Source organism: Garra rufa, chromosome 15 (genome assembly GCF_049309525.1).
Source record: "Garra rufa chromosome 15, GarRuf1.0, whole genome shotgun sequence".
Taxonomy (NCBI): domain Eukaryota; kingdom Metazoa; phylum Chordata; class Actinopteri; order Cypriniformes; family Cyprinidae; genus Garra; species Garra rufa.
This window is the reverse complement of record NC_133375.1, coordinates 29432653-29571360: the sequence shown is the minus strand read 5'-3', so window position 1 is coordinate 29571360 and position 138708 is coordinate 29432653. Positions and strand designations below refer to the sequence as shown.

The 138708-nt window shown below is 36.0% G+C and overlaps 7 protein-coding genes across 8 annotated transcripts in view; 1 reads left to right on the top strand and 6 right to left on the bottom strand.

Moving 5' to 3' along the window:
- Nucleotides 1–19042: 19042 nt before the first annotated feature.
- LOC141287714 (zinc finger protein GLIS1-like) lies at nucleotides 19043–86632 on the top strand. Its single transcript, XM_073819851.1, has 10 exons — nucleotides 19043–19058; nucleotides 19167–19356; nucleotides 21549–22761; nucleotides 48869–49030; nucleotides 53345–53455; nucleotides 54764–54932; nucleotides 63819–63975; nucleotides 79579–79739; nucleotides 82486–82644; nucleotides 85817–86632. Exons 1-10 carry the CDS (start codon nucleotides 19043–19045, stop codon nucleotides 85948–85950), a joined length of 2472 nt encoding a protein of 823 aa, XP_073675952.1. The 3' UTR covers nucleotides 85951–86632.
- A 408-nt stretch (nucleotides 86633–87040) lies between these two features.
- Nucleotides 87041–93615, bottom strand: LOC141287143 (small ribosomal subunit protein eS8-like). The gene is made up of 6 exons (XM_073819275.1): nucleotides 93567–93615; nucleotides 93029–93135; nucleotides 92751–92850; nucleotides 88566–88741; nucleotides 87914–88043; nucleotides 87041–87643 (listed from the first exon to the last, which is right to left on the bottom strand). Exons 1-6 carry the CDS (start codon nucleotides 93568–93570, stop codon nucleotides 87534–87536), a joined length of 627 nt encoding a protein of 208 aa, XP_073675376.1. The 5' UTR covers nucleotides 93571–93615; the 3' UTR covers nucleotides 87041–87533.
- A 379-nt stretch (nucleotides 93616–93994) lies between these two features.
- On the bottom strand, nucleotides 93995–97056 carry LOC141287141 (very long chain fatty acid elongase 4-like). Its single transcript, XM_073819274.1, has 8 exons — nucleotides 96913–97056; nucleotides 96571–96682; nucleotides 96222–96409; nucleotides 96036–96116; nucleotides 95814–95870; nucleotides 94729–94843; nucleotides 94433–94560; nucleotides 93995–94162 (listed from the first exon to the last, which is right to left on the bottom strand). The coding sequence occupies exons 2-8, from the start codon at nucleotides 96626–96628 to the stop codon at nucleotides 93995–93997; spliced, it is 795 nt and encodes a 264-aa protein (XP_073675375.1). The 5' UTR covers nucleotides 96629–96682; nucleotides 96913–97056.
- Nucleotides 97057–97429: 373 nt separating this feature from the next.
- Nucleotides 97430–103722, bottom strand: LOC141287139 (adenine DNA glycosylase-like). The gene is made up of 15 exons (XM_073819272.1): nucleotides 103514–103722; nucleotides 103286–103413; nucleotides 102797–102836; nucleotides 102619–102692; nucleotides 102493–102534; nucleotides 102333–102404; nucleotides 100700–100813; nucleotides 100173–100270; nucleotides 99916–100060; nucleotides 99747–99837; nucleotides 99115–99297; nucleotides 98873–99018; nucleotides 98588–98737; nucleotides 98374–98415; nucleotides 97430–97782 (listed from the first exon to the last, which is right to left on the bottom strand). Exons 1-15 carry the CDS (start codon nucleotides 103617–103619, stop codon nucleotides 97636–97638), a joined length of 1578 nt encoding a protein of 525 aa, XP_073675373.1. The 5' UTR covers nucleotides 103620–103722; the 3' UTR covers nucleotides 97430–97635.
- Nucleotides 103723–104390: 668 nt separating this feature from the next.
- LOC141287140 (armadillo-like helical domain containing protein 1) lies at nucleotides 104391–109634 on the bottom strand. Its single transcript, XM_073819273.1, has 10 exons — nucleotides 109429–109634; nucleotides 109233–109301; nucleotides 108939–109105; nucleotides 108493–108689; nucleotides 106944–107028; nucleotides 106738–106854; nucleotides 106330–106402; nucleotides 106099–106228; nucleotides 105927–106004; nucleotides 104391–104414 (listed from the first exon to the last, which is right to left on the bottom strand). The coding sequence occupies exons 1-10, from the start codon at nucleotides 109632–109634 to the stop codon at nucleotides 104391–104393; spliced, it is 1146 nt and encodes a 381-aa protein (XP_073675374.1).
- A 1230-nt stretch (nucleotides 109635–110864) lies between these two features.
- Nucleotides 110865–117931, bottom strand: guk1b (guanylate kinase 1b). 2 transcript variants are annotated; one of them, XM_073819315.1, is made up of 9 exons: nucleotides 117866–117931; nucleotides 115524–115639; nucleotides 115370–115411; nucleotides 114992–115069; nucleotides 113386–113482; nucleotides 112035–112173; nucleotides 111863–111947; nucleotides 111702–111787; nucleotides 110865–111604 (listed from the first exon to the last, which is right to left on the bottom strand). In XM_073819315.1, exons 2-9 carry the CDS (start codon nucleotides 115633–115635, stop codon nucleotides 111572–111574), a joined length of 672 nt encoding a protein of 223 aa, XP_073675416.1. In that variant the 5' UTR covers nucleotides 115636–115639; nucleotides 117866–117931; the 3' UTR covers nucleotides 110865–111571. The 2 variants fall into 2 exon arrangements, with proteins under 2 accessions (XP_073675416.1, XP_073675417.1); XM_073819316.1 differs by lacking the exon at nucleotides 114992–115069.
- A 3128-nt stretch (nucleotides 117932–121059) lies between these two features.
- Nucleotides 121060–138708, bottom strand: part of rnf220b (ring finger protein 220b) — a 38178-nt gene continuing 20529 nt past the window's right edge. Inside the window, exons 2-15 of the mRNA XM_073819615.1 lie at nucleotides 132454–132580; nucleotides 130323–130368; nucleotides 130142–130234; nucleotides 128572–128614; nucleotides 128134–128238; nucleotides 127231–127274; nucleotides 126770–126881; nucleotides 126247–126337; nucleotides 126040–126126; nucleotides 125901–125953; nucleotides 124755–124839; nucleotides 122992–123100; nucleotides 121302–121376; nucleotides 121060–121191 (exon numbers count right to left, since the gene is read on the bottom strand). Coding sequence (XP_073675716.1) covers nucleotides 121120–121191; nucleotides 121302–121376; nucleotides 122992–123100; nucleotides 124755–124839; nucleotides 125901–125953; nucleotides 126040–126126; nucleotides 126247–126337; nucleotides 126770–126881; nucleotides 127231–127274; nucleotides 128134–128238; nucleotides 128572–128614; nucleotides 130142–130234; nucleotides 130323–130368; nucleotides 132454–132580 — 1142 coding nt within the window. The 3' untranslated portion in view covers nucleotides 121060–121119. The remainder of the gene's footprint in view (nucleotides 121192–121301; nucleotides 121377–122991; nucleotides 123101–124754; nucleotides 124840–125900; nucleotides 125954–126039; nucleotides 126127–126246; nucleotides 126338–126769; nucleotides 126882–127230; nucleotides 127275–128133; nucleotides 128239–128571; nucleotides 128615–130141; nucleotides 130235–130322; nucleotides 130369–132453; nucleotides 132581–138708) is intronic.

Below are 138708 nucleotides of genomic sequence, written 5' to 3'. Positions count from 1 at the left end.
AGTAGAGCAGTGTAAAGGAAGTGTCTCTGGAAGACTAAAGGTCCTTGTACACTGAGTCCGAAATTTTCGTATGCGTTTTTTGTCGTATTTGTCAAAATTCATCATGCATTCATCATGCTCTCAAAATGTTTGCTACGGATGTGAAAACGCAGAAAATTTGACTCGATCCAAATGTTTTTTTTACATGGTTGACACAGCATGAGGTCGTATTTATTTTTTAACATTTGAAAATTTTGGACAAGAATTTCAGACTCAGCGTGCAAGGACCTTTATTGGCAATTTCTTACAACGCGGGACAGTAGAGATGGGAATAAATGGGGAAAACAAATATGGCGTTACTTATTTGAAAAAGTAACTCAGATATTTTCTTGTAAATTAAAAGTAATGCATTACTTTTGTAGTTACTTGAAAAAAGTAATCTGATTAGGTAACTCACATTACTTGCAATGCGCTACCACCAGTAATGGTTATTCATTGGTAATCTGTGACAGGATTATTGAATCAGTGAGTTGAACTCCTCAACCAGATCTTTCTGATTCATAAACAGATCATTCTGACCTGTTTTTTGAACCGAATCACTGATTTAAAAAATGATTCATTCACGTATCAGTCATCGCTGCTTCTCCCATAAATGCACCAATGCTACTGTATGGCTTCAGAAGAGTCATCTGGACTACTTTTATGGTACATTAATGGAGTTTTTTTCTGTTTTGAAGCTTGAAAGCTTTGTTGTAATTGCATAGAGAAAAGCATGGAGAATGGCTTTAAATTTTCTCCTTGTGTGATCTGTGTGAGAAATTCATGTGGTTTTACAATGCCGTAAGGGTGAGAAAATAATGACAGACTTTTCATTTCTTAGTAAAATATCCCTTTGACCAAAATGTGGACCTTAATTGGAAAATTATGTTCTTGTAAACATGGTTATTGATTTTGAGCTTTCTAATGCAATATTCATATTAGAAAGAATCAACAGTCAGCATGGACTCAATTTTGACAGTTATATTTATTTGTGAAGTCGCCTTGGGTTGAATTACCCTATTGTGTTCTTCAAAGCCTGAAACAGTCTTAGCCATGGCCATGATGCTTGACTGAGCGAGAGCTTTGATAGTGACTAAGTTAGTTTACCACTGTGGAGTACAGCCAGCTCTGTCATCTGCTGTGAATTTGCAGATAACATTTGTTTGGGGATATCAGCAGGGATTATGTTCTTGTTTCGGCTTGGACTGGTCATCGCAGCACACTGTAATAGGAAAGCATGGGGCTTGAAGCGGGAAACATGAAACAAGATGAATAATCAAATAAAAATAAAAGCTTTTGCTTTACTGCCCCTGTTGTCAAAGCATATCATGACTCCTAAAAAAAAAATTGTGGAGCCAAGTCATTTCTTAATCAACAAGACTACTCAATGTGTGAGTCTGGTAGTAAGATTTTATCCTGATCTCTGCCAGAAACTTCAAAGCCAGACCAATTATACCGATTGCTTTGAACGTCTTATTCGGAAAGAAAGCTTCCATTATTTTTACCTCCACTAAAACAACCATAACAAAAAAATAGGAAAGGAAATATGATTCGCTGTTGTGTTCCTCACGTAACCATCTGGTTTTACCATCAAAAAACAAAGGATCCCTTAAAGAATCAGAGGCAGAGCTATGCTGTGTAGAAAACAATATAATCATTGTCAAACATTGTTCTGTTTATTTATGACTCAATTACAAGAACTTCTGTCATTAAACTGCAGCCGTCAAGGGGTTTCCCAAACATTTCTTGCCACTCATATATACATATATACATTTTTAAATTGTAAATTTAAACAAAAAACAAATTGTAAATTTAAACAAATTGTAAATTTAAATTAAAAAAAGTCATCACTGCTTCTCCCATAAATGCACCAATGTTACTGTATTGCTTCTGAAGAGCCATCTGGACCACTTTTATGGTGCATTAATGGAGCTTTTTTCATTTTTGAAGCATTTTTTCATTTTTTTTTTATTTTATTGTAATTGCATAGGAAGAAAAAATAAATTTGCTTTTAAATTTTCTCCTTGTGTGATCTGTGAGAGAAACTCATGTGGTTTTACAATGCAATAGAAGTGAGAAAATTATGATAGACTTTTCATTTCTTAGTAAAGTATCTCTTTGACCAACCTGGTCTCATGACAAAAACATACCTCTATAAACTTTTTCCCAAGCTAAAAGAGTGTTAGTTTCCCCCCCCCCCCCCCGAACAGATGAACGTACATATGGTATGTGTGTTGTAGGGACATGACAACAGAGTTGGAGGATCAAAATGCAGGCTTTATTGGACAAGACGTAGTCAAAGCAGACGTGGTACAACAACAGCAAACAACAAGATCTGAGGCAAGGCAAAAGAGTAATCCACAAAACAGGCAAAGGTCAGGACAGACAGCAAACAGTCATGAAACTATGAAACAGTCCAGGGTCAAAAACACAAAAGCAAAGAAACTAGGAACATGGGAAAACATAGAAAGGCTAAACAAACATTCATACTGGGTAATGCAGTCTGGGGTGGAGTAGCAAAGCAATGAGCCAATCACAGCCTATCATAACCAGTTATATCCAATCCAATATGGCGATGGAGGCATTGCCTCCTCTCATGTGACTTTCCCCCATTCATTCTCTTAAAACTCAATGGGCTCAGGGGAGGCGAGAGAGATGCAGACTCCTGCTGTAACTTTACCTGCTGGTGTCGCTGTTTCTTCAGAAAAACGAGATTTATACACTGTTATGTTTTGTTTAGTGTTATATATATATATATATATATATATATATATATATATATATATATGCAATTCTATTTCCTCGCAATTCTAAGGTGGAAAAAAAAGAATAGCAAGATATAAACTTAAAATCCTGTGGACTTTAGACCACTGGACAACAGTCCATTTCTTTTTCTCCTTAGCCTAGGTAAGACGCCTCTGACGTTGTCTGTGGTTCAGGAGTGGCTTAACAAGAGGAATACGACAACTGTAGCCAAATTAATTTGGCTCTTGATCCCTTGAGACCAGCCTCAGTCCATTCCTTATGAAGTTCACCCAAATTCTTGAATCGATTTTGCTTGACAAGCCTCTCAAGGCTGGGGTTCTCTCGGTTGGTTGTGCATCTTTTTTTTCTACTCAACTTTCTGTTAACATGCTTGGATACAGCACTCTGTGAGCAGCCAGCTTCTTTGGCAATGAATGTTTGTGGCTTACCCTCCTTGTGAAGGGTGTTAATGAATGTCTTTTGGACAACTGTCACATCAGCAGTCTTCCCCATGATTGTGTAGCCTAGTGAACCAAACTGAGAGACCATTTTGAAGGCTCAGAAAAACTTTGCAGGTGTTTTGAGTTGATTAGCTGATTGGCATGTCACCGTATTCTAATTTGTTTAGATAGTAAATTGGTGTGTTTTTGTTAAATGTGAGCCAAATCATCACAATTAAAAGAACCAAAGACTTAAACTAATTCAGTCTGTGTGCATTGAATTTATTTAATACAATAGTTTCACAATTTGAGTTAAATTACTGAAATAAATGAACTTTTCCACAGCATTCTAATTTATTGAGATGCACTTGTATATAGATTATTATTATTTTTTTCTATTTGAATATATTTAAAATGTAATTTATTCCTGTAATGCAAATCTGAATTTCCAGCATCATTACTCCAGTCATCAGTGATCCTCTACATCCTTTGGAAATCATTCTAAAATGCTGATTTGCTGCTCAAGGAACATTTATTATCATTATACATGTTGAAAACATTGCTGCTTAATATCTTTGTGAAACCACAATAAAGTTCAAAAGAACAATGTATTTGACATAGCAGGCTTGTGTAACATTGTAAGAGTCTTTTTTGAAATGATGTATGAATAATGATGTACATCTTTTGAAATAATGATGTATGAATAGAGTCTTCTTTAGCTTCAGACAAGTGTACTAGCATTTGGAAAGAGGATATGCGATGTGTGCTTGTGAGGTTTCTCTCATGTTTTGCGGTTGAATTTGGCCACTGTCATTTGAGTGGAACTTCCTGCCATCTGCATTCAATCGAATTCTCTCACAGTTTCAGGCTTGCTTGTAAATATTGAAAGCAGCCTAAAGTGAACGCCATACTCGGTAATGTGGGTCAATACAGTTGTGTTCAGAGCATGTCACTGGTCACAGACAGTGACAGGACAGCCGTCGACCCTGTACTGGTTGTTGATTTTGACAATGGGCCAATTCTTTCTAATAAGCTAAAACGAACTATAGGCTAATAGGATGGCTGAAGTGTATAGTAAAACTCCCTTCGTCATGTATTTATTGGAAATGGCGTGCTGACCATTAGCTGTCATACCTTAGGAATGCTCCAAATGAAAATATTAGCCTTGACTCATACAATGCAGGAATTTGTGCTTAGAACGCTGGATAGCGTACAAGACTGCATTTCACTTTTAATTACAATGGCCAGTTTTCATAATAAGGATTATGTGAGAACTTTATTATTAAGCCACAACCTTGACAGCCTGATTTAGTGTGAAAAGATATTTTGCAAATGGAATTAATTTCACATAATCTTTGCAGGGAATACAAAACTATTTAAATACGGCTACACAGAGGGTAAAGAGAAACCAAAGGACTTTGCTTGGGACGAAAAGCTCTGTTTCTGTTCAAACATGGCCCGTTTCTCTTGTCTCAAAGCTTATAACTACAAATATATTTTTTCTGTATAAGTTGCACACATGCAGACACGCAAAACAGAAACGACTTAATGCAACCCATACAGTTTCAGAGGTCCCAAAGTTCTTGTGTTTTTACAGAGCCCCAAAGAGCCGTCAAGATCCTATAAAAGCCAGAACAGCAGCCTGTGATGAGGAACCTTGAGTCTTAATGTTAAAGCTGTACATTTTTACAGCACAAGACACAGGAATGTACCGCAGCACCGGGCTACTGACACATTTACATTGTAATCAGCCCCAGTATTTCACACTCTATAGATTCCATTGGGCCTGATGTCAAATCGTTTCCAGTAACCTCATCCTGAACGTAGACCGTAAAACCAGAACTCTATTTGTGAACCCGTTTCTTACTACTGTTGGTTGTAAAACAAGTTTGTTCTTGTTCTGTTTTCACACTACATTATTTTTAAGGGGACATGGCATGACGTAGTTCTTCTAAGACAATAGACAGAACAAGAATTGAACAGAACAATAGAAAATCATTTTAGCTGACTGAGAGCTCTTTGAATTATGGAAACTTGTTTTCTCGACAGAATGAAATGATCAAAAAGGGAATATATGTTTTATATCACATAAAAGCTTTTTATATCACAAATCTGACTTCTTCCTTGCAATTCTGAGGAAAAAAGCAAAAACTGAATTGCAAAATATAAACTTTTTTTTTCTTGCAGTTAATTTTTTTTTATTGCCACAGAATAAAAAATGAAAAAGGTAGCTGCTAGTTTTTATCTCACAATTCTGACTTTATACTGTATCTCTTGATTCTGACTTTTTCCTTGCAATAGGCGAAAAAAAAACTGAATTGTAAAATATAAACTGAGAATTCTTATGTTTTTCTTGCAATACCCAGTTTACATCTTGAAATTTTGAGTTTATTTTGGAATTATGACTTTACACAAAAATTTTACATTGTGTTGTATTAAAATTTATCTTACAATTCTGACTTTTTTCTTGCAATTGCGAGTTTATGTCTCACAATTCTGACTTTATATCTCGCGATTCTGACTTTTTCCTTGCATTCTGAGGAAAAAAATGAATTTGAAGATTTAAGATTATGGCTTTTTTCCCACAAAAAATCTACATTTCACAATTACAACTTTTTTCTTTGAATTCTGAGATTACATATCGCAATTCAGTTTTTTTTTGTTTTGCCACAGAATAAAAAATAAAAAAGGTATTTAGCAATTTTTATCTTACAGTTCTGACACTTTCCTTGCAATTGTGAATTTATATCTAACAATTCTGACTTTATTTGTGATTCTGAACTTTTCCTCCTAATTCTGATTAAATCAGAATCACAATTCTGTATTTATATTTTGGAATTATGACTTTTTTCACAAAAATTCTACATTTCCAAATTACAACTTTTTTCTTTGAATTCCGAGAATACATCTCACAATTCACCTTTTTTGTTCCTGCCACAAAATAAAAATTTAAAAGGTAACTGGCAAATTTTATCTTACAATTCTGACTTTTTCCTCACAATTCTGAGGAGGAAAAAACTGAATTGCAACATATAAACCCAGAATTCTGACTTTTTCAGACAATTCAGTTTTTTGTTTTTTTTGCCACAGAATAAAAAATAATAAAGGGTAACTGTCGCTTTTTATCTTACAATTTGGATATTTCTCTTGCAATTGCGAGTTTATATCTCATAATTCTGACTTTATATCTTGTGATTCTGACTTTTTTTTCTCGTAATTCTGAGGGGAAAAAAGTTGCATCTCGCAATTCTGCGTTTATATTTCGCAATTATGACTTTTTTCCACAAAAATTCTACATTTTGCAACTTTTTCTTTGAATTCTGAGATTACATCTTACAATTCAGTTTTTTTTTTTTTGTTCCTGCCACAGAATAAAAAATAATAAAGGGTAACTGTCACTTTTTATCTTACAATTTAAATATTACTCTCGCAATTGCGAGTTTATATCTTACAATTCTGACTTTATATCTCACGATTCTGACTTTTTTTTTTTGTAATTCTAAGGGGTATTAAAAATTAATTGCAAGATATGAATTCAGACTTTTTTTTCTTGCAATTGAGTATATATTTTGGAATTATGGCTTTTTTCAGAAAAATTACAAATCTTTTTCTGAGATTACATCTCGCAATTTTTTTGTTACTGCCACAGAATTAAAAAAAAAAGGTAGCTGTCATTTTTTACCTCACAATTCTGATGTTTTCCTTGCAAGTCTGAGGAAAAAGAAACAGAATTGCGAGATATAAACTCAGAATTCTGACTTTTTTCTTGCAATTCCGAGTTTTCTTCTCGCAATTCTGAGTTTATATTTTGAAATTATGCATATTTTGTCACAAAAATTCTATATTTGGCAAAAAAGTTTTTTTTCCTGCCACAGAATACAAATAAAAAGGATGACTTGCACTCATCTTACAATTTTGACCTTTCTCCTGCAATTGTGAGTTTATATCTCACAATTCTGACATTATATCTGCTTCTGGCTTTTCCCTCACAATTCTAAGGAAAAAGAAAATGGAATCTCACAGTGTTTCACAATTCAGTTTATATCTTGTGATTCAGACTTTTTTTCCCACAACTCAGAATTGTGAGATATAAAGTCAGTATTGTGAGCAATTACCTTTTTTTATTTTTTATTTTTATTTTGGTGCCATGGTGGAATATTAAAACCATGTCTCATCAAACCTGGCCTCCACAAGGCTTTAGCTCTGAAATCAAGTCCACATTTCAACGTTGATCATCCTTACTTCGGCAAAACGACACATTAATATGGGTGTCAGATGATGCTGACCAGGTCTGACATTTTTTGATGATCATAATCAAGATGAAGATAGTCATCATAATGGCAGCATTGAAGATGACTGTTGATTTTGAAAAAGAAGACCCGAATGCTGATGGCTTTGGAAAGTTTTAAAGTCATTTAGGTGGCAGGCGCTGCATTGTATCTCATTTGATCTGATGAGAGCGTATCCATTACAAACCGAAAAGCTAAAGCCATGAACCCCATCTCTGGCACAATGGGCACCACCAAAACTCTGCCAGGTTCTCCAGCACCACCCTGACCCAGCCTCACCCGCGGCTTACTGGAAACCGAAGCGATGGTGGTCCAGATCCACCCACGTCAGTCCACAGAGGACAGACTCACAGGCTCCTCCAGTGACAGCCAGTCACCAGCAGGTGGTGACATGCCCAAGTGGAACCCAGTAATTACAATAAATGTATGGAAGAACATCAACAACTGATCATGACGTCTGGAAGCACATCAAGACGTTTGTCACTGGCCTGATCACAATCTTTTGCATTGTTTTGCTAGGTGCGGTTGTCCGTATGTGCACGGCCGATACAGTTTTGAAATGGCCGTGTAATGCTTTAATCACTGCGAGGCTTGATTTATAAGCTTCTCTTGTCCAAGCGTGCGGTTTAGTCATTGAACCGTAGGAGTAGTGCAGGCAGTGTTTTGTGTTTGTTTGTGTTCAGTAGTCTGCGGTCAGTTCGGACTGTTTTAGGAGCCGAGGCTATTATGAAATCACTGGCCAGCTGCATCTGTCCCTCTCACGAGCAAACCATTCTTCTTCTTTTGTTTGATGAAGCGTTCTGTAGATATAATGTTACAGCAGATCTTTAAACTTATTACTTATAACCTAATTTTGTCTGTGCAACTGAAAGTAAAACACTTTCATGTGGCTGCAAAAAAGAAAATTGTTGCTGGGCTGTAAATAGCTCACCCACAAATAAAAATTCTGGTATTATTTACTCAACGTCCGTGATGTTCCAAACCCATAAGCTATTTTTTGTCAATGGAGCTCTTTTACACACAGCAAGTAATGACAAAAAGGACAAATGAACTACTTTTAAATTTTATTAAACTTTCATGGTGCTTTTATTGTATTGTTTTTTAATTGGAACTTGATAGACATTGTCAATATAAACTGTGTCCCACATAAAAAAAGCTGTGAGACTAAGTAAATTATTATTTTTTGTATTTCTACTAAATTTACTTTTAGTACCTTTTTTCAAACGTTTTCACCTAACAATTAATAATTATGTCATTCTAAATAATGTTATTCATTTAGTTGTTAATTGATATGCTATTAAAGTGTTTTATTAATATTTTAAATTAGTTTTCATTTTCTCTTTTCGTAAATTTGTCTATTTTATTAGTTTTGTTAATTATTATTATTACTTATTTCAGTTTTAGTCTTAGTTATTTTGGTACTTCAACTTAAACTAAACAACCTAATTTTGTCTGTGCAACTGAAAGTAAAACCTTTCATGTGGTTGCAAAAAAAAAAAAAAAAATATCTTTGCCGACAAATACAAATTCTGGTATTGTTTACTCAGCGTCCTTGTTCTTTTTTTGCAAAATAACTGCGTGAACCAAAAAAGGGAATAATACACTACAAAAAGCTACTTTTATTATACTTTCATGGACATAAATTGTCATTTATGAACTATTCGACAGAAAAAAATACATGAAACTGAGTAAAGTATGACAGAATATTATTATTATCTACTTTTTGAACTTTTCTGGTAAGTTTTTCACCTAAAAATGAATTTATAAAAATGTATTCAACATAATATTATTTTAGTATCATTGATATGTATAATTTATATACTATAATATATACTATAATAGTTTTTTATTAATATTTTAAATCAGTTTTTTTTGTTTTGTTATTTTTATTAGTTTTCTTTTTTAAAACATATCTACATGAGTTTCATTAATTTTTATTTCAGTTGCAGTCTTAGTTATTTTAGTACTTCAACTTAAACTAAACAGCAACGAGCTGAAATATGGGACCCTGGACCACATAACCATTAGATTTTGATTTAATGAATAAATAAGCTTTCCATTGATGTATGGTTTGTTAGGATAGGACAGTAATTGGTCGAGATACAAGTGTTTAAAAAAATGGAATCTGAGGACACACACAAAAAAAATCTAAATACTGAGAAAATTGCCTTTGAAGTTGTCCAAATTAAGTACTAATACAAGTTTTGATATATTTGCAGTAGAAAATTTACAAAATATCTTCATGGAACATGATCTTTACTTAATATCCTAATGATTTTTGGCATAAAAGAAATTAGATCATTTGGACCCATACAATGTATTGTTGGCTGTTGCTACAAATATAACTGTACTGATGACTGGTTTTGTGGTCCAGGGTCACATATACTACGTTGAATTTTTTTAAAATTTATTTTCAGTTAACATTTATTTAATTTCAACTAAGTAAATGTTTTTTTTTAATGGTTTTAGTTTTAGTTAACAATAATAACCCTGAGACAAAAGCAAAATCATATTATGACCATTAAATTCTTTCCTTTTGTGTATCTTGTTTCCTTTGACATGAAAAACTGGCTAAAGAATATATTTTTTTCTAAAAGTTACATTTTTGTCTTTAAAAGTGAAACACAAACCAACATTTATCTTCATACAGAAACTGCCATAACAAACCAATTTCATCCTCATAAAAAACCTGATCTGGTAGTACCAATAATCCAGCAAGGAAAGAAAGTAATTTCAGTCCCTCATAATTTAATCAAGTTTTTTCCCTCACTGCCCTTGCAGGGCCAGGCACCTGTTTAAGGGAACCTTTCCCAAGACTTTGTTATTTTTCATTTTGTTGTACCCTCAGGTTTTCAATCAAACCTTCATTACTAAGCAAACAAATAAGTTCCGGGTCTGTGTGGAGACACAAGTATAGACATGAGTTATGAGATTTAAACATGGAAAAGGCTCTCATCCATAATATACAACATCTGCACAGGACACTGCAGTCGTGTTGAGAAGCGCAAGAGAATCCAGTATAAGCTGACTGCTTAGGAGTCTGCTGACCTGGTTTATGGAAGAAAAAGAGGGCAGTGCTTTAAATTTGTTCTTTATCACATTTATCGAAGGTTGCAAAGTGGTTTGCTTCCCCAAGCCTTGAAGGGTCAGTCCACCCCAAAATGAACATTTTGTCACTAATTACTTACCCCCATGTCGTTCCAAACACGTAAAAGCTTTGTTCGTCTTCGGAACACAAATTAAGATATTTTTGATGTATTCTGACAGCTCTCTGACCCTCCCACAGACAGCAATGTAATTAATACAACCAATGTCCAGAAACGTAGCAAGGAGATCAGTAAAATAATCCATGTGACATCAGGAGTTCAACCGTAATTTTACGAAGCTGTAAGAATACTTTTTGCATGCAAAGAAAACAAAAATAATGACCACAATCCGTCTCTTCTGCGTCTCTCTAGCGGAGCGTATCCATTGAACACAAACAACGTACAGTGTTCTCTGTCAGCTGCATCACACCCCTGCTGAAAAAAACAACTGCTAAAACCAGCCTAGGCTGGTTGGCTGGTCTTAGCTGGTTAAGGCTGGAAGTAGCTGGTTTTAGCTGGTGGTTTCCCAGCCTGACCAGCTAAGACCAGCCTGGCCAAAACCCCTCTAAAACCAGCCTGTTGACCAGCTAAACCCAGCCAACCAGCCTGGGCTGGTTTTCACTGTTTTTTTTTTTTTTTTTTACCAGGGGCGGAAACGCTGTTTTCAGTCAAAGCCTAAACGACGTAAATGACATATCCGCGTGACACAGCTGACACAGAACATTCTTTGCGTTTAATGGATACACTCCAAAATGGTGCTAGAGTAGACAAATTGTGTCGTTATTCTTGTTTTCTTTGCGTGCAAAAAGTATTCTTGTAGCTTCGTAAACTTACGGTTGAGCCCCTGATGTCACATGGATTATTTTATCTCCTTGATACGTTTCTGGATGTTGATCGTGTTAATTGCATTGCTGCCCTGCTGAAAAAAAAACAGCTAAAACCAGCCTAGACGTGTTGGTTGGTTTTAGCTGGTCAACCAGGCTGGTTTTGGCTGGTCATAGCTGGTAAGCAGGCTGGTTTTAGAGGGGTTTGGGCCAGCCTGGCCATGCTGGGAGACCAGCTACTTCCGGCTTAAACCAGCTAAGACCAGCCAACCAGCCTAGGCTGGTATTAGCTGTTTTTTTTTCAGCAGGATGTCTATGGGAGGGTTAGAGTGCTGTCAGAATGCATCAAAAATTTCTTAATTTGTGTTCCGAAGACGATCAAAGCTTTTACGAGTTTGGATCGGCATGGGGGTAAGTGATTAACATCTAAATTTTCATTTTGGGGTGAAGTAACCCTTTAAAGGTGCAATGTGTAATAATTAAGAGGATCTCTAGACAGAAATGCAATATAGTATACATAACTATGTTTTCAGGGATGTATAAAGACCTTACTTAATGAACCATAATGTTATTATTACCTTAGAAATATCAGTTTATATCTACATACACCGCGGGTCCCCTCACATGGAAGTCGCCGTATTGTTTCTACAGTAGCCCTAAACGGACAAACTGCTCTACAGATCGCGTTTCATCACTGTTGTTCTAGCCGGAAAACACTGACACAATGATGAACAAGTAACTGTAATATTCACAATAGCATTGTTTTATTTAATTATTAAGTAAATATAATTACTTAATTTACGTTTTAAAAGAAACCTCATTACTCTTTGCTGTCTAAAACGACGACATCTTAATCCCGTGTGGGCCACCGTAGCTGCTGTAAAGGGAGGGGTGAGCGGTGGACGGGAGCCGTTGGTTGCAATTCACAACCTTACCACTAGATGCCGCAAAAATCTACACACTGCACCTTTAATAATGTCATAATGATATACAGTCAAACCAAAAATTATTCAGACACTGAAAAAAAACAGCTAAAACCAGCATAGGCTGGTTGGCTGGTCATAGCTGGTTTAAGCTGGAAGTAGCTGGTTTTAGCTCGTCTCCCAGCCTGGCTAGGCTGGTTGTTGCTGGCATTTCCAGCTGGTTTACTAGTCTGACCAGTTAAGAAAGTGGCCAAAACCCCTCTAAGGCCTGCTGACCAGCTATGACCAGCTAAAACCAGCCAAACAGCTTAGGCTGGTTTTAGCTGTTTTTTCAGCAGGAGATATATTTTTTTAAATATTTTTTTACTTTTGGGAGCAGGACACTATAGTTCATTTATTGTGAGGATTGCAAAAAAGTAAACTGTGACATAGTATACCCAAAAAGTCTTCATACAGTGGGCTACCAGTAAAATTGATAAAAATTTGATTTGACACTTTATTTTGTTACATTCCTTTCTATCACAGATATCTGACATCAAGATAAATTTGTTCTGATATTGTTTAACTCTCGAGTTCTTGTCATATTTTATTACCATTTTTAAACTATAGTGAATAAACTGTGATGATGTGAGAAATGTTGAAGGTGTCTGAATAAATTTTGGTTTGACTGTAAGTCTATAGGATTTTTCTTTTTTTATGGTCCACCAGGTGGAACTGCATGCCAGATCCCTTAGAAAACGATTAAAGCTTCATTTTCTCAACCAGCCACATGATTTGAGGTATAACAGGTGTAAACGTTTAATCCCTAACCCCAAGTATCAGCACTAGTAATAGTTATGCCCACCTTAGCTAGCCACACTAACGAGTTAATAAGCCAAAGAGCAGCGAATGTAAGAGGAAGACAGCATCAGAGACTTCTGATGGTTATTAACTGTTTAAGTGTGGATGCTATGATTTATGGTGCCAAAGTGGCCTGAGCAGAAATGTCACAGTGCATTTCCAGACGCATCTATCTTGTGGTTTTGGCAGCTTGTTGTTCTGTAAGCTTACATGTTTGACGTGCATTAGAGCTGATACACACATACGTGTACTGGCACACATGCGCATATGCGCAGCCCTCTCCCATCCTCTCTCTGAAGCCCTGTCTTGTTCTGCCGTATTCCTGCGTCTTCAGACATCTGCTTTCCATTGCCAGCATCTCTGAAGACTTGAAAACATTAAATGCTGGCACAAGCTCGGTCTCACTCCAGCACTTAATACTGCACTTAGGTGACTTGAAAGGCAGGAGGCGAGAATTGTAGAAAATGAAGTGTCACCGAAATAAAAAATCGCCTAAGATTACCACCAATTACATTTAATAATGGCTGACCCATCTGCTGATCAGATGCAGGGAGTCCCCGTGGTCCAGTTGTGGGGTTATGGGGTATAGGGAGCTTGCAACTACTGTATGTTACTGTAACAGAGTGATTCAAAGTAGTTTTTCATTATAGTAATTTTGATTTTAGACATCAGTATGGACATTTGGCCTAGAGCTTGTAATAATAAAATTGTTTATCAAACAAAATGCCCACAAAAAAATTTATGAAATCAAAGGCTGGGTGTGTTTACATGTGCAACAATACCCTGATAACTATGATATGTTTACATGACATTTTAAATCAGTTTTTTTCTCCAGTTTTGACATCAGACATTTATGGAAGAATGGGATCATTAATAGTTATGCCCCCAACATTTGCATATACCAGAAACAAGTGAGGACAATAGCGAAAATGGCAGATCATGGAAAAAAAATTTATGTTCCAGGCTGTTTAGGGGATGTAATGTTCAAGGATGGGTTGGTGTCTGTACTCAGAAAGGCACTGAAAACAAATAATGTGTTCTAATAAAATAACGCGAGCCACTAAAGGGACATTGTTAGCTTCTTGCTCTCAGTAGCCTGATACATTACAGTGCATAAGATTTCACTTACCACATAAACAGAGATGTTTCCTTCCTGCTGTGTGAGCTACTGAAATGAGCCACACTGTGAAACAGCCAATCAGAGCAGAGCTCATCATTATTATTCATGAGCCTTCCAAAGAAGGTAATAACAGACCATTTAATTCTAGGGACAAATCCTAGGGTTGTAAATGGACATGTAAAACCGTTTCTGAAGAATTTTTGCCCTTACCTAAGCCATATAACTTCTATGTAGATATCAGAGAACAACTGGCACCTTTAAGTTAGAATTGTGAAATAAAAACTTGCAATTCCGATAATATATCAATCTTTTTTCCCCCTCAGAATTGGACTTTATAACTCGCAATTGCGAGTTTATGTAACAAAGTTCTGAGAAGAATAGTATTGCGATATACTAACTTTTTTCTTGCGAGAAAAAAGTCAGAGTAGCGAAATATAAACTTGAAATTGCAAGAAAAAAAGTCAGAATTGTGAGATGAATGAGAGAAATGAACTTGGAATTACGAGAAAAAAGTCAGAATTGCTAGGGGAAAATGTAAATATTGTGAGTTTATATCTCAGAATTCCGAGATGTAAATTCGCAATTGTGAGAAAAAAAGACAGAATTGTCTTTTGACAGAAAAGACAATATAAATTTGGAATTGCGAGAAAAAAATCGAAATTGTAAGACAAAAATCGAAATTGTAAGCTACAAACTCACATTTGCGAGAAAAAAGTCAGAATTGTGAGGAAAAAAAACTGTGAGTTTATATCTTAGAATTCTGAGAAGAAAAGTCAAAATTGGAAGATGTAAACCTGCAATTGTGAGAAAAAAGACAGAATTGCGCGATATAAACTTGGAATTGTGGGGGAAAAAAAGAATTGCAATATACAAACTCACACTTTGGAGAGAAAGTAATTATTGCAAGTTTATATCTCAGAATTCTAAGAAAAAAGTCAGAATTGTGAGATAAAAAGTTTTGAAAAGACATGCAAGAAAAAAAGAAATCTCAAAGGTTATTTTCTACTGTTCTGGTGTTTTCTGCTTAACTTTTGTATGGAAACCATGGTAATTTTTAGTATCCTTTGATGAATAGAAAGTTCAAAAGAATAAAATTGATTTGAAATATTTAACTTTTGTGTCATTTTTATTAAATGTCTTTACTTTCATATTTGCTGAATAAAATGACTACTTTCTTTGAAAAAAAAGACCCTAAACTTAAATTGTGTAAAACAGTAAAATTATAGTCAGGCAAAAAGACAAAAAAAAAGATTTATTATAATTTATTTATTCATTCATTCATTTATTCCTCACTTGATAAAATACTTTTTCAGGTTACTTACACTTTGTTAGGATAAAATTGGTAAAAGAAATTGGTGAAATTTATCACTATTATTGCATGACAAATTGACAGTTTTGTACATTCATATAAAAAATGGGATTAATTTCCAATTTCTTGTTATTAGTTCCCCCGAATATTTTATTAGTATGAAAGCAACTGACAGATGAATTTTCACCAAATAAAGTGGCACTTGATTAGAAGCAGAGACTTCGACTTAACAGCAAAATATATGGGAAGTGTTTTTCTTCTTTTTAAAAGTTGACAAGTCTGACTAAGATAGATATGTTGCATGGAAGCATTTGCTATGAAAAACAGCTTTGTTATTTGCTCAAAGTCTAAAAGCCTTTTTCTTTGGTACATGTGAAACGAGGATGACAATGGAAGTGTTTTTCTTCCCTCAGCTCTCTTCTCCTCTGTGATTGTGTTCTTGTTTTTGTGAATGAGGCCAGCACATCAGTCTGGTCTTCATCACGGAGCATTGCTTTGCCCTCAGGCGTTATTGGCACGGCACGGCAGTGATCTCACACCCAAGATTGTCATTCCTTAATGGCTTCTGAATGCTTGCAAACCTGCTCCCTCCTTTACCCTCGCTTACATTTGGTCAAGGATCAGAGATCTTTTGGAGAAACATCCTCCCTGCGTTCTGACTGTCCTCCAGGTATAGATGAGAGCCAATGTGCTCTTCATCCTTTTAGGAAATTTAGCATTGTGGCAGATGCAGTTTTGAGTCTGGCCTTCACAGTGAAACCCTCAAACAATACTTTATAATACAAGAAAACATCAGTTCAGTCATGCATCTGATGATACCAATGTTCGGTTGTGGGTTCCACTGCTGTCTCTTTCATTTTTTTTCACATTTTCTCTTTGTCCCAGCTTTCACAACTGGAGCTTTCACAGACTCCCACCTTCTGACCAAAACCAAGTGCAATACCCAAAAGTGAATTACCATTGCAAATTCAATATAAATCCAATCTAGCATACTGTCCAAGTTTCCAAATGTGGAGGAGCTTCTCTTATGCAGCCTTGCCGTGACTAATTCTGTTAATGTAACAAAGCATTGTATCTTTAAACCTCTCCCATAATTCTCTGTATAGAGCAAGGCTTTTAATGCAAACTTGGATCAGAATTGATGTAACTTGGCAGCACGTTTTTGGAGCTGGACAATAATACATTAAAAGAAGCATATGGAGTGTGAAGTATTCTGATTCTGAGCCATCTGCCTCATCTTCTGCAGGTTCGATATGCAGATTTCTGTTGCAAAAGAGGGACAGTCATCTAAACTCCAGCAAATGCATTTCATCTGCTATTCATGACTTGTTCTCAAAAGTCGCTCAAAGATTCTACTGTTGTTGTTTTTTTGGGTGGGGGTGGGGGGGCATATTTGTGTCTTCTGTTCTTCATGGTTGCTTAAAAAGCTGTTTTGGGGGTTAAAGGGTCTTAGCTAAAGCACTAACAGCAAAATGTTTTCACAAGCTGCCTCTTGTGGCAAGAATTGCATCCCAGATATGATATTGAGCAATTTTGAAAATCTGTAAAACAGATTTGTGTTGAAAATTCCTGTGGCTTCTGGCTATATTCTCTCTGCACCTCACATCAGCAGTATAGTTTACCTCTTGACTTTGTGGCATTCGAAGACGTCTTGTGAAACCGATTATCAGTGTCACATACAGGAATCGAGCCTAAAATAAGTTAAAAGTATATCATTTCTATTTGAGCTCACAGCAAAGTAGCACGCTAAGGGACGCAAGAACAGGAGGACGTAATTAAAAGAATGTTAGTTTTAGTGTGAAACAAACTATTCCAACGTCATTGACAAACCTCTCAATCCTCTCCAGATGAAGCAAGAAAGCCCTGGCTTTAGCTCAGCGAGCAGTGATGTTATACACAAACACAGTTTGACATTCCAACTGTGGGATTTCTAAGCCAAGAAAAAATGATCCAAGATTTAATAAACAACCATTATTGTTCTTTGAAAACTAGAATGGATGTGAAAAAGTGTGTTTCTTCTGTTTATAGAGCTGAGTGGATCCAGCATGTGCTTTACAGGACCTGCGTGTCTTGTGACCTTCCTCTCCATCGTTTCTTTTTCTCTTTCTCTCGTTTCTTCTCACCTCTCAACACTCCATTCTTTGTTTTCCTCACATTTTTTTGCTTTAAACCAATTACTTGTCACCTTTTTATTTTGTGTACATGGAATCAATATCTTAGCGAACCTCCTTTGTTTTTGGTTTGGCTTTATCCACATGTTTAGATGCTGGTTTTGATCATTGACTCCATTGGGTGTTGCATTATTAATATCATCATTGTGAGCAAATTAAATTTCTTAAATTGAGTTAGTAAAAACATGAAAGATGCGGTCACCCACACTGGACTCAAAAAGAGTGTCAGCTTTCCTTCTGGACATATTTTCAAACACTATGAATCATATTTATCTTTATTTTGATTACGTTTGCAAAACTCAGTTCAAGAGTTCACCTTGTTTAATGAAACTGAGTGTATCTCACTAACCAAGCAAACATGGTATATTGATTTGAGTTGAAAATATTGGCCAATTGAACGTTCGCAAACAGCTTGACTGACAGGTGATCTGACCAATCATAACGCCAAATCCGCCATTCTGTCCGACAAACAAATCAGACAGGACAGTAGATTAACTTTGGTTGACTTAAATTCATTCATGTTGATTTCGTGCTTTAAAGGGATAGTTCACCCAAAAATGAAAATTTGATGTTTATCTGCTTACCCCCCAGGGCATCCAAGATGTAGGTGACTTTGTTTCTTCAGTAGAACACAAACGAAGATTTTTAACTCAAACCGTTGCAGTCTGTCAGTCATATAATGGCAGTAAATGGGATCCACGGGTTTGAGAGTCAAAAAAACATACATAGACAAAACCAAATTGAACCTTGCGGCTTGTGACTCTTAACACATGTTAACACCACTCTAATGTCCAACTGTCTTGAGCGTGTTCACAACAGCCGGCGCGTGGCGAAGAGCAAGCAACCATAACTCAATCAGGCTCAAAAGTTGGGAGTCAGTAAAAAGTCAAACACTCCCGGATGAGTTCACGCAAGCAAATGTAATCTTTTAGTTTTTAATCGGTGACAACAATCAGGATAAGCACAAATAATTACCATTTTGAGTAGCCGTCATACCCACAATCTCTCTGTGTAAACAATGAGTGACGTATATGGCTACTATGCCAGATCGCAATGACGCATCATGCGCCGGCCAGTTGGACATTGTAAAAAAGGAGGTAAAAAATGATATAAATACTGTTCAGTTTCTTGGACAGACCGATTGTTTTGTGTGTTAAGTTCTCAATGTATCGTCACGAGCCGCAGGGTTTAATTGACTGCAGTTTCCTCTTTGTTTCGCGATGTATTTTTCACTGTGTGAGAGCATGAGAGAGCAGCATTGTTTGTCGGACATAGCAATGGTAACTAAGGAGGGTGGGTTTTTTGCGAAGGGTCAATTAGAATGGAGTGTTCCAGAAAGCAGTGCGATGGGTTTAAAAGATTGTTAATATACCTATTGTTTTTTCCACCTGTTTCCACCAGTGAATGGAGGATGTATCTCATTCTGTTCAGAGAAGGAGAACGCTTCTGAGCTGACAGGAGAAGAAGGCACCTTGCTGCGCTGTGGACAGAACCTGCCAGTTCAGCCTGGAGCCCAGTACCACCACAGCAGCCATTGTGAACAGCCCACACAGAACCTTCACCTGCAGGAAAGCCCCCACCGAAACACCAGGTGAGACTACCAGCACAACACTTGAACTGATAAACAAGAACAGGTGCTCCCTGAGAACTTACTTTTATGTCTGAAAACATAACTGAATGTGCAGAAGATTCTAAAGACATGGATTTCTACTTCAAATAAATGCTATTCTTTTGAACTTTCTATTCATCAAAGAATCCTGAAATATCATAGTTTCAGCATATTAAAATGATTTCTGTTGGATATTGTGATACAGAAGACTGTGATAATGGCTGCTGAAAATATAGCTTAGCCGTCATAGAAATTACATTTAAATTAAATAAAATGTTAAAATAGAAAATAGTAATTTTAAATAGTAATGGTATTTCAGAATATTATTGTTTTTACTGTTTTTAATTTTTGATCAAATAAATCAGGAGCGACTCATGAGCAAAAAAAAACCGTAGTACCATTATTGAGAAAAACAAACAAACAAACAAACAAACAAACAAACAAACAAACAAACAAACAAGTATTTTCTTTTTGTTCTCCAAGACGTCCAAGATTAGTAGTTCATGTGAGTGATAGTATGACAGAAAAGGACACCATTAAACACATTGTCCAAAATATGAAGTTGTATCCACCTTATTTTTCCCATAAAAGCGAGCATGGCCATTTGTAAATTTAATGTGTCTGTCTTCTGGTTTCATCCGTGACCAGCTATTTTTAGCTGTTAAAAACAACTCGTTTTGCTGCTTGACATTGCAAACTGGTGTGGCTCACCGTATAATTTTACCGCATTATCTTAATTATGAACAAAGTGGTTTGTAGTGCAAACAGTTTTGCCGTTTATTGCACTTTGTTATTCTTCACGTTATTTCCCTATGGCGGCTTATGTACCAGAAGTCTCACACATTACCAGAAAACACCTTACTTCCACATTTAAATATTAAGATGGACATTAGGATTTAATAAAGTGTATGTGATGCATTTAAGTTTGCAATTTATAGTCCTGCTAATTACATTTTAAATGTAAACACATATCTGCATCTTAATGTAGGTTGTTTTGTAAAGCCTAACGTAGTGCAGAACAAGTCAAACAAGTTAGTCAAACACTGCAGTACTGATGGCGCTTCTTGGCTGCGTTTGTTTTTTTAAACGGCTAGGAAAAGAGACTGTCGTCGGTTTCTGTTGGCTTCTGTTAAGCCGCAGTACAGTTGAAACCCATCGTTTCAGCAAGGGATGCAATCCAAAGTGCTTTCACTCAAACATGCCGTCCAACTCTCCCAATATTGTCGCTGAATGTCACTGCTTCAGCCAAACAGGAAGTGGCGAGCCTGAATGGAGCGACTCATGACAAACTTGAGGCTTCGGCTCAGCCAGTGCGCTAGCATTAGCGGTTTCCCGCACCAAGTGAAAAGGGGACTTAGACAAAATCTTTCATAGGCTGCTGGGACAGAGAGCCCTTCTCACATCATCCCAGAGCTTTGCGCACAAATCCATAATAAGCAAACTGACAGGAATTATTATGTGGAAGATCACAGCGACGCACTGGGAAATATGACCCACGTTCAAGAGGGGGGGCAAAGATTCCCACTATAATGGGGAGTATTGTAAACACAGAGCGTTTAGAGGCCCACCATTATACCACCAAAACCAGGTGACTTCGATTTAGCTCACATGTAGGCTTCAGTTAACTCCTATTGTGTCATCAAAGCCTGTCATAGGCCGAGTATGACAGCCTGCCGGTATTCATCTCTCTCTTTTCTTATTTTTAAATACCCATTCATAACTATAGTTCAGGCTAAATTTCCTGCATCATTTATTCATGGAATTGCTCAGGAGCATTTGTGGTGGATCTAACCGGTGTTTAAAGTACACCGCAGTGGAAACCCATCCAATGGCTGTTTCCTGAGAGAGAGGGGAACTTAAAAAGTCGCTTCTGATCAGCACAAACCAAACATTATAACCTAATAAGATTCCATAAGGGTTTGCAAAATGAATCTCCAATCGTGCAGCTTTCGGTCAAACAGTGTCAGCGTTAACAGAGATGTTTGAGAGTGCAGATTTGCCAGGACCAGAGCACAGAGCTTGTCTGTTCCTGTGGTGTCTGACAGTGCAGAGTTGGCAGCGCTTTGAGAAGCCCTGGCCTTTATCTTTCAACAGGCCGGGCTGCTAATAGCGTGCATATTCTTTCTGCCTAAACGCTCCTCATATTCCTCTGGGTGTGTTTCATTCTCCCGCAGGTCTGCTGGCTTTCAGACGGATCTCAGCTCGTCATCTCTGTCTGGTGGCGTCAATGGGTGTCATGCGTTGCCGGCGTACCCCATCAAACAGGAGGGCTACAAGCTGGGATCGGCCCTGGCCGACTTTTCCGGTGGGATGGGAGCAGGACGAAGGGAATTGGACCATCCGAGCAGTGTTGGTGGCGGCGGCGGCGAAGGTAACTTAGCAACCGTTCTGTCCTTGTCAGCAATGGCGGTGACTGTGTATCCATTTAATAATGAAGATGGCTCCTCCCCGCTGGCTTTGTCCCCGAACTCGCGTCACTCAGCAAGGCCGAATGCGAGCGGACTGAAGAGACGCTGCCTCTCGGTGGCCTCCCAGTCAGCTTCGGAGGGAATCGATATTGCCGCGAACATCTGCTCCTCCCAGATGTCCTGCGTTAACGGCCTGCGCACCAATTCGTCGTCGCCTACTGCCACCACATTCTCCCACAAGCCTCTCCCCACACCCAGCCCTCAGCTGCCGTCACCGTCCACCTCGTCCTGCCTCCTACCCCTGTCCTCTTCGTCCTCGACCTCCTCGGTGTCATCGGTGGAGCATTGCGAGGACGTAGCCTCCATGCAGCCGGGGCCCGGCGTGGGTAGCAGCGACGGGCTTGGACTTCTCATACAGCCCGGTGCTGTGCTGGACGGCTGTGCGGCGACTCTGAAACAGGAACCGGTGGATGAGTTCTCTCCAAGTGAGGAGGAGCTCTTTCAGCATCACTATCACCATCTGACGAGCCGCGGAAGCCACTGTGGTGGGCATTCCCACCATCACCACCACCACCAAACAGGCCCCCCACGGCCACCCATGCCCCCTCCCTATCACCTGCACCACTACATGGGCTCCGGCCCAGGAGCTTTACTGCATCTTCAGAGCCAGCAGCAGTCTCCACCCTCAGGCCTTCTGGCACAACCCAAACCCACAGGCCTGGGCGAACAGCAGGTGGGCGACAGGGAGGATGTATTTAGCGATAAGCAGGTATGCCGTTGGATTGACTGCAGCGCGGCGTATGAGCAGCAGGAGGAGCTGGTTAGGCATATCGAGAAGGTCCACATCGATCAGCGCAAGGGCGAGGACTTCACCTGCTTTTGGGCCGGATGCGTACGACGCTACAAACCCTTCAACGCCCGCTACAAGTTGCTCATCCACATGAGGGTTCACTCTGGAGAGAAACCTAACAAATGCATGGTGAGTGTCCACAGATTTTAGCTGGCTGTCAAAGGCGCAGCAGTTCCTCGTACTGAAATTCATAGAGGTGATTATAGCTGGCAGCTGAAATGGCCTTGAAAATGCATAAGCAGTATTTTGGGGTGAATTATTATTGTTGGAATCCTCACTGACTTAAATTTGAGTGGAAAGTTGGGGAAACCAAACGCCAGTATAATCAGTTTTAATTAAGCAGGTCAGCTTTAAAATCAATTTTAGGTATGTATTATCAACAGAGGACAAATAACTCTTTCGTTAAGCTTTATTAAACCAAATTTCTTTCTAAAAGGCCTGCAAACGTTTTTTACAGATCCATTACTTTTAGATTTTACGTCTGTCTTATTCAAGGAATGGATTTAGAAGTACTCTCCAAGCTTCATTTTTTCTAACAGGTTTCAAGAGACCACCTATGCCTATTTTCCTCAGCACTTTTTTTTTCACAACCATATCGCATGGCATGAGAAATTATGATTTCAACTGAAAGTGCAGCTAACTTTTCCACTGACGGGTTTGGGTATTTAATTGAACCTGTAGTCTAGCTATATAAATAGTGTTGTGGTGAAACCCAAGACATCCAGGTAAAACTCTCCGATTCCACAAGTCAACACACTAATCAATGTCAAAGTGCCTTTTCTAACATTCTCAGCTCAAGTGGAAAAATGGCTGAGGCCCCACCAATGCGTAAGTCCAAATACACAATTAGTCCACAATTTGTGTAGGGTGAAACTCTGTTTATTTTCTTAAGATCTCTTTCTCTCTCTCTCTCTCTCTGTCTTTCTGTCTTTTTCTTTTTAAAAAATCGAAATGATTGAGATCTAAAAAAAAAAAAACCTTACACATCTGTTTAACATAACCAAACAATGCGTGCACTTGATCCCTTTAAATAGGAGGTTTAAACGTTTAGTCGTCCCACAAGTATTAAGCGAATTGGCTCTTTATCCAAACTAAACACTTGGAAAAATGTAGTAGTCTGTACGAAAGGAGCCGCAGAGGAGATGACTAGCAAAATTCCCCTCTATTGCTCAATCGGAGAATGTTGGATTTCTTGTCAGATATATTCAATTTCATATACAAGATTCGGTCCAAAAATCCTTTTATTTTACAGATACTTTAACAGCTTGTTTTGAAGTCGGTCTGTTCCTCTAAATCCCGGGATACCTTTTTGTATCCAAATTATCTGTTTAGCCGTGTCACTAGAAGACAGCTGTACACTAGTATGTGAAGTATGTTACAAGAGTAGCATTTAGTAGTTCCGTTGAGGTTATTAATGACAAGTTTTGTTTATTCTTGAGAGGATGTTGGTTTACTCTGAGCTCACAGCAGCTGGACTGACAGATGTAATTAGATCATGTAAATTCCTACAAAACCGTGCAACTACATTTACAGCATTGCTGCGCACTCTGCGGCATAAACTTGGTAGTTCTTGAAATCTTTTTTGTGACTTGTTGCTCTTGTTGTTGTAAATATATGTGTTTCAGCATTATTGTTTTTTTGTAGCATAATCAAAAAGCTATAACAGTGCTATAGGGGATCTGTTCTTACTCTCAAAACTTTGCCCGGAGTATGTGGCAAGAGCCCTTGTGTCACAACCTGTCAGAACAAACAAACACTCATTTTTATTCATGGCGATGCTAAGCAGATGCTAAGATAGGAACAAACCCATGTATTGTTGTAAAATGGCTGGACATTGTCTTTGGATGTTGTGAGGGCCTCTCACTGAGTCAACCCTGTCCAAGTTCGCTCTCTGTTTTCAGGCAGCTCGGTGGCCTGGGCAATTAACAGAAAAGGTAAATTTAAGTCAAACATCAAAGCATTTAGTGGATCATTAAACAATTCCCAACTGGCATTATGTGTCCCCTAAGATAAAAATCTCAATTTTATTTTTGTTTTGTGTTTCAGAAATTGCGAAATTGCAACATAGGACTTTCAAATATTAATGAAATAAGAGGTGGTCTATGTTAACTGCATACATATCTGATTATAATTGAAGAACTTTTAGAATTATTAATAACACACAATTAATAAGGGGAACTGACTGTCTTCAGAAAAGTTTAGATGGTATTTTCTTTTTTTATCTAACCTCCTCCATATAATGCACATTAATGTAGTTATCTATAATCTAGTGTGTTTCAAAACAATGACAAAATTCCCATTTACAAGATATAAGCATTCAAAACTTACAGTCTCTAACTTCTGCCAATATGGCTGAATATTTTGATGACATAACCCTTCACTTCAGCTTCTCATCAAACTTTTTGTCCAATCAAATGTTCTCTAGAATCCGAAGCACCCCCTGCACTATAAATAGATGCTGAAGCTGCTCATATGTATGCAAGTATGTTCATAGAATTCGTATTTTCTGTATGATGAATGGCACTAAGTGCACTATATTATAGGCAGTAGCGAATGATTCAGACAGTGTAAATATGCTTACCATTAAGGCAAAAGAAGTCTGGTTTCACGCTGTCACATGAACCACCACAGCACGCACAGTCTGCTTTGGTCCAAAGACACGATAGCATGGAGCGGATCATATGCACGAATCAGCGCAGACCCAGCTGTGATATAAACAAAACACTATCGGCTATTTTAAAAAGGGGGCGGGACTGCTTGATAAGTCCCACCCTGTCTTCCAATTTCAGTTTAAATTACATCAAAACATCAGGGTTCCCATGTATCATAGATTTTCTGGAATATCATGGAATTTTAAAAGGTCTATTCCAGACATTGAAAGTCAGGGAATTTTATATTTATTTTGTCGAAGTCATGGAATATCAGGGATTTTTGTTTGTTGCTTTAATTTTTTTGTTTCTGTTTATCAAAATGTAGAGTGGGAACCCTGAAACATAATATAACGCTGCATGTTTCAAAGCACTTTAGTGGACCTTTAAAAGCACAGCATGCTTTGATTACAGCTGCAACCAAAGAAAACGCTGTATTGCTGTTGTTCCATAAGTGCCACCTGCTGTCAGAGAGTAAATTTGCGTTCTCATTCAGCATTCTGCTGTTTTTGTTTCGTGCAGATGTTTTATGTAGCTTAATTTCTCAAAGCTAAGGTCAGACCATTCTGTTTTTACTTCAAATTTTGAAATTGAAATTTACATCAAAAACTGGTCATTCTACATATAGCCTGTTTGTTTGGATTGTGATTCAAATGCAGCGGTTCAGTAACTGTTTAATGCATTCTAAATCATATAAAGCCACAGTCAGGAAAAAAACATTATAAACCTGAAACAACATGAATTCTAAAATCCTAAAAAACTATTTTTTGGTCAAACTGTCCAGCACTAATACTATTGCAATTATGCATGTATTCAGTACCTTGTAATCATCGGCGAAAAAATATTTAATTTATTCATTTGTTCAAAATATTATTCATATTTATTAAAACAGCATTTATTTATTTCACAAACTGGATGAGTGCACATACTTGACTAGCTGACCCTGCTCAGGTTCTGATCTGTTTTCATTTTTCCTCCGAATCGATGCCTTCCTGTGACCTCCGCAGGAAGCAGTTTTTTTCTGAAACATGTTGCATTTGTGGCCCTCGCGCAATATACAAAGACATTTTGGTATTCCAGCTATTTGTGCAGAGGAAACCGATGAGACGTTTTGATTTAGAAGCAAATGCTTTAGAAAACCCAGCTAATCCCTTTATTATCTTTCCAACTGCAGATTCCTCAGAGAGCGCACGAGGCACGATTCCCCTGCATCCAAACATAACACTCGCTCATTCCTCTCTCTCTCTTTCTCTTTCTCTTTCTCTCCCTTGCTTTGTCTTTTCTCCCAGCTGTGCTGCATTTCATTTGTATCATGCAGCGCCTTGGCAGGAAAAAGTCATTATCACAAACATAGGACGGGGTTCTGACTCTCTGCTTTGTCACCGTCCATACCTGGACGTGGTTTTATGCCCCGGCACGTAAAAACACAGCTACATCTGCAATCACTGAGCTCGGCAGACCTCTTAAAACCGCTTCGCAGAGTTTGAGAGGCTCTTTTCGGTTCACCCTGTCCAATTAAAAAGGGCCGCGGGCTGTTTTGTGGTTTTCGGACAGCAGAGGGAGAAGGCATCTAAAAGGAAACAACATAATCTCACTGCAATATCCTGTTGTGTTTCATGGCTAATTCAAGTGTTGTTTTAGTATATTGGTTTTTTGCCCTTCTCGTCTGCATTAATATTAAAAATTTATCCCGCGACTGCTGCCCCGACACTGTCCCAGGGCTCTTATACGTCAGTGCTGTACTGGACTCAACTCTGGATTTGTCTTTCAGATCACCTATCCCAGCAACTCATAAAATGCATGTAAATATTCATCAAATATCTTTTCATAATGCTTCTGTTACTTATCCTGTTGATCATGTTTGATGAGCAAATCCATGTTATAACGTTGGATGTTAACGATTGTTTCTTTATTGCATTTCCCCTGGAATGTATCGGTTTATTTCATTAATATCTTGGCTTTGGTTTAGCGTGCCTGCAGTCGTCTTGAGGCTTTCTTGCCATTTTCTGCAGTTTGTGCCTGCTGTGACAGGTTAAGAATATGGGCTGTGCTGTTCTGTATTTTAGTTGGTTAGTGTGTGTTTACTACTGTACTAAACGGTCACTGAGTTCTCATAGCCATAATAACACTCTGTATTAATTCCTCCGACCTTTTAGATTTTACTGCTTTGGCTTTTCCTGCGTCGTCTGTGCTGACATTCACTCAGACATATGTCTGATGCAAAAATGTCTTTTGTGTGTTTTGGAACCCGAACTGTATGTTCACTGACTTCTGTTTTGCATTATTTTGTCTTTTCAAGTAAAAAAGTTTAAAGTTTAAAATATTAATCAGGGGTTGGAAACCTTTTCAACATGTCATTCTATATTTTATAATTGTGACTGGACCACAAAACCAGTCTTAAGTAGCACAGGTATAGTTGTCAAAATTATAGATTTTTCTTTTATGCCAAAAATGATTACGATATCAAGTAAAGATCATGTTCTATAAAGATATTTTGTGAGTGTCCTACTGTAAATATATTAAAACCTAATTTTTGATTAGTAATATGCATGGTAAAGAACTTCATTTGGACAACTTTAAAGGCAATTTTCTCAATATTTAGATTTTTTGCACCCTCAGATATTCAAATAGTTGTATCTCGGTCAAATATTGGCCCTTTTCTAACAATTTATTCATCTTTCAGACAATGCAAATACTCTTATTTACCCTTATGACTGGTTTTGTGGTCCAGGGTCACAATTATTTAGAAATGTATTCATAAAAGAATTTGTAAGTATTTTTTAATCATTATTATTGCTCATTTGCCAAATATTACATCTTCAAAAGTGACCCCTTTTTTAACATTTCTCATTTGTGAAATATTCAGTTTACAAGATCACAAGGGCAGGGTGTGCAAGTTCACTTCAGTTTGAATATGTGACTTAATTTTTAATGAAGCAGTAAATGTTTCTGAGAAGCACACACCCGTTTGCTTGCATTTCTCATCTTTGTCGTCGTCACCATCACCACCAGACAGCTGGCCATTGAACATTTGGCCCACAAATGAATGTTTTTATTTTTAAATGACATGTTGTAATGTTAACGGATATTAGGATTTAACTTCCTAAACCACACCTTTCTTCTTACCTCATCAAAATTAAATGCGGAGCCACCCTTACGGCGCATTCGTTTCAAAGTTTGAACATACAGGCCTTTGCTTGAAGGAAAATTGGCTTAAACAACCTGCTGGAAAAAACATAGATCATGGAATTTCCTTTTTCCCCCCTTTGGTAGTGTGAAACCGGCAAACGTATATATAAAGATTTATTAGACCGATTTTTGGACAGGCATTCAGAATTCTCCAGCAGCAGCCAGGCCAGACTTTTGCCAAAATGGCGTGTTTTGTAGTAAATGGAGGCTTTTGTAAGCAATCGACACAGATGCTGGAGATGAAACGGCTTGCGCCATTAGCTAATTAAAACGCCCGGCCTGTGCATGAGCTGACTTTTTCCTCTGAATGCACCGGCGAAACCGGAGACGCCTGAGTTCTGCCCCAGCAAAGGCAGAAAGTGGCGTTGATACTAATGTGGATGTACTAGAATGAGCTGCTGACATTAGGGCCCTGTCTACTCAACTTAGCAGCTGCCAACTCTCTAAGCCCCATTATGCTAGCAGGTAGCGACAGTTACCTGCACTGAAGCTGCAGGACTCAAGGACTGTTTCCTATCTGTTTCCACTCCATTTGCCAAAGCTTTGCATTCTGGGTGAATTGCTTTTAAACAGTGGCTCGGGGAGATTGTTCTGTTCGGGATATTTAATGGGAAGGTGGAGTGAGTGATCATTGTGCATATGAGTTTTCAGAAACGTCATAAATCTCTCTCGAATCCAAGTTTCCAGATGGTACTGCCGAAGAATGCACACGGTCAGAATCGTTTTTACAATTACGGCTCATAATTTGCAACCTTCAACTCTCTAATGTTTCATCACATGAAAGTTACGGTTGAATTATATCTTTAATTTCAAGATCAACAAATCCGCCTCTTTTTTTTGCTCGCTGTCAGATCCAATCTGCGACTCGATTGTCCTCCCGTCATGCTAATAGCTAGGCAACGGAGACCATATGTGATACATATATTAGCATGATGAAACCGCTGGCATAAAATGTCTGAGATTTGTCAGGAGACTGATGTTTTGGCAATGGAATGAAAGGCCTGGGAATTGATGGATCGTGCTTGTTTTCCTTGTCAAATACGCCAGGCCAAGTTCTTGTCAAGCCGTAAAAGGTTTCCAGTCATTCTGTATAGTAATGCAATCCAGTCACTCCTCTTCTTCTCTCTATTCCTGTCTGACATTCTGCCACTTAAGCATTCTTAATAGCTACTTAACCCATAATCATTGTCAAATATCTAGTAGCTCTTTTTTTCCCTTTATTTTTATGGGATGCGTTCACCTCAGCCAATTCACCTGATGGCTGTAGGGCTTTACGTGCGCATAACCAGGTATCAAAGAATTATATATCCATAGCATGTTTTGTGCTAATTACATTTGTCTGGAATGCTATATTTTGAGTAAGTAATTTCCTCACATTTAATTATATACCTGAAATGTGAGACTGATGGCTACATTATTGTAGCATTGTGTCATATCTGTACCAAATCCAAGCGCTTAATCGGTTTAACCCTGCGAGTGGGGCGTATCGTCTGCTAATACACTGAGGGGACTAAATAAAGCTAATGGTCAAAATTTCCTCAGGCTTTTTGAGCAATAGATCCTGCTAGATGCAGTACTTGTATGTCTTTCTATGCAGGTTGAATGGGCCTAATTTAGTCCCATCATGCTAATGGAGAAAGAGGCTTGTCTTTCTTTAGTCATCTTATAATAGACTTTCCAGCTTATTAGTAAAAGTTAATTTGAAACAATCTCCATTAACTGAATATTTGCTCAAATATTGACTGAGAGAGTCTGAATTACTACTACATGAAAAGGTTGTGTTGACTGAACTTGAATTTATTATTAAATATTTTAGTGCACTTTCTTGGTTTATTATTGCGCAATGTTGTGGAAATCAGTGTTGTTTTCGTCAACGATGACGATGATGAAATCATTTCGTTGACGCCACTTTTTTTCATGACGATAACGAGACGATGACGAGATAAAAATGGCTCGTTGATGACTAAAACATGACGAGACGTGTGTGAGTTTTCGTTGACGAGACGAGAACAGACGAAAATGTTAGTGGGTGGTCCGTCAGGCATTTAAAATGCATGACATTTCTGCTTATTGTGCATGCCAATTAAAACCGAAAAATATCTGCCGCTATAGCAAGCCGTTTTAGCATTAAATACTCTTTGCCATACTACTATGACAAGCCGTTTTAGCATTCCATCCTTGTTTGTCTTTTATGTTTTAAAACATTCCTTCATTATTGTAATTATTGGTAAAAATAGTCGATCCGGAAGCTCACATTGTGTTGAACTATAGATCTGCTATTTTCAGAACTTATAAGTGACACTACCCAACAGCAAAATACTTACTGACCTACATTAATTTCTTAAAAGACTACTTTTTCCCCTTTTTTGACTAAAACTAGACTAAAACCTTTTTGACTTTTCATCGACTAAAACTAGACTAAAACCTTCTTGACTTTTCGTCGACTAAAATTGGACTAAAACTATCACATATAGAAGTGACTAAAATTTGACTAAAACTAATAACCATTTTAGTCCAAAAGACTAAGACTAAATCTAAGATGGTTGTCAAAAACAACACTGGTGGAAATCCTCACGTTTTTTGTTTTTTTTTTTATTACTATTGTCTTATTTTCCAATATCATACTATTAATTTATATTAGTGCCATATTGCTTTTATTATTCGGTTTCACTATTTTTATTATTCCCATATAACCTCTGTCTGTATTTTCTGTAATTGTTTATTAGCATTGCAGCACAAACGTGTGGAAAATCACTTGGTTCAACATGATCCAGCCAGGTGACATTAAAAAATCTGGTGGAGAGCGTGCCAAGAAAATGTTGAGCTGTTGTAAAGTGAAGTGTTGCTAGTTAAATACAGATATTTGGCATTCAGTAGCATTGTTATAGCTTATTTTATCTTTTAAAGAGCTGCTAGCCATATTTCTTTTGCTCCTTGGTCACTTTTTTTTTTTGAAAATTGAGTCATGGGTTCACATGACAGCATTTGTGGAATAATAATTTTTGTAACAAGAAATAATAATGACAATGTATCACAAATTTTCTAACAAATTTTAAACTAATCCTAAAGTAATTTCTGTGTTAATCAACATTAAGTCCCAAGTGCTGCCAATTAAGCTTATGGGCCTTTCTATAACTTATATGGACCATTCTACAGAACTGGTTCAAAGACTGAGTTGGAAACATCTTGAAAAAATTTTGGGTTTTATTTCACAAATTTTGTATGTATGCAAATTGTATAATATCCAAGGTATACTTTTCTAGTAATTGTGCAGTTAATTCTCATATTGTATTTTCAGGAAGTTTTGGAATATTTGCCCTCTCCCAAAATTTGTAATAATAGTAATAATAATTTAATTAGAAGGGTTTTATTGACCTATTAAGATTTTGCTTACATCTTCCTTGTAAATAAATATTTATTTTTATTTTATTAAAAAGCTTTCAGAGGTAAATCAGTAATAATTACAACTTTAACAATATTTCAAGTGTCATTTATGAGATTTGTTGTATTTTGAATCCAATTTTTATTTGTAAAAGGTAAAAATGTTCTGATTCAAATTTATGGATTTATTAGTTTATATATTAAACCAAACACTATAAAAACATCTTGGTTGATAATTCAGTTTACTTTATTTTTGACAAAACATTCCATGCTTCGGTAGTGACTGCACATTTTTGGTAATGACAGTAATGTTTTGGTAGTGACTACATCACATTACAGAATTTTAATACTAAAGCACTATTAAAACATACTAAAAATGTGCATAACTACTGAATTTTTTTTCCCAAATAAAGGATTATGTGTTCCCTTTTGTTACAACTGAAACAGTAATGACATGTTTTGGTTGTGACTGTTTCGATATTGACAATTTTAGATACTTTTGAACCTAGCTCAAAGATTCTAATCAGCACATGGTTAGCTATAGCACAGTGGTACACATATAAAAACTAAATATTATGGAATAACTCCCAAAATAGTCTTTTATTTAAGTGCTTAATTGCAGAAAAAAGGTGTTCGGTAGTGCCGTTTTTTAAAGTTACACACAGATATTCAGACTTGAAAACAATTCACCTCAAAATGATTGGACCTATCTAGTCAAACCTTGTAGTTATGAGAGAGAGTGATACATAATTATTTATAATTATACATAAATTTGCGGGTGTAGTTAAAATCAGTCTCAGCTAATGGACTAAAACATACACTGTTTCGGTAGTGACATGAAAAATGCAGGACACATTTTTTTTTTACATACAGTTTCATGATTTACAAAGAAAATGTAAAATAAATATTTTTTCGAACTTCACTTAAAAAAATTTAGGCGTTAGGGTACGGGACAGCTACCTCCCAATTGAAAGTACCAAATAAATGATCATTTTATATATGTTAAGCTTACTGAAATTTTAAATATAATTGTGGGTTTCAAAAGATAATTTTGAAGAATCTAAGAATAATCTTAGTAAGCATGTTAGATTTGAATCCTTTTTACTTTTTTTCAAATGTGTTTGCACCAGTTCTGTAGAATTGCCCATATACAATCCAGAAAATCCCTTTAAATAAAAAATGACATTTGTCTCTTAACATTTTAGTTGCAGGTATGGTAATAAATATGTTTTATTAATTTTTAATGAATTTTAAGTGCTAACAGTGTTTCTATAGTGCTTTTATTTCACTAGTTACACATTAGAAATGTGGTCATAAATTTGTATAACGGTGATTTAATGTCTCAGTGTGGGCCCTTTATGGCCTAAATGTACACAGGGCCAGTCATAAATGTGTTTAATTTAGAGTATCTTCCTCATTGTCACTACAGAGAGCATGTTGACACATAGCTTATGCCAAGTGCCATCTGCCAAACACTCCTTAGAATAAATAACAGTAGTCAAGGCGCTATTTACATCGCACCCAGCCTTTCCGCAAACATTCGCCATAAACCCCAGCATGTAAACAGAGCACGGACAGTTTCGAGTTAAGACTGAATATCCCAGTGTTCTCAGAAAGGGTTTGTTGAGGTACAGATGCGCCATGGGACTTCGCAGCACAGAGAGCCAGGTTAGGATCCCAAGTATCTCTCAAAACCAAACCAACCCAGTTAATAAACAGCCACATAACTGGAGACTTCATGGTGCCCCACTAGCCTGAAACCACGTCCCATCTGTGGTCTGAATAGAGCCCAAAACTAAGTGTGGGCGGCTTGTGACAGCTTCTCTCTTACAGACTTATGGGCTGTGACAGCGTTCTGTCTCATTTGTCATCTGCTGTCACTCGGATGGATGTAACCGGAGCAACATCTTCACCAAAAGCCTTTTCTCGTAAAGTCTTCACCACAGCAACGGTTATGGGTGTGGATTTGGATTTGGGGGTGCAGTATGAATGTGGTGTGCTGTTTCGGTTCCACATTTCAAGCGGGGTGTTATATAGAGATCTGGCAGGACGTGGTGCGCTTTACTGCTGACTCACAGCTGGATTCAACAGGCCAATTAGAGCTTTCCCCATGAAACGATTCATTCTCCGCCAGAAGAGCTGTCCACGCTCAAAAAGCACTTGTCTGTTTATATTGTAAAGTCCCTAGATTTATTTCAACTTTTGGTATGGGGGTACGGCTCAGAAACAGCCAGCACCATGAGTACACCGTGAATGACAATTTCTACCAATAATAATAACAGTAACCTTTTAAACTTTTTACTTCCTAATGTGCCCTGAATCCAAATGGCATGTACTATAGAACCCCTATAGGGAATAAATACGAAATGGGAGGAAAAAATACATTTCATTGCTTTTTCTTGCAATTATCCACCTTTTTCTTCTCTGTGAGAGTGGGCCCGGCCATTTGTATATTTTATGGGTCTGGCTTTCCATGTCCAGCTTGATTTGCTGCTTGATATTGCAAATTGGTGTGTCTTACCATATTAATTTTATGTATTATCTTAATTATGAGGACACTGGTTTGTAGTGCAAACAGTTTTACTGTTTACTGCACGTTGTTTTTCTTCTTGTGTAATCAATCGGCCGTATTGGTGGCACTGAACGTATACAATGTCACTGAACCGAACGAAACTTGCATATTTTGCTGATTATTGCTGCTGAAAATGGTCAATTATTGTCATGTTTTGGGCTGTATTAATCGTCCGACCGGGAAAAACATTCAAAGTACTATAGACTGCCAAGTTATAACAAATCAAGAAGAAGAGTGCAAAAAACTGTCTGAGGAACAAAAGGCGTTTGTGGTTGTCCAAACTGAACCAAGATTTCCAGGGCAAGAATCTTAACAACATTCGTGTTTGTTCTTATCATTTCCGGTCAGGTAGGTGAAATATTAGGCTAATATCTTAATTAATACTGCTCGTATGTATATTTACCACCTATTAACTTAAAGGAACCGTATGTAGGATTGTGGCCAAAACTGGTACTGCAATCACTTTCAAAATACTGTAGAACGATGTATCCCCTCCCGCTCCCCCCTGACTCGAGGTTGCCAGCTAAGCTGCAGGAGTAGGCTGCTAGGAGCTTCCAACGGCAAGTGGAAGTGAGTCCTACACAGTAATTTGTTTTTCTTCTGTTAATCATGCTTATGCTTCACGAGAGATGTTTTGCGAAGTAATTAAGTTATGTATCGCAGAAATTTACAGATGGCGATTAGCCAAATATTTCGTAAAGATGTAGGCTACTGTAATACCACATTTCAGTCGGAACATAGGTTGTTTTCATACCCTGCTAGTGGTGCGATATAAAGCTTTTTATGAACGCATTTAGCACGGCCGACCGCGGGAAATCCACTGTGTACGGAAGCAAAGTTAGCCAAACATAGATGAATCTTACCTGTCCAGGGGGGTGTTCCATAAAACAAGTTTACCAAATAAGTCAGGCTTATTTCAGTTAGTCTGACTTATTTTGAGCCAAATCAAGTGACAATAAGTCAGACTAACTGAAATAAGCCTGACTTATTTGGTAAACTACCAGGAGAAAACTACCAACGATGGCGTCTGTCTTCAAATTCTTCTCCGTTTTCAGCCGTCTCCGTCTTTCAAAGGCATCTCCTATACAAATCCTTGTTTTATTTCGGACTTTTTCACGACGTATTTCGGATTCATAATGAGGTCTTTTACGTTTCGTAACGTTATACATGTTTTATCCGACACGCTCGTATAGCCGCAGCTGTAACAGAGCTGGCAACCCGGATCAAGAAACTCTACTGATTTCGTGATTGGTAGATAGCTGGAGGGTGGAGCCTCAGACCAAAACACAAAATGACAACAATAACATCAGTTGTGGGCTGCAACTCTCACTTTTAAATGACAATATCCTGGCCGCACCACTGTTGTCAGTGATATAAATATTTGAAATGAACATGATTTCTTAATGTCTAGTGACATTTCAGGGCCATTTTATGATTAACTGACATAAATTTCTTACATACAGTTCCTTTAAAAGTTTGTTAAAATATTGCATCCTTTCCTGCTTACTAAGTCATTCTCTATATGATTTAGCAGCTTCCACAGGTTTTAATCCATGCTGTTATATACATCCGAGTATCTCCAATATGGCCACGTATCCGGGTAACTGACCAAACCGTGACGTGCAAACCCTCTATTCAGGCACATTGTGTAAAATTGTGAGGTATAAGTTGCAACTGCACAATAAAAAGAAAATCACTTTTTGAGATAATGTCAATTTACACTACCAGTCAAAAGTTTTTGAACAGTTAGTTTTTAAAGAAGTCTCTTCTGCTCACCAAACCTGCATTTATTAGAAAGCAAAAGCCATATTATTGTGAAATATTTTTACTATTTATAATAACTGCTTTCTATTTGAATATATTTTAAAATGTAATTTATTCCTGTGATCAAAGCTAAATTTTCAGCATCATTACTCCAGTTTTCAGTGACACATGATCCTTCTAAATTCATTCTAACATGCTGATTTGCTGTTTAAGAAACATTTTTATTATTACTGGTATTATTATCAATATTTAAAACAGTTGAGTACATTTTTGAAGATTTTTTGATGAATAGAAAGATCCAAAGATCTTTTTTATCTGAAATAAAAAGCTTTTGTAACATTACCATTCAAAAGCTTGGAGTCAGTATAATTTTTTTATTTAACAAGGATGCTTTAAATTGATCAAAAGTGATGACAAAAACATAATGTTATAATGTTATAAAAGATGTTTATTTCAGATAAATGCTGTTCTCCTGAATCAAAGAACCTGAAAAAATTCTAATTATCTGTTTTCAACATAATGATGATAATAATAATAAATGTTTTTTGAGCAGCAAATCAGAATATTAGAATGGTTTCTGAAAGATCATGTGACTGGAGTAATGATGCCAGAAATTCAGATTTGAAATCACAGGAATATGTTACATTTTAAAACATATTCAAATAGAAAGCAGTTATTTTAAATAGTAAAAATAATTCAAAATTGTACTGTTTTTGCTGTACTTTGGATCAAATAAAAGCAGAGACTTCTGCTGAAAAAAACATTCTTTAAAAAAATCCTACTGTTCAAAAACAGTTGAGAAAAACAAAGTTTCAATAGTAAAGTCACAGTTAACTTTTTATTTAATTTACTCTGAGATGGAAATAGGCTTTACATTTCACATCTACACTACTGTTAAAAAAAATTGGGGTCCGAATTGTTTTTTTATTAATGCTTTTAGCCAGCAATGATGCATTAAATTGATCAAAAGTGAAAGCAAATTTATAATGTCACAATAAATAAATAAATAAAGTAAAAATGGTTGCTTTCTGAACTTTCTATTCACTAAAGAATGTAAAAAAGTATCACTGTTTGAACAAAAACATTAAGCAGCACAATTGTTTTGAGCATTATTTTAAAGGGGTCATCGGATGCTCATTTTCCACAAGTTCATATGATTCTTAGGGTCTTAATGAAAAGTCTCTAATATACTTTGGTTAAAAATTCTCAATAGTAGTGTAAAAAAACCACCCCTTTACCTTGTCAAAATCAACTCTGCAAAATATCAGCTCATTTTATCGCATGGTCCTTTAAATGTAAATGAGCTCGCCCCGCCCCTCTCTGCAGAGGGATTACGAGCTGTAATGTTTACTTTAGCCGCATTTAGTGCGTTTATCGGTGAAACTTGCCAACAAGCACATTATTAAGAAAGGCCTTTTGCAAAGATGCATAAAAAACCCTTATACTCACTTCTGCTGTGGGTGAAGCTGCATCACGAATGATTCACACGAACATAGATGCATATGTAGATCGGGATCGGCGCTTTCCTTTTAAAAAAACGATAGTAACGTCGTCCTCTGCCTCTTAAGCGGCTCAGATGTCGGTAGTAAATGACTACTGCTATGTTCATTATTACACCCAACAAGAGAACATCTCAATCGCTCAATTAGAGTCTTCCTTTGCACCTGAGTCGACACTATGGCAATCGTATTTGGACTGTTTCAGCTCGGTGAGGGCGGGTCTAAGGTAAGATGCTCATGTCAATCAACTGTGTTTCATCACAACAACAAGAAGCTGAGAATGAGCTGATTTTAAAAAGGGGATATTACTTTTAAAGATTAAAAAATACCACTTGGTGGATTTTTATCATTATAGGGTGGTTGTGTGCACAAACTGCCAACACACATTAATGTTCAAACAACATGTAAAAGTTAGTTTTGCATCCGATGACCCCTTTAACACAAGATAATAAATGTCTCTTGAGCATCAAAATAGCATATTAGAATGACTTCTGACGGCTCATGTGACACAAGAGTGTAATGGATGCTGAAAATTCAACTTTGCCATCACAGGAATGAAGTACACTTTTAAAATAGAAAACAGTTCTTTTGAAATTGTAATAATATTTCACAATATTGCTGTTTTCACTGATCAAATAAATACGGTCAGTGAGCTTAAGAGACTTTTAAAAGCATGAAAAAGCCTTACAGACCACAAACTTTGGCAGACAGCATCATCCAAAGCAACTTATGTAGCATTTTTTAAATCAGTTAATGCACTCTCTGGGAATCGAACTCATGAACTTGGTGTCGTTGCACCAGCAGAAATGTTTCCATATGAAAGTGCCTGTTCTGTTTGTGCTTGTAAGTTTTCATCGAGATAACATGTGGCTTGTTATTGTGTGCAGCTCATTGATGTGGATTCCCAAAGATCAGTAGCACAGACATACAACTCTTGTTTTCTTCATTTTAGTGACAAACTGCCAAAGGCTTTTTTTTTTTTTTTTCCAAACAATGATTTCATTTTTTCACTAAAGGTCTCATGATGCATTCTGATAAATTCTAAGTGACCTCAAAGCTCTTGTCTCATCTATTCACCCCTTAAATTTGATTTAAAACGACAGGTTTGTGAAGCTATAAAGGATTCAGTTTCTTAATGAACTCGAATGTGACCATAAGAAACGCTTCAAATCTCTGTATAATGTCCAGCCATTGTTTCCACAGTAGTGAAAAATTAAGAAAATAGCACGTTCTATGGCTCCTTGAAGACTGGTTATTATCCTCTTCAAAGCTTAAATACAACCAGAACAAGTGACACGGATGAGCCAAATTCATATTTCAAAACTTAGATTAGGTCATGCGCAATTTAATGCAAAGATGGAAAATGGATATTAGCGCCGAAAAAACACGGCTTTGTAATACTGTGAGCGTCTCGCTTGCAAATACCAAGAGAGGATTGAGTGCCAGCCCTGGGCTCATATTACTGCTAAGGTAAACAAGTATGTGATGAGAAATTTCAAGTTAAATACTCCATAAATATGAAAACGTTTACTGTGGAATATCACAGGACAGTGAGGCCTTGTTATTTGGGTCTATTTCTTTTTAGTTTTTTTTCTTTCTAGGTTGAGTTACTAATTTTATGTGAGGTACTGTGAGGTAGTGAAATTGGAATTCTTGTGATTTTATTTTTTATTTTTAGTGATTTCAGAACAGTTTATCTTGCTAACCTTTTTTCCTTTTGTTGCACTGTTAAATTTTCTTTTAATAATGACTTGGTCTTTGTAAGCATTAGATATTATTTATTTTCAGTGCAAAACACTATGCCTCATATTCCACTGTGATTCAACATGATTTAATGTGGAGTCATACTGTATGACGTATCGTTATTAATAATGTGTTCTGTTCTGAAATATGACCTGATAAGTTGCCCTTTCACTGCACTTTGAGCAGAAAATAACAAAATAAGAGAATCCTGAAGGGGAAACGCAACAATTAAGCTCCCAAAAGACAAAAGCGCAAGCTTTCTCTCTATTATAGTTGAATTTCATCACATTTCTGGAGGGTGTAAATGTTCTGCTTCTCAATCCAACTGTGCTAGATGTCACTTGACTCTTCTACAGCATCGACCAAACACATAACACATTTAACATGCCATGTTGACCTATTGTCCAATTGAATAGTTTTGTTTTGTTCATGAATCTGAAGAGCCTTTGACGCAGAGGTGTTTGACTTGGCAGGCGCAAGGCACTCTGGGATGTTTATTTGTTGTCAGGTCGGAGATATAGAGTAGCTTAGAGAGTGGGCACAAGACAGAGCCAGCTGTGTCAACTCTAGACGTTATGCCAACAGGGTGGAGGATGGAAAGAAAAGGCGAGAGAAAGACAGTTGGTCAGGAGAGTTTATTCATGTCATATAATGAGAGATGTTGTGAAATGTGGCCTTTTTTGGTATTGAGCCTGAAGTTTGGACGACGTTTGAACCTGATGAAGTATGGCATGACCCTGACAGCCAATTTTTAAAAATAAAGAACTCACATGCGAGAATTGAGAGTTTGTGTGGTGTCACTTATGAATTACGAACATAAAAGGAAAAACTCACACTCCAGCATATTAAAAGCGACGTGTTTCTCGCGCCGACCAGTTAAAGAGGAAGTTTCTAAACGATTAAAGTCAAAGTATCTGTCACGTTACCCTGTTGTTGTGCCACCGCCGCTGGGAACCGAACGCTAGCAGGTGTCAGTGAGTAGATGGGGACTGACAGCTTTAATGGACGCTAAGATCCCTCTGTGTCAAACGCTGGATTTGCCCTCCGCAGGCATGAACACACTGCACATATCATGTTGAGGAGTTTCATTGCATCTCACTGTGTCCTGGTTCATGTTGCACGAAACCGGGAGATAATTGACGGCTCGGTGGTATTGTAAAGGCATCGGGGCGAGTGTAATACTCTCTAATTAGCTATTAGAGATACTTAGAGCAGAGAGAGTGAGAGGCCGGTTACTGGAGTGACAGATTGTGCTTGGTGTCCATCAGCGCTTTGAGAGCTTCCACAGTATGGCCAGAGAAACCGAGAACGCTGGTTGGCTTCTTTGGTGTTCGGTTTAACAAAGGAAACACGGATTAAATAAATTTGACACTAAATTAATGGTGCCAGGTCTTTAGGCCTGTAAAATGTATGGTAGGATGAGGGTAGATGCCTTACTTAAAGGGATAGTCCATCCAAAAATGAACATTCTGTCATTTGTTACTCAACCTCATGTCGTTCCAAACCTGTAAGAGCTTTGTTCATCTTCAGAACACAAATTAAGATATTTTTGATGAAATCCGAGAGCTTTGTGACCCTGCATAGACAGCAACACAACTACCATGTTCAAGACCGAGAAAGGTAGTAAGGACATTGTTAAAATAGTCCATGTGACATCAGTGGTTCAACAGTAATTTTATGAAGTTACGTGAATACTTTTTGTGTGCAAAGAAAACAAAAATAACAACTTTATTCAACAGTTTCTTCTCCGTGTCAGTCTTTGACATGCGTTCACAACAGTACCACAACCCATGCATGAGGGTGAGGAATTAATGACAGAATTTTCATTTTTGTGTGAACTATCCCTTTAAGAACAGTTTGCATTTACCACTAGTAATGACTATAGCATGTGCATATATTATTAAGAGAAATAGATGGAAACTTCTAGTAATTTAGTTTTTATAGCACAAAATTAAAAAAGCAACAATAATGGGATTACATTATCTTGAGTTTTGATGAATATTGTATAAATGTGTGCCTGTGTGTGTGTGTAAATGATCATTTTTGCTAATGTATAAGACTGTAGCAAATATTCTGTGTACATTTATGCATTTTCAAAATTTTTAGGTAAGTAATGTTTGTAATGTTTTTGAAAGAAGATTTTTTTTCTCATCAAGGATGCTTTTTTTTACACTAATACAATAAAACAGTAATATTGTAAAGTATTATTGAAATTTAGCTATTTTCTATTTTATGAAAGCCTGTTTCCACCACTGAATATAAAATTAAAAAAGGTAACTGCAACCTTTTATCTCACAATTCTGACTTTTTTCTCAGAATTGTGTGATACACACTCACACTTCCAACTTTTTTCTCAAAATTGTGAGTTATAAAGTCGGAATTGCGAGATATAAACTGGTAATTTTGACTTTTTTTCTCAGAATACACTTGAAATTACGAGAATTGATCTGGCAGGTCTAAGGAATAAATTCAGAATTCTGAGGGAAAAAAAAGTTTATAAAGTGTAAAAATTGTGAGGTGAAAAAGACTCATATTTACTTAATAACTTAAAAATTGTGAAACATTTTTGAAAACTTGTGACTTTTGAAAAATTGAAAACTTCTTTTTAATTTCACAATTTTCAGAAAAGTCTGAATTGCAAGTTTATATCATGCAATTATGAGAAAAAAGTCAATATTCCAGATTTATATCTTGCAATTCTGACTTTATAATACAAAATTGTTACTTATTAAGTGAGAATTGTGAGAGATAAACTTGCAATTCTGAGAAAATATGAGTCTTTTTCCCACCTCACAATTGGACTTTATAACTTGCAATTGCGAGTTTATATTCCACAAAGAAAAAAAGTCTGAATTATGAGTTTATTTTCCGCAATTCTGTCTTAATATCTTGCAATTTATATTACATAAAAGTTTATATCATGCGATTCTGAGAAAAAAGTCACTTTTTAAGACTTTATAAGTCACATTTGCAGGTTTATATCTGACAATTTGGAAAATTTAGGAAAAATCAGAATTGCAAGATGTAAACTCGCAGTTGTGAGAAAAAAAAGTAAGAATTGTGAGATTAAAAAGTAAAAAAAAAAAAACTTTTTTGTACAATATATTTATTACTTTTTTCAGTTTGCATATCACAGCAGATTGCACAGTTACAGAATAATAATCATGTAGACACAGCAAACATTTTACACCCTATTCTTCCTCCCATCAAACATTCCCTAAAAAACAAACAAAACAAAAACAACCAAAAAAACAAATTAATTAAAAAATAAAAAAATACCTTTTTTTAATTTTTTAATTCAGTGGCAGAAACGGCCTTCCATACTATTTTGATGTATTTTAAAATTTAATTTATTCTGTGATGACAAAGTTGGTGTTTCAGGACCCATTATTTCAGCCATCTTGTCACATGATCCTTAATAATGTTTATAATATATTGATTTATGTTTCTTATTATTGTTTTTAAGTGCTGCTTAATGAAATGTTGAAACCTCAAAGTTTCTTTAACAGAAAGTATAGCATTTATTTAATATAAACGTTTATTCTTTTTTATTTACTTTATAAAGAAACATAAAAGTCTTTACCTTTATTTTTAAACAAATCAATGTGTGCCTGCTAAATCGAAGCATCACTTTCGCTCAAGAAAAAAATCACAGTGATCCAAAAGTTTTTATGGACAGCTTTTTTAGTGATCCCAAACTCTTGGAATTGCACATCTGAATTACACTTTATATTTCTGTGAGAAATATACAGTCTTATATTTGTAACTGAAATGATGTCATGGCAACAGACTATGAATTCAGACTGAATTATTCCACACAACTTGGCCAAGTCACCTCAGTTTTTACCTCAGTTTTTCAAGGCTGATGACACACGGGTCAACTTTTTGAGCAATGTTGCCGTCAACAGGGAACTAGTTGTGAGACAGGCCCCATGACAGATCTAAAGTATCCAGAAAGAAATTTGTTACCCATTCTCAATGGGAAAGTGGCCAAGCAACATTGCTCAAAAAGTTACCCCGTGAAAATTAAAGATTGGTGAATTGTTTTACCCCGTTTCTGGATTCATGCTCACTCTGAAGTTTCAATGTTCTAAACTCCAGTTGCATAACCAGCACCTTCACCTTGTTTCAATTGAATCCAGCATGAAAGAAAAAATCCATTCCATACAACATCATCCGCTATTTTAAAATCAGAATGGATTGTCTTGGTATGAAACCTGAAACATGGCCACGCATTTCAGAATGCTGCTTAGAAGTATATAGATTACTTTTACAACACTAATCTGTTTTCAGGATGTTTAAATGAGCACGCCACCTAGTCATAAATTCAGATTACTGCAGCAGGTGAGCGACGCCAGAGAAAGTCCAAAGGCCTATTGGAGTTACAGGCTTTTTAGAAACATGTTGAAGCAACAGTTAACCTGGAAGAGGACCTTCACCTGTCTAAATAGGAATTTATTTCTAGGTCAAAAGAAGATCACAGCTAGTTTTGGTGGACACTGTGTCTCCTGGCTGGTAACACTTTGACGGTGCGCCCCAGAACGACACTGGGTTAAGTGCTCCCATAAAGACCCATATGTTTCCTGCATGTTCTCGCTCAGGATTCCCACATGTAGCATAAGTTGCTAATGCCTGACTTCCATAGCGACGAGGTCAGCATCCATAATACACCTTCAATTCAATTTCCTTCAAAACGTCGCTCAGAGTGAGGTGGGGGGTGCGTAATGACTACGCGAGAGGCCCAATTTAGTCATCATAGGTTGCTTCCTGTGAAGGTCCCTACGTCTACAGTCTTAACATGGCTTTCAATCTGGTCTAAGCAGTGTTGCATGAGAACAAAAAAGCTGTTCGGAGCAATTTTGCTAGTCATTTACATGACTACTTCCTCCACCGGTTTATCAGCCAAGCCTTCGATCCCATCTGGACAACATTTGTCAGCTGAGGATTTGTATACGCATCACATCAGGTATAAATCAAATGTTTTGAAATTCGAAAATAACGGACGAAAGAGCAACAAAGACAAATCAAAGATTCGTGAGAATAATTGAATGTGAATTCACATCAGCTTCGTTCCAAAAATATGTTTTTCCAAAAAAAAAAAAAAGAGCTAGAGAGAGAAAAATTAACCAGATCTTCGATTCATATTAAACCTCCTATTAGCAACAGATGAAGCTGGCTGCTAAAACGAGTGGCGTTTGGATGTGGAAATGATATGTGTAAACTATGTAATGTGAATGTTTTAGCTAAGCTGTGTTTAATTTTGTACCCTGATGAAGTGCATGAGAAACCTGTCTCCCCTTAGCTGTCTCATTGAATCATATGGATATAATTTCATCCATTTACGTTTTTCTGCTCTTTGCTGTGGTTGCCAGGGGGCATTTGGAAACAGGCAGATTAAAGGCACATGTTCTCTTTCGCCTGTAGTTTTTAGCCGCTCCGTCTGAGTTCTCCGTGCCGAAAGACGTGTCGGCGGTTTTGCTTTTACAGGTCACAGTTACTCCAGGCGCTCAGCGGTAAACCTCGTAACACCTCTCGTTCTCCAACAGGAACCAGAATCGATTTCGTACAAGTGCTGATCACAGAACATCGCCATAACCCGCAGACAGACCCCGTATTGCATATCCGAGAGCGCTGGGGCAATTTGGATGTCACAACGAATTACACAAAACGCGTCTTGGTGTAAGAAAAGTCACGGTGCTCATTAAAACTTGCCTTTCAGCCCACTAATTACGAGTAATAATGTATTTAATGCTTGTTAGTTGCTAAAGGTTTTAATGTCAGAATAAACGCAAGCCTGAGGGAAGGTGAGGTTGGTAGTTACAGTATAATGGGGAAATATGTTTTATGTTTCAGAGCACCTCCGAATGTTAACGGGAACAGCAGTGGACCTTTGACTCTGTGGGAAAGAATGTGGCCTGAATGCAATGCCCATAATAAGCACATTTCTTCCTCTCAAAGCGCAGTGTGACGTCAACAAGCGACACGACGTGGCCTTATTTTTGCTTGAAAATGCTCCATAATGGTTGGCTTGTATTCGACAGGTATTTAAGGCTATTAATGAACTGTTTTTTCTTCCGAGTGCTTGTGTACACTATGAGCTTTTAGCCGCGTTTTCGGCCGCAATCATGCTTCATTTCCCATACGGTCGTCAGGTTAGGGTTAGAGCCTGAGTGGCCCGCAATCATCCGTGATTGGCTGTGCGCCCCTGACAAAAATGTCAGGCCGAACTGTCACTCTGTGTGTGTAAGGCAGATCCTGAGGCCCACTTCGGAAAGATGGCGTCAAATGACTTACCACCATCCACTTTCGACGGTTATCAGTGTGTTTGCCCTCACACAGGCCTTCAGAGGGGAAAGCTAAACACGTTTATGGCAATTAATGCGATTAGCGTGCTAAACTGTTTTTACAAATAAAATCAAAGGGTAGTGGAGACTTAGGAGCTGTCATGGTTGGTTTAAAAATGCCACGTATGTTCAGCATGTTTTGAGTCTCACCTTTCTCTCAGATTTTTATGATAAACGTCTGTGTGTGTCTCAGAAACTTCACATTCCTTGGTTAACATTTAGGGATGTTTTCATAGATGTTGACGTCAGTTATAAAACCGTTGCATTAGAATTATTTGGAAAATAATGTTCTGAGCTTGGCAAATGCTGATGCATTTTTGCGCTATTATATAAAAGAGAATGTTGTGTTCGGAAAAAAATGCCAGAGATATGAGCGGAGAGACAATGAGAAGTGAGAGAAAGAAATTCCTCCCAGTCGTGTGGATTAAACTCTGGCAGATTGCCGTTTGCGTGGCATCCCAGAATGCATAGCTGTGTTTGCAAGATATCCCAGAATGCTCTGCACCTCGCTCCATTGGCAGCCGATCCTCACGCTAATGGCGGGCTTTACGCGATTAGCAGGATTCTCTCTGCGGACCCATGAATTCAATTTAGCCTGAAATTTGTATTACGTTAAAGAAAGCAGTGAAAGAATGATTATTTCCCCTATACATAAATACACACATTTTAGGACATACATAATCGCAGTGTTTGTTTTGAAAAGGAGTCAGTACGGGGCATACATCTCAAGCTTGCCTGACTTTATTAAGTTCTGTGTTGTGGGTATGTTCAGACCGTTTTCATGCTGTGGAATAATACAGGCACAAGTTGACATTGTGAGGTTTGAACGTCCAAAAGCCCCAAGCAAATGTGTCTCAACAGCTGTGTCGCTCCGTTGTGTGAGCTTATGAAATTAATGTGTAAAAGTGCGTGGCCGATTACAGTTTGGATTGATGTTCCTCTGACAAACCCCGTTCTAAATAATAAAGCTCTGCAATTAATTCAACTTTAACTACTGGACATATGAACTCCATTAAAACTTTGTTTTGTAGATAAATTCTGTTTTATGAAATATATAAACTGTTATGTACTTTTACAAGAGTTTTAAAGTTTGATTTATGGATGTTTATACTGTTGAACTTTTGGTGCTTTTGAGTTTGGACACATTAAATTGATCAAAAACGGTTGCAATTTTTTCAATTTATAATGCTGCAAAAGATTTCTTTCTATTAATCAAAGAATCATGAAAAAAATGTATGACAGTTTTCACAAAATTATTAAGCTGTACAACTGTTTTTTTAAACATAAGAAATTTAGAGCACAAATCAGCATATTATTAAATAAAATAATGATTTTTGAAGCATTATGTGACACTGAAGACTCGAGTAATGGCTGCTGAAAATTTACATCATAGGAATACATCTCATTTTAAAATAATGTATTTTTTACAGCTTGCATTTTATGTTTTTCTTAAATGGGTCAAAGACGTTAAGATGTCCACATCAAAAGAAATTTACAAAAATGATTTCATGTCCATATAAAGCACATTAAATGTAAGTAAACTGTCTACTTGTAAGTTTTTGGAGAATAAAATGTCAACATTTTGTTGAAATTATGTTAGATTGTCATTCAGTGTATATTTATGTAAAAATTCGAACAACATGCTTATTCTGACTTGTACATATTATAATATATAAAAGAATAAGGGAGCATATTAAATGTTATTGTACTACCTAAGATAGTGGCAAATTTTAAAAATGCAGAATTACAACTAATTAGTATGTGGGGTGAAAGTAATTCGCCTTTTAATATGTCATAAATTGATTTTTGTTGTAAATATGCCTGACAAGATTGTTACACTGAATGATATTTTCTTCTGTAAATTAGGGAAAAATGTGTGATATTTATTTTTTGCTCAGAAAAACAAAATCAAAAACACAATTAAATTAAACAGATTTTTTAATGTATATTTTTGGGAAAAACAACAACAAGCAGCGCTGCTTTAAAGCAGTATTACACTTACTGTTTTTATGCTTAAACCATTTTTCGTCTTTGACCCAAATTCAAACAAATAGAGCATATTTTCACACTTTCTGCATAATTTTTTGCAAAATTAAAGCTTCTTGGGAGAGAAAACTTGAGGAAAATAATTAGTAATAGAAATAACTTTCACACTAAATAATTTAATTATTGTTTACTATTTGTTTAGATTATCATTATCATTATAATTCTTTTTTATTATGGATTTAATTTTTTTTTAAGGTTAATAGTCTGATTCGCCTTTACATTTGTGCAGAACCAAAGTTATTATTTATTTATTTATTGCAAATGCAAATCCATTTTGGTCTGTGTGTGTAAATGTGTGAAAGACTTTTTCTTGTTTTCACATTGTTTTAATCCACCATATAAGAATGCACACACAAATAGATGCACACTGTATAATCCAGGTCACTCAATATATCCTGACCGTGGCAGTCTAAGGTTTCGCCCCGTATTAAATGGCCTGGCCTCAATAGCAAGCCTTTTGCGAGTGATTGAAGGAGGCCAGAGCCCGAATGATGTTCTGAGGGCCCATTAGAAGAATGGAAGGCTCTTTCCTTCAGTGAAACTGGAGCTGCGATAGAAGCGGGGGCCTCAGTTAGAGGTCAGTGGACAATAGAGAGCAAAGCTGCCATGTCAGGTTTCACTCTCTCTGACACCTCCATAATCTGCCACCCTGTCCCATCCAGGGCTCCTGATTGGAGGGCTGTTGACATTCTGGGGTGGAGCTAAGAGATTGTATAGGATGTATGAGACCCTTAAATTACAAGACAGCATGTACTATCAGTGTGTCTAGTCCCTCATTACACAGATGCCTTAGAGATAGATTGCAGTGGACCATCCTGTAATGACTTATGAGAAGTAGGTGTAATTGGATGGGACGTAGCATAATAGTCAACTGTCTATCTATCCCACTTTTGAGGGATTCTGATTGGCCAGACCAGTGCTGATATGAAAAATGAAATGAAATCTTTGTTCACAGTCATGCACATATTAAAGGCAAGGCCTAGTAAACCATCAACACAAAAAAGAAATAACACACTTGATGTTTACTTATGTCAACTCTCTCTCGCTCAGTTTGAAGGGTGTAACAAAGCTTTCTCACGGCTGGAGAATTTGAAGATTCACCTGCGGAGTCACACAGGAGAGAAGCCATACCTGTGCCAGCATCCAGGCTGTCAGAAAGCATTCAGCAACTCCAGCGACAGGGCAAAGCACCAGCGCACACATCTGGACACTGTGAGTAAATGAAACCTGTATGTCAAAGCTGAAACCCGAAAAAAGTGCTTCAAAACACAAGAAAATATGATATTTTGATTCAAATCTAAGAGCTTTCTGACAAATAGCGGTGCAACTTACACATTCAAACGACCAAGAAAGGTAGTAAGGACATTGTAAAAAAAGGGTTTAGCTATACTGGTTTGGAACAACATGAGTAATTAATGACAGAATTTTCATTTTTGGTGGTACTATCCCTTCAAACGGTTCTTCTTTCTCCAATGTAGTGATAGAAGACTGATTCATTCTAGTCAATCAGTTTGGCCTAAATTGGCCTAAAGTGCAATAGCACTGAAAAGTTGACACATTATAATAAATCAATTCATGCTAAAAATGTAATCGCTTTCATATGTTGAGTTGGATAGTTATTGTAGTTAAAAGTTTATTCTAGTGGTTTAGTTCATCCTAAATGATTGTTTCTTATATAGCCCGCTAAACTGATTCATTCTAGTGGATTCTTTAATCTAAAAAGGTCTATATGTAGAGTTAGTAAGTTAAATGTAAATAGTGATTCAGTTAATTCTAAATGGTTTTTTTTCCTCATAAATAGCATTGGAAACTCTGATTCATTGTAGTGAATCAGTTTATGCTAAAAGGTCCTCATTTTCATAAAAATTATCCTAAATGGTTTTCGCTGATATATAGCACTCTGTGATATATAGAGTCTGTGCATAGCATTTTGGATATTTTCGTGCAGAATATTTTGTTGAATACTGCTGTTCTTTAACATTTTAATATATAATTTAGGCAGTTTTATATACATATACAAGGTCAAAAGTTTACAGAATCTGCAAAACCATTAATTATTTTATCAAAATAAGAGAGATCATACAAAACGCATGTTATTTTTTGTTTAGTATTGACCTGAATTAGATATTTCACATAAAAGATGTTTACAAGAAAATAATAAGTAGTCCACACAAGAAAATAATAGTTAAATTTATAAAAATGACCCTGTGCAAAAGTTTACATGCACTTGATTCTTAATTCTGTGTTGTTACCTGAATGATTCACAGCTGTGTGTTTTTTGTTTGTTTGTTAGTGATAGTTGTTTATAAGTCCCTTGTTTTTCCTGAACAGTTAAACTGCTGGCTGTTCTTCAGAAAAATCCTTCAGGTCCCACAAACAGTTTTTTCAGCATTGTTTGTGTATTTAAACCCTTTCCAACAACGACATTGATTCTGAGATCCATCTTTTCACACTGAGGACAGCTGATGGGCTTATATGAAACTATTACACAAGGTTCAGACGCTCACTGATGCTTCAGAAGGAAACACAATGCACTAAGAGCCGGGGGGTGAAAACTTTTTGAATTTGAAGATCAAAGGAAATGTAACTAATTTTGTCTTTTGGAAAACTTCTGGAAATCTTCTGTAGCTTCTGAAGGGCACTACTAAATGAAAAAAAAAATATGATAAAGTTTACACCCCTGGCTCCTAATGCATCATTTTTCCTTCTGAAACATCAGTTAGCGTTTGTACCTAATGTAATATTTGCAATTGCATATGTTGTCCTTAGTGTGAAAAGATGGATCTCAAAATCATACAGTCAAATGGAAACTATTATTTTCTCTTTATTTTGTAGGTGCGATGTAGTTTACTGTTTTTGGTAATAGCTTTTAGTATTGCTAACTATTTTCAAAAGATTTTCCAGGCTGTATTTTAACTTTTGTACCTTCCCTTTAACAAAACTAAAGAGTGAACCATGGGTGATCCAAGGGCATTCAAGTTCAGAGCAAAATTCCCAAACACTTAAGTCCCCAAACAAATGAACCTTACAAACCCTTCTTTGACCCAAATGTTAATTTTGCATGCACAAACCAGGCATAAGGTTATGTCTTCATGGGTTGACGAGGGGAAACACGTTATATCATACGTCGTTTAACACCATGCTCCGTTTGTGATAGCAACGACACATGGCAGAGAGAGATAGAAAAAGAAACAGAGAGAGAGGCACGTCTCGCATCCCACTCCAACAATGTGAGGAAAAATAAAAGCCAGGGAAAGCTTGAGTTAGTAATTCTTCACTAACTGGCAAAAACCCTGCGCTGTATCACATCGCAGTGCAGCTCCCGCGCTGCGCTACCGCCGCACTGCCACGGCCAATTAGCCCCCCGACTCCAGATGCCCAGCGCTGCACATTAACTCGCCTGTGCGCCCTGTCACACAGCCTTCCCACACGCCTCATATACAGTGAAAAAATCACTCCGACTGTAATGATATTTATTCTTGACGGCCTTTTTTCTTTTTTCCATTCCTAAGCTTTCTCGTTTTCTGTTTTCAGTGCATTTAGACGGCAGGGGGATTATATGGCATTGCACAGTGAAAACAAATAAATGCGCAGAGACGAGCTGCCCAGCGAGCGGCTTGTAAAAACAGCGTTATTTAGAGAACGAAGGAAGGTAGGAAAAGAGAGCTAATAAAGGAAGCCTATCCACTTTCACTTTAATGACTGCCTCTGTTTGAGAAAAAAGAGCAGTGTAAAATGCATGGGAGAAAATCACCTCTGCATGTTTTGGACTGGGAGAGAGGGTTTCAGTAAACTTTACCAGTGAGAATAATGGGTACACTGATATATACACTACCAGTCAAAACAGTACAGTAAGATATTTAATGTTTTTTTTTTAAAGAAATTACTTCTGCTCACCGAGCCTGCATTTATTTGATCCAAAGTACAGCAAAAACAGTCAAATTTGGAAATATTTTTCTATTTAAAATAACTCATCTGAATATATATATATTTTTAAATGTAATTTTTTCCTGTGATCAAAGCTAAATTTTCAGCATCAGTACTCCAGGCTTCAGTGTCACATGATCCTTCAGAAATCATTCTAATATGCTGATTTGATTTTTTATTATTATTATCAATATTTAAAACAGTTAAATACATTTTTTTCAATTCAATTCAATTCAAGTTTATTTGTATAGCGCTTTTCACAATACAAATTGTTGCAAAGCAGCTGTGCAAAAAAAAAAGTAGGCTACTACAATATATTTAGTGTTATTATTATTATATTTTTATATTAGTGGTGACTACTGTATGTTAAGTCGATGTACATATGGTATAAATATTAAAAACAGTAATGGTGTACTCAAAAACAGATGATGAACACTAATAGTAATGATTATGTGTTGCAATCAAACTTGTAGAAAAATTGTGTAGTGCTGTATGTTGTTTCAAGGCTGGCATCATCGGCGGTCCTCTGGGGGGTTGGCATCATCTCTTCTTCTGAATCCAGGCTGAATCTTGTGTAATTCCTAGTTACCAGGGGATGGAAATTTTCAGGATTCTTTGATGAATATAAGCAAATCAGAATCTTAGAATGACTTCTGAAGGATCATGTGACTAGAGTAATGATGCAAAAGTTCAGCTTTGAAATCACAGGAACAAATTACATTTTGAAATATATTCAAATAGAAAACTTTTGACTGGTAGAGTATCCTGAAATGTACATGTTTAAACACTTAAACACTGATGAAATGCAAAATAATACAAAACTGGCACAGTAGTTTGTTACCTGTAAAGCAGTGAATGAGTTTTTGTACATTACCTGTATACCTGTCTGACATTTACCAAACAATCTGTATTCTTCTTTTCTTCTTCCTATGTCCTCTCAGCTGAAAGGTAGGATACTGTCTTTCCTCTTGAACTTTGACTATTTAACTCTCAAAATAAACAATTATTGCACGTATTTGTCCATTTACACTCAACTTAAACGTGTGAATAGTAAGGCTGATTACAGAAAAAAAGTACACAGTGGGTTTCAAACGTCCACTTTATTTAGTTTTGTCTGATTTAACACAAATTTAAACGAAGAAAGGATGAATTTGCATATTTGACACCGTATTAGTAACCTATAAACATTTTATTTACATACATTTTATTTACATAAATTGTAAGATTTAAATTCAATTTTCAGTCCCAGGTTTGAAATGTATACATTAAATCAATTTTTTTACACATATTTTTTATGTTTTATATTAATGACTTGAAATAGACTTTCAGTTTTAAAAACACAACATTTATTTTGGGAGTTCAAAATAGTTGATTGTCTAAATTGTCATGTATTTTTAGTTTCCATGTCTGTTCATAAATGTTATGCACTGTATTTAATGTCTGTTATGAACTATAATTATAGCTACTCAATTATAAACGCTGTCATAACGTAATGATTTTGTGGTTTATGTGTCCATAGCAGTGTGTTTCTGTGTCCTCTTTGTGGCTGAACTGCATATAATTATGATTCTCAGACTCAATGTGCATTTCCTGTTTCAGAAACCATATGCGTGTCAGATCCCTGGCTGCACTAAACGCTACACAGACCCCAGTTCCCTCCGCAAGCACGTGAAGATCCACTCGGCCAAAGAGCAGCAGGTGCGTAGGAAGGTAAGAATAAAACATAACATCTCTCTCTCTCTATCTCTTTTAATTTTTTCTCTGTACAAATCAGCACATCAGCATACAATTAGCTATTTGGCTCTCACCTTCGGCCTTGAGAAACATTTCTAGTACTGTAGATATTTTTCATGGTCACTTGTGTCTTTTTCACAGCTTGGTGCAGTTGGTTCTACTTAGGTTTGTCTTTGAAAATCATTTCCCCAACAATAGATCAACTCTGACCACATTTCAGCATCTACATGGTGAAGAGTGCATTCCTCATTAAAGTGGGTAATTATAAGCAGAATAGCCTCATTGTTGCACTGGTCTAAACGACAGCTGACTGATGCGTTCTTCTTGCTTGCCGTTGTAAGCGGAAACACATGTGAGCGTGTACCATTGTTAATAAGCTGTGCAGCGCTATACCCCAGTGGCCAGATGTTGTGGGCCGATGTCAAACAAACACTCCCACTCCATCTATCGCGAGCGACGCCTGTTATAGCACGCTGCGGCAAAGCAACAAAACGCTTGACGAATGGCTGGGAGTTTTGCACTGTGGTTTGTGCTCTTTTGTAATATCCGAGAACTGCAGCCAGTTCGTGTCTAATTCAAACGTGTTTGTTTTATTTCTAATTCACAAGTTTGTGAGCTCTTATTTTGAAAATCTCAATTGCATTGGCATTAAAATAACATAACACATTCAAGTTGCATGTCACGGCTCATTTCGGCTATTGTTTATTGCGATGAATCGTCTCCAGATTCAGTCCACGAAATCATGTGACCTAAGAAAATTTTCCAGTTAAACATAATTCCATGCTTTCAAAGTAAAATCCTAAACACATATGACTCCCCAAACTTTAAACAAATGTCGCATATAACACAGGATTACTGCCAGAACTTTGATTTCGTTGCCTTGCCTTGCCTCACCAGTAAAAGAGACCCCTCCACTTCTCTGTAGCTAGTAACGTGACATCCCAACCTGTACTTGGGGCGATGGATGTGAATGTGGGGTATGTCTTCCCCTCATCCCCTCATCCCCTCATGTTTCCAATCAAAGGTTCCTGTTTGCGGTGAAAAATCGTGCCTCTCTAAGCTTGTCATTTCCTTTGCTGGCTGGTGTGGGATGTCACCACAGACTGATGTGTTTTTTTTATTATAATTATTTAAGACTTTTGTTTGGAGCCATTCCATTTTACACAAGTGTGACTTTCCTCACAACATCACACTCTGGAACAGACGTTCCACATGTTTATTATGTGCAACAGAATTAAAATTTCATTGCTTAATCTTTTAATCGGTCATCTTTTTGATTGACAGCTAAGGGCCTGCCCCCATTTAGAATCCGATGCTCTGAGCGAATGTCTGTCAATCCAGCATCTGCATGGCCCCGCCCCTTCCCAGCATCCCCACTGTCCTGCCAGCTCTCAGCACTCTCTGAATGGGAAAGAAGGCCGTTCCCCAGCACTCGGGCAGGAGATGTTCACAGGTACAGTCTACTTTATTTTCCGTATGCACTTCCTTTTAAGTGATGTGGAGTGGGTGAGGTGTAATAAAGAAATCGGATGGAATGGAGAAATGGATATTAAAGGGATAGTTCACCCAAAAATAAAAATTGCCCCATGATGATCACCCTCAAGCGATCCTAGGTGTAAATGACTTTCTACTTTCAGATAAATACAATCAGAGCTAAATTAAAAAATGTCCTGGCTCTTCCAAGCTTTATAATGGAAGTGCGTAGTGGTCCAGATTTTGAAGCACAATAAAGTGTGTCCATCTATCATACAATTACTCCACATTAGGTGTTAATAATGGGCCTTCTGAAGAGAAAAATATCCTTATTTACAACTTATAAACCATAATTTCTAGCTTCCGCTAACTGTTGTATACTCGTTCACAAGAGAGTGGTGTTTCACCAGAAGTTAGTAGAGATCAATTAGAAGTATGAAAAAAGGATTTGCAAATAAAAATGTTGGAGGATTTCGACATAAGCCAAGAGAAGACTGGTTTTCCTTTGCTGTAAACAAAACTTGGTTCTCAAGAGACTAGCATACTCTCACCAGAGCTAATGCTACGCTTACATCCTATATATTTCTCTCTCTTGTAAACGTGTGTCCAAAGACGACAGTTAACAGAAACTAGAGATTTCGGTTTATAAAGTTGTAAATATTCTTGCACACAAATGCATCGATTCACTTCAGAAGGCATTTATTAACCCTCCCGGAGTACTTTTTATGATGGATGGATGCACTTTATTTTGCTTCAAAATCTGGACCGCTACCCACTTATAAAGCTTGGAAGAACCGGAGCATTTTTTAATATAACTCTAATTGTATTCGTTTGAAAGAAGAAAGTGATATACTCCTAGGATGGCTTGAGGGTGAGTAAATGGTGTAATTTTCATTTTTGGATGAACTATCCCTTTAAGTTTCAATCATGGATTGTAATTGTAATTAGCGGTGCTTGGTAAAACAAGCATCACTATTATTTTTGCTCATAACATGAGTATTAAACTTGGGCGCAGGCTTTGTTTGTACTGTGAACACAATAATATCTCAAGTCAAGAGGCTTGTTACTATAATTCTGCGTCTCACAATTCGCCTACTTATACTATGCCCTGAAAATATGTACTATTTTAATGAAGACAATATACATACTTTTGAGTATGTAACAGAAAAGCTTTTGTTATCATAATTGTTTCTTTATATCAGTTCTGTTGCTTAAAGGAATAGTTCACCCAAAAATTAAAATTCTGTCATTAATTACTCAACCTCATGTCGTTCCAAACCCGTTTGACTTTTGTTTATCTTAAGAACAGAAATTAAAATATTTTTGATTAAATCAAAATAGACAGCAACACAACTACTATGTTTAAGGTCCAGAAAGGTAGTAAGGTTATCGTTAAAATAGTCATAGACATAATGTGATAGTTGAAGTTATGACCCAAAAATGAAACTTCTGTCATTAATTACTCACCCTCACGTCGTTCCAAACCCTTAAGACCATCTTTCATATTCATAACACAAATTAAGATATTTTTGATGAAATCCAAACTTTCAAACCCTGCATAAACAGCAATGCAACTGACATTAGTATCCTGGTTCTACATCAGAACGCAGGGTCCTGCATCAGCAGCACAACACGCATACATTGTGGTACTCTCAATTGTTGAATAAAGTTGTTGTTTTTGTTTTCTTTGCAAACAAAAAGTATTCTCGTACCTTCATAACATTACAGTTGAACCACTGGTGTCACATGGACTTTAATGATGTCCTTACTACCTTTTTGGGTCTTGAACATTCAGTCAGTTGCATTGCTGTCTATGCAGCGTCAGAAAGCTCTAGGATTTGATAAAAAATATCTTAATTTGTGTTCTGAAGATGAACAAAGGTCTTTGGAATGACATAAGGGTGAGTAATTAATGACAGAAATGTAATTTTTGAGTTGAAAGATCCCTTTAACTATCACTTTGTAGTTTTTTAACACTTATTATTCGTAGTTGTAGTTCTAATTAAATACTTGTCCAACACTCAATGGCTTGTCAGCAGAATAGCATAGTATCAGTTTTAAACTGGTGGATGTTAAAAAGGGGTAAAAAGTATCCCATATACATGGGCTTCACAATCCTTTTTGACTTTTTTGGCTTTTAAGCAACCACCTACAAACTATCTGGAACACCTCAGTGATGGCATAGCAAACCGCATTGCGATGTGAGTTTTAGGTGGTCACCGCTCTTATTTTCTTCTGAATCTAGCTTTAGCTCCAAATATGTTTAAATAATCCTAATAATAATATCTGAAATGTGTTTAAATAATTACATAAATGATTCTAAAGATTATGTTGATAGTAATTTTATACTTTAACTTGTGAGATTAACTGCTGCTTTCCAAACCCTGAGAGACATGATTGTATATCTTGGTCTATAGAATCCATTACTGCTTGTTTTTGCAGGAGCATATGCGCTGTCTAATTTATGTATGCTGGGATGTTTTGTAGAGATGGGTAGAGGATTGTTCCCTCCACCCTAGAATGTACCAAAACCCAGATGTGTTTAAGTGTACATTCACTTGCAGAACCATTTATGTGATCCAAAACCAATAAGCTACGATTTAACAGCTCAAATGGACATGACAGAATAAAGGGGATTGTAATGTTATGAAGACCATATGCTATGATAATATTACAAACAGCTGCAATGCACGATCTGAGTTAGATGTGAATTTTCCCATGCTACTTCCAAAGTTATGCAATTCACGCTAAATCGGAGCTAGAGGACACTTACCTTAAAATACCCTACTATGACTCATGACTCTTTGATTTAGAAAGGGAGGTCAGAGGTTAAGATTTTGCATGTTTTGTATTTAGTTTGATTCGCATTACTTAAACCACAGTAGTTACGGTCCTCCCTGCAAGTATTTCTTCATGTTCTTCTGCTTATTCTTGTCATAATGCTGAACGTAATGTAGTGCAATAGTTAGCAGAGATTTCATGAAATGCCAAAACTAAAATACTAAAAGAACAGTTCACCAAAAATGAAAATTCTGTTATCATTTACAAACCCTTTTTTTCCTTTCATGGAACACATAAGGAAACTTTCTGAAAACTGTGTTGCTCTCTCTCATCTATGCAATTAAAATGAATGGGGATTGAAGCATTCAGGCTTCAAAAAGCACCATGTGAAAGCACCATTAAAGTATTATAAATGTGATCCATGTGACTATATTCTGGTCTTCTGAAACCAGATGATGTTTTTTTTTATGGCTGACATTTAAGTTTTTATTTACTGATAAATGCAACATGTAAAATCAAATCTTCCAAACTTGCAAGAAGAATTAACTTAATAATAATAATAATTATTATTAGTATATTGTAGTTTTATACTGCACATTGTCCCTTGCATATTTTTCCTTAATATTTTTAAAGTGAAACTAGTTTTTATATTATATTATTTAAAATATTTCATATTATTATTTAATAATAACAGCAATAATTATTACTATTGTTATGATTATTATTACTATATAAAAAAATTAGGGGTGGGCATAGATTCATTTTTTAAATCTAGATTAATCTAGATTAAATCTTGGAATTAATCTAGATTAAAATGGCTAATTTGAATTCTGCTGAAGGCATTCAGAATATGTGTGCTACCCAAATAATGACTAAAAGTAAGTCTTCGAGAACGGGCCAGGTGGCGCATTAGATCAGGCGCTCATCTCCTGTTTCCAAATGCATCACAAACTGCTTGACAATTGCATTTACAACATAATTACCTATACAAACTTGTGTAACCAAGTACTTCAGCGCAAAATGCTGCACGACGTGCGCGTTGCCGTTAAATACACAGACGCGCATGGGCATGGATTTCTGCGTGCATAGTCTTCCATTAAACTGCGTTGCTTTTAGAAGCGTCAATTCAGTTGTTGCATATAGTTTAATGTCTTTATTTCGGGATTATCAAAGTAAATTATAACTCACGTGCCCCAGTAAAAAGGGTCTAGCAACGCACCTGCCCTGAAGCGGCTTCATAGCTGCATCCATGTTTGCACGTCTCATTTGATGTGGTAAATTCACAGAAGTTGAAGACTCGTTCTCGCCCCCTACAGTGCAATTCGACTAGGTATACGTCATCCGTGCTAAAATATCAAGGTGAAAGTCATCATATCTTGCGTAGTTTAGACCCAGCTCCCAACCCAACTTTGAGAATAGATTAACGGCGATATTTTTTTTATCGCCCGATGAGAGTCTCACGTTAACGCAGCACGTTAACGCCGATAACGGCCCACCACTAAAACAAATTATATATTAAATTATTTTATTTTATGGTCATTTTGTTGTGCATAACCGTCACCAGTTGTGCATATCAACAACAAGCACAGCATACATAAATTTTTTTTTATTGCATTTTAATAGGGATGCACCGATCCTTATCGGCCGATCACTTGCACGTTTTGTCAGTAAAGCCGGTTCTGTAATCAGCGGTAAATGCCATCAGGTGCGTGATTTCACGTTGAGCCGTATATACTACACACAGCCGTTGTTCACTGACGAGCTGCGCACATTCACACTGATAATGGACATTGATTTGCGCAGCTCGTCGGTAAACAACGGCTGTGTGTAGTATATACGGCTCAACGTGAAATCACGCACCTGATGGCATTTACCGCTGATTACAGAACCGGCTTTACTGACAAAACGCGCAAGCATTATCGACCGATTCGTATCGGTGCATCCCTACATTTTAATGTTTAATGTTTTTCTCTAAATTGTTTTGAACAGATTACATGTCTAAAACATAGCATATGGACCGCCTTTACTATACTAAGCATTTTTTCAGCATGTTTTACAATTTAACTGTAATTGCACAGAGAAACCAGAGCATGGAAAACTTCATGCAAAATTTAATCTTCAGAATTCTGTGGAAGAACGTTAGTTGTACAAGTTTTGAATGACATGTTAGTAAATGATGACAGAATTTTATGTGAACTATTTCTTTAAGAGCAGAAATTCAGGCAGGAGAAAGGTACAACAGACCCTAAACCTCCGTGTGAGAGTAATTTGAAGGACAATTGCCGAACTCCCCATCATTAAAGCATCCTTGTACAAAACACACTTTGCACTGGAACAGCGTAAATTGCTGCCAACGTGTGCCAGGGAAAAATAGTCGTCCTGGCTTACACCGGCTCTCTCATTCGCTCGGTTCAAAGGGGATAAGTTGTTGCTTCAATGTGCAAATGTCTTTAGCCTGAAGGACCTGTTATGTTACTGTGGCTGTTTGTTCTTGTTTAGAGCAGAAGTTGTGGTTGGATCTGGCCAAGATGCCTGCATTTAATGTTCCTGATGTTTCTGCCTCTCCCTATGCTTTGTTCCGGGGCCAGTAGGAAAAGCAAAGCAAAGTGGAGAGCGGGCACCTCTGTCATTTTGTAATTTGCACGTATAAAGTGCGTTCTAGTCCTGTGTTGTGTCTTTGTGTAGGTTTGCGTTTGGCTGCTCCATACAATTTTGTGCAATCTGTGGCTGCTTGAACATATGCTAATCATGTCGTAATTATGGATTATGGATTATATTATGGATTCTTCAACACTGACATTCCTAATTTCTGTAATTTTGGTGTTAATTATTATTTGTCTTTCTATATGTATTATACTGGGTTGCACATAAATGGCGCTACCAAAATTTAAAAAGGTGCTGTGTAAATAAATTCAGACCGCTCATTTGCGTACCGACATTATTGACGATTGTTAATGCACTGTCACTGTTTTATTCGATAATTAGATATAATTAATAAGATTTTCATTTTAAATATAATTTTTTATATTTTTTTACTAGTGGGTGCAGGACATTATAGTTTATTTATGTAAGTGAGGATAGCAAAATAAAACATATTATACGCCAAAATTATTCATACAGTGGACTACCAGTAAAACTACCAGTAAAATTTGGAACAAAAAATTTGATTTGACACTTTGACCTGACCATGTTTCATTATATACAGTGGTGTGAAAAAGTGTTGGCCCCCTTCCTGATTTTTTTTTTTTTTTTGCATGTTTGTCATACTTTAATGCTTCAGATCATCAAACAAATTTAAACATTAATCAAAGATAACACAAGTAAACAAAACATGCTGTTTTTGAATGAGGTTTTATTATTATGAAGGGAAAACAAAATCCAAACCCACATGGCCCTGTGTGAAAAAGTGTTTGCCCCCTAAACTTAATAACTGGTTGGGCCATCCTTAGCAGCAACAACTGCAATCAAGCGATAAGCGCTTTGCAGGAATTTTGTTCCACTCATCTTGGCAGAATTGTTGTAATTCAGCCACACTGGAGGGTTTTCGAGCATGAACCGCCTTTTTAAGGTCATGCCACAGCATCTCAATAGGATTCAGGTCAGGACTTTGCCTAGGCCACTCCAAAGTCTTCATTTTGTTTTTCTTCATCCATTCAGAGGTGGATTTGCTGGTGTGTTTTGGATCATTGTCCTGCTGCAGAACCCAAGTTCACTTCAGCTTGAGGTCTCGAACAGATGGCCGGACATTGTCCTTCAGGATTTTTTGGTAGACAGCAGAATTCATGGTTCCATTCATCACAGCAAGTCTTCCAGGTCTACCATCACCATATTTTACTGTTGGTATGATGTTCTTTTATTAAAATGCTGTGTTACTTTTATGACAGATGTAATGAGACACACCTTCCAAAAAGTTCAACTTTTGTCAGTCCACAGAGTATTTTCCCAAAAGTCTTGGGATGTTCATCAAGATGTTCTGGCAAAACTGAGATGAGCCTTTGTTCATTTTGCTCAGCAGCAGTTTTCATCTTGGAACTCTGGCATACAGGCCATTTTTGCCCAGTCTCTTTCTTATGGTGGAGTCATGAACACTGACCTTAACTGAGGCAAGAGAGGCCTGCAGTTCTTTAGATGTTGTTGTGGGGTCTTTTGTGACCTCTTGGATGAGTCGTCGCTGCGCTCTTGGGGTAATTTTGATCAGCCGGTCACTCCTGGGAAGGTTCATCACTGTTCCATGTTTTCGCCATTTGCGGATAATGGCTCTCACTGTGGTTCGCTGGAGTCCCAAAGTTTTAGAAATGGCTTTATAACCTTTTCCAGACTGATAGATCTCAATTACTTTCTTTCTCATTTGTTCCCGAATTTCTTTGGATCTCAACGTGTAGATTTTGAGGATATTTTGTGAACTCAGGTGTGATAAACCACAGATATGTTTTAACAGAGGGCTTGGGGGGATGGAGGGCAAACACTTTTTCACACAGGACCATGTGGATTTGGATATTTCTTCCCTTTATAAAAAAACTGCATGTTGTGTTTACTTGTGTTATCTTGGATTAATATTTAAATTTGTTTGATTATCACATCATTATTTAGTTTATTATTTTATTTAAAAAAATAAAATAAATAAAGTGCAATATTATTACTATTATTAATTTATTTTTACAGTTATATATTATATACATTATATTGCATATTTAAATATTTTTAGTAATATGTGTATTATCTGTGATAATGTAATTTAAAAAAAAAAAAGTAATTTTTTACAAGTTGTTTAAATATATAAATTATTTACATTATATTATTTATAATATTTATTTTCCTTTACAAGTGTGTGTGTGTGTGTGTATGTGTATATATAATTTTTTTATTACAAATTATATCACACAAATATGCGTATATTCTTGAAATAATACGTATTACTTTTAAGAAATGCATTTATGTCAGAAAAAAAAAATCTAAATTCTAAATTAAATTAGAAAATTGCTTAATAAAAGCATTTTTACAAGTTGTTTAAAAAACTGTCATAATTAGAATTCCTGTACCAATTATTGAACATGCATATTAATGAATAAATGTGCTGATTATTTATAAATTCACGATCACTCTCAGCCATTAGAGTCTGATTCTGCCTCCTGGTGCACCCCTCCCCTCTCTCCAGCAGATAACAACTAAAGCAATCATGGCCATTACTTGTTGAATGCTTCCCAGTCTGGTAGCAGATGTTAGGGCTAAAGGGGAAAGCATTTAAGGACTTTGATTGATGATTTCGGGTAATGAATCAAGTTTGTAACCAGTTCAGAAAACTGTCAGATGGGCCCCGCTTCCACCGTAAAGCAGTTGAAGAGAAGCACAAAGAGAACGGGGTGCTGGGACGATCTGCCGACGACTGTCAATGCACAGCCGTCCCTCTAGAGGCCTTCTGGGAAAACAATTACCGGGCAAATTCAGAGGAACACATTAACAGCCGGAGCAACCGGGAACAGTGTCCGCCTGTCAGTCTCTCAGGCTGCACAAGAAGCCCGGGGACGGTAGAAGCCCCTTTACGGAACGAGCAGCTATCATTTTCATCTGGCCCGGTTCGTGCACAGTAGTATAATCTATGGTGGGATGACATTTGGAGCAGCTGGAGCTCTGATCTACACTGTTATTTCCATTATAAACTGTGGACGAAGTTGATGCGTCCGCTGTTTTTCGCTTCAAGGTTATGTGTCCTTGGCTGAAGATCCAGCCTACCTGTTCCTTTCATTTCAATACAAGTAGCTTCAAGTAGATCTGTCTATACTTATTAGTTCTGCCATTCCATTAAAATTGAACCAGTCTGTCAAAGATGTTATGTTCAAAACAGCAACAGTCAATCAAATCCATTCCACACGGCAACATAAATCATGTACAGTAAATTGCTAACAGCACAGAACAGGAACATTTAATTTCAACCAAAAGGGCCTTGGTGAGTTTGTGTTGTCATAACAAGCGTTTGTTGCCATTAAGGGCTGTTTTGTAAAGATTTAATTTGGTCAATGTGCCGTTCTTGAGGGCTCCTTGAGGTTTATCAGGCATGTTTTGCGCATTAGTTTTGTTTGTCTTCCAGGCCTGTACGCCGGCTCCAGCACGACACACAATGGAGCCCCACTTGAGTTGCTCTCTTCTGGATCTGACCTGCCCCCCAGGCAGCCCCGCCTGGACCGCGACATTGGCAGCCCCCACCATCTCTCCCCGCTGTCTGGCCTCGAGAACAACCGGGAAGGGTGAGTACCTAACCCGCCGAGCGTCACATTTACTCCCAGTTGCTCTGACATACACAGGGTGGATGAGATCAACGTAGATGATGTCAGAATGGATAAAGGTTGTCATCACAGTAACAGATATCACTGTAGTCATAGTTACACGCGTTGGTTCTGTTCCAATGAGTGAGCTGTGACAGAAACCCTGTTATATCTCTGAAAGATATCTCCTTTTGACCAAAGTTGGCATTGCATTGATCCTTTGATGAAAAGGCAATCCCACAGTGCATTGTGATATGCTCTGTGAACAATCTGAGATGTCAGATGAAGTGAGAAAAAAACGATGATGAAATGTACTTCAGCCTAATTAAAAAGTAAGTATATAATGATTCACTCAGTAGTCACTTGTTTCATCCTGAATGAATCATTGCTTTTAAATAAATCAACTGGGTGAAATTGACTCACTCAGACTTGTTTTTATTTCAAATGAATCAGTGGCTGAAATGAGAATGGCATACTGCGCTTACTGTTTTTGACATGAAAAGTTTAGTACAAAAGAAACTCATTGATTTACTCTTAAAAATAGTTACTTGTTTCAGTCTGGCATGAATGAGGGGTTTTGATCTATTTATTGAGAAAATTACTGATTGACTCACTTATAAAGATTTCCGCTTGTTTAATTCCTTAATTAATGAATCAGTGGTTGAATTGTTTTTGACAAAAATATAGTGCAAATAATAAGTAGTATGTTCAATTCAGCATCTGTCTGTTAAGTTAATGATTCATTGATTCACTCTTAAAAATAGTCACTTGTTTCAGTCTGGCATGAGTGGTTTTGAAATAATCATTGAGTCAATTATTAATTTACTTGTAAAGATTAACACTTGTTTTATTGTTGAATGAATTGTGTTTTTTTAATGAATTGCTCATAAAGACAGGGTCACTTTTTTTTCTTTATGGAATTAATCAGTGGCAGAAGTAAGAATACAATACTAGCAAACTACTCATACTATTTTTGACATAAAAATATTTTACAAATATTAAGTAATATGCTAAATGTAGCCATATTTATCAGAAATGATTTATTGACTCACTAATAAAGACACTTGTTTCTCAAATTAATCAGCGGCTGAATTAAGAATAGCGTACTAGCATACTAATTTTCCTTTTTTGGAAAATATTAGTACAAATATGAAATGATTCATTGATTCACTCTTAAAGATAGTCACTTGTTTCAGTATGGCATAAATAAGTGGTTTTGAAGTAATTATTGAGTAAATTAATAATTGACCTACTTATTTTATTCCATGGTTTTGAATGAATTGTTTGAATCGCTCGTAAGAACAGGGTCACTTTTTTCTTTCTGGAATGAATCAGTGACTGAATTCAGCATACTGCTCTTACTATTTTTTGCCATAAATGGATGTAGTACAAATAGTAAACACTATGCTAGTATTTTTTTCTGAATTCAGAAACTGTTTTTGATCAATTTCTAAATAAATCGATTTTTGAATGAATCACTCAGTAAATCATTAAAAGACTCTTCTCTCTTGAATGAATCAGTGGCTGAATTGAGGATAGCATACTAGCGTACTTCTCTTACTATTTTTCTATAAAAATAGAGTACAAATACTAAGTAGTATGCTGAATTCAGCTACTGTTTTGGAATGAATCGGTTAAGTTAATAATTCATTGATGACTTTTAAAGATATTCACTTGTTTCAGTCTGGCATGGATGAGTGGTTTTGAACTAATCATTGAGTAAATTAATAATTGACTTACTTCTAAAGATTTTCACCTGTTTAATTCCTGACAAATCTGTGTTGCTGAATGAATAGTTTGAATTGCTCATAAAGACAGGGTCACTTTTTTGTCTTGAAAGAAGCCATGTTTTCTACCAATTGTCAAATTGGCGCTTGCAACAACAGTACATTGAAACACAACCACACCTCCTCAATCGTTGTTTTTTCAACTTCCGCTCCCTGCCAATAGTTCAAATCTGTTCCAAAGTTTAAGTTGAAATTGTCAGGCAATAAGCGGATCCTTAAAGATGCCATAAAACTGTATTTACCTTGGCATAGTTGAATAATAACAGTTATTAACAGTAATTAAATACGTGACCCTGGACCACAAAAATTTTTACAAAACTGAGATGCATACATCATATGAAAGCTCAATAAATAAGCTTTCTGTTGATATGTGGTTTATTAGGATAGGACAATATTTGGCCGAGATACATCTATTTGAAAATGTGGAATCTGAGGGTGCAAAAAATTCAAAATACTGAGAAAATCACCTTTAAAGTTGTCCAAATTAAGTTCTTAATAATGCATATTACTAATCAAAAATTACATTTTTTATATCTATAGTAGGAATTTTACAAAAACTCTTCATGGAACATGATCTTTACTTAATATCCTAATGATTTTTGGCATAAAAGAAAAAAACGATAATTTTGACCCATACAATGTATTTTGGCAATTGCTACAAATATACCCCAGCGACTTAAGACTGGTTTTGTGGTCCAGGGTCACATATATATTTTCCTCCATGTGTTTCCTTCCTGCTGTGTAAGCTATTGAAATTAGCCGCTCTGTAAGACAGCCAATCAGAGCAAAGCTCATCATTATTATTCATGAACCTTCCAAACAAGGTAATAACAGACCATTTCATTCTAGGGACAAATCCTAGGATTGTGAATGGACTTGTAAAACCGTTTCGGGAGAATTTTTGCCCTTTCTTGTGCCATATACCCTCTGTGTAGATATCAGAGAACAATTTAAAATATTGTTTCAATGCATTCTACGGCACCTTTAAACGTAGCATCGTCGAACGTCCGTAAGCGATGTATCTTTGGCTTCTGTCATTGAGGAGGGTTGACCACCAGCATTTACCGATGCCGATCCACCAGGTGACGTCGGCACGTCCTCTTGTGTCTCTGATTATGTTGGAAATAACGCACACATTGTTTGCAGTGCTAAATGAACGTAGTCGGTCGCCGTTGTTGTTTGTTTGAATGCTTGATGTTTGTTTCTTGCCTCGAAACCAGTGGTTTGCTTTCGAGCTGGGCATATTATAGTCACTGATCAGTAGGAGGACATCATGTCAAGGGATGTTAACAAGTTCCTCTTGGAGTAGGTTGTAAAAAGTGTCCTTTGCTACATCATTGGCATCTTCGTCAGAGCATAGGCTTGTATGACCGTGACCTTGTGTGCCGGGCTTGGAACTGGTCGATCTGAGGAAGACTTCCATCTAGTCAACGTTGCAGCTGCAGACTTTGACAGAACAATACCAACACCTTGTATATACTCATTTTTTTTGTATATCCAATCGTATTTTATCCACCTAGTCAGCTGTAATAACTTCCCCACACAGTCGCGGCTGACAACGCAGCGTTAAAGGAACACTCCACTTTTTTTGGAAATAGGCTCATTCTCCAACTCCCCCCGAGTTAATAAATTGAGTTTTACCGTTTTTAAATCCATTCAGCCGTTCTCCTGTTTTGGCGATATCACTTTTAGCATAGCTTAGCATGACAGGACAATTCCAACACCTTGTATATCCTCAGTTTCATGGCTGGCATATAAGACCGTTTTTGTGTTTCTGACAATGCGGCCAGAGCCAGTCCAGCAGGTCTCGGCAAGGCAGAGGATGTCGAGTAGGTAATCATCAAAAGTCCGGAGCAATTGGGTGAAGTATAGCCAGTTCAGTTCCATGTGCCGATGAGGGTCTTAATCTTGGTGTTGAAGAACGAGCCAATCATCGGGCTTTGACCCAACTCCATCAAAAGGACTTGGTTGTCTCCACCACTGATTAATTGAGTTCTTATATCGATTTCTTGGCGTTTCAGTGGCATATAAAGTTTTTACAGAAAGGGGTTGCTAGCCCCAACCCTCCTCCTTTACCCAGGCTTGAGACTGTTGCTATCGGAGTTATCTAATTAAGTCGTGAAGTTACTAGCATACTATTGCTATTTTTGCGATATGAAGATGTAGTACAAAATAGTAAGAACTACGCTAACATGTTTTTTTTTTTTTTAAATTCAGACAATGTTTTTGATCAATTCCTGACTAAATCGATCAAAATGAATGAATCATTGAGTAAATGAATGATTGACTCACTCATAAAGTGACTTCTTCTAGTGTAAATCAGTGTTTTGAACTAATTGTTTGAGGGAAGGATTTATTGACTCACTCATAAAGACAGCCACTTGTTTCATTCCTGCATGAATGAGTGTTAGAAGGAATCAGCTGAGTTGATTTACTGACTCATTCGTAAACACAGTGATTTGTCGCTACCTACTGGTGTAAAGAGCAGTCACTAAAAAAATACACCTGAATAATAATGTGCTTTTTTATTTTAAATCCTAATAACTACAGAAAGCACATCTGTGGTTTTTGATGTCATCAAACTGCTTAGGAATAACTAGTCACGTCCAGGATCTTGTTTCTATTGCAATGCTGCATGGTTTTTCTCATAACAGGAGATTTTCTTTGGTAATGTGTGCTGTCTAATGTGTTTTTCACTGTGTGTAAGAACTGTATTGATTTAGGGGCCTGGATTTATTTACCATCCAAAGCACCACCGGCGGATTTTTCCCTTGTCCATACAGAGCGTTTGTTTTCATTGTAACACGCTCCTAAAACACACACCCTACGACGCATTTGATGCGTGCGGCTGCGCTCTTCCCTTGCTCTGGCTTCAGTGTGTATTTATCCAGCAAATCTAGATTAAACCAATGTCACCCTGACACAACATAAACCAACTCTGTGCTCTTGGCTTTAGTTTGGAGGTGTCAGTGCTGTGTAATTAAAGCAGAACCGTGTTCCCAAAAAAGATTTTCGAGTGTACCTCTCTGTCCTCAGGCTGTGTTTAGCGTTCTGGAACGCTCAGAGGAGGAATACAATGAAGCCTAATATGTCCCTAACAGGATTGAGGCATGTTTCCCATTAAGAAACCATGATTTCCCTCTGGACCAGCCAAGTCCAGAACTGCAAATCCAATGTGTCATCAAGACGCGCAATGTGCATAGTGACAAACAGAGATGCTGGAAATGAGTAAGGGAAACAGAGAGAAAATCTGTTAAGGCATCAGATTGAAATGGGACTTTTCTGTTCTTTATCATAGTTAAATGAAAGCAAAAGTGCAGTGTTAAGTAAATTAACTAATTTCACCCACATCTGAGAATAGAAACTTATTCAAGAGCTTGTAAACAACATGACTCTATTGAAACAATAATGAGCTGTACAACTCTTTCTCCTTTTCTTGTTCTTTTTCCCTTCCTGTTTGCTCAACTGTTAAAGCATTGCTGAGAACATCAAGTTTGTGGGTTTGATTTTCAGGGAGAACAAAAACGTGTATACTTCGAATGCACTGCTAATATGTGTAAATATTTATTTATTTATTTATTTATTTATTTATTTTTTAATCAATGCAAATACTTGAAAAAATGTGCCTAGGCATCAGTGAGTTGTCATGTTCTTTGAAATCTTTTTGGAAGGTGAGCGGTTTTTCCAGGTTGCAGAAAGAACGCAAAAAAGCTCAAGAAAATTAGCAAGCCATTTTAAAGCTCCAAAAACAATTACTGCTACTTGGAAAGGAATGAGAGCTGAACGAAACTAGCTTAGGGGATACTCATGTAACTCTATATGCTTTTGCATTGAAGGTCAAGATGACATATTAGAGAGTACAGCAAACCCGTGCTTTTCACTTACGCTGAAGGTTTAGGTCTGCGAAAACGTAAGATTATACACACCCTTCACGCAAAGCGTGAGATGAAGGTGGACGTGAACTTTTTTGGAAGTAACGAGTATATGTGGAGCTTGAAACGTAATCGTATTTTATCCACCTAGTCAGCTGTAATATTATAACTTCCCCACACAGTCGCGCTGACAACGCAGCGTTAAGAAAATGGCGTTGTCTTGTTTGCGGAAGTCATTAGAGTTGAGGTTCCCGATCGAAAACGTATACGCATCTGTCTAACGCCACATCTCTGCCAGGACCTACAACTAACCAGGTATGAAACGTCTACTTACATTTGAAGATGGAGCATTTTGATTTACATGTTTAAAGCCTAGAGTATACACTTGGCTGCCAAAGTCAACAGCAGCTGCCGCTCTTGTTTTTCCCAAATGGTTTAGCAGGACGTTAAACATTTTGACAAAATTATCTAACTTGCTTGACTCCACTGCTGCAGCCTCTGACCTCATTGCTAAATGTGTTTACCCTGGCTGAAATGGCCCATTTAGACTCCTTTTACTTCGCAAATACAAGTGTCATTTTCTGAAGCTAATATTAAAAAATATGCCAGTGAAAATACATCTCGCGGTCTCCGTTGTGTGGAGTTTGAGATGGAGAGGCAGAAGTGTTTAGCTGTTGCTCCGAGCAATGTGCTGGAGGGCCGAGGGGCTTAATGGGTGGCATTGGCACCTCAATGGCTTCATTTACATGTTTTGTAGGTGACAGTTTTACAGTAAAATTAGAAATAGCTGATCCTGGTGTACCTTAATGGTAATGAGAAACAGGTCTGTATTAACGAGAGGGTATAAAAAATGTATATTTTTTTATTGGAGTACGTTTATGTTCACTACTGTTCCAAATTTGGAGTTTGTAAGATTTTTTTCATGTTTTTGAAAGAAGTCTTTTGTGCGTGCCAAAGTAAAATATTACAATTTTAAATAAATAATTTCTATTTTAATATTTTTTCAAATGTAATTTATTTTGTCAAGGCAAAGCTGAATTACTCCAGTCTTCAGTATGTCACATGATCCTTCATAAATCATTCTCATATGCTTATTTGATGCTCAAGAAATATTTCTGAGTTTGTTTTTTACAATTTTACAAAAAAGTTTATTGTCTCGCATTTTAACTTTATAAATGGCAATTGCAAGTTTATATCACATTTCTGAGGGAAAAAAAGTCAGATTTGTGAGTGTTTATCTAATATAAACTCACAATTCTGACTTCTCAGAATTGCTTGATATAGAGAAAAAAGTCAGGAAGTTTTTTCCTCAGAAATGCGAGTTTATATCTCGCAATTGACTTTTTTTTCTCAGAATTGTGAAATTTAAACTTGCAATTGCGAGTTATAAAGTCCAGTTTAAGGTTAAAAAATACACGTTCTCAGATTTCTAAGTAAAAAAGTCACAATTGTGAGTTTATACCATGCAATTCTGACTTAATTTGCAATTCTGAGAAATTTATATCTCACAATTCTGACTTTATAATTTGCAATTGCGAGTTTATATCAATTCTGAGAAAATAAATCTGAATTGTTATTTTTATCACGGAATTCTGACTTTTTCTCAGAATTGTGTGATTATAAACTCAATTGCAAGAAAAAAATCTGATTCTGAAATCTTTTTTTCTTGGAAATATGAGTTTATATCTTGTAAATTTGGACTTCTTTTCTTACTATTGTGACTTTTTGCTCAGAATTGTAAGATATAAACTCACAATTGTAAGTTATAAAGTCCAATTTTGAGGGGAAAAAGACGTTCTCAGAACGCATATCTTGCAATTCTTAGAAAAAAAGTCACAATTGTGAGTTTATATCATGCAATTATGAATTCATTTCTCAGAATTGCACGTTTATATCTTATGTCTTTATGACTCGCAATTGTGAGTTTATGTATTTATTTTAATTTTTTAGTCGGCTTCCATAGTTTTCCACACTGATAATAAGAATATTTCAATCAGCGTATTAAAACGTTTTCTAAAGGATCATGTGACACTTGAGACTGAAGTAATGACTTCTGAAAATTCAGCTTTGTAATGACAGAAATAAATGACAGAAATTATAATTTTATAATATATTAAAATATATAACAGTAAATATATATCATGTTATATTTACAAATATTTTCTCATTTAAGTCTAATTAGTGTCATAAAACTTAACATAAAGTCATAAAGAATCAAATTCCTTGAGCTTGCGTTCATTTCAGCAGGTTTCAGTATCGCCCCCGATCTAAACAGTAGCTACACTGATATCTTAAGCTAATTTCCCTGCTTGACTGCACATTGAGCATTTGAGCACTTCAGCTTTTGAGTGTTTAGAATCAAGCAATAGGCTTGCATCAGTAAGGGCCTGATCTCTCACGAGTGGCTTTAGTTTGCTAACCAGAACCAGAAAGGTTCCCACCGACCCGTGCCAAGTCAGCGGCCACTTCGTTCTTCAATCAGAAGAGCTTACTGTGAGGCACCAGGGATATCCACGCTCTCTCATACATGCTGTCTCCCAGCGGAGCACAACCTTGACAGGTGAGACAAGACAAACTGGGAACAGAGCACTCATCTTTATGAATCTTCATTCAAAAAGGATGTGGGGGGAAAAAACTCCATCTTGATCTATTTTGTCTCCAGCCGACTCCTGGAGGATTTGTGTCTGTTTGAGCACAAGGATCTCCTTGCCTCTGAAAGCAGCACCTCTGTTGCACGATTTGTAAGGTCTTTGACCCCTGTAACAAGGATTAAACTGGAACGTGACACTATAGGGTTTGAAAACGACAGAGCTTTTCATGAACCTCGCAGCCTGCATTTAATAACACTATTATTCCATCATCCAAAATGTAACTTTTCAATGTGTGTCAGCAGTGTAAACTTCAAACCCCCAATGGTTTGTTCACATTAACATGATTTTTTTTTTCTTTTTTCTTTTTTGTGGTCAAAGCTGCTTATGTCCTATTTAGACCGTCGTTCTTTGATCCTTTTGGTGGTTACTTTCTGAGCCAGACGTAAACTATATGTTCTTTAACATGGAGCACGTCTAGTGAATCATATTCAGAAGAGTCACGTTCACTGAATCATGTCTGCTGTGCTGAGTAAGGACTTACTCATGTCAACTGAGCGATGCTCTGGGATCTTCACAAGTTCCCATGGAGTCACATTCACTGAATCACAGTCAGCATTAAACACTTTGCCTTTATTACTCAATCTGCTACTTTGAAGAAACACCATTTGTAAACACTTTGTTCACAAGCAAACTATTAAGGGTTAGGTCATTATGCTTTGAAGTTGCTGTGAAGTCGAGTCATTGCCTCTTTTGGATAGTGGACCAAAGTTTCCTATACCATCACGCTTGACTCAAAACATCCAATTCAGAAGGCCCAAAAAAATCGGTGACACTTTTGCATCGCACGAATCCCTATTTTACTGGTTCTGAGTGGAGGATGTGGTTATAATTTGTTAAACTACTGCTGCTGTGATCAGTGACAGTGTAAGACAGTGTAAATAAACATTTAATTGTAAGTTGTTGTTTACTTTTTTAACAATTTATTATTTTTTATTTTTGTTTGAAATCTTAATTGACCCTTCGCCAGGTGCCTGATTGACAGACGATTTGACCAATGCCGAATCTGATATTTTTTTTCAACAAACAAATCAGACAGGAGAGTAGATTAATGTTGGTGGACTTGGACAGCGGTGTGGATTCGACGTCTTTTCGCGGTTGAACTAAGAAACCTTCTGCGTTTTTATATCACACAATTACAATTGTGACTTTTTTTCTCAGAATTGCCAGATATAAACTCACAATTGTGACTTTTTTTCTCAGAATTGCCAGATATAAACTCACAATTGTGACTTTTTTTCTCAGAATTGCCAGATATAAACTTACAATTGTGACTTTTTCTCAGAATAGTGAGTTTATAGATTTTTATTTTTCTTAGAATTGCGAGATATAAACAAATTGCAGATTTTTTTCTCAGAATTGCCAGATATAAACTCAAAATTGTGACTTTTTCTGCGAGTTTATATCTCACAATTGTGACCTTTTTTCTCAGAATTAGAAGATTTAAACTCACATTTGTGACGTCTTTTTCTCAGAATTGCCAGATATAAACTCAAAATTATCACTCAGAATTGCAAGTTTCTCAACAAATTTTGATTTTTTTTATTCAGAATTCCGCATTTATATCTTCCAATTGTGACTTTTTTCAATTGTGAGTTTATATCTCACAATTGTGACTCTTTTTCCTCAGAATTGCGAGATATTAACTTTGCATTTCTCACAATTGTAAGTTTATACCCAACAATTCTGGCCTTATAACTCACAAATTGTGAGTTTATATCATGCAATTCTGCAGTTGCGAGCAAAAAAAAATCTTTTTCTGAGATAACTTGCAGTTACCTCCTTTTATATTTCATTCAGTGGCAGAAACAGGTTTTCATAGAAACTGTGTATCCTGCTTTGGTGCTCAAGAAACATCTCTTTTCATAATCAAACAGTTGTGCAGCTTGATATTTTTGTGGAAACCGTGATACTTTTTTCCAGGATTCTTGGATGAATAGAAAGTTCAAAAGAAGAGCATTAATTTGAAACAGAAATGGTTTATAACAATGTAAAAGTCTTCCAGCATCAGTTGTACTTTTCTTTCCTTATTTAGATCCGCTGTGAGGTCGACTTAAGTGTCATACTTGAGCGAGCCAAATGCTTTTCTATCACTTTTGAAGATTAGCTGAACATGAACTTTCAGATGATCTGTAGATCAGCGGCCATACAAAGCTCTTATGACGTGAGAGACGGGCTGTATAGTCACAAAAACGAGCCTGTGAAGGTGAAAGCAGATGATCAGTGAAGGTAAATACCGAAGGGAGAAATTAATCTTGCATATGAAAGATTCCCCTCATTCCTGGAGCCTTAGCGAGCTGCAGCTGGCAGTGATTATAGCATGATTCACTTTAGCTGCACATAGAGGCTGCTTGTAAAAATATGAACAGTATAACTGTTTCCTGAGCTTGTGCTGACAGCAGCTCCCAGGGGGAACGCTGCCGCCGTGCTCTCCGCAGAAACACATGGCCGTATGTCAGATCACAGCCAGCGACTAGATGCATACGAACAGCTTTCCTGCATACGAACACAAGCTAGTCCGCTAACGCTAATTCCTAAACGTATACTTGCTGCATGCCTTGTGAAATATGTTAGCATAGCTTTTGAGGACTTGGCTGTTTGAGAAGAGCCCCATGACTCATGGGGTTACATCCGAGCACAGTTAAACAAAAAAAAAAATGTGGATATTTTTTAAGCACTTGTGATGAAACTGAGTCCTTGGAATGTGTATTTGGCTAACAGTGAAAAACTACATAATGGTCTAACAGATGTAACAGCCAAGGAAGTCCTTATCAGATTCTGGGCAAATGAACGATGGGAAATTTCACTCCCACACGAGGACTGAAACATAAATAAAAAAGAATTATCAGCTCATTGGAGTCCAAATTTTACATTAGCGCTTTGCTAGGTCTTAACTCTGTGGATGATGATACAAAAAGGCAATTTAAATGCAATTTATAATGTGTCTGTTTAAATGCACATGCTCTAAAGGTGCAGTCAGAAATTTTTCTTTGTTTAAAAAAGTGGTACTGGTTAAAGCAGTGGCGTTATGTTTAAAATCACTATCATGAGATCATATCACTGGCCAAATAAACACTCTTTAAAAAAAAAAAAAAGTTTTTTAGTTTTTTTTTCTTTTAAAATAGTCAGTATTCTTTAGTTGATATCAAAATAATGAACAAACATTTGCTGCTTGCTGGTGGGTTGCAAATGATGTTAGGGGGAAGGACAGTCTCATTGTAGAGCTTCTGATTGGACAAAATTGTTGTAGTGCAGGATGAGTCATAAATGTTTTTGCTTCATTTTGCCAGACTGTAAATAATAATGTGTAAAATACCATTCCAAATTTTTCAGCAGCCATTACTCCAGTCTTCAGTGTCATATGATCCTTCAGAAATCATTATGATTTGCTAATTTGGTCCACTACTTAAAGGAAGTTTTCACCTAAAAATGAAAACTACCCCATGATTTACTCACCCTCAAACCATCCTATGTGTATATGACTTTCTTCTTTCAGATCAATACAATTGGAGTTATATTAAAAAATGTCCTGGCTCTTCCTAGCTTTACAATAGCCGCGTTTCCACTGTCGGGCCAAAAGCGGGCATGCTAGTGCGTGCCAGGGCCAGTCACATTTCCACTGTCACTTCCGGGGCCTGATCGTGCCTCGTCGGTGCTTCCTCAGGCCCAATGGCCCGGGTTTTTCGGCCCGACGGAAACCTTGGGCCAAAGTGGGCCAGCCGGGGCTTGAGGCGTGGTCAAAGTGAAAGGCGGAGTGTGTCTGCGGTAAGATGCGCATTTCGCTGTGTTACTAATACAGGGCTCTTCTAAGCATTTGGGCCGAGGACAATATACAACGCCAATTTGACGGCATCTGCAGAAACAAAGACGTAATAAAATACATAGTTGCTGAACTCGCAAAGCTAAATATCCAGCGCACCACAATGCAAGTTCGAGACAAGTTGAAGAAATTGCGGGCAAAGTACAAAGCCATAAAAACGCACAATGGACAAAGCGGTGCCCAGAGAAGACACTTACATTAGGCAGATATTGATATGGAAATGCAGTTTTGATGGGCACATTACTTAAATGTTTATCTGATGGGGCACCTTTTGTGTCCTGTGTAAATCAGGTCCTATTCAGTAATAGTTACATTATTAACTGTTGTTACAGACAACTATGTGATGAAAACATTTAAATGCATGTCTGATTAGTATCTACTCTTATTTAAATTTGGACAAATGCAAATAAGATCCTATAAAAATGAGATCTGATGTATACGTTTATTTACATCGTCCATAAAACCCCACAGAAACTCACCAACACACCTTGATAACATGTTAACATACACTGTACCTGTACCTGTACCTAAATAAAGGCATCAAAATTATACTAGAAGTACAACTGTGTAGTTATTTTTTGCAGTAGTGTGTAGATAATATGCAACATTTTGTTTGATGTAATACCAAGTTAGACGAAAGATTTGTGTGTAGGTCATAAAAACAAAGCTTCTTTTCAAGTGATTTATTAATGTAATACGTGACCCTGGACCACAAAACCAGTCTTAAGTCGCTGGGGTATATTTGTAGCAATAGCCAAAAATACATTGTATGGGTCAAAATTATTGATTTTTCTTTTATGCCAAAAATCATTAGGAAACTAAGTAAAGATCATGTTCCATCAGATTTTTTGTAAAATTCCTACTATAAATATATCAAAATGTAATTTTTGATTAGTAATATGCATTGTTAAGAACTTAATTTGGACAACTTTAAAGGTGATTTTCTCAGTATTTTGATTTTTTTTGCACCCTCAGATTCCAGATTTTCAAATAGATGTATCTCGGTCAAATATTGTCCTATCCTAACAAACCATATATCAATAGAAAGCTTATCTATTGAGCTTTCATATGATGTATACATCTCAGTTTTGTCAAATTTAACCTTATGACTGGTTTTGTGGCCCAGGGTCATATATATTACAAATATTGCTGCTGCATAAACAACTGTTGCAGAGCACTTCTTGCATCAGAACAGACATCACCAACATTACAAGGCGTTTCTGCATTCGCTGTATCCGGCTTCCACGTCTCTGTATTGTTCTTTTTCGCCTTGCAGCTAACAAGCTTTCGGCGTAAACAACGCTGAGCCTCCGTCTTCGCATCTTGGTTTCGCTGCCTCATCTTCCACCAAGAAAACACAGAAAGGAGCAAACAAACAGCCGCTTCGGCTCTCTCCATTTTGTTCATTCGATGATCACACTACGGTGACTTACTTTCAATCTCCCCGCTGAAAGGGGAGGGGTTTCGTGACGTTTGATCCAAGGAGGTGTGTAAAGGGCGGGCTTTAGGTTTGCGCAGCGAGGCTACTGGCTCGATAGTGGAAACGCAGCTTACTTTTGGCCTTGGTGCTTGTGACTCGAGGCCATCGGCGCCGCCCGGCACGCTCTTAGCACTGGCTCGCACTGGCCCGACAGTGGAAAAGCAGCTATTGACAGTGAATGGCTGTTGAAATTTAGAAGTCCAATAAAGTGCATCCAGCCATCATAAAAAGTACTCCACACGGTTCTGGGGGTTTAGTAAAGGCCTGAAGTGAATCGATAAGTTTATGTAAGAAAAATACTCATATTTAAAACTTTATTAATCACAATCTCTAGATTCCGCTAACCGTCAACATGTTCATGTTCACAAGAGAGTGGCGCTCCATGGGATAATGTAGGATATAGGCAAATGTGATGATGAATGCAGAAGCGCAGATGAGAGAGCAAAACAAAACACCAGGCAAGAATTAGAAGTACTAAAATGCGGCTGTGTAAAGAAAAATGTCTAAGGATTTCAATGTAAGTCTAGAGAAGAACAAAGTAAATGTAGCTTTCTTTGCTCCTGTAAACTAAACTTGTTTCTCATGAGACTAGCATATTCTCACCAAAGCTTACGCTTTGCCTACTTTCTACGTCATCGGTTGAAATGCCACTCTCTGGTGAATGCAAGTACTACAGTTAATGGAAGCTAGAGATTGCGGTTTATAAAGTTTTAAATATTGACTTTTTTTCTTACACTAACATTTTGTGTGGAGCATTTCTTATGATGGATGGATGCACTTTATTGGACTTCACAATCTCAACAGCCATTCACTGCCATTATAAAGCTGGGAAGAGCTAGGACATTTTTTACTCAGATTGTATTTGCCTGAAAGAAGAAAGTCATATACACCTAGGATGTATTTGTTTTTAGATTTTATTTCAGTTTTTAAAACAATGTAAATATCTTTACTGTCATTTTTTTTTCTACATTTGTTTTGTGTAATGACCAAATAAAAGTATTAATTTCTTAAAAAAAATCTTGACTGAAACTTTGGAATGGTAATGTTTATCTAAAAGCGAATTTTATCAGTGTTTAGGTGCAGACTAGCATAGTATATTGTTGTATACAAACTCTAATATTTATTCCACGAGGTCTTTTAAGTACTAAAGTGAACATTTGAAAGTGAACATTAGCAAGACCAAACAATCAGTAAAGTGCTTTCCTTTGTTCATGTCCTGTGTCCTCCCATATCTTGCATTATAGCAGTATATGTCCTCATAATATCTCTCCACAACTACATCATGACAAGCATCTGTTTGTCATACTTGTGTTTAAACAGGCATTTTTTTTTCAAGTTTGTTTTTGTTCTCTGTTCATTTCTGAAATTCAGAATATGACTCTTTGATGTGTGCACTAAAGGCAGAAAGCCTTGACTTAGGGGGCAGGAACGACTTCACAGGGCCGATGGGTTGGCACTCCGAGTCTCGCTGGAACTTGGTTTTGCATATTTGAAGACTTGCTTGTGACAGCTGCATCTAATGGCACTAACAAAGCCTTTATTTGTTCCATTGTGTGCAAGCATGAGCAAGCTATCATAACTTCCCCAAAGCCATCACAGTGTACAGTAAGTCAGGGGCATGTTATGTATAAGTGGCATCTGGAGTGAAGAATGGGCTTGTACTCAATCAAAACCAGGCTCAGGACTTTCCATTAACATGCTTCATCCTTTTCCAATTCTTGTTTTAGAGTAAATAAAAAATAAATGAATAAAATAAATAAATAATGTTTCACTTTAGGCTATATGACTCTTTTTCTGATGTAATCCTCTCAGATCTTTCTCAGGGTTAAAGGTAGGATGGGGTAAGCCTATAAAGTAATATCCACAGGACTCATATCATATAAATTGTATACTCCTATTTGAAATTTTATAGTATTTTTTTGGCCTGCTTATCTTCCACTATTAATCTTAATAGTTAACGCTTACTTCTCTCTTCCAGGTTATCCGGAGCTTTGCTGTCTCCAGGGATCAGTCTGCTGAAGGCCGCTACGTCTCCTCCACCAACACTAGAGAAGCAACAGAACTCCTCTTCCAGCCAGCAACACCTCCACACTCACCATAAACCCTACACCGCCTTCCACAACCTGCCTTCAAGTGAAGGTACGAGACGACCTGTGTTTGTTTGCTCCGATTTTATTGGGTGGCAGTCTTCACACACATTAAAAGTCCAGCACTTCCTTTTAGGCTGATTTAAAACAGCATTGAAAAAAAAAGTAAAAAAAAAAAAAAATACTGTTTGAGCATTTCTACTTCAAAACTGTGTTAAATTCAGTGTGTTACATTCTGTTTCTTTGTTAATGACCCTTCGCAAAAACCCACCCTCCCTAGTTACTGTTGCTATGTCCGACAAACAATGCTGCTTTCACACTTCACTGTGAAAAATACATTGCAGAGCAAAGAGGGAACTGACAATACGCCGACAGACAAGACAGAGCAGGTTACTTCTGGTATGAAACAAGGTCTCAGCTTTAAAATGTTGTCATTTTTTAAAGAAATTCAAACAATAAATACCGTTTTGTAGCTTTTTAATGTGTCGCGACAGATCACTGTATTGCATTATTATATCAATTGACACGTGAACCAATCATCTTATTTACTTAAAGCATGAAAAAACATGGATGAACATCAGAACGTGTTTTATTTAAACTGTGGAAAGTTGTCAATGCACACAATTTTTCAAGTTTAAGTCCACCGAAGTTAATCTACTCTCCTGTCTGATTTGTTTTTCGGACAGAATGGTGGATTCTGCATTATGATTCATCAGATCGCCTGTCCTACACCAAATATTTTTGGTGAAAGTGTTTTTGTTGAGTATCATCATTTATACATCAGGCTTTTATGGCTCATAGAAGTTTTATTTAGAGGCCCAAACTTTGATGTAGTTGCTGATATTTGAATAACCAAAACATAAGATGAAATTGAGATTGATGAGATTGCAATGTAAATCAGTGAGATATTGATGATAACAGTATAGCAGACTACTTACATAAAGTGCATGAAATATCAGTCTGCACTCTGTATCTCCCAATAATATGTCTTAGAAAGATGATATTTAAATGCCTTTTTTACGATTAAAGCTCTGTAGTTTTTATTGTGTGAAGGGGCAAAACATATCCAATACAATGATGATTAAGAGATGGACAAATAAACATTCCTCAAAGTCTGATGTATCATATTTGATACTCACATTTTAGCATGAATTTTCTTAAAAATGGTGTATGGATAATTTTTGAACATTTGAACGTTTTTTATTTATTTATTTTTTTTATTCAGTTCGGTAAGTGTTGAAATATTCCTAACAATATAAGTTATTCTTAAGTTTGCATCAGTAAAGATTTCACAGCTGAAAGACACGAGTACCATGATCTGAAGAGGGATGTTTTCAGAATTATACTAAAATGACTTTTACTTGGTAACAGCATGTTTTTTTCTGCAAAGTATCAAATGTATCAAATATAGACTTGATAGGGTTTAAATGCATACAGATAAATTGTTTATAAACACTTCAGTTTTCCATTAAAAAAAATAATTGTTGATTTTGATTTTATAAGGCAGCATTAAAGGATTAGTTCACTACCAGAATAAAAAAAATCCTGATAATTTACTCACCCCCAAGATATCCCAGATGTTTGTCATTCTTTCTTCAGTCTAAAAGAAATAGTTTTTTGAGGAAAACATTCCAGGATTTTTCTCCATATAGTGGACTTCAATGGGGATCAGCAGGTTGAAGGTTCAAACTGCAGTTTCAGTGCAGCTTCAAAGGGCTCTACACCATTCGAGCCGAGGAATAAGGGTCTTATCTGGTGAAACAATTGGTCATTTTCTACAAAAAAAATTATTGCATAATACTCTTCAATCACAAATGCTCGTATTGCTCTAGCTCGACTTCACAAATTACATCACATTGTAATGTCACACGCGGTTAGTTCTTTGCATGTACTCTGGTTAAAAAAAGCAAGGATAGGGTGAAAAACTAATTTTCTTTTCTAACTTCAAAATTGTTGGACATATATATAATTTAATTTTTTTTTTTTTTTTTTTGGATGAAAAAAGATAAGACCCTTATTCCTCAGCTGGGATAGCGTAGAGCCTTTTGAAGCTGCATTGAAACTGCAATTTAGACCTTCAACCTGTTGATTCCCATTTAAGTCCACTATATGGAGAAAAATCCTGAAATGTTTTCCTTAACCTTAACTTCAGAAAAAAATGTAAAATTGATGAAAGAAAGATATGAACATTTTTTTTCTGGAAGTGAACTAATCCATCAATAGTAAAGATTTCCTGAGTAACTGCAAATAATAAATGTCAAAGTTCTTACAGTGTTCATGCCCTGCATTTACTCATGACCTATTGAAATATACCTGTTTAAAATTCTCAGCACATGAGTGTTTCGTGTCAAAGAGAGTCCCATCAGTATGAGAATTGGCGTAGTCTCTGGAGTGCTGTGTGCGTTAGCCAGAACATGGGCTGAAAGAGACGCCTGGAACCACAAAAGGAAGCTTTTTGCTCTAAAACCACCCAGTCCAAAACAGCTAAGCTGTCTGTCAAAAGAACTGCTGTGAAAGAGAAATGCTCAACTTCCCTGTCAGTACACAGATGTACATGTGTGTACCACCTCAAATCCAAGACCCCCTTCTGAGAGAGACTACTTGTTTAACACTTCTGGAAGCAAACCCGGAGAAACAGGGGAATCGTCCAAAAATAGAAATACAAACAGGAATGCAGGCTTTCTGTGGTTTTTGCTGTTGCTAAAGAGCTATTTTAAGTTTTGAACTTTTGAAAAAAGCCACATTTGAATGACATTTTATTCTGATGTTTTACCTTGTGTTTGGGTGTGTGTATACAGATTACCGTGGCAACTTTCAGAGTTGTTTCCATTTTGGTGATGGCTACAGAATGGACCAGTCCATCAGTGGTGGTCATCAACCTGCAGATTCCCACAGCTTCAACACAAACCCACACAACGGCTTCCACATGAGCTGTTCCACCAGCACCTCTTCCACAGGTATACAAATACCCTTCTTTAAAGGGACAGTTCACCCAAAAAATGAAAATTCTCTCATGTTGTTCCAAACCCTTAAAGGGATGGTTCGGAGTAGAATTGACTTCATTGCTATGCACTCCGAAGCCCATGTAAATACCCCATCCGAAGTTTTTTTTACCTTAGTCAAATATTTATGGAGATATTAGAGTTTTTCGAATTGCTTGTTACAGGAGTGAATGGTACATGTGATGTATCTCGTAAATTGCACCACTAAACGTGCAAGTAATCTTACCAAACTTGTACAGTAGTGTAAATAGGTTATGTACTCACAAAACGCTGCATCGGAACATTTGTAAGTCCACCATGAGTGTTTTAAAAACACGTTTTACCCGAGAACTACTAGTCTCAGAAACTACAAGTCGATGTCACTTCCCTGGTTTGAAAAAAGCACGTAAAAGTCCTCCTACTACATCTGTGTGCATGTCAACTTGTAGGAGGACTTTTACGTGCTTTTTTCAAACCAGGGAAGTGACGTCGACGTGTCGCCATTTGTAGTTTTTGAGACTAGTAGGGATCGGCTAAAACGTGTTTTTAAAACACTCATGGTGGACTTACAAATGTTCCGATGCAGCGTTTTGTGAGTACATAACCTATTTACACTACTGTACAAGTTTGGTAAGATTACTTGCACGTTTAGTGGTGCAATTTACGAGATACATCACATGTACCATTCACTCCTGTAACAAGCAATTCGAAAAACTCTAATATCTCCATAAATGTTTGACTAAGGTAAAAAAAAACTTCGGATGGGGTATTTACATGGGCTTCGGAGTGCATAGCAATGAAATCAATTCTACTCCGAATCATCCCTTTAAGACCTTCGTTTATCTTCGGAACACAAATTAAGGTACTTTTGTTCCAAGAGCTTTCTGACCCTGCATAAACAGCAATACAAATACCATGTTCAAGGCCCAGAAAGGTAGTAAGGACATCTTTAAAATAGTCCATGTGATATCAGCGGTTCAACCTTAATTTTATGAAGCTACAAAAATACTTTTTTGTAAGCGCTCTGATTTCATCAGAAAGATCTTAATTTGTGTTCTGAAGATGAAGGTCTTACAGATTTGGAACGACATGAGGGTGAATAATTAATCACAGATTTTTTTTTTTTTTTTTCAAAACGCAGTCACATAAGTCAAATTTTGGCATAATTACTGACAATAAACAAGTTTTGGCCAAAAGTAGTATAGCATTGTATAAAGCACAGCTCACAAAGTCACTTTTAAACCAAGCAGATTTCTGTTGGTCAATACTGCAAATTTGTGACCAGCCTAAACCTTTGGGGAAAATCTTTCTCTTAGTGAAGGTTCAAAACTCTGCTTTTGACATTAGAGCACTATATCAGAGTTTGATTCATTTTTTCCAAAAGCAGTTGAATTTTTTATATTGGCACTAAAATAATGTCTATTATTTCTTTCAAATAAAATAAAGTATCTGTTGCAGAACCAAAAATTAAAACAAGATGCTTACTTCACAAAGCTGTTTTTAGCCATCACTACTTTTGCCCTGGATTTAGTAATGACTGGATAACCATAAATGTAATTAGAGCCTCTACCTCCACAGATTGTTTATTTATTAAGTAATATCACACAATTAAGCACAACTGATTGTCATTATACATTAGCTTTATTTCAGGACAACATTACCAGTAATAGACAACATGGTTAGAAACAGGTCAGCTGATCTGGCTGGTAGTCATTTTTCTTTACATACAAAAATGCATGTTATTTTTTTTATTACACGGCTCTTTGGAATGCTTGATTCTGATTGGTCAGCTGAGACATTTGCAGGTTCGTTCTTTTCAAATAATCACCGCTCCAAAGTAATAACGCATAGCCGGTACTACTTGTATGTTTAAAATCCCTCCGTGCCAACAAAGATTACCGTTTGGCGCCATCTTGTGACAGACACTGGACAACCACATTTAACAATGGAAAATTTCGACATTAATCTATTTAAATTGTCTTACTAACGTACATAGTTTGAATGTTAGTCACGTGGTACTATATCGTTTCGCGGAAGGATAAAAATGTTAATTTAAAACAAATATGCCAATAAAAGGTTTCAAATTCATATTCATGTCCAGTTTTTTCCTTATGTGGCAAGTAGCCGTGTATTAAGCGGGATAATGTACAGGCAGCCGGTAGTTATCGCGAAATAACTTATTTCTGCGATAACTACCGGCTGCCTGTACATTATCCCTTACATGTAGTACTAACCTAAATAAAATATTTCACATAAAAGCGCGTACATACAGTCCACAAGAGAAAATAATAGTTGAGTTTATAAAAATGATTCTGTTCAAAAGTTTACATACGCTTGATTCTTAATACTCTGTTACTAAATGATCCACAGCTGTTTTTTTGTTTTTGTTTGTTTGTTTAGTGGTAGTTGTTCATGAGTCTCTTGTTTGTCCTAAACAGTTAAACTGCCTGCTGTTGTTCAGAAAAATCCCTCATGTTTCTCAGAATACAAAAGTTAAATTTTCTTGATCTTCAAATTTAAAAGTTTTCAGCCCCTGACTCTTAATGCATCGTGTTTCCTTCCAAAGCATCAGTGAGCGTTTGAACCTTCTGTAATAGTTGCATAAGTCCCTCAGTTGTCCTCCGTTTGAAAAGATGGATCTCAAGATCATACAGTCATTGTTGGGAAGGGTTCAAATTCAGAAAAATGCTGAAAAACTAATTAATTTGTGGGACCTGAAGGATTTTTCTGAAGAACAGCAACAACTGTTCAGGACAAACGAGGGACTCATGAACCACTATCACTAAACAAACAAACAAAAAAAACAGCTGTAGATCATTCAGGTAACAACAGAGTATTAAGAATCAAGTGATTGTAAACTTTTGAATGGGGTCATTTTTATAAACTGAACTTATTTTCTCTTGTTGACTATATGTAAATGTCTTTTATGTGAAATATCTTATTCAGGTCAGTACTACATTAAAAATTGCATGCATTTTGTATGATCCCTCTTATTTTGGTAAAAATAACATTTTGCAGATTCTGAAATATGTATGTAAACTTTTGACCTCAACTTTAATTACTAGCTAACATGACATTTTTTTGCACATTCTCAAAATTTAATACAATTATAACACATTATCCCTTGTTTCTTTTTCATAATGCAAAGGTTTCAGCTTGGTACCGGACATCATAGGATCAGGTTGCCAGTTCTCACCAGGCACAGAGGAGAGTGTTTTCTTTCAGGTGGGCGGCTTCGATCGTGGCTTGAGCCAAATGTCATCAGTGTACACAGAGACATAGGACCAGCTTAACACAATTGTCTCCTTTCAGACCAAAACTTTCTTTTCCTACATCAAACTTTTTTCCTCAGAATTCATCCTTTTTATTTCCCTAAAATGCATGGTTGGATCACCTCATTGGACTGAAATATCTGCTTTCTTGACTAAGCAAAAGCTGCTATTCCACAACAAATGAAGGTTAAATGATGAGGGGTTTATGTTGTTAGGTGTTTATTGGTGGATGTTATGAAATTGCGCTTTTTTCACAGTGTTTTGAAAGATGTTGAAGGTCTCATGAGATACTCCCTTGTCGTCATCACGGCATCACTAGCCTTAATAAATCCAGCTGGTCAGCTCAGATCCTGTTGTGACTTTGGAACAGTTTGATAGAACTTCAGAACCACCACAGCTCATCAGTGATGAGTTCCACATTTCCCTCTCAGAGCTCTTTTTTGGATTTGTTGGCTGTTGTGTTGGAAACAATTATTTAGTGTTGCTGTGTTTTGTCAGTGAATGTTTGCAAATGTTTGTATTGCTTTGTCATTTGGTTGTCATCATCCCAGATAAACAGAGTTCTTTATTTTGTAACGGTTGATGGCTTTAATATCTACCACACTTTCAACATATGTATAAAATGTACAGTTTGTTTAATATTAATAATTATGTCAATCTCTGAATCTCTGAAAATAAATGACTCTTGAATATTGCAGTCTAACGCTCATTATTGTATGTTGTAGATCTGGTAATTATGTTGACTGTTTAACTAAATAAATATGGTGTTACTCAGACTCAAATATCATTAAATTCAGTTTAAACACTATAAAATATACTGGGGAATCAAACTGCAAGACATTCTGCAAATTATTCGCATATGTTCCCTTTACTTTTTTTAAGTTTATTAGAACTAAACCTAGCCATATAATGAACTGAGCAAAGAAACCTTCAATTTAATAAGCGATTGTAGACTATTTTTGGGGAGAGTCTGCCCCCTTTTGGAGAGGAAGAGAATCCCACTAATCAAAACTCAAATTTTAAGATAAAGGGATAGTTCATGTTTCCAATAATTACTAAATATCATAAATGAGACCATAGAAAACAGCACCCCAAAAAACTTGAGTAGATATTGTTTAATATAATCAGAGCTCTCCACATTCAGAAGTCTTCAACTTTAAGTTTTAAGAACTGTATCACTTTTAGTTTTATACAAGTCCTGAGAATATAATTATTGAATATAACATTGAAAATTTAATCACCATATTATGTACATGATTATTTAAAATTTAATTTAGACTCTCAAAACTTGAGCTAAATTGACAGTGACAGGAATAAATAGAAGCCCCCACCCACCCCCAAAAAAATAGTAACAGTAAATTCTAACATAAAAGTGCAGTTAGTGTGGGATACAGACATTATCACACAGATGATTAAAAGTGCAATATGTTTTAAACTGTATATTTCAGGGGAAAAGTAACATAAAGCCAGCAAATTTTGTTAGCTGATTAGGAAGTAGCTAGATAATAAAAATCATTAAATTTGATGTTTCAGATATAGTCATTTTCACCCGTAAATGTTCATACTGTAGAGCTCTGGTAATATTGCTTAAGTCTATTTGCCTTTCTTGGCTTTGATCTTGCGGAGGTAGAACTCCAGTTCTTTCCCTTCCAAGATGTATCCGTCTGCTCGGCCACACTGGCCAGGCCTGGACGCAAGACAGGCTGAGACAGTAGAACAGTAAAAAAACAAACTTAGAAGACGTCTGACTAGCGTTGAAAAAATGAATGTGAGACCAGTTTGATAATAAAAATGAGCACATCCTGTGATATTACTAAATCAGTCAGCAAGGATTGGTGCACATACTGTAATGTTTATTTGCTTTGGACCACTGATTGAATGGACTCTAGCTCTAGGTAATGCTGTTGGAAAAAACAACCTCTTGCCAATCATCAGTATAGGAAAGTGGAGATGATTGGGAATGGAAAACTCACCGAGAAGCTTGCCCTGCAGGAACTGATCCTCCAGCAAACTGCTAATCTTGCTCTTCTTCCTGCGTCCATCAATCTTCTTCTGAACCTTCTTTGACCGTTTCTTGTTCAAGACCTCCTCCTCTTCTGGAGTCTGAGGGATGAAGATACATATGTAAATTTACAAAGGCAACTCCTCAAAATACTAGCCATCTCGTATTTCTTTTACACACTTAAAAGAAGGTTTAGATTCTGGTGCTGTACATAGTATGGCTTGTTGGAACTACTGTAGGTCCTGGTCTTTAATTGTATATCTGAACTGAATATTAGAGCTTAATTAGAAAACAATGCTGGTTTATTCTCGCCATATTAACGCAATGTGCATCTAATATGCAATTTAAAGTTGAAAGGTGTGTTTACATTGCTATCAATTAAATCACTGCTCGTTTGTTAATATTATGGCAACACAAACCAGCAAAGCCATTACAAGCTCATCAGAAACCTTGCATTGTAGCAACCATGTAAAGATGACACATTGGAGCTTGTGGTTTTGCAAAAGCTTGTCATTTTATGTGCAATATGCATGCAAGAGTTCATGAACAGTCTGAGCTGGCTTAATCTCTATTAATAGATATGCCTATCTATTTATACTGTGAGATGTGAAATGAAGGACTACCAGCTTTGCCCCTTTCTTGCGTCCCAGTGGAATGGCGTAGTAGCGTTCATACCACTGCCTGAACGGTGTGCTATCCACCAGAATAATGCAGTTCTTCACCAGGGTCTTGGTTCTCACAAGCTCATTGTTGGAGGCATTGTACACAACGTCAATGATCCTGGTTTTGCGAGTGCAACCTGTGAGTTATATAGAGACAAAAATTACATGTACTTTTAATTATTGCCCAAAAAAGAAGAAAAAATGCAGAGAACTTCCAGAGCAGGATTTCACCAATGTCATGTTTGGATTTGCTCGCAGAGAATAAATAATTCACATGGCATGTGTAAAAACTGAAAAAATGTCCATGCAACCCATGAGACAGACATTTAAGAACAGGTCAATTCAACAGTTTTCCCTGCGCAAGCAAATTGTTTTGTTTAACAGTGATGTGTTACATCAGAGACTTCACGCAAAATTTATGAGAAAATTTCCAGGCACCACTTCCATGATCTCAGTCTAAAGGCATTCCATGGTTTTAATACTTCTAAATGCACTGACTCAGTGTCCTGACAACCAATGAAAATATTAGTTAGCAAGGGAAGTTAAAGGGATTGAAAATGCACCAAAACACACCGATTTTGCCTACACATTTAGCAAGTAAGTAATTCAACAAAGCTGGTCAGTTTGTAGTCCTAAAACTTACAAACTTAAATGGGTCATTACATGAGAAATCAAATTTGCCTTGATCTTTTGGCATATTAGAAGGCTTTGTGCCATTAAAACATCCTGCAAGTTTTATAGCTTAAAACGTCCTCCTCATTATAAACAAAGCAACTTATTTTAAAATGGCTTGTTTGGATCTGAGGCGCAAGGTGACGTCACCCAGGTACAAACATTTGCACAAACACTGCCTCCAGAGCAAGACATCGGCAAATAGTGTGTTTTGTAAATGAACGACAGTGTCATTGAGAGTTCACAAAGAAACATTTGTTGAGAGAGGAAGCAGTTCTAGATCTGACTGCAGCTGAATCACAAACGATAAGTAAATTATTTCATAATGCTCTGTCTGGAAATTACAGTTTTTTTAATCATGTTGTCAAAACACTCACATGCAAAAGCGAGGGGGTGTTGATACTGTTTCCTATGTATTGACATCAGCCAATCATAACAGTGGCCAATTCCTGACAAGTCTTTAAAGTCCCACCCCTTAAAAACAGGTTGTTTTATGCTGTGTGTACACCAAATGTGAAGCAAATATTCTAGTAGTAGAATATTTCCAGATTACTCCCAATTAGGGTTGGGAATCGAAAATCGATTCCGATTCTGGAATCGGATACTTAAGATAAAGAATCGGATACTTGTTATAATATTAAAATTTCGATTCCTCGTTTCGATTCCTGGTTGTATTTTTTCCATCTAGTGATCTGCCAGGACCTTCCGCGCGTGCAATCTGCCAGGACTTTACGTGGTAATGTAAACATCAGTCGAAAAGATGGATCACGGTAAGCGTTTAAAAGTGTGTCTACGCTTTGTAAAAACCGAAGACAAATCTACCGCTGCACGCAAACTTCATCTTAGAGATCTGCAAGGGACGGATTTTAGTCCTGCGCCCGCCCACTCCAGAAGGAATATATGTTATTTCGTCCCGCAAAAGCCCACATAAAAGTCACTTATACCCCCGCGGGAAGACAGGTATTCTACTTTATCTCTTGGCTGCATGAAACAAACCCTCCCGGTAATGTAAAGGCAAAGATGACCAGAGTAATAGTAACGAACTCGCGCGTGCCTAATGTATTCATTCTTGTATATCGGAGTCGTACATTAGGCACGCATAAGTCCGCTGTTGATTCACAAACTATTCATGCTTTCGGTGCTCTGATCCATAGTATTTTTGCGTGAAATTTCAAAATATTTGCATAGTTTTCAAAATGAATGTCCTGTGAGTTTTTTATAATGAATGCTTACCCATAGAGGTGGATCTTGTAAGGGTCAGTGGTGTTTAAGCACATATGAGCACCAGCATAAACAGATTTACAATGTATTTACTGTATTTTTCATTTATATGTTTATTTTATAATAAATACAAACAGTAGATATTCAGTCACTTAAGAAAGAGTACTCTGAAGTTGTGAAGAATGTCTGAATTAAATAATTTAGGTGCTTTAAATCTGTATGTGTGTATTCATGTTAAAAAGTTAGAGCAGAGGATTTTCTTTTAAATTCAAAAGTATAGCTTTAATTTAAAGTTTGTTTGATTTTTTTTTTATAACATGCAGGAGAAAAATAAAAAGGCAAAACTAACGTTTAGGTTAATAAAAAAGGTTAAAAAATAAACACCTTTAGAGGAAATGTCAGGCATAGGGGGGCCTTGCAAAACTGACCCGAGAAGAAGGGGGCCCTGATATAAAAAAGGTTGAGAACCCCTGTAATAAAATAATATGTTGCAAGCTAGCACTGAAAATAAACATGTTTAATATATTAATGTTTGACTTTTGTGTTTGTTGTTGTTTTTTTTTACTAAATTGGAATCGAAACTGGGAATCGAAAAGAATCGGAATCGATAAGTGGAATCGGAATCGAAATCGATAAAATTCAAACGATACCCACCCCTACTCCCAATATATGTTTTTCGTGCGTTTTTTTTTTTTTTTTGCTCGAGTTGAAATTTTTCAACTTGCCCAGATAACGCCATATTGTTATTCGCTGCAAACGAGCTACCCAAATTGTGTCATTCGAATTGCCTGGTGCGAACTTGCGTCTATTCGCATTTTTGGATTGACTTTGTAATGATAACTATGATTGCTGCTTTGTACCTATTGTGGAAGTCCCAAATTCGCCGGAAAGCCAAACACTGACGTGTCTGGGTTCACAGCACCATCCAGAGGCGGATAATTATTAATCCTGCACTGATGTGTGTGTTATGTTTTACAACTGTATATACACTGACATCATTTTTTTTATTGATAGCAGCATCTCTGTTCCCATGCTATTAAAATACAACTACCATTACAACTGATTTGAATAGTTTTCTATGCTCCAGATCATAAATTCTAAGCTACAATAATGCCCTCTTCCATTTTCTGATACAACCAGATGTGTTAATAACCTTTTTGCTGACTGGCTTGGGCGAGAACGTGACATTTTCCGCTTGAGTTAATTTTTTTTTAACTTGCATGAGATGTGACTGCAAACACATTGCACATCCAGCACAAATTCACCTCTATTCGGGTCTTTGCATTTACTTTGTATGTAATCTACTCACGTGGATAATTAAATTCGCTTTTTGTGTTCTCATACCAAACAAGAAAGTGGATCACGTCACTCTCTCTAGTTTACTTGCAGAATGTTTTTCGTTTATTAACATTGTAAGTAAACCTCAAGGTACATACACTGTAAAAAAAATTTACAGTGAATTTAATGGTAAATTCCCTTATATACGGTGAAAAACTGTATTGGACATTACATGTAATTTTCCGGTAGTACGCCATTTTTGGAAGTTGTAAAATTTACAGTGAATAACCGGAATTCCCAGAATTTTTTTTTTTTTTTGTTAAAATAATCTTATCAATTTTGTATATTAAGGTTGTATGTTACTCCTAATGTTGTTAAATATTTTTTTTTGCATTATTTCAGTTTCATGTGTGTTAAGATGATAGTGTTTATTGTTTGTGTGAATGACATATGTTATGTGTTAATATTTAAAAGCTGCTTGTGATGAGCTTTGGTTCATCATGTGACTTTCTCATCACTACCTGCATTTGGTGGTTATCAATGTATTACAAAGGTACAAAACAGATTTCAGTACTTTATTAGGTTGGTATATTAACATTAGGCCTATATCAGTTAATGAAATTACGGTATTTAACTTTAAATTTAAGATTAAACTGTAAAACCTAAAATGTTGCAACCTTTTTTTTTTTTACAGTAAAATTCTAGCAACCACAGATGCCGCTTTTTTACCGTACATTTTATGGAATCCTTTTTAGTGTATTAAAATAAAATAAGAAATCTGTGTCATAAACCCTTTCATTTCTTAGTGGTAATGAGATGAATGTAAAAAGTAACACATAAAGGTTATGTGTAATTAATCACAATAAGTATGTAAATATGAATTGCTTTTGGAGTTGAAATAATAGGGAGGAGAAAAGAAAAAGAAGAAAGGGAAAAGAAAAAGAAAAATGATGTGAGTGTGAGATGTGCACTCACACTCAGAACCCCAGGCGAAGTTGCCGCTGTCCAGTCTCAGTGCGCGGTATTTCTTATTGCCTCCCCGCACACGCACTGTGTGAATACGACGAGGACCGATCTAAACAGTTAACAAAATATTATTAAAATGATTTTTATGTACATTTTATGTCATTAACAACATGTTGTATTGAACCACTTGGCAATGTAGACCGTGTCTCTGCAGTCATCAAAACCACATGAAATGACGCACATATCCTGATTATTTTTTGATGCGCGTCACAACAAAACTCTCGCACCTTTGTGTTTGCAGCAGGGCGGCCCAGTTCATGCTTTCTTTTTTTATGGTGGGGCTTCCTTTTCCCTCCAGTTTTACGACGCTTGTGCCAGTTATCCCTGGAGATACCTGAAGAGAACAGGGATGAAAAACACTAATGAATTAACAAATTACATGCACCTACGTCTAATGTCATTGTTTTTTTATTCCTAATAAGAAATAATGTTCTGCTGTTATTTGCAGGAAATAAACTGCGTACGAACTGCAATGCACCTGTCGTGGATATTGCCCAGCTTGATTTGAGTATATGGTTTAATTAATCCGTCATTTTGAAGACTGTGTTTGTAGTGCAAAACTGAAACTGGGCTAAACAGCTGATTACAGCGATAAGCGGTAAGTACAGCAAAAACGCAAGTCTGAGCTAATTATTCACACATCAAAGATTTAATATATATTATGGACATACTGTGATGGTAAATTTAAGGTTTATATAGTGTTAACAGGGCTGAATAAAGACCTGCGTAATTGAGTTTATTCACTCCATGTTACGAAATACTCACCCATTGCTGGGTGCCTTCGACGGTGCTAATTATCGCGAGAATTTGTGCGAGAACATGTCTGAGGCAGCTGCAGCCAAAATACGTAAATAGTGCCATCTAGTGCACTTCACTATTGTTAGTAAAGACAGTGTACAAGACAGTATAAAGCCATGCAAAACAATGAATAATCTTCCACCTGAGAGTTCAAAATGAAATTACACTTTATTTACAATTCAAGTTATTTCAGTTGATGACATAAAGTTCCATAATGCAGAAAATAATAAGACATGATAAGTAATATTAAAACCCAAATTAGATATGAGGTCAGTGGTTTTACCAAATTTTCAGTCCTGATGCCTTAATATAGCTGCACTGCTGAGATTAGCAATGGATAAATTAGTCCATCAAAGGACGGGTGATTCCTCTGCATATCGTGTGGACCAACTCTGTTATAACTTCTTGCTTTTCCTGGTTATATAGCTCTGGTAGTAAAAGTTGCTGAAGAGTAAAATGAGGCTGACGAGGTATGCAAACACAACTATATTCATGGAATCAGGGAAGTCACACTCAGTGAAGAGGTTGTATCCAGTGTGAATAGTCAGCAGGACAAACTGGACCTGTAATGAGAGGTTATTCAGCAGTACTGTTTATGTGTTGTTGTTGTTGTTTTTTTATTGTTATGGATTACAATATTTATTTGGATTTTTTTAATTCCAATAATTTTTTAAACAAGTTTCAACTGGCCATCTACTAAAAGGGTGTCTGTATTAAGAAAATGTATCTTAACAAACAAACCAATACAAATTTGAATAAGTCAAACAAAAGACTCTGATAGACTGAAAGTGTCTTTTCAAATGACCAGATTATTAATATGTGTGTGAATTTACCAGCTGAAGTGAGGTGAGATAGCGCTTCCACCACAGATATTTCTGCATGTGGGGCCCCAGGGACGCCAGGCCATAGTAAGAATACATCACGATATGAACGAAGGTATTCAGCAGCCCGATAAAAAATGCTGAAAGAATAGGCAAAAAAAAAAAAACACCTTACATTTAATGAGCATTATATGTGATATAATGTTAACATAGATGAAAAGTTTAGTCTTTCAGTTTATTAGTTCAGTGTTTTGAATGTGTGTATTTTTACTATTAATTATTTAATCTTAGACATATTTCTGACTTACATTGACCTCCTGCCAAATATTTAACTCCTGCCCACCAGTTGAAGATCATAGTTCCATGATGATACACATGCAGAAATGTGAGCTGGCTGTTCTTTTTCCTCAGGATAAAAAATATCTGAATGTGGAAATTAAGAGAGAAAGCATCTGTCTTTGAACTGCGGTCTACAACAGGTGTAAATACAGTTGAGGTCAAAAGTTTACATACACCTTGCAAAATGTTCATTATTTTACCAAAATAAGAGGATCATATAAAATGCATGGTATTTTTTTTTATTTAGTACTGACCTGAATAAGATATTTCACATAAAAGACGTTTACATATAGTCCACAAGAGAAAATAAAAGTTGAAAAAAAATTACCCCATTCAAAAATGTACATACACTTTATTCTTAATACTGTGTTGCTACCTAATTGACCCACAGCTGGGTTTTTTTTTTTTTCGTGACAGTTATATTTCGTGATGAATATCTTGTTTGTTCTGAACAGTTAAACTGCCTGCTGTTTTTCAGAAAAATCCTTCAGGTCCCACAATTGCTTTGGTTTTTTAGCATTTTTGTGTATTTGAACCCTTTCCAACAATGACTGTATAATTCTGAGATCCATCTTTTCACACTGAGGACAACTGAGGGACTCATATGCAACTATTGCAGAAGGTTCAAACGCTCACTGATGCTTCAGAAGGAAAAAAGGATTCATTAAGATCAAGGGGTGTAAACTTTTTGAACAGAATGAAGATGTGTACATTTTGCCTAAACATCGTTGTTTCCTTTTGGAGCATCAGTGTGTGTTTGATCCTTCTGTATCGTACAGTCATTGTTAAATAAATAGGGTTCAAGTACACAAAAATGCGTCTGTTCAGGACAAACAAGAGACTCATGAACAACTATTGCTAAACAGAAAAACAAAACAAAAAAACACAGCTGTAGATCATTCAAGTAACAAGAAAAGAATCAAATGTATGTAAACTTTTGAACGGGGTCATTATCGATTCAATTATTTTAGTAAAACCACCAGATTCTGAAAGGTGTATGTAAACATTTGACCTCAACTGTGTGTGTAATGATTGTTAAATAAGTCAAACTTACTGTATCACTAAGCTCAATGACTTTAGAGAAGAAGAACCACCAGCATACACTGGCCATCTAAAAGACAAGTACAGTAATATTTAGGAAACAAATGCATGTTTTTATTGGTAATGTAATTATAATGCAAAAAAAAAAGATAAATTTAAGTATAATTTTTAAAACAGCCATATGATTCCCTGACCACCAGTAAGCTAAACAAAAAACTAAGACAGACATAATCACCCTCATTCCTAGTGGACTGGGGCTGTAGTCCACAGGCTGACACAGATAACTGTAGTTTGCCAGCCAAGATGTGACCAAGAACTGTGGGGGGGGAAAAAAAAAAAAAAAAAAAAAAAGATTTTAGATTTGATGACTAGGGTATTTTAACACAAGACTTGGACTGAATTAGATTATGTATTGAAGTACCTCATGGAACATGTAAATGGACAAACCGATCATGGCAAAGTTGTACACTATAAGCACTGCTTTTAGGTTCACTGGTTCTTTGTGTTTCATAAGCTTGGGCCCGATCCAAATAATAACAAGATAGCACAAAAATATACAGATGATCGGTACAGGAGAGTAGACTAGAAGCCATGGGTCCGTCCGCTTGTCTGAAATAACATTATAGAAAAAAATGAGATCATTATATTCATATTTTATCAGGAAACGTTTTATGCACTCGCACACAAATACTACTCCATGTAGATAGTACAGTTAAATACAAGGTATAAAATAAATCATGCTTAAAAACTTATGAAAAAATAAATCATACCGCCATTCTCAAGAATCCAGCGATGCATGGATTCCATTCTCTGCCATGTTGATTCCATTGTGGACGCTAATATAGGATTGCTTTATAATAAAGAAGTCTGGAATAGCATTTACTGTAGCAGAAGAGAAAACACGTAAAAAGAAGAGTTATAAGATCTGACATGCAAAGAGTGCATTCCTTCTTCGTTGGAAACAAGTTTTGCAACAAACTGATTTGAGGCTTGGTCTTTGAGTGACATGTCAAAAAATATATATTGTGCGGTTTCATTATCAACAATTATCTTATTATCCGTGTTTGGATTATTTTAATTTGCAATCAACATACATTCACCGGTGAACTTACCTGAGGAAAGTACAACTTTATCGCACTCTGTTGAAGATTTTAGTCAGTCAGCCCCACAGTTAGATGGGAACTTTGAACTTCACACAAACACACCAATTGTTATGCAGGAGTACACATAACTATTGGAGAAAAACTGGACTAGTAACTTTGGACTACACCTAGTTTTCAACTCGCATTTCAGTTAAAAGTCCCAGTGCGGTTAAAAAAACAGATACATTAATCTGAATTTTAAACAAATAGGCCAAATGATAAATTTAACTCCAATTTAAAGCTATAAAGTATTTTTCCACAAGTGTTATATAAGAAATAATCCCAGGTTTGTTAGAAAAATATATACCTCGACTCTTATTTTGACACTCCAGCATCAGAGAGGGAAGTATATTCAAGGCGCAGAGAATTAAATGAACATGATGATGTAAATTAATTTATCTGTCTGGGTACATGCTGATAAATTAAAACTATGCTGCAAAAAAAGAGAGATTTATCAAGATGTGTTATGAAATTAGGTCAGATTTATTAAAAGAAAAACAGTTCATATTATACATTTATTATTTATTTAAAAGCACAACTTCTAAAAACTATCCCTCTTTAAATATAACACACATTATCTACAGCTTTAATGTTCTATGTGACTCTCTTGACATAGTAGCAAAATTACATGATACTACATATTGACTACATATATCAAAAAATTGTGAACCTTAATATACAGACAAGCTTTTGTCAACAGTTTTGGCTTCTGGCTGTTGTCTTAGATGTAGAAAAGAATTTACTGATGCAGAGTTGTTTGGGTCCTTTACTAGTAGCAGCACCCTTAGGCTTTTTTATTTTGTTTGACCGTTTCTCAGGGCTGGACTTTCTCTTCTTCTCCTGAAAAAGTGAAAAATGTCAGAATAGAGGGTTTGCACCTACGTCAAAGTTTGTCAGTTACCTGGATACGCGGCCATATTGGCGATACTTGGATGTAAACAATAGCATGGATTGCACGATTAATGTACTACTGAATGACAAATTAAAGGGTTGTAAAGATATGTATGAGAAGTTTTAATTAAGATATTATCCTAATATTACACCTAACTGAAAGAACTAACACGTATGTTGATTTTCTTACCCTGGAAATTCTGGCTCAGTTTGGCCAACCACAAACACCTTCTGTTCCTCAGTTTTTTGCAGTCTTCACCTTAATTTGTTATAACTTTTGGCAAAATATAGTAATCCAAATGTTGTTTCCAGTTGGGCCGATTTGTATAGACCAAAACATGACAATAAATGACCATTTTCAGCAGCAATAAGCGAAATATGCGAGTTTCGTTCAGTTCAATGCCATGGTTTACATTCAGTGGCCGCAAATATGGCCGATTAATGACGGTGAAAATCGTGAAAACCTCTATATCAATAATAAATATACGAAAATACTAAACAGTGCAAAATACAAAGCACCTGCAAACCTGGGAAACTTACCTTGCTGTCCACTTTGCTTGAAGATTCATAGAGCTTCATAATCTGTGTAATTTAATATACAAGATCGTTACATACATATGACAGTATCAACAAGTATAAAAAAGTATTTTCAAAAATATTAATTTCTTGTACACACAAACGTTTTTTTAAATGTTTTAGTTTACACCACTGGTTAGTTTAGCTTTGCTGTGACATACATGAAAATACACACAACCTTTTTAACCCCAGTGGATACAGCTGCCTCCTTCAGAGCAGATTTAGTGAGCCAGCAGGTCTTCTGCTCTAGCTCTCTTTCTGACCAGTCAGACACACGCACGGAAAAGACAATATAGGTTTGATGGATGTGGGAGAAAATATGCACCACCTGACAGAGAACATAAACATGGATGACTATCAAACAGATGCATTGTAACTAAACATGCACATCATTGCCAAAGACGCAAATCATATTTCTATTGAGTAAATTTAGATCAGTTTCGTGTTTGGGAAAAACACCCACCTCTCCCACAAACTGCACTGAGTTTGCATCCAGAGTTTTTTCCAGCAGTTTTTGCATCATGTCACATATCAAGTCTTTATATTTATTCTCAGAGACATCAGCCTCCAAAAGCATGCTGGGTAGCTCCCACATCCCTGCCAAGAGACCTGCAACACATCCATGTAAACCAAAATCATATTTTTTCATGATATTTTCAAGTTATTCAGTTGTTCTTATTCACCCAGTCAAAACTATTGTTTGACCTTTGCTTGGTCTTTGAGTGAGCAGATACTCCATCTCTTCTCCGGCTCGCTGATGTTCAACTACACAGGTTAGGGTTTGCTCCACACGTGGAGCCTTTTTAACAGGTTTTCTTGGATAATTCTGCACCCCGAGCTGAGGGTCCCAGTCCTCAGATAGACACAAGCCACAGCTGCCAGCAGCCACTGTCAGAGAATGTGAACATACATTAGACACTGCTTTTGATCTGAAGAGCTGATGTATGAATAAAGAGAAAATTTGTGACCCTGGACCACAAAATCAGCCATTTAAATTGATACATCATCTGAAAGCTGAATAAATAAGATAATGTATGATTTGTTATGATAGGACAATATTTTGCTGAGATACAACTATTTGAAAATCACCTTTAAAGTTGTCCAAATGAAGTTCTTAGGAATGTATATTAGTGATCTTAAGTTTGATATATTTATGGTAGGAAATTTAGAAAATATCTTCATGGAACATAATCTTTACTTAATATCGTAGCGATTTTTGGCATGAAAGAAAAATCGATAACTTTGTATTGTTGGCTACAAATACACTCATGCTACTTATGACTGGTTTTGTGGTCAAGGGTCACTTTTTGTCTTCAACAGAAGACTTTACAACTTACAACAATTCTCTATGTCAGGAACTGAGGTGTTGAGCTTTGAGGCAAGTTTACTTAGTAGTCTTTTGGAGTCAGTCTCTTGTTTAATGCTCACCTACAGTATAGAAGAGATCAAATCTGATATGTAATAGGTCATAAGACAAGTGTTTTGGTGAGAGCTGTTCAGCAGTACCTTCCTAAAGGCATGACAGTGGGTTTGAACTGGACACTGGCTGCACAGAGGGGATTTCGGAGTGCAGACTCTGGCCCCTAATTCCATCATAGCCTGATTGAAGTCTCCGGGTCTCTCTGGGTCAACAAGTGTGTCAGCAATTTTCCTGAAATACAGCAATAAATATAATATAATAAATAAATAATATAAATCTAAAATTTTACAGCTTAGATGCAGATTTGCTTAACAGTACAACAACTTGATGTATCTTTCAGTACCACAAAGCATCTGTTACAGCAGGACTAGTGCTGTCTGCTCCTATGGCTCGAACACGACACAGAACTCGAATGACATTTCCATCAACTGCACCTGTGACCTAGAGAACAACAAACACTATTGCATCAAATAAATGAACAGCATTTATTTGAATATATTCACAGTATTTAATTTAATATCCTGAAAATACAATGTCCAAATTGATCAAGTACATTCATTCTATTAAAGGAGTAGTGCAAAAATGTCTTCATGATCAATTAACTTCTCACAAACATGCAGCTTTTCACTTCACAAGACATCAATTGATGGACTGGAGTTGTGTGGGTCACTTGTGGATTATTGTGATGTTTTATCAGCTGTTTAAACGCTCATCTGGGTGGCACCCATTCACTGCAGAGGAGCCATTGGTGAGCAAGTGATATAATGCTACATTTCTAATCTACATCTTGGCCTGAGAGTGAGCTATTTTTAGTGAACCATTTCTTTAAGAACATGGTCCAAATCAAATTTATCAACAAAACAAAGTTACCTGTCCAAGTGCTATGGAACCGATCGCCCCAGCGGTGTAACGTCCAACCCCAGGCAGCTGTTTCATTAGCCCTGCTGTGGTCTTTGGCATCTGTCCATCCAGTTCTGATACTACCTATTGTAAGAATCAACATGTATGTTGTGCAGATTACATACAATTGAAGTCAAAAGTTTACAAACACCTTGCAGAATCTTCAAAATGTTCATTATTTTACCAAAATAAAAGGGATCATACAAAATGCATGCTATTTTTTTATTTACTGTAGTACTGACCTGAATATTTCACATAAAAGACGTTTACATATAGTCAACAAGACAAAATATTAGTTGAATTTATAAAAAAAAAAATGTACCCTGTTCAAAAGTTTACTTACACTTGATTCTTAATACTAAGTTGTTACCTGAACGATTCACAGCTATTTGTGTTTTATCTCATGATACTTGTTCATTGTTTGTCTTGAACTGTTAAGCTGCCTGCTGTTCTTCAGAAAAAATCCTTCAGCTCCCACAAATTCTTTTGTTTTTTTAAGCATTTTTGTGTATTTAAACCCTTTCCAAGAATGACTGCATGATTTTGAGATCCATCTTTTCACACCGAGGACAACTGAGGGACTCATTGCAGCTATTACAGAAGGTTCAAACACTCACTGACGGTTTTGGAATGAAAAACCATGCATTAAGAGCCAGGGGTGTAAACTTTTGAACAGAAAGAACGTGTACAGTTTTCATATTTTGCCTTAAAGGAGTACCGGTAGTTAACTTTCAGAACAAAAATTTACAGATAATGTACTCACCCTTGTCATCCAAGATGTTCATGTCTTTCTTACTTCAGTCGTTAAGAATTTTTTTTTTTTTTGAGGAAAACATTTCAGGATTTCTCTCTATATAATGGACTTCTATGGTGCCCCCGAGTTTGAACTTCCAAAATGCAGCTTCAAAGGGGTCTAAACCATCACAGCTGAGGAAAGAAGGGTCTTATCTAGCAAAACGATTGTTATTTTCCCAAAAAAATTACAATTTATATACTTTTTAACCTCAAATGCTCATCTTGTCTAGCTCTGTGTGTACATTGTGTAGGCATTAAAAACTATATAAATTGTAAATGTTTTTAGAAAATAACCGATCATTTCACTAGATAAGACACTTCTTCCTCGGCTGGGATCGTTTAGAGTCCTTTGAAGCTGCATTTAAACTGCATTTTGGAAGTTCGAACTCGGGGGCACCATTGAAGTCCACTATATGGAGAGAAATCCTGATATGTTTTCCTCAAAAAACATCATTTCTTTACAACTGAAGAAAGAAAGACATGATCATCTTGGATGACAAGGGGGTGAGTAAATTATCTGTAAATTTTTCTTCTGAAAGTGAACTCCTCCTTTAATATCATACTTTTTTTTTCATTAAGTACTGCCCTTCAGAAGCTACTTTCATGTTTCCCAGAAGACAAAATAAGTTATACTTACCCTGATCTTCAAATTCAATAGGTTTTCACTCCCCAGCTCTTAATGCATTTTGTATGATTCCTCTTATTTTTGTAAAATAATGAATAATTGAAGATTTTGCATATTACATAAATGTAGGAAAGTAAACATCTAAATCTTATTTAAGTTTAACATTATAATGTTTAAACTTACTTTCTGAGCACCTTCATGCAGCCTGCGTCCTCGAGAGTAGTATCCAAGACCTGCCCACATTTGGTTCACTTCCTGCAGGGAGACAATAATGCACTGCTGTCAGATGCTCACTATGTAACTTTCTGTTTATTTTGTGTATGTCTATGGATTTAACTATCACCTCCAGTGTAGCTGCAGCAAGTTTTTCCACAGTGGGCCATCTCTAAAAATAAAGACGCAGAAAAAGCATAAAATGTGGCATTCCAGAGGTACTGTGAGAAGAAGTCAGTGAGAAGAAGTCGCCTACCTTCATCCATCTGTTATAGTAGTCTATCACTGTGGCAACTTGAGTCTGCTGTAACATGATCTCTGAGACCCACACTGAGAACAGCAACAGAGTTTTTTTTTTGTTTTTGTTTTTTAAATAAATATATTTACATTTTAGGTTATGATCAACATTACATTAAAATAACTTTTTTTCATACCTCCATATGTCCTAATATTAACATCTGGCTCTGTCATAGCCTGTAAAAATGATTGTAAAAAAGACTGATCTCATTTCAAAGTCTTATTTTGACATTTTGTAATAGGGTTTGTAATAGTATTTCCTTCATTCCGAGTCATTAGATTAGCCACTGACACAAATAACCCTCAAGCATTTAACACACTTCACCCCACAGACATATTTGAGGAAAAATGCAATAATTTAATTGAATAATTCACTTTTAATCTTTAACTAAATAATTCATGTATTTTTGTACACAGACAATTTACCATTATGATACATATTTAGGCCTACAATGAAACATTTTCTTCCTGCAATGCTTTAAATGTGCTTTAACAAGCATTGGAATGCTGATAACTTCTCATGAGCATCTCTCAGGCTGTAGGTGTATGTTATGGGCCCAAAAAGCATGGTCATGTGACAAAAAACTATAGGTTATTTACTAATTAAGAATATCAGATTCCCTTACCAGTGACCTCCAGGGAAGCTCTCTCTTATTTTGATCATACCACTGCAGAAGTTGAGAGCGGAAAAGAGAGATTTCAGTTGGATCATGGAAAAAGTGGTATGATGAGGGTTCAGTTTCAGATGGTTCCTCTGGTGGGAATAAGAAATCAATACAAACTCAAACATTATAACATTTTAAAGGCAAACATCGAGTTGCCTTGATATATAAAGCACACACAGAACCACTCACCTTCTTTAATGGCAGGCTTTGATATCTTCTTCTTGGATTTGATCACCTCTGTGTTTTCTAGAGCTGCTCTCTTTCCCTTCTGCACTGCAGATCTTAACCTGCTCATAGTGCTTAACTAATCTTTCACTAACTAATAAACCTGCTGTGGGACACTTAAAACTCTTTACTTAAACTGTAAATTAAAATCAAGCACAAACTTATCTGCACATGGTCGCTATTATTGAACAAAGTACAACGAATAAAACACCAGAAGGTTAAAAATCCTAGATTAAAAACGACATGTATTACAGTAAGAGACGAGCATGTTTTCACAACATGCAGCAGCATCACCGTTCCCGCCTTGTTTCACTTCCTGAAAGGCGGGGCTTCTTTGAACCAATAACTGACTTTGGAACGCTTCGACACTGCATATTTAAAGAAGGAGGCGTGGTCAACCTTTTCAGGCCTATCTATCTGTCTATCTATCTACATACTATAATTTACATACTTTATGTCGTTTACATCACATACACATTACAATCTATTTTATAATTTAATTAAGTTAATGGTTGTGTTTCTAGTGCACCCAAAGAAATATAGAAGACTGTTCTTTGTGATCACTTTTATTATTTTATGTATAAAAACACCATCAACAACAACTGTTGTTTCAAGCTGTGTTCAAGAATCTGAATTCTGTTCCTCAAGCACTGTAGAAAAAGGGCAAATGCACAGACATTGTATTATACAATCATTTTCAATAACAAAGGTAAGCACTTGTGACTTTCAAATAAAGACAAAAACACAAAGCCTAGCTGTGTCTCTCTAGGTTTGTCAACTCACCACATGAAATGTTTACTTTATTTGCGCGTAAAATGTCAGCTTGAATGTCATCCATGTTCTAATGTAGGACATCAGCATTGTGCTGTAAACAACATGCAGACAAACACTCACTTTAAAGTCAACTATTGATTTTTTTAAAATAATTTAATATTATATATATAAATATAATCAAAATTATTCAACCCCCTTGACATTTTGCTGCAGAGAACAAAAGTTTATGACAATTCAACAAAGGCATCAGTTAACTATTGGAAAAAGTTTATTTATACACATTGGAGTGATTCTGAGAATGTAAAGCTGATGAATAATAATAAAAAAATTAAATTGGCTCTAAACATTCATGTTCAAAATTATTCAACCACCAAAAGCCAAATTTGATGCAGGATCTTTTATTCTTTATAGTCTCTAATTAACGCTGCCTGTAAGCGCTTCCTGTCACCTCTCTACTGAAATCTTGGCCCATTCCTTACTTGAAAAAGCTTTAAGATCATTTATAATCTTTGGTTTTCACATTACCACTGCTTTCATTAAATTCAACATTTAATGCGAATGAACATGACCGAACCCTGAACCAAGCTTAAGTAAGATTTGGATGTTTACTTTGGGATGGCTGTCCTGCAGGAAAGCCCACTGATCATCAGCTTTAGTCTTCTTTGCACTAAAAGCATCACATTCTTGCCAAAATAGCCTAATACTTCAAAGAATCAATGTTCTCTTTCATACAGTTATGATTTCCACTTGCTGCAGCAGAAAAGCACCCCCATAATAGGACTGGTTTACCTCACCTTCTGCTTATTAGCTTTGCTTTTTTCCAGTTTGGTCACATCACTCCATTAAACATTCTTCCAGAACTCCACAGGTCTATCCAACTGAATTTTAGCATGTTCAAGTCAGCCTTTTTGTTCTTCTTGGTCAAGAGTGGGATTCGGCAAGATGCCTCAACATGAAGGCCTTACTTGTCTGGGTCATCCTGCAAGCATTTGGCTGTACATTGCAGGTTTTTCTAAGTTGCTCTAATCAAACATTTTATGATATTGTGCTTTTTGGTTCAACACCCTCAAATATTTTCTGGTACAACAGATTTTAAACCAAGGAATAAGGCTGCCAGCTGTGTCTCTAGGAACTTATAATGTCTTGGAAATCTTAATGTTGGCGTAGACTTTCTAATATAATACAACTATCTCTTCTCTATAGCTTTTGTGAGAGCTCTGTTGACTTTGCCATATTTGCTACTCAACTTCAGTGCATGCATGGGCTAAATGTATGTATGTGTAACAGCCCAAGCTTATTCTGTATTTTTTAATAAAGTTTCTAAAGGCTTAATTGTGTTACCTACCATAAAATAAGTGACTTAAAAACAGCAATGTTGAATAGGGGTTGAATAATTATGACATAGCTGTGTTGTTAAAAAAATCCTATAACTCAAAAACATTACATTATATATTGACATTATCACTTTTAATATGCAAATATACTGCTGTAGATGCATTTTTTTTTTAATAAAATCCTGGATCTTCAGAAAACTTGTATTTGTAAAGTATTGCAGTCTATCGGGGGTTGAATAATTTTGAGTGCAACTGTATATAGACCTCACCATAAAAGACTCGAACAGTCGAGTGCCCATGGCTCTGCGTACATGCTCTTCCACCACTGGATACATGCGCACGAAATGCTAAACAGACATTACACATTCATATCAGATTCTCATTGGTCTATTGCTTGTCCAATATTGCATTTACTTATGGCTGATGCAGTTTTAATTGTACCTCCAAAGCCAGGCTGGCTTGTCTCTGGGCATCTGCATGTTCCTGATTCCCCATTGCATACAGTAAGTGATGGATCACTCTGAGAGAGAGCAGCTCTTTGGATATATCTTCACTTCTCTGTGCCAGAATCCTGTAACATCATGTCAATATATATCGTACGTAATAAACACAGATCAGTTATATAATATTTTCCATGCGGTATGTCTTAAATGTATCCATTGTTTAGAGTACCTGATGGTTTTTGCAGAAGCTGCTTGCTGGAGAAGCACAGGGAGTAAATCAGTCATTTTGGCCACCTCTGGATCTAACAAAACAATTCACTTGAATTTCAAATACAACACAGGACTGTTTATGACTCTTATGTCAGACGAATCAATAACTGAGAAAGATGCTAATTCAAGCCACAATCTGTGTTTGTTTCTCATCTCGTCTACATCTGCTCCAAATTAAATTACATTGCCCAAAAGGTATCAATTGGGAGGTTGAATTAAGGACGTCTCCACACTGCAACGTGAACATAATGCGAAGCAGTATTGTTATTGGAGAACCACTGTTTCAGTTGCAAACAACACATACCTTGGGAATTACACAAGTTTTATGCCTTGCTTTAATTGAAAGAAAATGAGCAATAGATCATACCCTCCAGGATCTTGTGTTTGGGGTTTCTGTCTTTAGTTGGTTTGAGAAAAACCACCAGACCCCTGAGCAGAGCCGGTCTAACCTCTGATTGCATGAGCACTGTTATCAGTTCTATGGCTGGAAGTTAAAATAAAAGTACAAATGAAATGGTGGGATTCACAGTTGGGTAAACAACAAATAATGTCACATTTGAAAAGTACACTTGCCTTCATATTGCACTTCTAAATGTAGGGACCTCAGCAGATTCAGTAAGGGTTCCACTATGCTATGATGGGCTGTTTTTACAATGGGCTGGACAAAACAAAAGAAAATTATATACATTTGAGCTTAAAAGTTTACATACACCTTGCAGAAACTTCAAAATGTTCATTATTTTACCAAAGTAAGACGGATCATACAAAATGCATGCTTTTTTAATACTGAGCTGAATGAGAAATTTCACATAAAAGACGTTTACAAATAGTCTGCAAGAGAAAATAATAGCTAAATTTATAAAAATGACCCTGTTCAAAAGTTTACATTCACTTGATTCTTAATACTTAATACCTGAATGATCCACAGCTGTGTGTTTTTTTTTTTTTTTTTTGTTTAGTGATAGATGTTTAGTTGTTCATGAGTTCCTTGTTTATCCTGAACAGTTAAACTGCCGGCAGTTCTTCAGAAAAATCCTTTAGGTCCCACAGATTCTTAGGTTTTTGTGTATTTGAACCCTTTCCAACAATGACTTTGAGATCCATCTTTTCACACTGAGGACAATTGAGGAGCTCATATGCAAGTATTACAGAAGGTTCAAACATTCACTGATGCTCCAGATAGAAAAAATACGCATTAAGACCCAGGGGTGTAAACTTTTGAACAGAATGAAGATAGATTTTTCTTATTTTGCCAAATATCTTTTTTTTTCATTTAGTACTAAGCTTCAGACGCTACAGAAGATACTTACATGTTTCCCAGAAGACAAAAAAGTTAAATTTACCTTGATCTTTAAATTCAAAACGTTTTTAGCCTTCACTCTTAATGCATTGTGTTTCCTTCTAGAGCATCAGTGAGCGTTTGAACCTTCTGTAATAGCTGCATACGAGTCCCTCACTCATCCTTAGTATGAAAAGATGGATCTCAAAATCATACAGTCATTATTGGAAAGGGTTCAGATACACAAAAATGCTAAAACCAAATCATTTGTGGGACCTGAAGCATTTTTCTGAAAAAAACAGTGAACAGTTTAAGTGTTCAGGACAAACAATCCAAACTCATCCACAACTGTGGATCATTCAGGTAAGAATCAAAACTTTTGAACGGGTTCATTTTTATAAATTCAACTGTTATTTTCTCTTGTGGACTATATGTAAACATCTTTTATGTGAAATACTTTAAAAAAATATTTTGTCACATCACAAGACAATTAAAGTGAGCTGCAAAACAGCTAAAATGTAAAATGGTGTTAGAGTGCCAGCTCCATGTGGTATTGAATGCACGGCAAAGACTGACATGGAAGAGTAAAAAAAGTTCAATAAAGTTATTTTTGTTTTCCTTGCACACAAAAAGTATTCTCATAGCTTCCTAATATTATGGCTGAACCACTGATGTCACCTTACTACATTTCTGGGTCTTGAACGTGGTAGTTGCATTGCTGTCTATGCAGGGTCAGAAAGCTCTCAGATTTCATCAAAAATATGACAGAATTTTCATTTTTGAGTGAACAATCCCTTTAAAGACTCATTTGCTGCTGATTATCATCCTATAACACTGTTGTACCTGAACTATACGTAGGATCTGTAAAACAAGCTGTTGTGCTCTTGGTGAAGTGCAGGTCAGCAGGGCGATCAGGCCCTTGTACACCTGATTCTGGTATTTGGGGTTTCCATGGGCCAAAGATTCTAGCAGGGCGGCGGCAGTCTCCTGAGTCCCCTCTGTCTCCGATTTGGCCAAACATTCAGCTATGGCCTTCACACCTGTCAATCAGAGAAAAACAGATGCGAGAGCTGAAATCAGTTCATGAGCCAGTATATGTGTGTGTACATAAAGTTGTCAGAGCTTGCCTGTCAAAATCCCTAACCTTCAAAATGGATCCAGATTGGATCATACAAGGTTTTAACCTCACAATATTTCATGGAAATGTTGCAGACTCTTAATGAAAAATGAGCTGGAGCTGTTTCACTTTTTGATTAGTAGTTTGTTGTGCAGTCGTGCTGTGTAAGTACCGTAGCTTTCACAGATAAGCTCTTTATATTTTTGGCCCATGTTGGCGATGATCTGGAGCAGGCGAAGAGCCTCGGTTTTATCCCCGTCTTTGATTTTGTCTTGTCCTAGAATCTCAAGCAGGGTAAGCACTCCACCCACCTCTAGAAACTCCATCATGTACTGATGACTGATCGTGCAAACAAACAAAATGAAGCCATATTAGGATAGACTTGAGTTTTCTGCGGTTTGAAAAACACTGCATGCTTGACATCTAGCACTAAAATTATATTCACAGCTTTTATTTGGTCTTTTACCTGCTATTGGCAGAGAGGAAAACTCCCACTGCTCTCAACTGAAGGTCTAGGCATGTTCCAAACATATAGCTGGAGATAAAAAATGTAAGGAGGCATACATGGCATTGGCATGACTGATATCTCACAGTTAAGCTTGTTTAAGTTTTAGTCAGATATTCAGAAGGTATCTAATTTTTTAGAGAATGTGTGTGGATACGTTAGTCTTATCCAGGCAGTGAGCCGAGCAAGGAACAGGCTGGCAACTTGAGCGAACTCAAGCTCCAGTTCAGGACACGTCTTTCCTGTGTTCTTGGCCAGAAAGTCACTTAGCATTCGACAGCGCACCGTCTTACTGCCCTGATCCCACTCATGGAGGAAACACATCACCTGACTGACGGAGGTCTGCTCCTTACTGCTAGACATGACTCAAGCATTTCACAGACTGTGGGTAACAATGAACAATATCAGCTTTGGTACAAATATATTAGTGTTGTCCAGCAGAGACTGTCATTAATAGATCCAGAACAAAGACTTTAGAGACACTACCAGTCAAAAGTTTTTGAACGGTAAGATTTTTAATGCTTTTTGAAGAATTCTCATTGGTTCACCAAGCCTGCATTTATTTGATCTGAAATACAGAAAAAGCTGTAATATTGTGAAATATTTGTACTATTTAAAATAACTGCTTTCTATTTGAATTGATAAAAAGTGATGATAAAGACATTATAGATAGTGTTATAGATAAAGACAATATAAATGCTGTTCTTCTGAACTTTCTCTTCATCAAAAAAAAAAACCTGAAAAAAAATTGTTTTCAATATAATAAAAATATATGTTTTTTGAGCAGCGAATTATAATATTAGAATGATTTCTGAAGGATCATGTGAGCTTTGAAATCACAGGAATAAATTAACTTCTAAAAAATTGTTTTAAATAGAAAACAGTTATTTTGAATAGTAAAAATATTTCAAAGTTTTACTGTTTTTGCTGTGCTTTGGATGCAATAAATGCAGACTTGGTGAGTGTTCAAAAACTTTTGACTGGTAGTATATATTTAATACATTCAGACGTAGGAAATCATAACACATAAAACATTTTGTCTATCAAAATGTGCCATACACATATGAGATACAGTGCTTGAGACCTATAACGTTATATTATTTTAGAATGTTCATTTAGATAAACTGCCTGGACATAAAAACGGACAATAAACGAAGAATTTTACCAAAAACCTCAGATATCTCACATTGTCAATTTCTCCAGAAGTTGAAGAACACGAACGTATGTTTTGTTTACAGCAGTAAAACAGCTTTCGTTCGGTGGTTGTTTCCCATTTGCTTCAAAACGCACATTCAAAAGTGATAATCTTACCTTAACTTTAACTGTTTTATAAGCTACTTCATTTTGTTTACCAGCTAACAGGTTATTTATTTAGAAACCACGGCATGTTCCTCACCTTCACTTCCGCCGATGTTTGCAGTTGCCATAGTTACAGACGCTACGGCGTGAGTTTGAAAACATCTGATGTTATATTGGCATACTTATTTATAACAGTTAGTTAGGAGATTATTAACTTCATTTCACTTCATTTTCACACTTACATTAAAAGAGAATCAGAAAAAATAACTGAGAACTGCTGTGTCTATGTAGCTGTAGTTTCAGTTTATTTTATTTCAGCTAACCCCAAATTACATTATTTTATATTCAACACAAATTTAGAAACATGAAGATGCAACTCAAACTAACCATTCAGCTGAATACATTCAAAACTTTGGAAGAATTAAATGTGCTGTATAGCATCTAACAAAGATCACATATGTTGATAACAATCATTTCTCTAATACAGAACTAAGAAGCAAACTGTTTGTTACCATACAGTTTTCTCCCTTCATTATTCAAGGTGCAAACATGCTCTTGAGAGAGTTTATAGAACTGAGAGTGAGATGTGTTACACATTTCTGCATAGATTTTCTCTCTATAATAGGGTGACCATATTCTGAGAATCCAAAAAGAGGACACCCTCCCCAGGATGCGGTGGGCAGTGGCTGCATTTAAAGTGTTGAATTAATGACGGTCAGTGAAATGAGGTAAAAAACCCGGACATTTTATGATATTTTACAAAATCCCCCCGGACATAATTTTATAGCCAAAAAGGAGGACATGTCCGGGGAAAAGAGGACGTATGGTCACCCTACTCTATAAACACACCTTTTTGAACACAGCCCCTGTCTTATTTGTGAATGGAGTTTTTAGAGTCTGACATGAGAACCAAAACCATGATTGCACCATACAAGGCTGGAAAAAAGGCTTCATGTCTTGTGCTGTCAGACAGAAAGGTCAAAAGTGCCGTTTATCCTTTCTTATTTCTTGGCATCTTGCACCTTCTCAATTTCCTGTTGGAAAATGCCCAATAGCTCAGTGTTACTACTTATTTATTTATGAAATGAATACAAATTATGTAATCTTTTTACAAAGATGAAATAGTTTTACCTCAATAAGAACACTTTTGAGTTTCTCGTAGGCTTCTTCCAGGTCATCATTAACAATTACGATGTCAAATACTCCAGGTTCCTTACCTACAGAGGAGAAAATGACAAGGGGAATAAAGGACTTCTCTCAAGCATAACCGACTTACTGAAAGTGTCACTTACTGAGCTCCATGTCAATCCTCGCTGCCTCCAGACGCTTCTGTAGGCTGTCTTCTGACTCTGTTTGTCTGTCTCTCAAACGTTTTTCCTGTAGGAAAATAAACCGCCTTACTGTATTTTCTCACAATTTAAATGCTGTATAACTATGAAACTGAAAATATTTCTATCCACTCACCAGGATCTCCATTGAAGGTGGCTGGATGGAGATATATATGGGGTTCAGATCAGTCTTTTTAATGTTTTGCACTCCTTGTATGTCAACATCCAAGATGCAGATGAGGTTTTGTGCCTGAACGTCTTCTATGGATGATTTGCTGTAAGTGATAGTAAATTTGATGAGCAATAACATCTTCAAAATTATTACTTTTTGGGCATTGGTATGAAGACAAAGAGATAGCAATGAAGTACCTCTGTGCTGAATTAAAGGGATAAAATGGATAAAGGGATCAGATTTGCGACCCTGGACCACAAAAGCAGTCTTAAAGGACACAGGTATATTTGTAGCAATATCCAAATATACATTGTATGGGTCAAAATGATCGATTTTTCTTTTATGCCAAAAACCATTTATATATTAAGTAAAGATCATGTTCCATGAAGACATTTTGTAAATCTCCTACGTAAATATATCAAAACATCAGAACAAAAATTTACAGATAATGTGCTCCCCCTTGTTATCCAAGATGTTCATGTCTTTCTTTCTTCATTCGTAAAGAAATTATGTTTTTTGAGGAAAACATTTCAGGATTTCTCTCCATATAATGGACTTCTATGGTGCCCATGAGTTTGAACTTCCAAAATGCAGTTTAAATGCAGCTTCAAAAGGCTAAATGATCCCAGCTGAGGAAAAAGGGTCTTATCTAGCAAAACGGTTGGTTATTTTCTAAAAACATTTACAATTTATATACTTTTTAATCTCTACACAGAGTAAACAAGCTAGACAAGACGAGCATTTGAAGTTAAAAAGTATATAAATTATAATTTTTTTTCAGAAAATAACCGATCATTTTGCTAGATAAGACGCTTCTTTCCTCAGCTGTGATTGTTCAGAGCCATTTGAAGCTGCATTTTGGAAGTTCAAACTCGGGGGCACCATAGAAGTCCATTACATGGAGAGAAATCCTGAAATGTTTTCCTCAAAAAACATAATTTCCTTACGACTGAAGAAAGAAAGACATAAACATCTTGGATGACAAGGGGGTGAGTACATTATCTGTAAATTTTTGTTCTAAAAAAGTGAACTACTCCTTTCATTTTTCATTAGTGATATGCATTGCGAAGAACTTCATTTGGACAACTTTAAAGGCAATTTCTCAATATATTGATTTTTTGAACCCTCAGATTTTCAAATAGTTGTATCTCGACTAAATATTGTCCTATCCTAACAAACCATACATCATTGGAAACCTTATCTATTCAGCTTTTAGATGGTGATAAATCCTAATTTATCTCAAAAATGGACTCTTATGACTGGTTTTGTGGTCCAGGGTCACATATCATATGCCAGGTTATGAAATAAAACGTACCTGGTTCCATACATGTTCCCAGAAAACTCTGCATTTTCAATGAATTCGCCATTGTCTATTCCCTCTTGCATCTTCACTCTGGTAACAAAGTGGTAATCTGGGTTGAGGACAGAAATGAATGAAGATTAATTAGATTAAATTAACCAAGCAAATTTTGATTTGTAATACATTGTAAGCTGGTCTGTTGCTAGTCATCAAATGAGCTGAAAGGGAGTTTATTTGAAGTCTCTTCACTACTTAACAACACAAAATTCGTCATGCTCAGCAGGGGGCGCCAAATGTTTATCTCAGAATCTCCGTTCGTATGATAGTTAAAAGAGTTAATAACTATTATTACATAACGGGAATGGTGTGAATTAAACTAAGTATAAAATAACTGTGTTTGCGCATAAAGTACGTTTATAATTTCATTTGAAAAAATAAATTCGTAAAGCCCATGAGAAAGCTCCAGGGCTGCATGTTGCTGAATTCATACCATTCTGAAGGTTTAACTCCTTAACAGCACATCAGAGGGGATCTAAAGCGGGACGCAATGGTTCTGCAGGCAACACAAGACAAATAATTCACAACTACAGGAGGTAGCAAAACACTGACATCATCCGTGGCAGCACTGCAATAGAGACTTCCATTAGCATAACAACATTTGTCTGTGGAAAAACGTCGTAAGAATTACAAAACAATACAATTAGCAATGGCTGGTTATAGTTAAAATAATCTTTTAAAATCTCTGTATTGCTTTCCTTTTTTCCAACTGTTGTTTTATTTGAATTTACTTGTGTACAAATGTGCAGAATTAGTTCATTTGTGATCTATTACTACTTAAGATGTCCATTAAATGTCCCAGAAATAAGTTTAAGGTTCTGTTGCAATGCTAATAATTAATCTCTGAATATTTGTCACCCTGGAACACAAAATCAGCCATAAGGGTCATTTTTTGGAAATTGAGATTTATACAGTATCTGAAAACTGAATAAATAAGTTTTCCACTGATGTATGGTTTGTTGACAATATTTAGTCGAGATACAACTATTTTAAAATCTGGAATCTGAAGGTGCAAAAAAAAAAATCACAATATTGAAAACATTGCCTTTAAATTTGTCCAAATGAAGTTCTTAGCAATGCATATTACTAATCAAAAATTACGTTTAGATATATTTACCTTAGAAAATTTACAAAATATCTTCATGGAACATTATCTTTACTTAATATCCTAACGATTTTTGGTATATAAGAGAATTTGATCATTTTGACCCATACAGTGTATTTTTGGCTATTGCTACAAATTTACCCATGCTACTTAAAACTGGTTTTGTGGTCCAGGGTCACATTTGTGCTGTGGGGAAGTGATGTCAATACTTTGCATCACATGGAAAACCTAGGGATCACAGGGGGCTATTTTCAAAGGCTTTTTACTCCAAAGTGCACACTGGCATTCATGTGATGTCCACAATCATATCTTTGTAATTCTGGCCTAAAGTGTAATTTGCTTACAAAGTTTCAGATTTGAGAAAGATGAAAGTAACCCCCCATTACTCTCCCATCACATTAGATATGCCAATAATCAGTAAGAACCAATTACGACCAATAATGAAAACCAAATCTACACCTTTGGATGTCTTAGAGGACAGGACGTCTGCTACAGGAAGTAATGTAGCCCCCAGAAGCATTGGGAGACAATTCAGCCCTAGAGAAAACAACAAAGGCACATGGGGAATAAAAAGAGAAATTTACCCCAGTGAAATATGTCGAAATGTTTGGAAATGAATCTAAACAGTTCACTTGGGAGTAAGAAGCAGGGTAAAGGGGGCTTTCGAATTGGATGGGAATGTAAGCCTTTTTTTCAATGCTCCACTTGCTAATTTTATAGCCTTTCTTTCTGTGGGCAAGTAGGTATACATTTGAATTTGTTATTTAGCCTGTTTCTGAACTTATATCTGACATCATCTCAATTATTATACTTGTCAAGTGAGAAATTCTGCCCTACCTTTTCCATCTTCTTCTCCCGGCCGAGGATTTCTGGTGGTGTCTGTAGAAAGAAGGAGATCAAGGTATATCAAATTATATATCCAGCATTCTTGCCATTTGGTTACTTGTCTTGTGTCTAAGCATCTGTCTAATTTGTCTGTAATGTTACATACGGGAGACACTGAATCCAAAAACCCCTTCATATTCTTTCATCAGTCTCTTCAACAGTGTGCTTTTCCCAGCTCCAGACGGGCCACTCAGAACTACAGGCCTGGGTCCTGACATTTCTCTGTGAGACAATCAAAACAGGTATTTTTGTTTGTTAAAGTGTACTAGAATGTTTTAAGCCATTAACCTACTGTATGCAACAAAGTTTTCCGTGAGGTGCAGGTCAAAAAATTTCTTAACTGTGGCTGTGAAAACCCACCAAAAGTCTTTTTTTAATGTCTTCTACATAAAATCATCTTTCATATGGTAAAGAACATTCTGTGAAAATATAACCTTGATATTGCCTGAGTAAGGCCACATCAGAATTGAAATCATAGTGAAATTAATGGTTGAAATCAAACTTTGATGCTTGTTATCTCATAATTAGATTTTGAGATCTTGTTCAAAGGTTACAGTAAAAACAATATTGTAATATATAATTACAATTTAAAATATCTGTTTTCTATATATATATAATTTTTTTTCAGTACTCATTGTACTTTCAGTATCATTACTTTAGTCTTTAGTGTCACATGATCCTACAGAAATCATTTTAATATGATGATTTGCTGCTTAAGAAACAGTTATAACGAACAGTATTTAAAGAAAATAAATGTTTTGTAACATAAATATCTGTACTGTCACATTTTATCAATTTAATGCATCCTTGCTGAATAAAAAAATAATAATTCTTAAAGAAAACTTAAAGGTAGTGTAATTAAATGCAGTTAGAACAGCAAAATAAAACAGGCATATCAACTTTTACAAGTCAGGTGAAATGCTTCCCGTATCTTTTGACATCAAAAGCCAAGTGTTCAATCAGACTCTACAGTTTACAGGCGTAAATCCATCTGTCACTACAATAGCAGCCAACAAGACAGATGCTAACACATAAGGTTGCGTGACATGACTTCATCCTCAAAAACGTAAACAAGGTAAAGTAAAATAAAATATATTACACATTAAATAAAAAAAAATGTAAGTGTATTTCTGTTATTATTTTGAAAGGATAGTGTAGAGCAGACAGAAAGCAAAGTAAGAGAGAGAGGGGGGTGAGATCAGGAAAGGTCCTCAAGCAAGGGTTTCGAACTCGGGACGACCGTAGCGCAACGGAAGTGTAATTTCAAACTTAAATCTTAAATACAAGTCTTTATTATTCAATCACAACAAACAAAAACCTTCCATATTGAACATGGATTAGGTCAAGTAGGAAGCTTTTGTCTTGGTGCCCATCTGAGAGAGAGAGAGAGAGAGAGAGAGAGAGTGCTATAAGCTAGAGAAGCTGACATGGGCAGACACTGAGCCTATTGCACGCCTGCGTCTCTCCAAAAGAGAAGCTCAGGAACTAATCCACTGATCCGGGTGATTAGTGATTCTGTTTTGAGGTCTGTGGACTGGGTCTTGTAATGGAGAACAGGGCACATGAAGTAAAACAAAACAATACAACTCTATTTCCTGACAAAGAAACATTGTACCGTATTTATGGATTTGTTTTGCATATTTTATAAAACGGATTGGAACCATAGACGTTTTTAAAGTAAGTTAATGTGTTGGGGATGTTCTGGCCGACTCGAAACTGATAAAAAAGTTCTGTTGTGAAGTTTTAAAAACAAACTTTTTTGGAGAGTCTATGTCTTTCACTAAGCATTTATGTGATAGCTAAGGATTTGCATGTTCATGTAAAGTGCCATGAAAGTATCTTAATGAAGTCAAGTTAGGCCAGTGAAGAGGATTACGCAGAATCTAAGCCTAATGACAAGGGCCCAGTGACCTGGTGCCTGTCTTAATGTTTTCTACAGTGTCTGTCTGGAATCATGTCCGGTCCATTTTTTAGGGACTCTGCTGGAGACTAGACAAACCAACTGGACTCACAATCTGATCTGGAAAACGCTAGAATAAATATACAGCTGCCTCCTAGCAGTTTGTTCATGTTGTCTGTTCTCTGTTTATCAAATCTTCCTGATGACATATTCTGGCTACTGTATGTTCCAGTGTTTGTCTTACATTGGCTTAAGATATTTAAAAATATAAGAACATTAAAAGTGTGCTTATATTTTCAAGACAATATGGAATTTCAAACTAAAATTCACTGTCAGATGTATTCTATATAATATTTTAATGCTAATTTATTTGATATGTTTCTGCAAATTAAATAGAAATCTAATATGTGCAATCACTATTCTCTCAGATTCATCACATTTCATGCAAAAAACTTTTGTTATTTAAACCATTTACATTACAATAAATGATCAATTTTGACTTCTAAATTTTGAACACCAAAAAAAACAAAAACAAAGACAGCTCTTACCTTGTCTGTGCAGGTTAGATGGTGAAGTGAGTATGTAAGTGTGTGTAGAGTATGTAACTCACTGACTTACTGCCACAGCTTAAGCCAGTCACAATTACCACCTCCTGTTTACTCTCAGCCAATCAAATTGCAGGTCTTGTGTATTTGTTGTTATGACACAGATAAGAGGTTACTAATCATACTAAACTTTGAAAAGCCGTAATCATTTGTTGTTCCTGAGCAATAGTGGTGAATATGTTCAAAAGGTATGTGTAGTCAAGACTTATGTGTCCTTATTAAGATCCAGCCTGAGAAATGTTCTACATAAAACTATATATCTATACTGTCTATAAATAACTATATCAGCAAAAAGTTTGACAACTAGCTCCAGTCTTTTCTGTAATGCATTGCAAATAATTTAAATAAGGCAAAACTCTAATTATATGTGACCCTGGAGCACAAAACCAGTCTTAAGTAGCACGGGTATATTTGTAGCAATGGCTAAAAATTCATTGTATGGGTCAAAATTATAGATTTTTCCTTTATGCCAAAAATCATTAGGATATTGAGTAAAGATCATGTTCCATTAATATATTTAGTAAATTTCCTACCATAAATATATAAAAACTTAATTTTTAATTAGTAATATTGCTAAGAACTTAGTTTAGACAACTTTAAAGGCGGTTTTTCTCAATATATTTTTTTCCACTCTCAGATTTCAGATTTTCAAATAGATGTATCTCCAAATATTGTCCTATACTAACAAACCATACATCAATGAACGCTTATTTATTCAAAAAATGGTTTTCTGGTCCTGCATCACATATAATATTTTTGTCAATTATAAATATAGGATTTTGAAAATGTAAAATGAAATTATATTCAAATTATACCATAAGTTATATTTTATGCATATATTTCCAAGCAACCCTGCTGAAAAAAAAACAGCTAAAACCAGCCCAGGCTGGTTAGCTGGTTTTAGCTGGTCATAGCTAGACCACCAGCTGAAACCAGCCTGGGAGACTATCTAAAACCAGCAACTTCCAGCTTAAACCAGCTAAGACCAGCCAACCAGCCTAGGCTGGTTTTAGCTGGTTTTATATGAAACTTAAAAAATGTTAATATTCACCATCTATTTTTACAGCACTTTTTACAACACAGATTGTCAAAGCAGCTTTACTTTGAGCTCTAATCTATCAAAATGATACAGTGTGCCAAATAATTATTATTACAATATCATACAATGCATAATCAGCTAAAATGTTAAAAGGTGTAGGCCTTAGTTAATTGTTGGCTCTGAGAAATGGTTTAAACAAACAACAATAAAAATGGTCAAATAAAGTTGAAAATGTGTTTATGAGTCCACAGAGACTCCAAAAAATGACAGTCAAATTGCTTAATCCTATACATAAATCTCCTCGCTACTGTTAGTAGAGTCATGGCATTTTTTTCTGCTAAGAAATCCTTTGCAAAGCGTCCAAAATTCATTTTATTAGTTAGGGCTGCTGGGGCTGGAAATGTAATGTCATTTTTGGTCACATTTTGGAGTTTTGAAGTAAAATTTACTGTGGGAGTAGTGCACCAGCTGACTTCCTTTGCATTAGACACAAGGCTAGGCTAATCCAGCGCTAACCTAAATTCACTCAGACTAGCGTCCGTATACTGCTGCTAATTAGAGATATGTTCGGCCATCAGCCTCAGACATCCTTTCATCAGGTCATTCATTAAAGGCATCTTTAAGAATGGCTGAAACGAACTGGCCAGGTGGTGTTAAGATACTTGTGATGCGATAAATAGACTGAAAGGAAAGCGGAAATGCTGGTTATCTATCGTCTCAGTTTAACTTCAAACGATAGAGGTGCAGGAAATGTTAGCATCGTGGGTTAGATTCCCAGGGAATACAGTACAACAATAACTGATCAAATGTATATATTTAATGCAATGTAAGTACTGTAGCTTTGGATGAAATGTCTGTAAAATGAATAAACGTACCTTCAAATATGTCCATGCTGGTGACTTGGTGCTCACTTACGCTTGTACCTAAATGAAAACCATTTAAGTCTGACAATGCCATTTGTTAGACAACAACTTTAGTTTATTTTTTGTCAAAGAAAAACAGATGAGTCTGTACAAAATACATCATCATAAAACAAAGCTGGTTTTATGTTTCATTCTATTTCAGTTATATCAAAAGTGCTTCACGATCTTTGTAGTAACTTGTCTAGACAGTAACAAAACTATTGCTAAAATACCACAAAGGAAATTGAACTCCTTTTCTGTTCTGAGTTTAGTCATAATGTCATAGCCTATAGTCACTCAGTGTCAACAGACCTTTATTCTGCTTGGCAGTGGAGAGGAGTGAGGGCTAAGCAGAGATCAACCTCAGCGTCCATATCCTGCATTAAGAATCAATTCCACCTGCTAAGGGAGGGAAGCACATGCTTCTCGATGGAGTACAGTACATATCAATACAATAACCTGTCCATCACCTGTTAGGGGTTAAGCTGAAGAGCTTAAAATGTCAAAAATATACAGAGAACTACTTCAACTCAGAATATCTGTTGTTGAAAATTGTAAAAACTATTTTTATTTATGCATGTGAACTGTTTGATAAAATTAGCACTTTTTGAATCTACAAACCTTGTGAGAATGGCTTTGTAATTTTGCATCATATTCAGTCTCGTCTTTGAGATTTTATGCATGCTTAGAATAAGGGGTTTGTGAGACAAAAACAATTACACTATATCACCTGTGTAACAGTTGAAATGATAATTGATCTTAAACCATATTTAAAGATCCCATTCACTATTAAATTACAGTTACATAAGTATGGAAAATAAATGTACAAGATTCATTTCTTTTTTGAACATTCTACACAAAACAGTTTATCAATGATTTCAAAGTTAACTGCTTACTATTTCAGATATCAACACTGCTAGATCCAAATTAGAAAAGAACTCTTCAGTGTAAACATTCACAAAACTATTTGACAGATTGCTTTTGAGCTTTCTCTATGAGAATAACTTAACAATATTTTATAAAACAAGGATTTACAACATTTTGTGATCAGTTTTACTGTCCTTACAATATTGTTACGGCAGATTTGTACTTTTCCATTTCATTAAGAAATGAACACAGTGGTCTTCATGTAACTGGGTAGCATTCCAGCAGGACATCCTCTTAAGTTTTGCATCTGCCCAGAAAGGTTTTCCTCAGTAAAAGTGATCCGTTTGTGTAGAGTGCAAACAGGCAGATGACAGGACAGCTGTAACTCTTCACAAATACACTCGTCTCAGGTCCCCAGGTGAGGTGATAGTGTTGCACTGTGGACATAGTTTCTTTGCTCCCTGTGAGAAAGATAATTTAACAATCAAAAACATAATGGTAACATACAGGATTCACTTGTTGAAGGCACATTGTTGTGCTGAAAAATGTTTGATGAGTATGTTCATCTCACCAGGGTGCGAAGCCAGCATTCCTCACAGTGGACATGCCAGCACTGGATGGAGGTCAGAGGTACTGTGTATGAGTCCTGAAAAAATTTATATGTGCACAATAAAATTACATACATAGGAAAAATGTAAACCTCATCAGTAATGTCATATTTTACACACACATATTATAACAAAAGAGATGTAATACTTTAAAAAATATTTTGATTGATTTTTTATATATATATTTTAGTATAGATAGATAGCACAATACCAGTCAAAAGTTTTTGAACAGTGACATTTGTAAAATGTAAAAAAATTGTAACATTTTGAAATATTTTTACTATTTAAAATAAATAATATTTTAAAATGTAATTTATTCCTGTGATTTCAAAGCTGAATTTTAGCATCATTACTCCAGTCATATGATCCTTCAGAAATCATTCTAATATTCTGATTTGATGCTCAAAAAACATTTATTATTATTATGTTGAAAACATCTAAGTAGAATTTCTTTCAGTTTTTTTTATGAATAGAAAGTTAAGAAGATCAGCATTTATCTGAAATAGATATCTTTTATAACATTATAATTGTTTTTTCATCACTTTTGAACAATTTAAAGCATCCTTGCTGAATAAAAGTATTAATTTCTATAATTTAGTTCCCAAAACAAATTTTGAATGGTATAGTGTATAATGTTACAAAGGCTCTTTATTTCAGATAAATGCTGATCTTTGGATCTATCTATTCATCAAAGAATCCTGAAAAAAATGTACTCAACTGTTTGATAATAATAATAATAATAATAATAATAATAATAATAATAATAATAATAATAATAAATGTTTCTTGAAAAGCAGATCAGCATATTAGAATGATTTTTTGAAGGATCATGTGAAACTGAAGACTGGATAAATGATGCTGAAAATTCAGATTTGGTCACAGAAATAAATTAAATTTTAAAATATATTCATATAGAAAGCAGTTATTTTAAATAGTAAAAATATTTCACAATATTACTGTTTTTGCTGTATTTTTGATCAAATAAATACAGGCTTGATGAACAGAAGAAAAAACATTCAAAATCTAGTATCTGGTAGTGCGTGTGTGTGTGTGTGTGTGTGTGTGTGTGTATACTGTATATATATATATATATATATATATGTGTGTGTGTGTGTGTGTGTGTGTGTGTGTGTATATATATATAAATATATACACTGTATATTGTGTTGACCAAATGTAAAGACTTTTTTTAATGTTACAAAAGATTTCTATTTCAAAGAAAATATTTTTGTTCTCCTTTTATTTAAATTTTGAGCTGTATTCATCAATGGATGATGAAGAAATGTAAAATGGTTTTCACAAAAATATTTAGCAGAAAAAAAACAGTTTTTATTATTGATAATAAGACATGTTTCTTGAGGGATCATAAAGGCTGTTTTGAAAATATATTCAAATAGAAAACATTTATTTGTACTGTAATATTATTTTTCAATATTACTATTTTTACTTTTGATCAAATAAATGCAGCCTTGGTGTGCATAAGAGACTTATTTCCAAAGCATTAAAAATGTACAGACCCCAAACTTTTGGTGAATGGTAATATCTACATAATTAATATAAAGTATGCATAACTAAATTCTACATATTTGCAATTATTTATTACTTTTTCAGTCCTTTTGTGAATAAATATTTAAGTAGCAAGGTCAAGCTTACCATGCAAATGAGACACTTGAATCTGTCCCCTCGTGTGAGCTGCTTCTCCAGATCTCTGATCCGTGTTTTCAGGGCCTCCAGCGTACTGAGGGAGGGGTCATCCGCCAAGCTAAACGAAACAAAGAACAAATCCATCAGAGATTGATTAGAGAGTCACAGCATGCTGAGGGCTTTGTCGCTGAAGGCCACATGTTATGAATTCTAAATTACACATGAACGGTAATCAGAAGACAGATTGCATCATTAAATGAGCTGCATTCAGAAGCAAATTCAACATTGTAATACATAAGCGTGAGCACCGCTATTGTATTGCCATATTGAACAGTAAAAATGAAGAGCATGCACTGACAGCATATGTCTATGTTTAAGTAAATGGATGCAAAATGTGTTTGTCCTACAGAAATTAGTAGTAACTTGTAGACCTAATAAAAACAATATAATTTCAAAAACTTTTTGAGTGTCGGCAAAAACGGCTTAAGATGGCCCCTTATATTGGCCCTTCCCATAGCAGGTGAGGGACAGACATGTCACCACAGTGTGCAAACATTGTCTCAGTGTAATTGCTTTATTAGCGTGTCCACACAGGGCCGGGCAGCAAGCGCCCCGCGGCGCACTGTCATTTGTCAGGAACGGTCCTCCTTCCCGCCTCACTAACCCTTCCTCACTCGAGTGTTTCCACTTCACCACAATTAAATAACACTCGCTCAGAGCCCCCTAATCCCCGGTAGGAACATCCTGGCCAACGCATCCCCATTTAATCAGCTCTCAGGAATTGAACTATGACAGCAGGGGGTTTAAGTGATCCATCAAAAATGCCTCATGTAATAGCCGCCAAATATAAGCATGAATGCTGGTTTTTCTCTTGTAGCTGTCTGGTGGAAATATGAAATAACTGCCCTCGTCCTCAAGCTAAATACCTATTGGAGAGTGGTGACAGATCAGGTACAAAAATACGCTGTGAAACAGAAATATATATATATAATATATATATAGTATATATACACATATATCATTTAAGTGAGAGAAAAGAGAAAAGTCTTGTTATTTTGATAGTGGTGATGCAACTTCTCTAATCTGTGGGTGGACATCCAAATATGTACAAATCACTCGCACATAATACATTTAAGAATAATAACGTTTAGAAAAAGAATTTCATAGTTTCCCCGCAATTTGACACTCCTCGACTGATAAATGGATCAATCAAGCTGATTAATGATTCACTCCAAAACATAAGTCAAACACGCTTCAGTGAACCTGCCAAAATGTAGCTCCGCTGAGAAAGAACTGATTCGTGTGACTCTTATTGAACGGGTCAGCCATATATAATTGCTCATGTGTCTCTTCCATGTGCAAACGTGACCTCAGTTGCACGATTAGTAATGCATAAAAATCTGTCCCAGTGCACATGGAAAGAAGTTAAAATTTCCCAACAGGATTTAAAAAGTGCCGTATCATGATCCTGCAGAGAATGCTTCCAAGAAAATGACATGGATGTTGGAGAGGAGCAGGACGGAGGAGAATGGGTGGAGGCACTTGAATCTTATCCTATATGTGTATCTGTTTCCATTTCAATAGCTTTGCTGTTGTGTTACTCTGAGGAAATGTCTTTTGTAATGAGCAAAAGTTTTGATATGTATTAAATAATGCATTCAATGTGTGCATTAAAGTCAAGATGAATCTTTGGATTGTGATTTTAAAAATGAATCATGCATGACTTATATTTAGAAAACAGTCACTTCATGCCGACTTTAAGGTATACTTACATCTCTAACTCGCTGTTCTTACAGGTTCTAGGAGACGTTGTGCTTGTATTGTTGTCAAACTCGCCATTGCTTGTAGTAGGAGTTTCTGCACACATAATACAGCATTATGAATAATTTGATTCATGCAAAAGTACACATGTGCTGTGTATGTGTATACATCTACAGTACATATAGTGCAGTATGCAGTTTAAGTCAAAAGTTTACATACACCTTGGAGAATATGCAAAATGTTAATTGTTTTACCAAAATAAGAGGGATCATACAAATGTTATTTTTTATTTAGTACTGACCTGAATAAGATATTTCACATAAAAGATATTTACATATAGTCCATGAGAGAAAATAATAGTTGAATTTATAAAAATGACCCTGTTCAAAGGTTTACATACACTTGATTCTTAATACTGTTTTTTTTTTTTAGTGATAGTTGTTCAGATTCCCTTGTTTGTCCTGAACAGTTAAACTGACGGCTGCTTTTCAGGTCCCACAAATTGTTTGGTTTTTCAGTATTTTTGAGTATTTTAACCATTTCCTACAATGAGTGTGTGATTTTGAGATTCATCTTTTCACAACTGAGGAACTCATATGCAGCTATTACAGAAGGTTCAAACACGGACTGATGCTTCTGAAGGAAAAAGATGCATTAAGAGCCAGGGGTGTAAACTTTTGAATGGAATGTGGATGTGAACATTTTTTTTTTTTTTTTGCCTAAATATCATATTTAATTTAGTACCGCCCTTCGGAAGCTACAGAAAATATTTAGAGTTCAATTTACCCTGAACTTAAAATTCAAAAAGTTTTCACTCCCGGCTCTTAATGCATCGGTTTTCCTTCTGACGGGGACTCATGAACAACTATCACTAAACAAAAAAACACAGTTGTGGACCATTCAGGTAACAACAAAGTATTAAAAATCAAGTGTATGTAAAATTTTGAACAGGGTAATTTTTATAAACTCCACTATTATTTTCTCTTGTGCACTATATGTAAATGTCTTTTATGTGAAATATCTTATTCAGGTCAGTACTAAATAAAAAGTAACATGCATTTTGTATGAAATAATTAAATAATTAACATTTTGCAGATTCTGCAGGGTGTATGTAAACATTTGACTTCAAATATGGTAATTAAAATCTTTAGACTCACCTGAGTTTGCCAACTTGGTTTGCTCTGGAGATAACCTGCTGGTTGTGTCGCCACTTGAAAAGCAAAACGATGAATAATTAAGCATTAATAAAGTAGCATAGAAGCACTAATAATATGTTGTTTGTTTGTGTGTGCATACTTTAAAACAGCTCCTCTTAACGCCTGCCTCTCCTCTGAATCTCTGGGTTCATTTCCTGAACAGGGAATCACATCTGCCTCCGTGTATCTGAGATGTTTTGCTAAGGAAACATTTCTTATCAAATATGCTTTCACAAAAAAAAAAAAGATCCCTGCATGTCCTCGCTGTGGCATAAACTGTGCTGGCTGACAGCAAAAACAAGGATACTGTGCTTTTCCATACTCCAAAGTATCATCACCATCCACATCCAGATCCGCATCGCTGTCCTGATGTTCTTTCAACGAGCTGCTCACCAAACCTTAAGACATTTGATATGATATGATTCATATTCGAAATGACAAACAAAACACAAAGGAATAGAGAGTGATATTCAAAAATATGAGGTGTCCTACTGATGAACTGCAGAGTGCTAATAAAATCAAGTGTTTTTAAGGACACAAGGGTCTGTATGACCTCTGAGTCCTTTGTGATCAGCTCTGTCTGTGTTTTTGACGCCTGTCTAAGTGCTTTTACAGTAATCTCCTTCTCAAGAGGTTAACACCACTCCCATTACCTCACGTGTCTGCGGTGAACTAATCGCACACACACAAGCTCTGTTGCAAAACGAAGTGAGCTGCCTTGCTGCTTATTTGCTGACTCCAATCTGACTCCTTATAAACATGGATTGATTTATATGGATGTATTTGGTGTGTGGTTAAAGTACTGTGAAGGATTTGTTTGCGTTTTGTACCTCTGAAGCCTCTAAGAACAGAAACCATCTGTATTCTTCTCTGTTCGGCCCATTCAAACTCCCTCCCGGCTGACAGCACGGAGCCATCTTCAACAACACACACGCCGTCTCTCTGTGGAAAAAACACACACATCAGTATCTCTGGTGAAAATGTCTCCACCAGCCTCAAGACAGCGCTTTCATCTGCTACCTGCCTGAATGCCCTCTTGGCATTGGGTCACAGCTGAATATAAAAAGAAACAGACATTTCACATGAAGGTTTATAGTTTCTTAGATCCTTCTGGCCACATCTACCTGTCCTATACATCATATGACTGACTTAGCAGAACAGGACAGCTGACGCCTGTCTCATGCTGGCTGTCAAGTACAGATATTACAAACAGTCTGTGATATGTCACTGAAAGCAGATCTAAAGAAAATACGAGATGCACAACGAGAAATAAGCTGCATTTTCATTATACCTGGTCTTCCTCTGCTTTCCGTCTTTTCAGTTTCCCAATGCGTGCTGAAAAAAGAAACAAACAAAAAGCTGATTTCTTTACTGATGCTTGACACATTTCATATTATGTTATCTAAAAATATGAAGCATAAATAATTTTTTTTCTGATTTGATTTTTCTCCAGTGGCAGTTTTTTGATGGAAATATATATGATCTCAAGCTGACATAAACTGATAAGACAGAAAGGCCTACAAAAGATAAATAAATGGCATGGGAATTGGACCGATCTGTTTATCTGATTATAAAATAAAGACAAATAAAAGATTTCCAGAATTCTCCGCATCTTCTTCTCTCGAACACACACACACAGAAGACGTAAAATTCAGCATTGTGGAACGGTATCCACCACTCCATTAAAATCTCTGTGTTTTGCTGAGCTGCTAATGATGTTAAGGGACATTAATCTTTAGGAGCCTCAGCTCATAATATAGTCAAAGAAGACAGTAGAAACAGAGCTAAGGCTGTTACAATCACAATGAAGTTGAGCATAACAGAGAGGGGATCATTAATTAGAGAGAGAATCTGATCAATTAGCTGTGACCAATCGTCCAGAGCACCTTCTTTAGATGTTAATGAAATAACATAAAAATTAACCGTCCTGATAAATGATCGAAAATTCAACATGATAGAGTATCAATATTTCACAGTACAGAGATTCAATACTTTGTGTATTACTGTGTCAAGGGCGTAATAATACATTAAATTCTACATCAATTTCACCATCTCATTTTACATCTGTTGAAAATGATTCTACAGTCATTTTCTCCTTTAAGATTATTGGTATTCTAGATAAAGCCTCTTTCCATCTCATTTAACTAAAAAAAATCTTCATGTAAACAAAATAAGTGTTAGTGAATTAGCTTACCAGAAAGTGGGCAAGTAGGTACATGTGGGAATCCAGAGTCAGGCCAAACATGAACAGATTTTACTTTCTGTTTGGCGTAGCACCTGCACCAGCAGAGCTCCTTAACTGTTAACATATCAAAAGGTTAAAGGTCAATAATCCACTCTGCTCGTGAGGGTGCTAGGTCAAATGTCAGGGGTAGTGCTTAAACTGTGACTGTTCGAACTGTGTTATGTATTAGTGCTGTCTGAGGACAGTTTGTAATAATTACTGAATATCAGTTGTTATATGGAACTCATTTTTGTAGTAGTTTTGTTCATACAGAGATATATTCATTTGGTCAGATCCAAGTTCTTAATGCATGTTTAATGCATATGCATAGGCAATGACTGAAATGCAAAATACAGAAAAGAGAAGTACAGTGAGATTTTGAGATACTGAAAGTCACTGAAAACATACCATTGAGTCTTGTTTGCCTGTTTGCTCGTACTCGCAAAAATGTCTGAAATGAAAACAAAGAGATGCTTGAAAATTCATAATCTCTTTCAAAAATATTACACTTAACATTTTTTAAAAGAATAAGCCAAAATTTGTTCTAATTGAATATCCAGTTTCACAAATATGTCATGTTGTAGAAGTAAAACGGAAGTAAATAAAAAAAAAATGTAATGCTAAAAACTCTGACAATACCTTGCGAACCTAAAATATAATGACCAATTGGTTATATTTAAAAATAAATAAAAATATTATTAAAATATCATGTTATCAATATTTACTTTGTTTTTTGTGTAAGTGTATGATTTCTACTTAGTGTTATAGTGAGATTAATACATTTATAAAATATTTTTGAAACATTTTTATATACAATGCTGTTCAAAAGTTTGGGTCAGTATGATTTTTAATGTGTTTTATGTTTCTTATGCTCATCAAGGTTGTCTTTATTTGATCAAAAATACAGAAAAAATTTAATATTGTAAAATATTATTTTCTATTTTAACATACATTAAAATCTAATTTATTCCTTTGATCAAAGCTGAATTTTCTGCATCATTACTTCAGTCTTTAGTGTCACATGATCCTTCAGAAATCATTCTAATATTCTGATTTATTATCAGTGCTGGAAACAGTTGTGCTGCTTAATAATTTTTGGAACCTGTGATACTTTTTTCATCCTTTGATGAATAAAAAGTAAAAAAAGAACAGCATTTATTTAAAACAGAATATACACTATCCTTCAAAAGTTTTGGGTCAGTAAATTTTTATTCTTTCTTTTTTTTTAAAGAAATAATCATTTTATTCAGCAAGGATGTGTTAAATTGATAAAAAGTGATAGCAAAAACGTATATCGTTGGAAAAGATTTATATTTTGAATAAAGGCTGTTCTTTTTTTACCTTTTATTCAAAGAAACCTGAAAAAGTATCACAGGTTCTAAAAAACTGTAGCCAACATAGATAATTCTAATAATAAATCAGCATATTAGAATTATTTCTTAAAGATCATGTGACACTGAAGCCTGGAGACTTGCATCACAGAAATAAATTATATTTTAAAGTATATTAAAATAGAAACCATATATTTTATATTGTAATAACATTTCACAATATTACAGTTTTTTTCTGTGTTTTTAATCAAATAAATGCAGCCTTAATGAGCTTGATGAGACTTCTTTAAAAAACATAAGTTTTACTGATCCCAAATTTTTGAACAGCAATGTATATATATGCATTTTAGATTTTGTCTTATGAATTATATAATACTATGAATTATAAATAATATTTTGTCAAATTCAAATATAGTCATCAGCAGTCTTTAGAAAGTGGTATGCAAAATTATAGTGTAAACTTCTTTAAAATATGTTTTTAAATTCCATTAAAGTCCAGTAGATGGCAGCACTACACTAAGGTCTGTCTCAAACTTTTGATTGACATGTAGTTTAGAAATGGCTAAAGCCACACTTAAATTGGTTTGGAATCCAAAGAATTGCAAACTAATGCTGTTAGATGTATATAACATGCATTTTGTTCTCACCTGGTACCTGTCTGAGTGCACAGCCTCGTCTGCGGGACGTGGAGAGGAGGCGGAAGAAGAACCCTCTCTCTTTATGTGCATAGAGAACAGAGACTAAGAGAGGTAGAGCGGTTATTATTGCCTGTAGACATAAATAAATTGTATATAACAAGTGTTGTGAAGTACATTGGAGAGTCCGTACCTTAGGCGGCCCAGCAGCGAGACACTCCTTTTGAGCGGGACCCTGACTGTAAACAGGTGAGAGTGTTATTAACACGTATTTCATCACCACAATCCCATTACCAACAAAACTCAGCTTAGTTTTAAACACAAAACGTGAATCTGAATAATCAAACATGCTTGAAAATGAGGGATCTGTTTGCATATTGTTCTCCAAATACATTTCCTTCAGAGTCAAATAAAAATAATGTATAAAAACGCAGGTCCTGTACAGCAGGAAGGCTCTAACACACCCTGGGGCCGAGTTCAATTTGACACAATTACTGTCCACAGCTCTGTCACTAAGCAGATTATGGCTATAATTTCTTTATTGGAGAAATCTTTCATGTGCTCAGAGTGGCTAATGTGCCGCCCTGCCTCGTCTGATGCTGATAGCAAAAGTTGAGGAAACGCGTTATTAGCTTGCTATGATTTTCTCAGGGACTGCCTTGAGCTTGACTGGCTGTGAAATGTCAGGAACAATGTAACAGCTTGTAATTTGTGATGTTGCAATGATGGAGGAGACAGGGAGAAGGGTGGAGGCATGGTGCACGTGGCCAGAGGCTGTAGATAAATATGCCATCAAGACCTGGAAGCATTTAATGTGCCTTTGGAAGGGACAGGCTACGGGGAGGAGGTGTGTGTGTATGTATGTGCATGTGTGTGTGTGTGTGTGTGTGTGTGTGTGTGTTCATTGTCTCAATCTGCTTTAATTCTGCCCTTCCTCCATCTCTCCTGCTCTTGTCTCCCGTTTTGATCTCTTTACTATGGGCGCCGATGCATTTTCATGAGCCTGGATGAGATTTGAGTAAGAGTGACAGAAGAGCATGCTGACTGTCAGCGGCACTTTACTGTCTACATGTTGCGGCCGACACAAAGAGACTGAGGCAGTTCAAAAAAATCAAATCAGCCCTCGACTGATCGGCTGATGATCTCAGATTGAGCTGGATGGACGGAAAAACAAAAGGAGACATGAGCGAAGCAGAGGGAGGCTGATAGATTATTGATTGTCTCAGTCATTATATAGATTGTATCATGTTCATTACAGAGGAACATGACAGGTTTCATTTTTGTCGGCTCTATGAGAATTGCAGGTGAAGAATGAGGGGGATAAGAGTGTGATAGCAGACAGCACTGGGATAGCTTATTTTTTATTTATTACTATTTTAAAATAAATACACTTTAGATTAAACTAGTATTAACAAAATAAAAATAATAAATAATGATATAAATTATTATAAGCTTTTTGTATAATGCTCCAGCATCCCCGCCAAGAATCAGCTTGAAGAATTAATAGTTAAAAGGTTTTATTTATATTTGGTTTGTTTCTATTTCTAGGATTTATTTCTATGCATAAATAAATAAATACATAAATAATTGTTTTATTAGACTTTTTTATTTAAATAATTAAATGTTAGATAATAATGTATTTATGATAAAATAAAATAAACATAACATTTAAACATAAAAACATAAAAAAGTCTTGATTTAAGTACTTGATTTAAAAAAATAATTGTTAAATAAAACTATTTATAATAAATAAAATGCAAAACAAAAACAAACAAACAAAAAAAAATTATTAATAAGTTATTGTTTGATTTTTCTTTGATTATGGCAACAAAATACATTCAAGGACCAGAAGAATTGGGTCAGCATTGTGATTTTCTCGATTTAAGCAGTCGATTTAAATAAATGTTAAATAAAACTATTTATAATAAATAAAATGCAAAAGAAAAACTAAAAATTAAATAAAGTAATTGAAATAAATAAATAGTTAAGTAAATAAATAAATAAAGTTACTGTTAAAACAAATAAAATAAAAATAAATAAAAACAAATAAATAAAAAGTAAAAAATAAATAAAAAATAAAAATAAACAAACAAACAAACCAATACAATTATTGTTTGATTTTGGATTATGGCAACAAAATAGGGACCAAAACAAAAACTGGGTCAGCATTGGGATACTTTAGATTTAAGTACTTTATTAAAAAAAACATTGATTCAAACTTTATTTATAATAAATAAAATGCATTAATTTCTATATGGTTTAAACAAACAAACAAATAAAATACAAATTAAAAGACTGTTTCATGTGTGTGTTGAAGGATGTACCTATTGTGCAGTTGCATTAGACGCTCCATTTCCTGCTCCATGTGTTCCTGCAGCTCTCCTGGCCGCAGCACAGCGTGACAGATCGGACACATGGGCGTCTGAGTGTCATACAGGGCCTTTACTTTACCTGGAAAGACAGGTGAGAGAGACACACACAAAAAAGACTCGCTTTATTATTATAAACCTACAATAAGCAATAAAGAGAATTCTTTACAATGATGAAAATCATCAAGTCCAGGCAGATGTGTCACCTAAAAGAAGCTCATCAACATGACAGCAGAGACATGGAGTAGCAATGCCTGTCTCGAAGTGAGGCCATCACAGGCTAACAAGTGGCCAAGTGAAAGCAAATAGATGTGAATAAAACATGGATCTGCATATAAACGTCACCCGGAGCCATGCCCTTGACAGTCGGCCCCCCTGTGAGCCCCCTCTCTTTTAAATTTCATCTACGGTGCAGCTCAAATAAATTCACTGACAAGTACTAACTGCTTGCATCTCTGCCTAAAGGCAACCAACATCAGTAAACAATGAAATCCCATGGCTGAAATTGAATTTATAACCACATTACCTGCACAGATAACGTCGGCAAATAACAAGATGATAAGAGGAATTTGATTTGATTCTGGGACGAACATGTCTTTTTTCCCCTCCTCCTGCTGGAGGGACTCTCATCGGTGGGAATTTGAGACAAATTCTCAAATGATAATGTTAAACCTTAATATGGATACACTGCCTTAATTAATATACATAGAAAAACCTAAACCTAAACCTAAACCAGCATGTACCTCTAAACCAGTGTTTCTCAACTCCAGTCCTCGGGACCCACTGCTCTGCACATTTTGTATGTTTCTGAGTCTGACACACTCAGTTCAGTTCATGAATCTTTCTACTAATGAGCTGATGATCAAAATCAGGTGCCTTAAATGAGGAAGACATACAAAATGTGCAGAGCAGTGGGTCCCGAGGACTGGAGTTGAGAAACACTGCTCTAAACTATGGAAGCCACTGAAACTTCTTCCGCCACTGTGATATAAATTCGCACTTCTGACTTTTTTTTTGTCAAAACTTTGATATAAACTTGCAATTCTGACTTTTTTTCTTAGAATTGTGATATAAACTTGCAATTCTGACTTTTTTTTCTTAGAACTGCGTCATATAAACTTGCAATTCTGACTTTTCTTCCGAGAATTGCATGATATAAACTTGCAATTATGACTTTTTTCACATAATTGAGTGATATAAACTTGCAATTCTGACTTTTGCCTTAGAATTGTGTGATATAAACTTGCAATTATGACTTTTTTCACATAATTGAGTGATATAAACTTGCAATTCTGACTTTTCTTCCGAGAATTGCATGATATAAACTTGCAATTATGACTTTTTTCACAGAATTGTGTGATATAAACTTGCAATTCTGACTTTTCTTCCAAGAATTGCATGATATAAACTTGCAATTCTGACCTTTTCCTTAGAATTGTGTTATACAAACTTTAATTTTCTGACTTTTTTTCTCAGAATTGCGTGATATAAACTTGCAATTCTGACCTTTTCCTTAGAATTGTGTGATATAAACTTGCAATTCTCACTTTTTTCTTAGAATTGTGTTATACAAACTTTAATTTTCTGACTTTTTTTCTCAGAATTGTGTGATATAAACTTGCAATTCTCACTTTTTTTAGAATTGCGTGATATAAACTTGCAATTCTGACCTTTTCCTAAGAATTGCGTGATATAAACTTGCAATTCTGACCTTTTCCTTAGAATTGCGTGATATAAACTTGCAATTCTGACCTTTTCCTTAGAATTGTGTGATATAAACTTGCAATTCTCACTTTTTTCTTAGAATTGTGTTATACAAACTTTAATTTTCTGACTTTTTTTCTCAGAATTGTGTGATATAAACTTGCAATTCTCACTTTTTTTAGAATTGTGTGATATAAACTTGCAATTCTCACTTTTTTTTAGAATTGTGTGATATAAACTTTAATTTCTGACTTTTTTCTGAGAATTGCGTGATATAAGCTTGCAATTCTGACTTTTTTTTCTTAAAATTGTGTGATATAAAATTGCAATTCTGACTTTTTATCAGAATTGCGTGATATAAACTCGCAATTCCAACTTATTTCTCAGAATCGGAAAAACGTACAATTCAGATTTTCTTTAAATTGCGTGATGTAAACATGCAATTCTGACTTTTTTTCTTAGAATTGCATGATATAAACTTGCAATTTTGACTTTTTTCTCAGAATTGTGTTATAAACTTGCAATTCTGACTTTTTTCACAGAATTGAGAGATATAAATTTGCAATTCTGATTTTTTTCTCAAAACTGTGATATAAATTTGCAATTCTGACTTTTTTCTCAAAACTGTGATATAAATTTGCAATTCTGACTTTTTATCAGAATTGTGTGATATAAACTCGCAATTCCAACTTATTTCTCAGAATCTGAAAAACGTACAATTCAGATTTTCTTTAAATTGCGTGATGTAAACTTGCAATTCTTACTTTTTTCCCAGAATTGGATATTAAACTCACAATTCATAATTTTTTCTTTGAATTGCATAATATTCTGACTTTTTTTCTCTCAGAATTGCAATATAAACCTGCAGTTCTGTTTTTTTTTCTTCAGAATTGTGTGATATAAACTCACAATTCTGACTTTTTTCTTAGAATTGCATGATATAAACTTTTTTTTGCAAGATGTAAACTCAGAATTCAAAACTCAGTTTATATCTCACAATTGTGACTTTATATCTCGCTATTCTGACTTTATAATTCAAATTTCCATGTTTATATCTAACAGTTCTGAGAAAAAAGTCTGAATTGCGAGATCTAAACCTGAATTGCAAGAAATAAGTCAGAATTGTGAGATAAAAAAAAAAAATCGCAATTACCTTTTTTTTTTATTCATTGGCGGAAACGGGCTATTTAATATATTTGTGGAAAGCATGATACAAAATTCATAAGAACAGTTCAGAAAGTTACTTAACCCAAACTTTGAATTATAGTGTACATATTTTTTTTTTTAAAAAGTAGAAAGAGTAGGTAAAAGAGTAGGTGTTAACATACTCCTAACAAAAAGAAAAAAAATCATGACAATTAACAAAAAATTACTTATAAATACCTATTTTACTCCAGAATGTCACAAGAAAACAGGCAACCATCATCCTCAGACGGTCCCATAGCGTTTTTTTCCCCAAGTTATAGGATGACTGCACATGCCAACATCCATATGACAACTGCCACCATCATGATGGGAGACGATTTCTGAGACGGCCATGAACTGACCTTTCCAAAATGCCACATTTCATCCTGGCTTTCTGTCACATTACGACAATATGTCAGAAGCCCGAAAAAGACAATACTAGAGGCTTGTATTTCACAGAGCCGCATGCAAAGGGGTAAACAGTCATATTACTGGAGGCCAGAAGAACGTGGCTCTCTTGGTAATTGATTGACGTGAACTGTATTGGTTGCAGTGGCTTTTTCAAAATGTCATAATTCAGAATTCAGACAGCCAACGAGGTTTGCGATCGCATATCAGTTTCTTATGTTCAGCAATCCATGAGGAACATTTTAAATTGGGAAACTACTTTTTTAAGAATAGAATAGAATAGAATAGAATAGAATAGAATAGAATAGAATAGAATAGAATAGGTGACATTTGAAGTCAAGTAAAGGGAGGTCCCTTAACGATTTCTGCCATGATTTTTCCTTTCAATAACTCCATAATGGGCGCGACCTTTTGGTAATCTGAGGGCATGTGAGAGGCATGCGACTGGCAGGGGGCTTGTTCCCTGGCAGACTTTCTGAGGAGAGTGGCAGTTATAAAACAGAATTGGCCCACTCCACACCTGCCATGAAGCCCCGTCAAGTAGCCTGAACCCGTCTGGTTCGTGTTTAAGACATCAAATGTTTCATTTTATACAGGGGATTTCATCGTTCCTTCAATATGCTTTCTGAAGTGCAGGGAGTATGCGAGCTCCAGTGAGTGTTTTTATTGAGGAAAATAATGGGCCATTGAAAAAGGCTATTTAATAGGCAACATAATAGGCAATGTAGCAACACATCTGCTGTGGAAAGTCATTTCCTTCATTTTCAAAGGTATTTTCTTGATTCATACCTTCTTTCATTAATCGGCTTAGAAGCAGCTTAATCACTCTGGCACTGGACCAGGTACATGTGGAAAAAAGTCCAAGTTTGCTGTTATTGAGGGTAATCAATGTCTGAAATGGAAGGCAGAGTGGAAATATTACCACGATAAATCCTAGAGCTCGGCTACAATTGCGAGCGAGGGACGTCGCACGCTTGCATGTTCGATATTATAAAGCGATCTATTAGATTAAAGCGAAAATGGCTTCCATTAACATCCTTACTGTCAAGTCAATGAGCTCATTCTGTTCTGTTCCCGCCCCCGCATACTTTTACTGGCCAATCAGTGTCTCGTTAATGAATATTTACTGAATATTCAAATACATCAAAACCACTTTGAAACAATTCCCGCCAAATCCAAAACAAAAGTACACATATGAAAGAAAAACTACTAAAAAGCAGCTAGTAAATAGTATGCAGAACCTAGAAATGTTTGAGTTTGATATAAATGTCTTGTCCAGCACACTACTAACAGTACAAATTATTTCAGTAAAACACAAACAACAACAAGGCTCACAAAAAGCATGAACCTCTAGTTTGGTCCTGTAGGTTATGGTCTGAGATACAGAGGAGAGTGATCAGTGTCTTGAAAATCCCTCCATCATAAATGTCCCCATAAAGATGAGGGATAGACATCTATACAGCTGACCGATAAAGCTGTGGCACTCATCACTCCAGAGAGCTGATTGCTGCCTTTAACTGTGCGCTGTGTCAAAGAGTTCAGCCCTGGAGAAACATTTAAGACCAGGTTCAGCTCTAGAGATGTGAGTGACAACAAATACAAATAATTCACTGAGCTCAGGCTCAAGTGGATCTCTTATAAAATACCTTATGAATTTAAAGCCTTCTCTTTTCTATATTGTGACGTACATCCAAGTTCATTATTATTATATTTTTTTCTGGTAAAATAAAAAAAATGTCCAGTTATTGACTAGATGAATGCAAATTTGCCAAAGTAATTAATATGCTACTGGAGAAAAGCTTGTAGTCTCACCAGAAAACTGAGCATGTAAATAAATAAATATAGAAATAAATACACACACGTTAAATACATAAATAAATACTTAAAATAAATAATTTAAATAATTATCAGTATTATTTTAGTATCATTAAGATACTGGTAACACTTCACAATAAGTGATTAACATTAGTTAATGTATTAACTAACATGAACAAACAATGAACAATACATTTATTACACTATTTATTAATCTTTGTTAATAAATATACAGTTAATAAAATACAGTCATTGTTTGTTCATGTTAGTTCACAGTGTTAACAAACACAACTTGTAGTTTTAATAATGCATTAGTAAATGCTGAAATTAACATTAACTAAAATTATTAAATGCTATAGAAGTATTGTTCATTCTTAGTTCATGTTAACTAATGTAGTTAACTAATGTTACCAAGATACTATTATAAGTTTCAATGATGTTTTGAATTAGTTTTTATTTTTATATTTCTTGTTTTCGTAAACTTTTTGCAACTTTTGTCATTTTTTCTGTTTTTTTAAAAATTATGTGTATGTAGTTTTTATACATTTTTATTTCAGTTTTAGTTTCAATTATTAATTTTTTATTCAATTTATTATTTATTCAATGATCAGTTATTGTTTTATTATTGTTTTAGTCTTAGTGAAATACAATAACCCTGACATGAATGAATCTTTCCTAATTAAATCAATAACATGCATTTAGAAAATACAGGATGAATTTCCATTTCCATGCCTATAAGTAGTCTACACACACACAAAAAAAAAATTATATATGTAAGATCATTGTAAAATATTTCATGACCCTGTGTATCACGGCCAATATGTTACATAATGCTCAAATAACTCAACACAACTAGACTTGATCGTGTGACCACCATACATGCTTTATCCTTTTGAGCAATCTTTTAACAAACCTCTGTGACCACCGCTCTCCAGCTCATCTCCAAAAAAATCAATACACGCGTCTGGATAACCAAGAAAAGCAGATATTTAGACATGCAATCCTTTAAGACACTCAAGAGAGCTGACTACGGACATCCAGCGCAATGCTAAATCTCAAAATATGTGCATTAAAGCAGATTTTTTTGAAGAACGTAAA

Coding starts and splice junctions, on each gene's coding strand:
- LOC141287714 (XM_073819851.1), top strand. Junction 19,357..21,548: donor AGCCCCCACCGAAACACCAG/GTGAGACTACCA, acceptor ATTCTCCCGCAG/GTCTGCTGGCTTTCAGACGG. Junction 63,976..79,578: donor CTCGAGAACAACCGGGAAGG/GTGAGTACCTAA, acceptor TCTCTCTTCCAG/GTTATCCGGAGCTTTGCTGT.
- LOC141287143 (XM_073819275.1), bottom strand. Junction 88,742..92,750: donor CTTCGCCTGGGGTTCTGAGT/GTGAGTGCACAT, acceptor TATAACTCACAG/GTTGCACTCGCAAAACCAGG. Junction 87,644..87,913: donor CCTGCAGGGCAAGCTTCTCG/GTGAGTTTTCCA, acceptor CTACTGTCTCAG/CCTGTCTTGCGTCCAGGCCT.
- LOC141287141 (XM_073819274.1), bottom strand. CDS start 96,628: ATGGAATCAACATGGCAGAGAATGGAATCCATGCATCGCTGGATTCTT. Junction 96,410..96,570: donor CTGGATTCTTGAGAATGGCG/GTATGATTTATT, acceptor ATGTTATTTCAG/ACAAGCGGACGGACCCATGG. Junction 95,871..96,035: donor CCAGTCCACTAGGAATGAGG/GTGATTATGTCT, acceptor CTTGTCTTTTAG/ATGGCCAGTGTATGCTGGTG.
- LOC141287139 (XM_073819272.1), bottom strand. CDS start 103,619: ATGAGCAGGTTAAGATCTGCAGTGCAGAAGGGAAAGAGAGCAGCTCTA. Junction 98,738..98,872: donor CAGTGCAGTTTGTGGGAGAG/GTGGGTGTTTTT, acceptor GTTCTCTGTCAG/GTGGTGCATATTTTCTCCCA. Junction 98,416..98,587: donor TATCCACTGGGGTTAAAAAG/GTTGTGTGTATT, acceptor TAAATTACACAG/ATTATGAAGCTCTATGAATC.
- LOC141287140 (XM_073819273.1), bottom strand. CDS start 109,634: ATGTCTAGCAGTAAGGAGCAGACCTCCGTCAGTCAGGTGATGTGTTTC. Junction 108,690..108,938: donor GCTTATCTGTGAAAGCTACG/GTACTTACACAG, acceptor TCTGATTGACAG/GTGTGAAGGCCATAGCTGAA. Junction 106,403..106,737: donor CAAACACAAGATCCTGGAGG/GTATGATCTATT, acceptor TTGTTTTGTTAG/ATCCAGAGGTGGCCAAAATG.
- guk1b (XM_073819315.1), bottom strand. CDS start 115,635: ATGTCAGGACCCAGGCCTGTAGTTCTGAGTGGCCCGTCTGGAGCTGGG. Junction 111,788..111,862: donor GAGGATTGACATGGAGCTCA/GTAAGTGACACT, acceptor TCTCCTCTGTAG/GTAAGGAACCTGGAGTATTT. Junction 111,605..111,701: donor TCAAAAGTGTTCTTATTGAG/GTAAAACTATTT, acceptor ATTTTCCAACAG/GAAATTGAGAAGGTGCAAGA.